This window comes from Pempheris klunzingeri, chromosome 23, assembly GCF_042242105.1.
Source record: "Pempheris klunzingeri isolate RE-2024b chromosome 23, fPemKlu1.hap1, whole genome shotgun sequence".
In the NCBI taxonomy this organism is placed as follows: domain Eukaryota; kingdom Metazoa; phylum Chordata; class Actinopteri; order Acropomatiformes; family Pempheridae; genus Pempheris; species Pempheris klunzingeri.
Genome location: NC_092034.1, coordinates 1,487,336 through 1,624,501, shown reverse-complemented (window position 1 = coordinate 1,624,501; position 137,166 = coordinate 1,487,336). Strand labels below are relative to the sequence as shown.

At 41.2% G+C, this 137,166-nt stretch overlaps 12 protein-coding genes across 16 annotated transcripts; 6 read left to right on the top strand and 6 right to left on the bottom strand.

Annotated features, from left to right (window-relative positions):
- Window positions 1–6,558: 6,558 nt before the first annotated feature.
- LOC139222569 (endophilin-A1-like) lies at window positions 6,559–11,048 on the bottom strand. The gene is made up of 8 exons (XM_070854365.1): window positions 10,980–11,048; window positions 10,045–10,117; window positions 9,817–9,960; window positions 9,266–9,399; window positions 8,324–8,482; window positions 7,544–7,647; window positions 7,304–7,434; window positions 6,559–6,755 (listed from the first exon to the last, which is right to left on the bottom strand). Exons 1-8 carry the CDS (start codon window positions 10,986–10,988, stop codon window positions 6,559–6,561), a joined length of 951 nt encoding a protein of 316 aa, XP_070710466.1. The 5' UTR covers window positions 10,989–11,048.
- Window positions 11,049–30,592: 19,544 nt separating this feature from the next.
- On the bottom strand, window positions 30,593–35,165 carry LOC139222567 (myelin-oligodendrocyte glycoprotein-like). The gene is made up of 6 exons (XM_070854363.1): window positions 35,046–35,165; window positions 33,001–33,378; window positions 32,084–32,191; window positions 31,876–31,976; window positions 31,586–31,785; window positions 30,593–31,178 (listed from the first exon to the last, which is right to left on the bottom strand). The coding sequence occupies exons 1-5, from the start codon at window positions 35,125–35,127 to the stop codon at window positions 31,741–31,743; spliced, it is 714 nt and encodes a 237-aa protein (XP_070710464.1). The 5' UTR covers window positions 35,128–35,165; the 3' UTR covers window positions 30,593–31,178; window positions 31,586–31,740.
- A 1,329-nt stretch (window positions 35,166–36,494) lies between these two features.
- Window positions 36,495–43,000, top strand: LOC139222563 (high affinity immunoglobulin gamma Fc receptor I-like). The gene is made up of 6 exons (XM_070854357.1): window positions 36,495–36,534; window positions 37,925–38,200; window positions 38,286–38,534; window positions 39,500–39,613; window positions 40,870–40,938; window positions 42,762–43,000. Exons 1-6 carry the CDS (start codon window positions 36,504–36,506, stop codon window positions 42,812–42,814), a joined length of 792 nt encoding a protein of 263 aa, XP_070710458.1. The 5' UTR covers window positions 36,495–36,503; the 3' UTR covers window positions 42,815–43,000.
- Window positions 43,001–47,155: 4,155 nt separating this feature from the next.
- On the bottom strand, window positions 47,156–49,623 carry LOC139222568 (low affinity immunoglobulin gamma Fc region receptor III-A-like). The gene is made up of 4 exons (XM_070854364.1): window positions 49,301–49,623; window positions 48,953–49,213; window positions 47,780–47,914; window positions 47,156–47,205 (listed from the first exon to the last, which is right to left on the bottom strand). The coding sequence occupies exons 1-4, from the start codon at window positions 49,446–49,448 to the stop codon at window positions 47,156–47,158; spliced, it is 594 nt and encodes a 197-aa protein (XP_070710465.1). The 5' UTR covers window positions 49,449–49,623.
- A 2,574-nt stretch (window positions 49,624–52,197) lies between these two features.
- LOC139222562 (butyrophilin subfamily 2 member A2-like) lies at window positions 52,198–115,624 on the top strand. 2 transcript variants are annotated; one of them, XM_070854355.1, is made up of 5 exons: window positions 111,409–111,507; window positions 112,746–112,826; window positions 114,011–114,364; window positions 114,723–115,004; window positions 115,090–115,624. In XM_070854355.1, exons 2-5 carry the CDS (start codon window positions 112,766–112,768, stop codon window positions 115,230–115,232), a joined length of 840 nt encoding a protein of 279 aa, XP_070710456.1. In that variant the 5' UTR covers window positions 111,409–111,507; window positions 112,746–112,765; the 3' UTR covers window positions 115,233–115,624. The 2 variants fall into 2 exon arrangements, with proteins under 2 accessions (XP_070710457.1, XP_070710456.1); XM_070854356.1 differs by lacking the exons at window positions 111,409–111,507; window positions 112,746–112,826 and adding an exon at window positions 52,198–52,355 and having other exon boundaries at window positions 114,023–114,364.
- Window positions 55,691–58,535, top strand: LOC139223157 (butyrophilin subfamily 2 member A2-like). The gene is made up of 4 exons (XM_070855129.1): window positions 55,691–56,045; window positions 56,167–56,205; window positions 56,875–56,985; window positions 57,717–58,535. The coding sequence occupies exons 1-4, from the start codon at window positions 55,691–55,693 to the stop codon at window positions 57,854–57,856; spliced, it is 645 nt and encodes a 214-aa protein (XP_070711230.1). The 3' UTR covers window positions 57,857–58,535.
- Window positions 65,775–72,659, top strand: LOC139223156 (uncharacterized). Its single transcript, XM_070855128.1, has 9 exons — window positions 65,775–65,832; window positions 67,561–67,902; window positions 68,240–68,578; window positions 68,700–68,738; window positions 68,848–68,868; window positions 69,233–69,343; window positions 70,255–70,446; window positions 70,556–70,750; window positions 71,498–72,659. The coding sequence occupies exons 1-9, from the start codon at window positions 65,775–65,777 to the stop codon at window positions 72,007–72,009; spliced, it is 1,809 nt and encodes a 602-aa protein (XP_070711229.1). The 3' UTR covers window positions 72,010–72,659.
- LOC139223155 (butyrophilin subfamily 1 member A1-like) lies at window positions 76,198–92,449 on the top strand. The gene is made up of 7 exons (XM_070855126.1): window positions 76,198–76,276; window positions 80,184–80,518; window positions 83,099–83,107; window positions 90,302–90,635; window positions 90,905–90,925; window positions 91,483–91,578; window positions 92,310–92,449. Exons 1-7 carry the CDS (start codon window positions 76,219–76,221, stop codon window positions 92,447–92,449), a joined length of 993 nt encoding a protein of 330 aa, XP_070711227.1. The 5' UTR covers window positions 76,198–76,218.
- Window positions 91,541–102,422, bottom strand: LOC139222565 (Fc receptor-like protein 5). Of its 4 annotated transcripts, XR_011585929.1 has the most exons (6): window positions 102,377–102,422; window positions 101,711–101,977; window positions 101,371–101,616; window positions 100,362–100,541; window positions 99,620–99,739; window positions 91,541–91,565 (listed from the first exon to the last, which is right to left on the bottom strand). XR_011585929.1 is itself a non-coding variant. In XM_070854358.1 (5 exons), the coding sequence occupies exons 1-5, from the start codon at window positions 102,405–102,407 to the stop codon at window positions 99,681–99,683; spliced, it is 783 nt and encodes a 260-aa protein (XP_070710459.1). In that variant the 5' UTR covers window positions 102,408–102,422; the 3' UTR covers window positions 99,559–99,680. The 4 variants fall into 4 exon arrangements, 3 of the variants coding, with proteins under 3 accessions (XP_070710459.1, XP_070710460.1, XP_070710461.1); XM_070854358.1 differs by lacking the exon at window positions 91,541–91,565 and having other exon boundaries at window positions 99,559–99,739; XM_070854359.1 differs by lacking the exon at window positions 91,541–91,565 and having other exon boundaries at window positions 99,559–99,739; window positions 100,362–100,517.
- Window positions 94,623–98,632, top strand: LOC139222558 (butyrophilin subfamily 1 member A1-like). The gene is made up of 6 exons (XM_070854351.1): window positions 94,623–94,721; window positions 95,202–95,534; window positions 95,806–96,144; window positions 96,266–96,298; window positions 97,245–97,529; window positions 98,127–98,632. Exons 1-6 carry the CDS (start codon window positions 94,664–94,666, stop codon window positions 98,252–98,254), a joined length of 1,176 nt encoding a protein of 391 aa, XP_070710452.1. The 5' UTR covers window positions 94,623–94,663; the 3' UTR covers window positions 98,255–98,632.
- LOC139223145 (V-set domain containing T-cell activation inhibitor 1-like) lies at window positions 104,099–108,982 on the bottom strand. Its single transcript, XM_070855110.1, has 6 exons — window positions 108,870–108,982; window positions 106,933–107,268; window positions 106,167–106,380; window positions 105,418–105,482; window positions 105,175–105,276; window positions 104,099–104,670 (listed from the first exon to the last, which is right to left on the bottom strand). Exons 1-6 carry the CDS (start codon window positions 108,916–108,918, stop codon window positions 104,099–104,101), a joined length of 1,338 nt encoding a protein of 445 aa, XP_070711211.1. The 5' UTR covers window positions 108,919–108,982.
- A 2,635-nt stretch (window positions 115,625–118,259) lies between the features above and the next one.
- On the bottom strand, window positions 118,260–133,557 carry LOC139223192 (basement membrane-specific heparan sulfate proteoglycan core protein-like). Its single transcript, XM_070855167.1, has 23 exons — window positions 133,521–133,557; window positions 133,187–133,249; window positions 132,820–133,074; window positions 132,496–132,738; window positions 131,863–132,033; window positions 131,599–131,661; window positions 131,233–131,283; window positions 130,093–130,155; window positions 129,727–129,777; window positions 128,921–128,983; window positions 128,637–128,698; window positions 123,842–123,902; window positions 123,166–123,216; window positions 122,832–122,894; window positions 122,465–122,719; window positions 122,141–122,383; window positions 121,508–121,678; window positions 121,244–121,306; window positions 120,878–120,928; window positions 119,738–119,800; window positions 119,372–119,422; window positions 118,566–118,628; window positions 118,260–118,343 (listed from the first exon to the last, which is right to left on the bottom strand). Exons 1-23 carry the CDS (start codon window positions 133,549–133,551, stop codon window positions 118,267–118,269), a joined length of 2,328 nt encoding a protein of 775 aa, XP_070711268.1. The 5' UTR covers window positions 133,552–133,557; the 3' UTR covers window positions 118,260–118,266.
- Between the last annotated feature and the right edge of the window lie 3,609 nt (window positions 133,558–137,166).

Sequence of the window (137,166 nt, the reverse complement as noted above, 5' to 3'; positions counted from 1 at the left end):
TTTCACTCATTTGGATTTATTTTGAATGCAAACTACTTAACTTCCGGTACGTGTCTACCTTTTCCTGTCTAACTTGACGCATGCTCAGACACAGTGAAGCGTTTGGAAAGTGGGTCAAGCCGATTTGTTGCTTTCAATTGCCCTCAAAAATATCAGAATTTACACATCTCACAGTGCGCATAGATGAGCCGACAGATGAACAAAATATATTAGGACCTGCACAATAAACTCTGTTTCTTTGGATAGAAAATGGGAATACACGCATGTATTACAAACATGTCCTAAAGCTGAGCTCCTTAATACACCCGCCGATATGTTTAATTAATAATGTATGTTTTAGTGTTTATAAATGATAAATATATGAGATTTGCATCTTTAAGCTGATTCACAGTCCCCCTCCTCACGTTTCCAGCACATTTGATTTCACGTATGAAGAAAAACACGCGTCATTCGGTCAATTTTGCTTTCATTTCTGCCAAGAAAAAAAACGGTTATTTTCGCGCGAAAATGCAGGAGACTAGAAATGCCGAGTTTCCGCGGAGCACCTGAACGCACCTGCGCCACCAGCGGCCATTTTGGCTCATTACATCCAACAGACCTTCATATTTGATTTGTGCAAACTAGTTTGGTAATTCAAAGAGTCTGCAGAGGCAGAAATCAGCTTATATCTACCTTATAAATTATTTTGTGTCCATTATAATTAACTCTGCATGGTGGGTTTGCTGTTTACTGCTGTAATCAATCACCGCATTAGTAAAAGTACAACTGTTGTAGTATTAGATTAGTATTGGTGATGTATTAATATGTAATCTGTGCTTTAATTTGAGCTGCTAATTTGAACAACTTCATTTTCTTTTGGTAGTTAACAGGTCAAATGCTATTAAGTGATTGTTTGCTTTGATGAAGAACAGATTGGACTCTTGCTGTCTGCAGCGTGTCGTCGCAGTGTTAGTTCTTTATTGTCATTACATTGTAGTTCACCTTCATCACGACAAGCAGTTATACATACAGTGGTCTTAGATTATATCATCATCCAGTACGAGGAGAGCAACAGTTAGAGTTAGTATCACAGCTAGGTTTTTCCATTGACCACACCACCCCCACCCTCCCCCAAATCCCTTCACCCATCCCCACATCCCCCCCCCCCCCCCCCCCTCCTCCACATCGTCATACACCAATGTATTGACAATCGTCAAATACGCCACAGGTGCCGAACCAATAAATAAGACGCAGGAATCATTAAATAAATGCATAAATAAATAAATAAATAACTGAGTACATACATACATACAGTACATAAGTGAGAAGCAACAGGGTGTGTATATACTCACACACACACACACATGTAGCTCACCAGAAGACACCAGGGTCCATAGGCGAAAGGGGCTATTTTATACAGCCACAAGGCAAACAGTATAATGTATCACGACCACAGGTCAGGCCGAGGCCACGCTATTAAACACCGGAAAACATCAAGGTGCAGATGGCAGCTTGTGTTTTTACAGCGGAGTAGAACTAATCTCATTGGTTCAGTTACACCTTGGTGGGAGGGGCCTAAAGCATTAGTTTTTCAGCGCTAACGTTAGCTAACCTGCTAAACTCAGACAGCTAAAATTCAACAAAACATGAATAACAGCTGTTTTAGGTCACTACACAAGACGTGTACGTCCTGTGGAGTCTTGTCGTCCTGGGCATCAAATAGTTCTGCTAATAAGCCCCCATAACAATAAAAATAAAACACAACTGGTCGTTTTTACACATTTAAACAAACAAGATATAATGTGTTAATTACTGTTGGACTGAGCTATGCTAGATGTTTTCCCGAATTTCCAGTCTTTATGCTAAGCTAAGCTAGCAGGCTGCTGGCTTTAGCTTGATATTTACCGTATGGACGTGAGAGTGGCATCAATCGTCCTGTCTAACTCTCGGGCAAGAACGTGAGTAAGTCTATTTATCAAAATGTTGAACAATCCTTCAACCAGTAAACTAATTTTGGTTACTTTTAGACAGGAGCAGGCTAGCTGTTTCCGGTCTTTATGCTAAGCTATGCTAATAGACTGCTGGCTGTAGCTTGATATTTTCCTACAGCCATGTGAGGGGCATCAATCTTCTCCTCCAACTCTTAGCAGTGAATGTGAATAAATGTATTCATCAAAATGTTTAACTTGTCCTTAAACCAGTTAAGTTCTGGTGGCTTTCATATAGAACCAGGCTAGCTGTTTCCCTGTTTATGCTAAGCTAAGCTAACTGGCGGTAGCTTCACATTAACCACACAGATATGAGAGTGGTATAAATGTTTTCCCAAACTGTTGAACAGTCAAGGAGACATCAGTAATTAAGGGGTTTAGTTTCTGCCTTTTGTGTGATTTACTCCATAATCCCTGACTGACTGAACTTTCACTACAAAGACTGTGAGCTTCTTAATATGCACTTAAAATAATAAATATGGAGTTTTGAGATTAAGGTCGGTTTCCTGTCTCCTCAATTATCCATGATAATAGAAACGTGTATTCAGCTGCATCTAAAAAACAAAGTCAGCCATAAAAACGGACTCTTCTCAAACCAAACCAATGAGAATATTTCTGTTTTCAGAGCCGTGACGTCTCTGAGGAACGACTGGAGAATCATCAGTCTGAAGGTATCGTGGCCGAGGCCCGACTCTCATTAAGGTGAAAGGGGAAAATGGAGCATAACACTGTACAAGTCCCTCATTGAGGTTAGAATACGTTATGTCGCCTCAGAGGGCAAATCAGCACAAAACAAAAGAAGAAAAGAGCAAAAACAGTTCAGACGAGGTGTAAAACAAAACAAAAAACATTCAAGAAGATTCAAAAAAGTCTTAAAGCACTTTGTAATTTGGGGAGGAGTGCTGTACAAACATAGCTTCAGCAAGTGAAAAGATAAAGAAACAATAAATACAGTAATTGAATAATAGAAAACTAAGAGTTTCAGTCAACATAGGCAAAAAGCCAGCAGGACAAATACCCCCCCTCCCCTCCCTTTTATTTATTCATTTTTTCATTTTGGAAAAACCATCTCAAACAGCAGGACGTAAAGCGGCTCAGTTGCATGCAGCTCACAGACTTTCCACAGGCCGAGAAAAACAAAAAACCAAATCAGAAAAATCAGGTTTCAGACTCACAGAGCAAAGAAAAGACAGTGAACACAGTCGTGCTCCAAACAACAACCTCCAACGGTTACAGAAGAGCAGGTATGTGGCAGAAAGGTTCAAACCATCACCTAGTTTTACTTTATTTTATGATTGTATTGTTGCTGCTGCTGTTGTCACATATGTGCTTTGGCAATGGAAGAGATGTCTGCAGTCTAAAGCTCCACAGATAGATTTATAGACAGATACATTGATAGATTTGACTCCTGAGCCATCTCTTCCTCTTATTGAAACATTAGCTTTTATTGTTAGATCACTTATTGCCTTGATATTATGTTTACTGACTGCAACCTGGTTAAAAATGCTGTTTTCCTAAATTATTATTACTATTTGTGTCCAAAACACCATTGTAGCTTTCATGAGTCTCAAACTTTCTCCAACCAAATATTCTATGAAATACTTTTTCTCTGCTGCAAATCTGGTAGATTATTACTATTGTCAAACATTGTTGTTTTATGGCCGTGAGCCCAGTGTTTAATAAACACACACAAACCTCTGATTCGCGGTAGCTAAACGCCCACAGCAGCGTCCCGACACGTTAACGTCACCACGGGGGGTGGATTATAATGGAATACAAGTATTCAGAATACAAAAAATAAGCATCTGTACATTTCTAAACCTTTACTTTTATGTATTCTGCTCAACACTGCACGCAAGTACGGGAATGTGAAGCGAAAGGCTAGCTGGTTAGCCACATCTGGCACATTAGCGTTGCTAGCACAGATTCCTGCTGATGTTTGAGGACGTAATAAATAACGCCTGAATAGAAAAACTCCAAGCTTTTCAATTATATTAACTATGAGATTTTTAATATTATCCATTGATTTTTAGTGTTGCTTTTAATGTTAATGTTAGCATCGTAAATGAGAATAAGAATTGTAGAGTTCTATCACGATGACAGACTTTAGCTTGCTATGTGCATCTATATGATGGCCTGGGTACGGAACAGTTTTTTAAGCACAATGGAGTCGATATAAACCAAGCACCTTCCAAAAAAGTCATGAATATACAGTAATATTATGTTCTTCAGTCTCACGCTTCGTTTGAAGAGACTAACAAAACACAAGAACACATTTGACACATTTCTCGTAACTTTGCTACAGCATTTCCATCGTCAGTCTAATTTTATGTGAAACTCCCCGTCAGCCTTTTCCCGTAACAACTAACAGAGAACAAGGCCCGAAGCTAAAAAACATTTTGCTGCTATCAGACACAAAACCCCACAACTTTGGTTTTACACGAACCAATGGCCCTTAATGGGTTTTAATTTGTCACTATCTGGTTAATCTAACATCCAATAGATGAACTATTAAAGAACCTGTAACAATAAAAACCATCAACTTTTCTCATAAGGTCTTTGTCATAGCAGACTCCTGAACACTGCCTTATGTAGAATACTGTTCACACATTAGTAGGCAGCACTTTGGTGGAGCAGCCACTAGAACAAAGTCTCACGTTATGCTAGATTTGATGAATCCTCCAGGGAACCAGCAAGGCTAACAGTTACCACCAATACTGGCCGCTTCCTAATCTAATAGGAAGCGTTTGGAATAGTCAACTTTGATTTACAGGCTACGTGAAGGGTTCTGTGTTAATTCATCAGTGCCTCTAGAATATCTCAATTAAGTCTAAATACACAAGAACATTTGGTAGTGGTTATGAGGTCCAGAAACGTTCTTGTACAGTCCAAAATGCCACCAAGGTTCTATGATCCTCAAAGGTTTCCTAGCGGGGTGTTTCAGAACGTCGCCAAGATTCCGGAATGATCAAAGCTCTCTCTGTCATTCTATAGGGGCGGGAATGCGGACGAGGTTCTAGAATGTTCTGTTGTCGTAGGCCAAGGTTGACAAATCGCTCTGACAAAAGGCTCTGGAAATTTCAGTTAAATCGGAAAATGTTCCGAGAGGTTCGGAATGTTGCCAAGATTCTGGAATGATTCAAAGACAAGTTCTAGAATGTTCAGTGGAGCTGAGGGTGCTGGGAAAATGACATCATGTCTTAGTGAAGGATACTCTGTTGCCTTGAGGACACACTGAGCGTCAGACTTAAAAACAGGACATTTCAGATCGGCGACCACTGTTCACACAGTCTTGCATGCAAAAGCCACATAGGAGACGGATTAACAAGCATCTACTCCACACAGAACACAAAACACTGTGAATGGGCAACTTAGAATATTATACAGAGAAAAAACAGGCATCTTTTCCTCTATGCATACTGTAATAACCCATGACTCATCTGTGCACCGACCTGGTGAAAAGTTCTGTTCAGTACAACTGACCTGTGCTGGTTGTGTTAGCGTATCGCTGCTGTCGGGGAAGTCTCGTAACCCCGAGCTGTCCTTTTTCATTTTGAGCTGGCGTGTTTAATGATGTGTTGAATGAGTTTCCTGACCCTCAAACCTGTAAAACCCGCTTAAATGCCCATCACAAGATAAATGGGTTTCAAAACAAGTGACCAAGCAGTCTCTTCTTCATTCTGGAAAAATCTACTTATTGCAGATGCAACTTTATTCCAAAGATGCACCCCCGAAAACGACATTTCACCAGCGTCTTACCACTCAAGCTTTTGGCTGGTTCATGCATACAGCCATTGAGCTGAGATTCTATGCAGACTCTGTAGAAGGCAGAGTATGTTACAAGAGTATTAGATCTACTCAAACGAAAGCCGAAGGGTCTGACGACCTGCTGTAGCTCTGGACCATGGGTTAGTATGGAGCCATGCTAAAAGGCAGTGCTAGCCAAGGAGGGAAGAAACGAGGAAAGAAAGACAGAAAGTGTCGAAATCACAGGAAGGCAAGTCAAGGTAGAAAAGACAGCAGAAGTACTTTAAGGGGTAGACAGCAAGAAACTCAAGAAGAAGAAGAAGACAGTATCACAAAAAAGCTGTCGGACAGTTTAACTGACGAGCAGGAATTTGTGCTGGCTTGATCATAATAGAGTAAGAACAGGTCGACACGCACATACAGACACATACATGCACGTACATATACACCGTGCCTTATTCGGAAGTCTCCAAAGCCTCATTGGTATCCAGCGCTGCCCGGCCGAGCGGAGCACTACCGAGTGAGCACTGTGCTGTAAACGATCACCACCTCTTCGTCTTCTCGTCTCTTTGAATCCCTCTCTTCTGCATCTCTCACGCTAAAACCTCCCCCCCTCTCCCTTTCTTCTTCTCCTCTAAATCGCCGTCCCACTGCCGCCTCGCCTCGCCCACCCCGTCTCCGTCGCAGTCGTCTCCGTCCGTCGTGTGAAAGCAGAATCGCACAGAAGCACAGAAGAAGAAGAAGAAGTAGAAGGAGGGCGTGGTTTGTTGGTTTTTACGCAAATACGGGCTGTTTTTGGGGTGTCTGGATTGGTCGGGGGGAAGGGTCAGGTCGTCGGCGAGACCTAATGAGGGAGCGGCACCAGGATATCCACGTAGTTGATGGGGAAGAAGCCCGACTGGCCGTTGATCATGCCCTCGTACCAGTTGTCGTCGATCTGATTGGTAAGGGTGATGACGTCGCCCTCTTTGAAGCCCAGCTCGCCTTCGTTCTCCGGCTCGAAGTCGTAGAGTGCTCTGCAGCAGGGCTGGTCCATGGGGGCTGCGACACAAACAAAAAGAATAAGACACGACCCAACCTTGAGTGGACACGTCTGAAGCTCTTGACCCTTATATTTTGTGTTTAAAGTACCCTTCCTTTTGTATTTGTTTTTTACTTATTATTTTAACCCAAACACCATATTTTCCTAAACCTAACCGGCCTGCTACTGATAACAATAAAAGAAAACTGAAATATAAAAGTGAAATAAGTCTACAAATAAATAAATGTCATTTGCAGCTTTCTCCGGGGCAAAAGTCCTATAATAAAACCATTCTGCCTCCACACCCACATTAATTTCATTTGTAGAAACTTCACGTAGGACCAAAGTTGGTATTTGGATGGGGTGAGGACCAAACTGGAAACAATGAGCCCTCACCGTTCATTGTATTTCATTGTAAATGCTAAATGAATGAATACATATATCAAGAACTAAATAAACACATATACATACCATAACAGGCAGTTACACATCAAACGCTTTAGGAGCATTCAGGTTTTGAGCTTTCACACCAAAAGCACATGTTCGCTCACACACTTCCAGCCTCTACCTGGTGATCTTCCGGGTGATTTGGCGGAGTGAATCCCCCCGTTGTGGCTCTCGCTGGGTGGCAGCAGCTCCAGGGTCATTCGGGGTTTAGCAGTGTACTCCTTCCTGGGTTTACTGGACACTTCTTTTATCCTGGATGAAGTCCAGACAAAGTTACAAACAAAAAAAGGAGGTTTATCCAACCACACCAGTCTATTTTTGTTGGTTTATCTTTATCTGGTGTAGGCGCAGAGATCGATACCTGTCCTCCATCTTGCTGGAGAGCTGCTGGAGGATTTCGGCAGCGCGGCTGTGATATTCCAACTGAGCTTGAACCAACGCTGCCAGCTGGCTCACCTGCTCTATCTGCAGCACACACACACACACATATGTTTTCCCCCCAGTCCTGTAGCCATGCTGGGCCTGGCTCGGCACAGCACGGCACAGCACGGCACAGGCACCGCCGGCCTTTGTCATTTCCTCGGAGTTCAATTGAACGACTGCGTGCGTAACCGTAGCAACAGAAGAGCCACGTCAACATCAACAATTACGCAGGAATGAAGGCTGAACATTTGTCTTTTCCCCTGTAGATCAAAGTGTTTTTATTATGAGATTATTTTAAAAACAGATTTATTGTGTTTCTGCAGTTTCACTTAATCTGACTCATTCTCTGTTTCTGTATTTTAACTGTTAGGTCACTGGTTTTTTCATAATGACTTCGTCTTCCTGGATGTTTCCACCATCGTCACTCACTGTCAACACAGACAAACTACCTGAAATTCAACAGGTACATTAAAGCTGCAACGACCAGTCGATCAATCTGTAGCTACCAATCGTTTATAGTCATTTTTAAAACAAAGATTTAAAAAAAAAAAAAAAAGATTCTAGCTTCTTGAAAGTTAGATTTTGTTTGATTTCCTCCTCTTACATTAGAATTAACTGTATATCTTTGTTTTTTGGGCTGTTAATCAGACAAAACGAGTCATTTCATCGACGACGATCGGCAGATGAATCGATTATGAAAACAATCGACCGTCCTTACGTCGCTCTCCAGCAGGTTGAACATGCTCTGCTCTGCGATCTCTTTGCTCTCGTCGAACTTCTCCAGCGCCTGTTTGATCTCATCGTCCTGGACTTTCCCCTGACGCTTCTTCTTGTAGTCGAAGTCCAGACGGCGGCCCTCCATCTTCTTTAAATGGTGCTGCAGTGCAGAGACAACACAGAGTGACACAGAATATAAATCACTGTTACAATTCATTATGATGTCTAATTTATGTCTATGGCACTTTACTGCTTCCATTTCTCAAATTTATAAGCTGGGGTACTTTGGCATTTTTAAACCTCTATTTTTACATATCTTGGGTTCAAATGACTGGTAGGTACAAAAAGTTTAGGAATTGGTCCAGTAGATCGCCTCAGCCAGCAGTCGAGAAACAGGCTGTAATGACACCAGACTCCATTGACAAAAACAGTAATTTTAACGCACAGAACATGGGAGTTGCTGGTTTACTGCTTCCCCAATCGGTTAGTTTGTTAGTTTTATTATGTGACTTTGGTGTTAATCTGGATCCAATACTATGTTTGTTTTACACACAACAACATAAACTAACCAATCGAGGCAGCTGTATCTCCAATGTTCTACGAGACAAAATCGCTGTTTAATGAATGTAGTCTGGTGTGTGTGCAGAGAGCGATATAACGGCTGTTTGTGGTTAAACCAAAAGGATCTTCCAGGTCTCTCTCTGTAGGGATCCTTTCCATGATGCTGTCACACACTTAGAATAACACTCTGAGCCTGTCAGTGGATCAAACAAGCTCTTTTAGTGGACCTACTGTGATCAGGTGCAGTTGTCCCAAAGGATCATGTTACAGCCCGTTTCATGGCTGCACACTGTGGCGATCAACTGGGCTAAGAGTGCCCGGATTTAAAAATATTGGAGCCCTCCTTTAAGGATTAACGGTATCATTAACGTGACTAATTCACCTGTATCTCTTTGAGGTCTTTGTCGTGGAGGTTCTGCAGCGGGTCGATGAAGTTCTGTTTGACCTCCATGTCCAGAGCGTCCTTCACCTCCCCGAGCTCCTTCATCGCCTCACCGGCATCAAGCAGCGCCACACCTGGAAGGGAGGGATGGAGGGGAAACAGAGAGAAAGAAGAGCAACGGGGTAGAGTTAGAACAGGTAGAAAGGGCACTTTGACGTCCGCTCTCTTCTTCGTCTTCTGTAGCTCATAGCTGGTTTCTGGTGACTCACAAGTCTCACTGAATAAATGTCTGAAAACAGAACTTGACCTTGGCTGAGCCTGATTTGAATTCAACAAGCTGCCTCCTGCTGAATTCAAGAAATTTGTATTCAAAGCAGCGTTTTTGTTGCCTCTCTTACTTCAGCATTCAAAATCCCACTTATCCTGTCCTCCCTTTAGTCCTAAAAATACACAAGTATTAGCGAAATGTGCTAAAAGCATCAGAAGTAAAAGACCAGGAGCCTCTGAGCGATCGTGTGTTTCATTACTCGACCCTCCTGGTTCCCGCTTACCGAAGCTGGACTCCTCCCCGAGCTCCCGTCCAAACTTCAACATGGCGTCGCCCAGGACCGTCTCGTTCTGCGGGTAACCGGGTCCCTTGTCCTGCCCGCGGATTTTGGACATGGTGTTGATCATACTGAGCCTGGCTCTGGACGCTGCAGGGCGACAGGTCAGACGGTGAACAGTCATGTGGTGTTAGGCGACATGCTGCGGCGCCGTAGCGGTGGTGTGTTTCCTACCTGGATTCGGCTGCAGGTACTCTGTGGTTTTGGTCATGATGTCCAACACGGCTCTGCTGGTGACGTCCACCTTCTGCAGAGGAACACAGACCAAACCCCCCCATCGATTATCACACGTAGATACTAATTAACATGAATGAACAACAAGTAAATTAAATGTAAAACTGATCCACAAATGAAAAAGCAAATATTTTGGATAAAGGTTAGAATGATAAATAACATCTGTGCAACTTCTTCTGACTCATTGATTGTATGATTTTGATTTTGATGATCGAAATCAGGTGATCATTTTGATTGACAACCCCAAGAAGAGTCTTGTTTGTTAAGTGTGAAGACACTTCCAAAGTAAAGCTCTCAGATAAATGAAGCGGAGCCGTTTAAAGTGACATGAAACGAGAAAATCAAAGTAAATGACTTTATTATTGAAAGTTTATACTCTGGTACAGAACTGTAGGATCATTTAGAGAAAGATGCCGATGACGAAAACAACTTTTCACCATAAAAATAAAAAAACAGTCTTGTTTCTTTAAACAGAAATGTGACAGTGGAGTAAAAAGTAGACGAAAGAGATTTGTTTATGTGAAAAAAAATTAAATATGTGCAGTTTAGACAGAGAACGTCTTAATATGTGAGTCAGGGTATCGTTGGATAATCCGTAATTCACTTGTAGTTTAAAAAAAAAAAAATGTAAACGTGAATCTGTTATTTGTTTCAAAACCAAAATGGAAAAAACTTTTTTGGTGTCAGAATCAAAAAAAAAAAAAAGAAAAACCGTCGTATTTTTGGTTCTTGAGAATTCATTTTATAGTTATTCCTTTTATCATTATTGCTTTTGGATTGAAGAACAAAAATGGAAGTAATTTTAAACCAAAAACATAAAAACAAAACCACGAGTTCTTTCTTTATTTCATGTGAACACGTGGAAAGACATTTACCTTCTCCATCTCTTTGAAGTCTTCATCTAGCTTGGTTCCTTCGGCTCCTCCGACCTTCTCGCTGACTTTCTGCAACAGGAAACAAACACAGAAACACAGTTAGGGTTTCCTGAGAGCAGAGGACGACTGAAGGCGTTGAAGGGCACGAGAAAGGAGAGCTGCAGTCATCAAACAGCGAGCAGAAGAGATCAATGATCCAACGCCAACCTTTAAATCCACAGCGCTGCTTTACAGGTCATTCAAATTCACCAGAATGGGTCAAGAACACTTTTTTGGTCATTTGCATCTGCATCCTCTGAAAGCAGCAAACAGGCAGTGTTGAATTATTTCCATCCTTCTGTAATAAAAGATGCTTTAAAGGGCTTTAATGGTTGATGTGCGACGACACGTGAGTGTTTTCAGCGCCCTCTACAGGACGGCCACGGGCAGGAACACAACTCCAACCACAACAGTTTGGTTCACATTAAGTTACGTCACGTTAAAAATAACCAGCTCGCTGCTCACACAGCTTCCTGCCGAGGAAACCAACAATGTGGCTCAAAATATTGACTTAGAAATGATTTAGTTGCTTCCACTATCAGACCTGTATCCATAGCAACGATCTTTTATGAAGAAATGACATTATAGTTTTGGTTTCACACCAACAGAGTGAAAGACTTCCTGTTTTGCTCTCTCTAATAAAGCCTTAACATCAGTTTAACCTGAGCTGGTTAGAAAAGTGTTAAACTAATAAATGACGCAGTGACACCGTCCAGGTTTTCTCCAGATGAGACGGGAACGATGAGCGAGACCACAAACGCCGCCAGCGTCCGTCTGGTCGCGTTCAGACGTCGGACAGAGTCTGTGTCGTGTCGTCATGATGACGGGACAACAAGAAGTGCTGCGGAGTGCCGCCTCAGGTTGCAGGAGGGAGGACGAGGGAGGAGGAGGGAGGAGGAGGGGAGTGGGATTTTCCACAATCGTGACTCACATCAACCACCCACCCACACACACACACACACACACACACACACACACACACACACACACACACACACTTCATGCAGCACCTACAGGAGATACTGCAGAGACGGAGAAACTCACAAACAGGTTCACTGTGTGAAGCAGCTGCAGGAATAACAACAATAATAATAATAATACTGATAATAAAGAAGCACAGCAGCGTGTGAGGACTCAGTGGAAGGTCAGTTTGATGATCACACACAGCTTAACCTTCAGTTGTGGTGAAATGTTTGGTCTTCCTCCTCGAGGACGAGATAAATGGAGTAAAATAGCTGAAAACTTGGCTCTGAGATGTCGAGGAGAAGAAATACACGACAAGAAAATCACAATACAAGTATTTAAAATACAGTAATACAAATAAAAGTATTAAAATCGTCCTCCAGGACAGAACTGAATGGAGACTCATTATGTAAACAGTCACATCAAATCAATGACAGTGTGTGTGTGTGTGTGTGTGTGTGTGTGTGTGTGTGTGTGTGTGTGTGTGTGTGTGTTTCTGGTCTGTGAAGCAGATGTCACACGTCTTCATCATCAAACTCACAAACCATGCAAACATAAAGGTCCCTGTGTGTGTGTGTGTGTGTTTACGTAACTGCTTACACACCTGAGCACTTGTGTGTGTGTGTGTGTGAGTAAACAAACGTGTTGTTCTAAACAGTAAAGACACAAAAACATTAGCAGGGAAGAAAGTGAGAAGGACAGACAGATGAGGAGGAAGATGCAGTTGCCATGGAGACAAAAATCTGACTGGGTGCTCTCGAGTTTCCAGGAACACACACACACACACACACACACACACACACACACACACACACACACACACACACACACAGAGTTACATAACTCTCTCAGCACAGTTTCTATCGTTTGACTTCACTTTGTTCCCGTTTCATCGCATCTTTAACGGCCGTTTTTCATCTTGTGTCGTAAAACACTTCACGTAACTCTGGGCCGCCAGAATAAAGGTTCCCTCACACGTTGTGCTCAAGTGTTCGGCCAAAGGAAAGGATTTAAAAACACAGAGGATAAAACATAACGGTGCGTTCAGGTGGTGATGGAACAATAGGAAAAATTAGTACCCGAGCAGGAAATTTCCCCCTCAAGCCAGAACGACAACTTTGGTGCACGAGTTGCCAACTTTGACGTCAGAAAAGTGGCAGAAACAAGAAACATTTTTGGATGATGGTGAGAAAGTTTACGAGATTAGTTAAAAAAAGTTATTTAGTAGCGTTAATCCTGACAATAATCAGGTAAAGACATATGGAAACAGCTATTAGTACACTTACACACTTCAACCTCTCTAATATCTGAAGATCAATGTGTCTTTTTAGCAGCCATGCAGTGCTTTTATTTTGAAAGGGTCCCTTGGGCTGGTCCTCACAACGCAGGAGCAGACACACCTGACCCATACCTTTAACCCAATTCTAACCTGAACCTTAAAACCAAGTCTTAAGCCAGGACGAGGCACAATGTCCTCACAATGCAGGATCGTCCTCGCAATGCAGGATCGTCCTCGCAATGAAGGATCGTCCTCGCAATGAAGGACCGTCCTCACAATGCAGGACCATCCTCACAATGAAGGACCGTCCTCACAATGCAGGACCGTCCTCACAGCACAGGTGGAAAACCACGTTATGTTCTCATAAGTGTGCAGAGATATACTCACAGGGGAAGTAGCACTAACTACCCTGCAGACCACTGAGGCATAAAAAACCCCATCTGCTCTACATCTCTCCTCCTCCACAGTCGCCTGTTATCACTTTCTCTCTTTTGTTTTTGCGACTCCCACTGCTGTATTTTCTCCGACCTCCTCCTCCGTCTCCCGCCCACTTCTCCTCCACCCTTCGTCTCCCCACCTCACGTCCTCTCTCCTCTCCCTTTGGCATCTCCCGGAAAAATAAGCTCAATTACGAGGTTGTCATTACAAATGGCCGACAGCGAAGGGGGCGGGTTCAGAGGTCGGAGGTGACGGTGCCCTGACAGCAGATGGAGCAGATATCCGTCCTCTCCGGCCGACATTAATCTCGTGCGGAGGAGAGTTGGCCAATCAGGGGGGAGAAATAAGAGCCGGCGAGGAGGAGAGGCTGGCTCATCTATCAGTCTGAACGGCTGCCAAAACACTCAGACTCCATCTTGGACTGAAGATGGATAAAAGGCCGGACCGATGGCAGCGCCGGCTGTTTATCCACACTGTAATATGTCTGAAAAACCATTTTATTATTCCATCAATATCTGTAATCCTCTGATGATGATTCTGGCTTTCAGATGAAAAAAATTAAGGGTTTAAACAGCTCTTAGTGAAGCAGAAACGATCAATGTGATTGAGCTTCCTGCAAGTTCAAGTGCTCGAACAACAAAGCAACTGGACCGTGGACGTAACAGCATCAGCAGCAACCCGAGCCACAGGATTTTAATCACATTAAAGTTAGCGGAGGGCTAACAGGAAGTTAGCAGAGAGCAAACAGGAAGTTAGCGGAGAGCAAACAGGAAGTTAGCAGAGGGCTAACAGGAAGTTAGCAGAGAGCAAACAGGAAGTTAGTAGAGAGCAAACAGGAAGTTTGTGGAGCGCAAACAGGAAGTTAGTAAAGAGCTCACAGGAAGTTAGCAGAAAGTAAACAGGAAGTTAGCAGAAAGTAAACAGGAAGTTTGTGGAGCGCAAACAGGAAGTTAGTAGAGGGTTAACAGGAAGTTAGCCGAGGGCTAACAGGAAGTTATCAGAGAGCAAACAGGAAGTTTGTGGAGCACAAACAGGAAGTTAGTAGAGAGCTAACAGGAAGTTAGCAGAAAGTAAACAGGAAGTTTGTGGAGCGCAAACAGGATGTTAGTAGAGAGCAAACAGGAAGTTAGCAGAGGGCTAACAGGAAGTTAGCTGAGGGCTAACAGGAAGTTAGACGCTGGTACATTATGCTCTATGGGCCCAACAAATTACTTTTACACTCAGGAAGTCAAACTTTTTTGGCTTCATGCGCCACTGAGCAACTTTCAAAGGAACGAACGGGACGGAGGGACGTTGTGTTGTAGCCGCTAGCCTTTATTTACTTATTCTTCTTACTGGCCTGTTGTTTTTATTCCTGTTTTTGTCCTTTAAATCGTTTAGCTTTCTACTGTGCACGTCTGAATTTCTTTGCATTTGTGTCTTCACCAAATTACAAGCCCCCTCCTCTTCTTCTTCTTCTTCTTCCTCTTCCTCTTCCTACAGGAGGATTTTTAAAGTTGACTTGTGGGAGATCAGCATTATCACGTTGCGGCGGTGCTGCTGGTTGCTTTTCGGTTTCATCACCTTCTGCGCGGAGCTGAATTTAATCTCCAGCGCTGCAGATAATCATGTGACAGCAGAAGTTTTACGTCCAGTATGAATCAGAGTCTCTAATAAGCACCTGAAGTCGGCTTTGCTCCCAGCCGGCGATGATTTAATAGCAGAAAGTGTCAAACCTTTGTCTCCCAGCCAGGTTTGTGCACACGGTGGTTTTAATAGCAGCAGGACGCTTTTATCATCACAGCTACTTTCCCCTCCAGCTCTGCATATCAGAGGAATTACCATCCGTCTCCTCACAAGCTACTCGTCAGGGAGAAGATGTGACATTTAATTACCACAGAGGGGAAAAAGAGAGAGAGAGAGAGTTTGTTTTGATATTTCATGGCATGAAAAGAGCCAGAAAACAGTCTGAAGAAAGACAAGAACATCTTCAGAGAGAGAAAAGAAAGAAAAAGTAAAACACAGGAGGAAAAACAGAACTTATTATTACTCATCTGACATTTAAGATCTAGATTGTTTTATTAGGAGTTGCCGTTGTCGTGATTTTGGCCGCACTGTCGTCTAATATCAATGTGAAAAGAGTCCGTAAATATGATTCATGTTTATGTTTACACCGCCGCATTAACTCATGATCTTATCTTATTTTATCCAGTTACCGTCCTATCAGGACTCTGCCGACTGGACTTATTCACATGAACAGCACATAGTTTAGGTTCTTCTGTTAAAGAATTTATAATCTAGATTATACGGGACATTTACAAAATGTCTATAATTAGAAAATATGAATAAAAGTGATGTTTTTTCTCTTTTGAAAAGTTGTGACTGTGGTGTCAGAGCAGCCCGGTGCCACAGGAGGCTGGACAGCAAACTAGTTTTAACATTTAAACTGGTTTTGATGATGAAAATCACAAGTTAATTTACTCCAGATACTTTCAGTTTTTCTCTGGACAGAATTTGAGAGCCTCAGGTCGGGACCTTCTCGGTCAAACTGAATTTAGAGGTGATTATTAGTGAAGGAGCCTCTTTTGACAACTAAACGGTAAAACGTGGACTTTATATCAGTAACTGAGAGAGAAAGTGATCGTTGGCATCTTGTAACCGAAGACTTGACGTCTGATTTTAACGCTCGGAGATGTCGGAGGTCGTCGGAGGTCGTCGGAGGTCGTTCACTCCGTTTGTTTGTGTCTTCCTTCGTCTCTGAGATCAGAATCTAAGCCGCCTTTCGAGAAGATTAATCAGGCGATTGATCTGAAAGTGACTCAGAGCAGGATAGATTTGATCAGACGTCTGAGGAGAGAGGGAGGAAGAGGAGAGGAGAGGAGAGAGGGAGGAAGAGGGGAGGGGTGAGGAAGAGGAGAGAGGGAGGAAGAGGGGAGAGGGAGGAAGAGGAGAGAGGGAGGAAGAGGAGAGGAGAGGAGAGGAGAGGAGAGAGGGAGGAAGAGGAGAGGAGAGGAGAGGAGAGAGGGAGGAAGAGGAGAGAGGGAGGAAGAGGAGAGGAGAGAGGGAGGAAGAGGGGAGAGGGGAGGAAGAAGACAGAGGGAGGAAGAGGAGAGGATGAATGCTTCAGCAGCCTTTAGTTGTGTGTGTGTGTGTGTGTGTGTGTGTTGTACTGAATGTGTGTGTGTGTGTGTGTGTTGTACTGTGTGTGTGTTGTACTGAATGTGTGTGTGTGTGTGTGTGTGTGTGTGTGTGTGTGTGTTGTACTGTGTGTGTGTGTGTGTGTGTGTGTGTGTGTTGTACTGTGTGTGTGTGTGTGTGTGTTGTACTGAATGTGTGTGTGTGTGTGTGTGTGTGTGTGTGTGTTGTACTGTATGATGAGGACTTATATAACAGGGGTCACTCGCTACTACTGTGACACACACACTCACTCACAAAGTGTGTGTGGTGTGAAAAAGCAGACAAACAGAGAGAAGACAAATATATAAAGTATAAAAGAGCGAAACACTCGATGTTCTTTTCGTTCCTCTGCACCGACGTCACGAACACATCGAGCTTCATTCATCGGCTGCTTCAGTCACGACTCTGAGCTCAGCCTCTCCACACGCTCTTCACCTCTCACCAACCAAACTCCATTCAATTTTCTGCCTATTTAAGGAAAACCCGGATTTTTTTTTATTTCTGTTCCATTATTTGAGTGACTTTGTAGTTTTGACGCTCTGCATTGTGGTAAACTAACTAAACACTGAATCTTTTGATTTAATTTAAAGGAATACTTCCAATTTGAAGCTATAGCCAGCAGCCAGTTAGCTTAGCTTAGCATAAAGACTGTAATTCAAGGGGAAACAGCTAAGCTGGCTCTGTTGGAAGAATCACTAATGAACACATTATATCTTGTTTGTTCAATTTGTACAAAAACCTGCTGTTTTTTTCCGGCGATTCTTTCCAGTCTTTATGCTAAGCTAAGCTAAGCTAAGCAACTGTTGCCTTCAGCTTCATATTTAAAGTACAGACATGAGGGTTCGCCACAATTTTGAACTGTTGTCTTACATTTAAAGAGTCGATTCACTCGAAAAAAAACTTATATTTTAAGATGTTTCATCTTAAACTGGCCTAAAAAAAACACGTGTGTGATGTTAAATCTATTTCGAGTCAATAAACAAACATATATTTAAAATACTTGTATATTATCTTATAGTTTTAGTTGTCTTATAATCAATATACTCACTTTATTAGAAAACAACTTGCCACCTTCAGTTTAACTGAACGTACAGACACAACAGAGGGATATCAATTAAACCTCTGTGGGTCCTTATTTAAAAAGCTGAAGATATAAACATTATTCGCAAACGCTTCGGGACATAAAATGAGAGTTTTTGAGCTTCTCCGGCTGAACCACATTACAGGACGACTCCATTCAGCCCAGAGAGGCTCTTTGTGCTGCAGGCCTGCAGGGCGGCCGGGCTGAGAGTGTTCGGAGGGCCAGTCAGGGCCGACGGGGCAATAAAAGCACCGGGCGAAGACACTCAGTCGGCCACAGAGGACGGCTGTGATGTAGACGATTAATCCGAACTACATGAAGCAAGAAAAACACAAACAAAAGGAAAGAAAAGGAAAGGCTGCAGATTTTCTTATTCTAGAAGATAAATGGTATTCTTGTTTTTATTTATTAAACTGCATTTATCTTATTTTTTTGCATTTGAAGTTGTGAAGTCCTCACAAGACGCTTCAACATCAATGTGCCATTTTAGCAGCCAAACAGGACTTTTATTTTGAAGGGATGTTTTTATTTATTTTACTGTTTTACCTTTTTATGGTCTTGCTTTTAATACATTTCACCTTTTTTTTGTTTGGCTGCTTATGATTTCTGTGTTATTGGTTTTATTTCTTCTTGTCAAACATTTCCAGCTGAATTTTTATGTATCAATAACATTTGCTATTATTAGTATATTTATTATTGTACACACATTGTTTTTATTTACTTCGTTTTGAGAAGCAGTCCATTTTACCTTTTTTAAACATATTTATTTTATCTTTTTTTGCTTGACTGTTATTAATTCTTGTGGTTATAGTTTCTTGGTACATTTGGCTTCTCGTGACCTGTGCTGTTGTCTTCATGTCTTCTTCTGAAGTGCTTTCAGCTTCATTTCTTGCATAAAAAGGTGCCGTATCCTAAAACAACTAGTCACTTTCTGTGAATTGAACTTGACTTGACTTGACCTGATGATTTGTGGCTTTAAGCTGCAAAAATAGTCTGAAAATTCATATTTCACACAACTGTTTAAATTTAAACTTTCTCAGGTTAAACACAAGAAAGCCATTAAAACCTTAAATGTAATTAAATGTGTTATTTTTTTGTTTGTTCTTATTATAAAATAATATTAGTTTCATGTTTCGTATACGAACACGTGTACATTAAAGACAGTCACCACAGGCGAGGACGCGGGAAGCAGCAAACCCGGGTGTCCCTTCCTCTGCATCCTCCGTCACGTGCAGCGGCCTCAAGGTTGATCAATAATTGAATGAGCCAACCAGTGTGTGTGTGTGTGTGTGTGTGTGTGTGTGTGTGTGTGTGTGTGTTTGCATCGCGCCTGCTTTCGATTCGCACGTGTGTGGTTGCCACGACAACACCATCTCTCGAACCGGAGAGGGGGTGTGTTCGATCAGGACGCAGCAGACAGATTTCAGATCCCTTTTGCTTCGTCTAACTCGGCAGTTCATTGATCAGTGGTGCGCTTTTGATCGGGTTATTGACAAAAACATGTTAAATCACTTAAGACTAGTCATTTTTCCTCTTTATCTCCCTTCTCTCTCTGGCCTTTCTGCTCTCGTCTCCATCCGTCATTCCTTTACATCGTCTCCTCTCTTTTCTCTCCTCAGATTGACCGAAGAGTGAAAGAACGACCTGTGCATCTCCACAGCGATAATTACAGCATGAAAATGACGACAATACTTCGGGATAATGTTCGCTAATAATGCTAATTAGAGCCATTAGCCCTTTCACACTTTTCCGTTTGATACGAACCAAACTTTCAGGCGTGAAACTGCTGAACTTTGTATTTGTACGTTCACAAATGAATTCATGTAATTTGCGGTTGGTTGTAAAAGACAAGCTGCATGTGACTTTCATGTCAGAGACCTTTTCATGTAGCTTCCTCTAGTCCATATTTATGATATCTGTATGTATTTGTTCGTTTCTGCAGTGACGGTTGTGCTGAACTTCACCACCGTCCTTCTCAGGGAGACGATCGCTTGTTTGGAGAAAAACACTTCGTATTAAAAAACAGCTTTGCTGCATATTCGAATCTTAATTTTAATAACTTTTAAGTAAAATATTGAGAGAACCCTAAAATATTTGACATAATCTGCAACAGTCAGGACATTTAAATTCTTATTTTTCTGAAGTGATAAGCGTCTTAGGGCCATTATATATATATAAAATATATATATAAAATAGGGTGTCATCAGTCAACAACACAAGATATTTAGTGATTAAGGTTCACTGCCTGTTGCGTCAGTATGTGAGTTATTATTCTAACCAAAACCTTCTCCTAAACCTAACTGCCACTGAGAACTGATAATAAAACACAACTGTGATATATAATTTAACCAAGTTTACAAATAAATTAATGTAACCTGTTGGTTTGCATCCAGTAGCAAATAGATATTGTTTGGATGGCTCAGACTGACAGGAACCAGAGAAAAACACCTAAACACAAGAGGAGCCGTGGTGGTAGCTCTCGTGGGGAGATCTGGTTTGATCCGACAGCTTCTTTACGAACCTTGTGGGATATTTTCTGAGAGGATAAAAGAGACCGATGTCACAGTCAGAGAATAAGCAGAAGCAGCTCAAGAAGGTGATGAAGATCAGACGTCAGATCAAATGTAATCAATCAAATCAATCAATCAGACCTTGGCTCGGACCCCTAAAAGATGCCAGTTAGACCATAATATCTTTCTCAACTTTGCTAACATTAGCCGCCGTAAGCTAACACACACACACCAGACCAGCCGCGGCTGCTGCATCAGCACCCGTGGGTGCACTGAATCTAACTTTAAATCGCTGTTGAATTCACTTCAGGAGCTCAGACTGAAAAGGTTTCCATGACAACCGCCATCTGCTGATGATGAAGACCAGCTGAAATCACTGAAGGTTTTAAAGCAGCCACTAAATGGTTTTTATTCTCTAATCACATCCGACTGCGTCGACTTTGCAGTTTTTACTGCAGATTTTCACATTAAAAGCCTCATTGCAGTACTGCAGTTTGCTTTTATGGCAATTTTTAGTTTTCTTGTACATCCACTAACTAAATGGTATTTTATTTGATGATGATGTCGTTTACTGTAGATCATGTGACCTACAGGTGGGTCATGTGATCTATGAACAATCAGTGCGCCGTTTAAAATAAACCAGAAACAGCCTCAGAATTAGGATTATTCAGTCCTTTGAGCCACAGAGGGGCTTTTAGTTTGACAGTGATAAAAGAAAACAGCAAAGTAGGAGAAAGATAAAGAGAGAAGCTGCAGTGTGACAGCTGGAGGAGAGTTTGCATTAAATAAGTAGAAATAAAACTACTGAAGTAGTTCAGGTAAATAAAAGCCACTTTGTCCGTTTTATTTTGTCTTTAAATCTCCGTCGTCTCTTTTATTTCCTCTTTTTTTCTTTTGTCTGCCTCTTCCTGTCGTGTTTGCCGATGTACATCTGAGCTTTGATCTCTCATCTCATCTCTCATCTCTCTCTCTCATGTTTTATTCAGCCAGGTGGACCGAGGTGTCCCATTTCCTGCTGGCAGCAGCAGTGGTGGCGGTGGCGGCGGCCATCTTGGTCTGGGGCAGTGTAACCTAGCAGTTGGCTTCACGCTGCCACAGCTAGTTTCTATTATCCATCTGGTAAAACTCATGTGCAGACACACAGACAGACAAGCTCACGCATGCTGAGATGTGTCCTACATTCAGATCTCGGTGGACAGAGAGTTCATACAGAGATTTAACACAGCTCCCACTCCTCACGTCTGATTGGCTGAGGCACAGGTGACAGCACACACCTGAGAGCACCGTCCCAATGAATGGGAAAGGTAAGAGTGTTAACCACCGCAGACTGTCAGCTTCCAGTAAAGTCTTCAAGATTCAAGATCAAACTTTGAAATCTCAACATTATTATTATTTTTTTACATTTTATTTATTATTATTATATAATTATTATCATTATTATCATTATTATTATTATTATTATTATTATTATAACACTGGTTAGTGCAGCTTTGAGCAGCACATCTTTAATCTTTTGTATGATTTTTTATGTTTATAACTGCATATACGTTAAATTTAGCCACTTTATTTCTTTATAACAGTATTAACGTGTGCAAACCTTTCCATCTAGTCCCAGTCTTTGGCGGCACTCGTCTGTTTTTTAATCTTAGTGCGATGAAATCTGCAAGTGGGCACCGTTTTATCAGAACAACAGCTTCCTCTCCGAGACGGGGGGATAGCAGATGGTGGAAGGAGGGTAAGAATGACTGAACAAGTCGCTCCTCCTCAGGGAGGAAGAGTGAGGGCAGGACACAGCAGGGTTCATGGGAAATGAAGTGAAAAAGGCTCTGATTTGACCCGTTAGCGCCGACATACGAGTCTTAATTTCACAAGAGTTTACTTTTCATACCGAATTGCATTTGTTTTTCTACCCTGTAATTACTTTGTGTGAGTAATCTGTAATTATCCATCACCTCTGCTGCACAACATCCACCTCGTTGCCCCCGGTTACAGGTCTGCTTTGTGCTTGTGTGTGTGTGCAGCCATGAATAAACCATGCTGAAGAACTAGATCATAGCGGCTCGATGGTCCAACACACACAGAGAGGCGACGAATGTGGTTCAAACTCTGATTTCCACAGAGACGGATGGATCGGATTAATAGAAACGTATAGATGACTGATCATCTCTCTCCTGGTTTCCAGAGTTACTGATCTCTGCCTCTTCCCTTTCCATTAACGTCTGCTGTTGATTCACAGATCTATTTCGGGCCTCGCTTCCCGCCTGCTCGCCATCACACTGTTGACATCTCACCTCAGAGAGACGCCGCCGCTCCAGATTAAACATGTGATTCATCCTTTCTTTCAATTTCTCCTGCTCGACCGCAACGCTAAATCTGGATTTTTAAGGTGATCGATACCCGATTGGTAACACTGACACACTGACTAACTAACACACACACACTATAGACCTCCACTACACACTGACACACTGACTAACTAACACACACACACTATAGACCTCCACTACACACTAACACACTGACTAACTAGCACACACACACTATAGACCTCCACTACACACTAACACACTGACTAACTAGCACACACACACTATAGACCTCCACTACACACTAACACACTGACTAACTAACACACACACACACACACTATAGACCTCCACTACACACTGACACACTGACTAACTAACACACACACACACACTATAGACCTCCACTACACACTGACTAACTAGCACACACACACTATAGACCTCCACTACACACTAACACACTGACTAACTAACACACACACACACTATAGACCTCCACTACACACTGACACACTGACTAACTAGCACACACACACTATAGACCTCCACTACACACTAACACACTGACTAACTAACACACACACACACTATAGACCTCCACTACACACTGACACACTGACTAACTAGCACACACACACTATAGACCTCCACTACACACTAACACACTGACTAACTAACACACACACACACTATAGACCTCCACTACACACTAACACACTGACTAACTAGCACACACACACTATAGACCTCCACTACACACTAACACACTGACTAACTAACACACACACACACTATAGACCTCCACTACACACTGACACACTGACTAACTAGCACACACACACTATAGACCTCCACTACACACTAACACACTGACTAACTAACACACACACACACTATAGACCTCCACTACACACTGACACACTGACTAACTAGCACACACACACTATAGACCTCCACTACACACTAACACACTGACTAACTAGCACACACACACTATAGACCTCCACTACACACTGACACACTGACTAACTAGCACACACACACTATAGACCTCCACTACACACTAACACACTGACTAACTAGCACACACACACTATAGACCTCCACTACACACTAACACACTGACTAACTAACACACACACACACTATAGACCTCCACTACACACTGACACACTGACTAACTAACACACACACACACTATAGACCTCCACTACACACTGACACACTGACTAACTAACACACACACACTATAGACCTCCACTACACACTGACACACTGACTAACTAACACACACACACACTATAGACCTCCACTACACACTGACACACTGACTAACTAGCACACACACACTATAGACCTCCACTACACACTGACACACTGACTAACTAGCACACACACACTATAGACCTCCACTACACACTGACACACTGACTAACTAGCACACACACACTATAGACCTCCACTACACACTGACACACTGACTAACTAGCACACACACACACACTATAGACCTCCACTACACACTAACACACTGACTAACTAACACACACACACACACACTATAGACCTCCACTACACACTAACACACTGACTAACTAATACACACACACACACTATAGACCTCCACTACACACTAACACACTGACTAACACACACACACACACTATAGACCTCCACTACACACTAACACACTGACTAACACACACACACACACTATAGACCTCCACTAACTTTCTCTTTCTCCGTCTCTGCTGCCGTACTGTTTTATTTCCTGCTCTGCTGCAGTGACCCAGTTCCTCCCTCGGGGATCAATGAACATCATCTCCTCTCTTTATCGTCGTCGCTTCATCTGAACAAAGCAACAAATGTGCAGGAATTTTTCCTGATGACAAAAAACAGACATGAAGGAAACTGATTCTTTGAAGCTTCTGCTCTCAGTATTGATCGTTTAAAGTTTTTAATGACGTTAACGAGGCACTCGGGGTCACATTACTGCAGGAGAGTGTGGAGTAAACAACATTTTCATTGATTTGGGAGTTTGCTCAGTTTCTCAGGCGGCTCAGTGGAGGATAAGAGTCAAAACAGCTCGTGTAGTTTATCCATGTTTGGCTTGTTGCTGCTGCTGTGTTGATGCCCAGAACAATGCTCTGCCGTAAGCACACATTCAGAGAGGCGTTCAGGGGCGGTCAGAGAGGCGTTCAGGGGCGTTCAGGGGCGGTCAGAGAGGCGTTCAGGGGCGGTCAAGCTTATTACAGAAAAAAAGTGTCTGGTCACTGAAACACTGCATGAGCAAAAATCTTAATTAGTTTTTTCTTATTTAACAGCGAAAAAGATAAAAACTGAGTGGTGACGTCAGACCGATGTTAGACTTTAACGTTTAACGCCTTTTAACGATGCTGCCACACATATCTACGCCACCATCGCTCTGAATGCACTTCATTTATGCCGCACTAAATGTTTTAAACGGTTTACTTGCTGGGGTTTGGCAAAAAATGCTATTTTGTGCAATAAAGAAATTGACTGATTGACGTAACGAAACCTAGTTGACCCCTAGTAACGCCCCTAGCAACACAGACGATAACTAGTCCCCACTCTCTACAGATGGAGGGATTTCCCAAACTGAATAAAAAACCACAGGTAGAAACAGTGAAGCTCCTCGCCGGCTCCGTCTGGTTGGAGCTCAGAAATCTGCTGGAAAACATAATTTACTTCCACAGATTTAGCCGCTACCATCACTAGGTCTTGTGAATCCCTTTTTTAAATTTATTTATTTGTTGTTGTTCTTGTTCACGTCAGCTTCTGTTATTCTGCTCTGAAAGGAAAAGGCCATAAACACCTGCCGGCGTCTCTTTACGCTCTCCTTTATCCTGGTGGTTACAAAACAAAGTCTGATATTTAAAAACAGCATTTCAGTGCTGTGAAGGAAAGATGGAGGGATGTAAAGGGATGTGGAGGAGAGAAAAAGGGTGACGGTGGAAGGATGGAAAGACAATTGGAGGGAGACGGGAGGATGGTGAGAGGATGAGTACTGGGAAAATAACAAAAACAGAGGGATGAAGGGGACAAATGACGAAGGGGTGAAGGAAGATGGAAGGATGTGTAGGGTGACAATAACAGAATGGAAGGGAAAAGAAAGATGGAGGTTAGAGGGATGTGAATGTAAATAAGGGAGGACAGAGGGGTGTTGGAGAGATGGATGATGACTACAGGGGGGGAAAGGATGAGGGAGGAAGATGAAGGACGGAGGGATGTAGAGATGATGAAGGGATGACGGAGAGATGTTGAAAGATGGAGGGATGAAAAGACGGCGGAGGGAAAAGTGTTGATAGGACCAGACACCTGGAGCTTTTTTCGTGTGGCTGTAGCGAGTGAAGTTTGGCTTTACGGCCGTCGCCATCTTGGTTTTTTTGGAGCCAGAGGTGACGTTTGTTCCATGAGGACCCTCCTCTGATTGGTCAGTGAGCAGGAAGCCCCGCCCTAAAGCCAATCAGAGGACGCTTCTTTACACAGACTGATACCGACCAATCAGAGGACGCTTCTTTATACAGACTGATACCGACCAATCAGAGGACGCTTCTTTACAGACTGATACCGACCAATCAGAGGACGCTTCTTTATACAGACTGATACCGACCAATCAGAGGACGCTTCTTTATAGACTGATACCGACCAATCAGAGGACGCTTCTTTATACAGACTGATACCGACCAATCAGAGGACGCTTCTTTACAGACTGATACCGACCAATCAGAGGACGCTTCTTTATACAGACTGATACGACCAATCAGAGGACGCTTCTTTATAGACTGATACCGACCAATCAGAGGACGCTTCTTTATAGACTGATACCGACCAATCAGAGGACGCTTCTTTATACAGACTGATACCGACCAATCAGAGGACGCTTCTTTACAGACTGATACCGACCAATCAGAGGACGCTTCTTTATACAGACTGATACCGACCAATCAGAGGACGCTTCTTTACAGACTGATACCGACCAATCAGAGGACGCTTCTTTATACAGACTGATACCGACCAATCAGAGGACGCTTCTTTACAGACTGATACCGACCAATCAGAGGACGCTTCTTTATAGACTGATACCGACCAATCAGAGGACGCTTCTTTACAGACTGATACCGACCAATCAGAGGACGCTTCTTTACAGACTGATACCGACCAATCAGAGGACGCTTCTTTATACAGACTGATACCGACCAATCAGAGGACGCTTCTTTATACAGACTGATACCGACCAATCAGAGGACGCTTCTTTATACAGACTGATACCGACCAATCAGAGGACGCTTCTTTACACAGACTGATACCGACCAATCAGAGGACGCTTCTTTATACAGACTGATACCGACCAATCAGAGGACGCTTCTTTACACAGACTGATACCGACCAATCAGAGGACGCTTCTTTACAGACTGATACCGACCAATCAGAGGACGCTTCTTTATAGACTGATACCGACCAATCAGAGGACGCTTCTTTATAGACTGATACCGACCAATCAGAGGACGCTTCTTTATAGACTGATACCGACCAATCAGAGGACGCTTCTTTATAGACTGATACCGACCAATCAGAGGACGCTTCTTTATAGACTGATACCGACCAATCAGAGGACTCGACACTACCACCTCCTGTGGAGGGAAACTTCAGCGCTAAAGTTGTCGCCGTCGGTTACTCTCTCTCTGTCGTGATTAAAGGCTGGAAGGTGAACGGTGGTTACGTTGCGCTGATGATGTCATGGCGGTTTTGGTGTGGTGTTGCTATGACGATCATCATCATAATAACAGGAAATCCAGAAAAATGGCGCCATGCCAAGAAGGCGTAGTGGAAACATGAAGAGGGGAGAGAGAGAGAGAGAGAGAGAGAGACGGAGGGAAGCAAAGAAGAAGAAGAAGAATATTTAGGGGAAAGAAGAAGAAGGATGATTTAAAAAGAGAGATGGAGGGATGAAGGCAGGCGGAGGGGCGATGGGAGGGATGGGAGCGTGTTAGGGGGAGGATGAGGAGGTGGATGACGGAGGGATGAAGAGGATGAAGAGGATGGAGGGAATTCCCTGTTGCGTGCTGCAGCCAATCAGCTCTGCGCGCGCGCACACACACACACACACACACACACACACACTTTCAACTCATATTGTGTTACATAACATCCCTGTGTGTGTGTGTGTGTGTGTGTGTGTGTGTGTGTGTTGGGGGGTATACCCTGCTCCTCAGCACTAAAACACCGCCAGAAAACAGCCAGAATTTCAACATCTGGCGCTAAAATCACCGATTTAACGTAAAAAAATGCGCAATTTTTTTCAGTGAAAATGCAAATTGAAGCCCAACACGGAGACACGAACCGACAGACAGACAGACAGACAGACAGACAGGTGGACAGACGGGGGCTCCTCACCTGGGTGGCTTTATGGAACTGCTTCTTCAGCCCCGCGACGGACATCACTGCAGCTGCGGAGGGACACGAGCTGAGGCCGGGAAACACGAGAAGGAGCTCCGGGGCCGGAAAAGGTGAGAGAGCGTCGGTTAGTTCCTCCGCGCGGCGTCGGTGCTGTCCGGTGGTTCAGGGCCTGAGAGGAGAGGAGCAGGAGGAGACTGGCAGACCAAACCCAGCTGGACCTATTTTCAGTCTGAGAGGGAGGAAGAGGAGGAGGAGGAAGAGGAGGAGGAGGAGGAGGAGGAGGGAGACAAAGATCGTCTGTTGAGGATGAATCACTCTGAAGCATCAACGTGGAAATAAAACACATTCTCTCATTTACTCACAAGTACATTAGATTTAAATTAGTTTTTATTGAAGGTGAAATAATCGGATTAATGTGTTCATAGTTATTTATGTTTTTATTTTTTGTGCTCCTATTTAATTGTAATTTTTGTTTTCTCTTTGTTCACTCTTTTAACATCTTTTAAATAATTTATTAATGCTGCTTGTTTGATCATTATTGATTTTATTATTACTGTCTCTGTTCTTCTGTGTCTTTTTTCTTTAGTTTTTATTAGATTTTAAAGTCAGAAATTCTTAGTTTTTTACCTTTTTAATTCATTGTTTTATTTCTATAAAAAACTTTTTTCAAATTTTTTAGGACTTTTAGGACAAATCCTCCTCCGTCTTTGGATGAATAAACGACTGAAAACATAAAATCCATCATCGCAGAGCTGAAAATGACGAAAAGCCATTTTTAACGTTGTTGTTTTCGGGGTTTTATTAACAGTAAGTAAATAAATGATACTTAAATAAAGTTATTATTATTTTTATCATCATTATTATTGTCACTGTGGTATTTCAGTGTTTCTTCAACCATCTGTCAAACACACACGATCTTCGGCACGCAGGAAATACGTCACGCTCTATGTGACGTCACCCCGTCGCTCTCGTGCTGCTTTGAGACGAAAATAGTGGAAATGACAATAATAATAATAAGCTCACGTGATCGAACGTGACGCGACGCGACGTCTGGACGTGTGATGAGGAAGAGGAGAGGCGTTCACGGGCTGCGGGGTTTCAGCACCACGGACAGCTCATTAGAGGGGGTGTTGGTGCGTTCAAAGACAGCTGGGAAATTCAAACAGTTGAAGCTTGTGTCCATGTCTACATTGAGTTCACCTGCTGTGGGTGTGAGAAAAATAACAGCACACGTTAAAATCACTTTGTCGGAGTAAAATTATCACAGTTTGGTTTTGTCAGTGGATTCTGTTTCCCACAATGCAACAGAAAGTGTTTCATGGCGCCCCAAATGACTAAACAGAACCTTTATATATAAATATGTGTACATATATTTACAGTTTAAAGGTGTTAAATCATCATAAAAGTGGCCAATTTTTTGGATGATTCAGTAAAACGTTGCTTTAAATGCTGTTAAAAGTTGTTTTTTTAAAAGTGTTTCTCATTGACTAACGAGTCCTTTGTTCTGTTTGGTGTTAGTTCAAAGTCTCTGTAGCCAATCGGTGGTGTTTTTATAAAGCACACTTTTAATGTGAATCACTGGAACGCTGTAAAAAAACTGTACCACTCTTCTTAAAAGACGGCGTTCAAAATTACGCACTATAAAAAGTCAATCAGTCAAGTCACTGAACTCATCATTCAGTGCTGAAACTGAAGAGTTCGGCTGAGGAAGACGAGAACAACAAGGCAGCCGATGATCGTACCTGAGCCGACAGGTAGGAGCCGGAAAGGTCGCTGTCGAACCTGAGAGCAGATTTTGAAGTCGAAGCACAACAGAGTCGAAACAAATCTGTTTGGAAATGTGATTTATTTGGCAACTTGCAGTCAACAAGCCGAACACCAGAGAAATAATAATAATAATAAAGTGCATAAATACTCTGAATGTATTGTACTACGACATAAATATCCCTAAAACAGAATATTACACAAACACAAGAGGTAGCTTAATATTTAACACCCAAGACAATGTGGTGAATATAATGAAAATATATAATTTATCTGCTGTGAGGGACCGACGTCCTGCTCAAAGGCACGTTTACAGCTGAGGTTAATGGAGTGGAGAGCGCTTCCATTTCTACATAACCATTTCATCCACGTAAAGAACATTTAGCTGCTAGATAACAGATTTATTGTATTATTATATTAGCTAATTCTAACGTAAATAACCCACAAACTTCTCAATCACGACGTTTCAATGCTCGAGTGTGATTTCTAGCAGTCTAAACTGGCGGAGACGTTAACTTCAGCCATGTTCTTACTCCCTGTGAAGTAAACTGGAGCTCTGGACCGTCTTTTTTCTGTTTTATTCACATTCGCATACCTGCAATGGATCTCTGTGAAAAGTGAGGTCCAAAAAAATAACAGCTGATCACCACAGCGGCCGTCAAAGACAACTTTGGTTTATTTAGATTAACTTTAAAATAGAATAAATCTCATGTTTTTGTAAACTTGCAGCTGCCTGACGTTGTTTTGAGAAGATCTGACCACCTGCTGAGTTTGTTCTTTTGAAACACTGTTCCAGTAACGAATATTACAAGATGAGATTTGAGGCTTAAATGTTTCAAGTTCATGTAGAAATCCGAGCAGGAGATGTAGAGCCAGCTACAGTCAAGGGACATTTGAAAATCTATTTAATTCATCCTGCTGTTGGGGAAGAGGAGGAGTAAGAAGCCCGACGATTAAGACCTCTGTCGTCCTTTTAGTCCATCACGTGTCGCTTTGAGGTCGTAAACTAGTGCTGCCACCAACGTTGGCACTTTTCTCTAAGTAGAAAAATAAAAATGTGTCATGCCCACAGGAGGATTTACAGTTCTGCAGCAGGCTGAACTTTCTTTTCAGAGTCCAAACAAAATGTGTTGAGGAATCAAATCCATCAGTTCCAACAGGCGGCGCTCTTCGAGTCGCCTCTTTACTGGCCGAGGGGATCCGACTGTGATGAAGCCACATCCAGGAGCTTCAGGTGAGCTGTGGGGGAAAAGATACAGAGCAGAGAAGGTTAGATGTTTTCCTACAGAGAAGAAGTTCAGCTTAACATAACCAGTAAGTGAAGGAATTAGCCTCGGTAGAGCATCAAGAAGCATAAATATATAAAAACATATTATAAAGTAGAATATGAGAAGAACAGAATGAAAACTGTACACTAGGTCTGTTTTTAGACATGAAAGAGCCTCAGAGGAGGTTCAACAGTCTGCAGAACAGACTTTAGGAAAACATTTGGGATGAAACCTTCAGATTAAACCTCATTTGATGGAACCTCCTCTGCACAAAGTTTAAAGGGAGATAAAATGCTAAATTTGGCCACTTCAGATGGCCTCACATTTAAACCCTTCACATGCCGCCTGTTGTTATTATTAAAAGAATAAAAGACTCACGTTCTCTCTCCGATGGAAATATGAAATATGAATCCATCGTGAAGATCTCTCTCCTGCTGTCGGTCCACATGTGTGCTGCTGGTTTGAATCCCTAAAGTGTGGAGCGCTCTCAACTCCATTAAAATCAACTGCCCACGTGCCTTTGAGCAAAGCAGCTAAGCTGCGGGGGGGTTCTCTGGGGCGGCGTCGTAGTTTGGAAGCTGGAGGGACATTTATTAAAACAGAGGTTTAATAATCAGTCTGGTGTGAAGAGAGAAGCAACAATAACGTCTTCTTTCCGTCCGACTTACATTTTGTTTCTGACGCCTCTGTTTCAGTAAATATCCAGCGGCCAGGATCAGGACGCAGAAAACCACAGCCGGGATCAGAGCGCTCAGATGAGACCGGCCGCCTGATGTGAGGAGAAACAAAGAGACCGAAGCTACAGTGAGCGATACTGTGATACGACACAGACATGAGCGTCCCATTTAATCCACTGAGTTAATAACGTTACTTCACCTGGAACGTCCTCCTCCTCCTCCTCCTCCGCCTCCTCTGGAGCTGCAGTCTGGACACTTCTGGGATGAAACGGCGTCTCTGTCGTCGGCGTCTGAACAGAGTTCGGTTCTGGAAAAAGAAAAAAGAAAAACACAAGATTTGAGAGTGAGGACTGCTGTGTGTCCCAGGAGTGGTGAATGATTCAGAGGAGAGAGAAGACGGTTTCCAATAAAACGTCAAATGTATAGAGATGTAAACCAGAAGTCGTATCGCTGAGCAGATTTCACCACGATCGTCGGAGGAGTTTGCTGAATATGTAGACGTGCAATTTGTGTGGATACAAATAAAGAATGACTGAGACACACAGCGTAAATATGGGAATATTTATGCGTTTGCTCCAAAATAACACGTGAATCAGACAGTTAAAAAGGATCTTTGGCTGTTTCGAGGCTGAAAATTCAAAAACGGTGAATCTGTTTGCTGCTGTAGCTTTTATATACACACACACACACACACACACACACATCATGTAGGTGGAGTGAAAGTTGTGTCAGTGGGAGCAAGTTTACTCAAAGGAATGGTAAAACATCAGTAACACCGACTACAGCAGCTGTTGGCGTAGGAACGTTACAGAGCAGTCATTTATTTCTGCTTCGGTCTGAACGTTCACTGTACGTAAGAAGTCGACGTAGCCAGCGCGACTTCGCCCGTCAGTTTGTGGACTACTCGAGTTTGACCCTCCTCTGATTGGTTAGGTTTAGGCATGACCCTCAGGCCATAAGGAAACCCTGACTCCTGGTCTGTTTTCCTCTAAATGGGACCGTAAAGAGACTGTAAACTAGAGACTGAGAGCAGAAACTCATCAGGAAAACGTCCACTGAGCTGATAAATCCGGAGAGAAGTGCAGGATGAAGGATCGACACGCACAAACTACTCACCAACGATGAGCTGGACAATTGAATCCCTCATCTGGCTCTTTAGCTTCGGGATCAGACACCTGTATCTCCCTTCGTCAGCGAGCGTCACGTTTGTGATCTTGAGCGAGATGTTTCCGCGCTTCAGCCCGTCCCTGAACAGCGCCGTCCTCCTGGCGTACGACTGGATCTTCATGTCGCGGACTTCGCGCCGGTCCCTGTACAGGTGGACGTACTCGACCCGGCGCAGCGGGTCAGAGGGGTCGGGCTTCAGGTCGGGCTTGGACCACTCCACAGTCAGCCTCTGCACGTCGAAGCCCGGCTCCAGGTGGCACGGCAGGATGACGTCGTCGCCCACGGCTGCAACGATTGGCTGAAGAGACCCAATCAGGCGAAGTTCACCTGGAAGAAAACAGTGATTGGCTGCATGATGAAAACTACCAGGATGAATCGACTATTTATTTTCTTGTGCTTTTATTATCTTTTACATATAATTTAATGTTTCTGCGTCTTGTTTTTATTGTTTTATGTCCCTGAAAAGCACTTTGAGCTGCCGTTACTGATTAATCTGCCTGTTGTTGTGTTGATGGATCATTGGGTTTAGAAAGATGGAAATAACTATTTACCAAAAAACTGAACAGAAGAGTTTCCTTCTTTGTTGTCAGAATCACAGAATGATAAAAAAAAAAAAAAAAAAAACATTTTGGAGCTGAACAATGAAGAACGACAGGTGGCACAGATGTAAAAGTAAATGTCTAAAAATAAAAGTTATATATAGATAAAAAGAGGAAGTGAATGGCTGTTATAACCTCATACGAACACAGGATCTAAACCAGGTTTGGTAGAGGATGGATAATAATAATAAATAATAATAGTAGACATTCACTTTAGATAAAGATATTTATTATTTAGTTCTATAATGAATGAATGAATTCAGGGCCAAGTAGAAGCAGCCTGAGTGGTTCCTCCCCAGCAGAGGTCTCCAGTGTTACCAAATAACTTAACAAATACAGTATTATGTATTTTAGATGTGCAAGAATAAACTTTATTTATCCAGCACTTCTTTGAACAGTGGTCAAAAGGTCATGAGGGGAATCAAATCAGACTCTTGAGATAATAAACTAAATGAAAGAATAAAAAGGGAGTGACTGAACAGACAGACAGATGTTTCCTGACAGTTTGTCCCCAAAAAAGTACAGTTTTAAATATTAAATGTTCTTAAAGTGGATTTTAATTCAACATAATAAGGACCTACTGCTTCATCTCTCCCTCTGTCACTATATTCTCCAGAAGAAACTGTATTCACTGACATTTTATTCACATATCTATGGCAGTAAATTAACATAACTCATCCACACCCTCGTCAGTCACTCACATCCATCACGTGATCTTTATTTCTCTGTAAATATGGAGCTTGTATGTGGTCTTTTTATGTGTTTTATGTCTTTAAGTCTGTTTTCTTGTGCTCACTGTTTCACTATTGAGCTGCTAAATAAGTTTCTCTCATATTAAACTTGAAGCATTCTGTGAATGAACACTGAAAACATTCACAAGCAGAGTTTCACACACTTTTTAAGGCTTTTTTCAGTCAGCTGATGTGAGTTTAGGACTTTGTCAGGACATGATCCCCAACCTGCTCTGGTGTCACTCAGTGAAATGGGTGATTTCACTTGTTGTGACTCATTATGACTCATTATGACTCATTATGACTCATTATGATTCATCCTCAGCCGATAAAACACATGAGAAGTAGGTGAAGAATCAGAGTGAACACCAAAACCCCACACAGCTGTGAGACTAATGTGAGATAATCAGCAGTTATTTTACACTAGCAGCTGCATTAAAGCAAGAAAAACTCCCAAACTGTCCGATTTCTAGTCCTTTAAAGTAACTACAGCTCGTTAAGTGTTCATTAATTATGTTTAACTGTTAACTAACAAATAAAAAAACACACCACAACAGAGTTGTTAAGTGATTAGAGTGATTAATTAATTAAGCTAACAGCTGTTCGGTTTAACCAGAACCAGCGTTAGCTTGTTAGCTAGTAGTAGAAAAACGACTGAGTTTACCTTTAACGGACATCCAGAGCACCGTGGACAGGTGGGCAGTGAGGAAGAGGAGAGGACAGGTGGAGTGCCGGAGGTGAACCATAAAAACAGCCGGTGAAAACGCGGAGGATACCCGTCTGAAGTGAGCCACGCTGAGACTGGAAGACAGAGTGACTCCCAGCGGCGCTTCCGTGTTTATTTATGCGTCACTAGCGTCATTACGTCAGTCGTTTTTTTCCATGGTTATTCTAGACTTGTCTAGTCTAGTTTAGTTGGTACTGCAGATGAGGAGTTACCCCGGGCTTCCCTGGAAGTACACTGTTATGGCAGCTCCAGAGATAGAGACAGAAAAGCAAACAATTGAAGGGAGAGCAATTTAAATAAACATAAATAAACTTAAACGTAAATCTTCTGGGCTCCTCTCTCCTCCTCTTCCTCTCCATCCTGATGCTTCATGTCTCTTTAATGTCTGTTACTAACTTGGTATCTTCTCATCTCTCTGGTTCCTGTGGATCCTGGTCCTGGTTCTCCTGCTGTGGTTCTCTGGCTTCATGGCTGCTGAAACTTTTTATCAATATTATTATTATTAGCATTATATTACTAATACTATTGTCATGTTTTTCATAAATGCACAACACATAGCAACCAAAATAATAAAATCCCTCATAATAATAAAATAATAATAATAAAATAATAATAATAAAACTCCTCATAATAATAAAATAATAATAACAATAAAATCCCTCATAATAATAAAATAATTATAATAAAATAATAATAATAAAACTCCTCATAACAATAAAATAATAATAACAATAAAATCCCTCATAATAATACAATAATTATAATAAAATAATAATAATAAAACTCCTCATAATAATAAAATAATAATAACAATAAAATCCCTCATAATAATAAAATAATTATAATAAAATAATAATAATAAAACTCCTCATAACAATAAAATAATAATAACAATAAAATCCCTCATAATAATACAATAATAATAAAATAATAATAATAATAATAAAATCCCTAACCCTCATCAACAAATTTGTTGATGAGGTCATACAGGTGCGAACGGACGAGCCCATTTATAACGTAGATCATATATCCATCAAGAGGCACCACACAGTCTGATCTGTCATGAACACAGAGTTAATGAAGAGAAATTCTATTCAGGGTTCATTTATCTGTCAGAGTTGCACAATGAAACTGGGTTATAGTTCAAAAGGGAACACCTGAGCCCTTTATCTCGGTTTTATCTTGTCACGAGCACCAGTATTTAGATTATTTGTGCCTCTCTGCTGCACAGACGGTCCAGTTACATGAAAAGGTCTAAAATGGGCACAAACATCTTGTCATCAGGAAAGTAACATTTGTGGCTTTTGAGGCGTCGACAGAGAGCTGACAGCAGGAAGCTGTGGACCCTATGAAGCACAGTCCGACCTTAAGGTGTGATACAGTCGGCCCGTCAGCATGGCGATAACTACACTGTGTGCCGTCGTCGGTGAGTTTGAGGCCAAAAACTTTAACTTTCTAACGCTAAAATCTACCTCCAGCTGAAAACCTTGAGTGGATTAAAAGATTAAAGCCTGATCTGTGATGACAATCTGTGTTTTTCTCACATTATTTAAGTTGACATAGAAGGAAGAGTAGTAATTAATGTGTTTTCTTTTAGTTCTTAATAGTTATTTCACATTACAGTGACTTGATGAATAGAGAATAAGTAGTTGAAACAGACCTTTAACTGAGCTGTTATTTATCAGCACTAAATGATAAACCAGTAATCATCAGAAATGATCTGATGCGACCACAGGTGATCTTTTATTTCCAATATTTACCTCATAATTGGCACGGATTTACTAAATAATGACTTTTATGTTACCATAAAGAGTTCACAAAAGAATTAGAGAAGAAGAATGCAGGAAAAAGTGAGCAGACGGTCACGAAAACATCTATTTAACAGCAACAATGTTAGTTTGTTCACACTGACCGCAGCTACTGTTATATGTTTGGTCTTTGATTGATCCTCTGTGTGAGCTGGAGCTCCTGCAGCTGCACTTTCTGTCCACTTTGGTTCTTTTTTTCTTGCTTATTTGTGGCTTTTAATGGGGGAAAAAATGACTTCACAGCTTCCCCAACAATGAACAATCTTTACAACTGGGGTGTTTATCATGGATGTGTTTCCTAAAGAAGTCTGCAGCTTGAACCAACTCATTGTTCAAAATAACCTTTGCAGTGGAAAAAGGAAACAGCTAAATGTACAAATTGAAGGTGTGAAACCTGCTGAGTGTCCAGAACATGAGCTGTGTTTTCCTGCTTCTTCACCGCTGCAAGGATTTTTATCTTTAGTCCTCAAAAAGCAAGTTTTATTTAAAGTTATGATCATTATATTAATGAATTCAAACCCATATTTTCATCGGCTGTTTTTGCAGTGTAGTTGCATCCTGTCATTTTCATTATTGGTGGCGGGGTCCGCCATTCTCATGCTGGATTCAAACACAAGGAAACAGTGCAGCGTGTAACCCAGTGTTACAGTTTTGTATTCAGGGCAACGGCACCAGACTAAAGTACGTCCACGGCTTGTTTCTGACACTTTATTATGAAAGGATTAATACAGAGATAGACCTGTGAGCTCAAGCTGAAAAAACGACTTCACAGCTTCCCCAACAATGAACGATGTTTACAGCTGGGGTGTTCATCACAGATGTGTTTTCTAATGAAGGTTCGTGCAGCTTGAACCAACTCATTGCTCAAAATAACTTCTGCAGTGGAACAAGGAAACCCCCTGCTGAGCGTCCTGCTTCTTCACCTCTGCAAAGCCTCCTATTAGCTTGCGTTACGCTAAAAACCGTGATAAAAACCTCACTTTGTCACCGTCTGTGTGTTTTTTGCAGCCGCTCTGAGAGTCCTTCCCAACAGGTCCCAGTTCTTCCAGTACGAGTCCGTCTCTCTGAGCTGTGAGCAGCCGGGAGACTCTTCTGACTGGAGGGTTAAGATGAACACGTCCTCACAGATAAACCAAGACTGTGTCAGAGATGGTTTCCCATCCTGGAATGAAACGACTGAATCCGGCTGCCTCATCCCTGATCTTTACCCATCAGACACTGGGGTGTACTGGTGTGAGTCTGCAGCAGGAGGGTGCAGCGACGCCGTCAGCATCACGGTGACCGGTGGGTTCAGACAGACGAAAAACCAGCTGTAGTGTTTTACTTCCTGCACGGCAGGGTTTGTAAATGATCCTGATGTGTCACTCAGGTGGTCCTGTGATCCTGGAGGGTCCCGCCCTTCCTGTGATGGAGGGCGACGCCGTGACTCTGAGCTGCAGAAACCAGAAGACTCCCTCCTCCAATCTCACCTCTGACTTCTATAAAGATGGCCGTCTCATCGGGAGCAGCTCCACAGGAAACCTGAGCATCCACAGAGTCTCTCAGTCTGATGAAGGACTCTACAGGTGTAACATCTCTGGAGCTGGAGAGTCTCTGCACAGCCGGCTGACTGTGAGGGGTGAGATCAGCTGTTTTCTCTAACAACTTCCTGTCTGAGTGTGAATGACGGGGTCCCACATGGATGCAAATGTTTCTGCCAAGGTTACAACAGTTTTGGTTATTTCTCAGGAGAAGCCAATTAGCCAAATCGTGCAATAATGGCATCTGTCATGTGACGCCACTGGGGACAAAAAGGCTTCTTCTCAAAGTCTTACATGGTGAAACATGTTTGAGAGTCCCGACCAGCGAAATGACTCGTTTCCCTATCAGAATTTGATCCATTCAGGTCGAAAGAAAGTTTAGAAGAGCTGCAAAATTAAATCATTTTATCCCCATTCAAGTTAGCAGAGGGCTAACAGGAAGTTAGCAGAGGGCTAACAGGAAGTTAGCAGTGGGCTAACAGGAAGTTAGTGGGCTTGGCATGGCCAAGACTAGACCTCTGATCCAGGTCGGTTTCTGCCTGTGAACGTTTTTTGGCCTCATGCACCTTTAAGCAATCGAAAGGTACTTTTTCCTTTTAGCAAGCGTGTTAGCTTAGCAGCTAACATGACATTAACTTCAAGACGTTCACTCAAAGATTCGAGATTCAAGATTCGAGATGTTTATTTATCATGTGCACAGTAAGAACACGGTGGTGACACTGAGCAATGAAATTCTTACTTTGCTCGTTTCCCTCTACACAGACAAAAAAAATTATAGATATAAAAAAAGAAGGCAATGTACTGATGAATAATTTAAAAGGATGGTGCAAATATAATGTGCAAAAATCAAACCACGTGTTTGTGCCATCGGACCTCTGAGCTCCCTTAAACACTGTGCATGTTTACTTCATCTCTGTTTTCAGTTCAGTTCTGCTGTTTTTCAGAAGAGAAATATGGAGCACAGTCTGAGATAAATCAGTGTGGGGGTGTTTAACACACCATGAGGCCCGTGGTGACACAGTTTGTTATTTTGAGGCCAACCTGTGGTGTGTTTGCTTAGCAGCAGGGCCTCTTCACCCGCCTCTGCCCGTCCTCACGCCTGTTCTCCTTCCGGTGGTGACCGCCTGCCTCTCGCTGCTCTCGGTGATGCTGCTCTGCCTCTGGAGGAGACTCAAAGGTCGGCCTGCCTTCATGACATTTTGTCTTTTGCTGTTTCAGCAGTTATTTATGTCTCCGATTGTGAAAGTTCCTCTTTGGAGTCGCTGTGAAACTACTGAATAAAAATATCTTAACTCAAGGGCCAATTACATCCAGAGTTATTCTGCTGAGGGAACAGTACAGCCCACAGTGTCACAGACCTTTTAAATATTCTGGAAATGTCCCTTTACAGATTTATCCTTGAATTTAACTCAGGGACAGCTGCTGAACTTCCTGGTTTCTGTTTGAGTTTCAGACAATTTAACTAATTCTAATCCTGTCCTAGATTATATGAACATGATGTGACGTATCTAATGTCTCAGTCTGGGAAGAATCTCAAAAATAAATTCAGAAATGAGTTCCCTGTGCTCCATTTAGTCTGTTTGATATCCCCCATAGTTCTTCTTTCTTCTTTTGGGTTAATTAATCTTTCTTGTGTCCGACAACAAACCACGTTGAATTAAAAGGTTTAACGTGAAGGAAACATCAGCAGAGCTGGGAGTGTCTCCACCTGCGTGACTACGAATGTGATGCTAGCGCTAAAACAGACGCCCTTCGAGGGGTGTGGAGTCCTGCTATTGACTTCAAGCAGAGCGGACCGAGGGCTTGGTGCTTCAGCCATGCTAGTGGGAGGAAGAATGCTTTTGAAAACCACATGTGAGACGCCCTTTGGGTCCAGTTAAATGTGTCAGAGGGTGATGAAATGTTTGAGAAACATTTCCAGACGTTCAGAGGACGTCTGGCCTCCTTCCACTGGCTCCCTGTGCGTTTTCAGAGCTTATTATTTGCCTCCTACAACCACACACGCCATCAAGGCCGCTCAGATCTGCTGAGCAGCTGCTTCTGGTTGTCTTGAGATCGAAGCCGAAGCTCAGGTATCTTCAGGCTTTTGCAGTTATGGCCCCTAAAGAGTTTCCTCTGCATGTGAGGCTGCCTGTTTTTACCCCCCCTCCGAAAAAACACACGTTTATTCCTTTGCTTTTAACTCATTATGAGAGCATTTCTTCTTCTTGTCCTGCTGTTTCGTCCTGTTTTTGACTGTTTAACTTATTGTGTTTCTGCTGTGTTGTCTTGTGGGACGACTGCTGTTGCTTTTAAATGTGCTTTATGAATAAAGTTGGATGGGATTGGAAAATCCAATAAAGATGAAGCCACTTAATGCACAGCGTCGGTCTTCAGGTGTTGCTGTGCTGCAGAGGTGCAGCCGGTTTGTGACTGAGGACTGTTGTGTTGCAGGTAAAGTCGACCCTGACATCTTCTACACTGACGTGGTCATCACGCCGGTGCACCCAAAGAGGAGCACAGGTAAACAAAGATTCACTAATATTCGTATGAGATCAAAAACTAAAGTTTCAGGCCATGAACAGGCCGCTCTGCCTCCCCAGCACCGAGCCACTCCTCTGGTATGTGAGGAATCTGTTACGTACGAGTCTCCGGGTCACGAGTGTTTGTTGTTATCTGCCAATGTTGTTGCTATCTGCCACATGGTCGATGATTCAGAGTTTCTATGTTTACTTTTGATGGATAAGCAGATGGAAATAAAACTAAACCCTAAACAGGCTCCAGGCTCTTCTCCCACTCTGCTGTCTTTGTTTTAAGATAGGATAAGATAAGATGCACCTTTATTCATCCCCCAAGGGGGAATTTCTCATTTCACAGCAGCTACATCAGATGGAGATAAACAATGAAAAGTAAAAACACAAATATACAAAACATAATGCAAATGTGCAAAAAATACAAAATAGAAATGTACAAAATAAAATATAGTGCAAATATGTGCAAAATGACAAATCTATTGGTGGTTTAATGACCCGTGATAACAGTGCCTGCGTCTGATGGTATCTTTACTTTTTCACTACACTGCTAGTAAGTGAAGAAAGTGGCAGTTTGACTGAGAGCTGTTGAAGGACAGATGGTCAAGTACCATTTAGTTTGGCCCGAAACCACCCAGTGAAGTACACCTTCCTGTCTCCAACGATATCCGTCACCTGTTAGCTCGCTAGCTTAGCCGCCCGGCCTGAGCTCCTCTCTTTCTGGCTGTTTTTAGAGACCCATAAAAGAAAGTCTAGAACAGTCTCACCTTCAACCAGCCAATCGACTGGAGGAACAGGCGGACATTAATACTTCAACACTTCCTTCCTGTTGCTGCAACCAGCCCTGCTCCCAGTAGACCACACTGCACCGGATCTGACAATAACCAATTACCTCACCTCACAATGTGCAATACTTTTTAATATCTCCACTCTCTGTTTTTCATATATTCCCCCCTTGTATATTATAATATTTCTGCTGTAAGGTGGAACATCTTATCTTATCTTAAGATGTGGTAGGAACAGTGGAACATAGACGAGTACTGACAAAAGGTTGAGATTAGTCTTTAACTAAGGAAATATTCAATAAAAAGTCACAAATGACTCACCTGTAACCGCTGTTTACTAGACAGCACTTCGTTTTACGTCTAATCACAGAGAATAAAACAAGTATTGTGGACATGGTGATTCTGCTTTTTGTAAAACTGATTTGGTGATTTAAGCTTAAAAAAACGGTTTGTCACTAGATGGGCGACTAACCCATAATAACTTGTTGTTAAAGTAAGTTATAAGGACTAAAGGGACTTTAGTTTCTTCCCTCTAATGTAGGAACGAACGGTCTTTTACTTTTCACTTCCCCTTTTTTGAATATTTTCCCTTTCTGTTGCCCCATTTATGTCGATGAAGACGCCTGCTGGTTCCATGACTGATATTTAATCCTAAACTTCATGGATTTACCACAGACAAACCTCTTATTCTTATTTTACAAAACAAACCTGCTAAAAGTCTTAAAGTGGTAAAGAGAGCTTCCCCTTAATTTGTCCCTCATGGGGCAATTTGAGACGGCACGTGTTCAAATTCAAATTAATATGACAAATATGTTAGAACAACATAAGAATGAATGACAATGGCTGATCCAAGCATCAAACATCAAACAGCACAAGGCAGACTGTGAAAGAAGCTTTTCATTCCCTGTGTGGAAACTAATCCACTGTGTGAATGAGGCTATAGAATAACCATCTGTCGGTAATGTAACCTTAATCTTCACACCTCCGAGCTCTGAAATATTAATATTTCACGTGTATGCTTCCTCCACAGATGTGAACGCTGCACCGACCATCTATTCAACTGTCAAACCAGGAAACACCTGACGGGGGAACAACAGAAATGTTCCGTGTCCTTTTCCCGTAAACAGGATTAAAGTGTTTTTCCCTTCAGCAGGTGAACCCCCGACTCACCTGAACATTCACTCGTGGACTCTAATGAAACTGGACACTGTAACCGTCCACCTGTGCTGAGCTGTTTGTTCATGGTTTCAATACCAGGATGAGACTTTATCGGACTTTTTATTTTTCTTTTACTGCTATTGAAACGCATTTTTAGTATCTATGTTGTCTCAGATCAGTCATTGTTCTGTATTGTCTGAATAAATATACATTTATTTTTTATTTGAGTCTGTAAATATTTAATTTATCTGTTTCAATACTTCTTGGTGACTGATTTATGATGCCCGCCTCCACTGAACAAGATTATTGTTAAAAGATTATTTTAATTATTAAAACATCACTTTACTTTACTTCTACAGCAGAAAAACACATCAGGGATAAAGCACACACTTCTTTTAAGGAGAACAAACTTTCTGACAGAAACCTTTTCTAATAAATGGTGTTATGAATTTGTGCTGCAGTATAAAAAACAGCCTATTTAACCTTTAAAAGTTGTGGCTAAAATGTTAGAAAACACCCAGTAGGCATAGAGCAACATTATCATCCTATTAGAGTGGTGCTTTTGTTTCACCTGATGAGCGTGAATCCAATATTCGGTTGCTCTTAGCTCCAGGCTTCGTCTCCACCACCTGAGGGAAATCTCGGTCTCTATCTGGGTCCGTCTGTTTGGTGGGGCTTGGATTTTCAAACTAGAAAACCAAAACAATGATCCAAATAAGACTAAACTGCCGAGGAGGTAACTAAGGACTTGGGTTTGTCATGATGACTGGCATCGTGCCATCGTGCCATCGTGGCATTTCATGTTCGATCCTTTGTTCATGTAAATATTTTAAATATGTCAAACAGTATCGTCACACGAGGAGATTCCTTCCATTACGTAAGTATATGTTGATGTAATCTGTACTATTTATAGCTGGTGAAACAGGAAATTCCACTTCACTGATTGAGTTGAGGGAAGACCTTCTGTCTTTACACACCTGAGGCTACACCCAGCAGTGACGTCAACATTCATTCATGAATTCAGAAGACAGATCTCCGACTTGGAAAGTCGGGCAAAAGCCAGACCTCAAAATCCAAGATGGCTGCTCCGTGCAGCAGCAGCAGCAGTGGAAGCTGTAGTAAGATGCAATATGCACCATAAAAGCATTATTATCAGCTGGTAATGCTAACAATGGCTAATCTAGCAAGTGCTGGTTTTGCGACCACAGCGGACAACCATAACCTCCAAACTGTTCTTTTATTTCTGTCATCTTTTACATGTTTTATTGTTCTTATACTTTCCTTTATTTCTTTATTTTTATGTCTTTCTTAGTGTCATTTTTTGCCACTTTTGCTGCCTCTTTTGTTTGTTATTTATTTGATAGCTTTGATAGTCTGTTTTATTCTGTTTTCTTCACTTATTCTAAAGCGCTCTGAGCTACAACCCTCGTATGAAAGGTGCAGTATAAATAAAGTTTCCTTCTCATCTTCTCCTCATTAAAGGTTAGATGTAACAGCATTTAAAAAACTTTGCTTTTCAACAGCAGCCCTGTTCAAACACTAGACTGCTGACTTTTAGCTTCAGAGATGTAAATGAAAATGACTCATTAATGCTCCAAACATTCCCTGAATTTCACTTTCAGGTGACTCGTGTGTGTGTGACTCATCGACTGTGAGTCAATACAGTGAAAGAAGGTTCCCCACATTAATATCTTGTGACAGGGTATCATCACCAGGAAATACCCCAAATCCTTCTTTGTGTGTAAATACCTCCCTCAAGGTGAGCATTTTGTTACCACACAACAGTTTTGTTGATTTTTGATATCTAAGTGGAATTAAAGCCAGTGTGTTTTTGGCCGGCAGTGTTTGTCGGTCAGTCGGTCGGTCCAACACTTTGGTGCAGACTCTCAATAAGTGCTAGGCGGCCCGAGCCAGGTCAGCCATTGTTAGCATTACCAGCCGATGATAACTTCTGCTGTGTTTTGCTCATACAGATGAAGAAGTTGGACAGTGCTTCGTGTGCGACTGATTTAATGACACATAAACGAGTCACAAGTGTGAATAAACTGTTTATTACTGCAGCTTTAACTACTGTTGATGTGCACAGCAGACATCTTGGATTTTGAGGTCGTGGTTAGCATGGTTCGTCCAACTTTCCCAATCAGAGATCCAACGGGGGCGTTGACTGAGAACTCAGAAAGTGTGACTTCCCTGTTCAAATGTCATGCACCAATAATCAAATAATGTTGATACGATAGTCTGATATATAGTCTGATAATAGCGAATGTCAACACGCTACCACACTAAAGTAAGATGGGGAATTAGTTGAACATTATGCAGTGCTTAACATCAACATGCTAGGATTTAGCTAAGAGCACTAAAGCTGTGAACTAACTTTAGCCCCACAGAAGCTGCCAGACTCAGACAGAAATATAAAGATAGCAGATGCTGTAGAGACTTGTTTGCATAATCTGCCCCAAGTGTGACTGGGGTTTCTTCCCAGAGCCCCTGAGCCATAGGTGCAGAACTGTGTGCATATTTAGCTGTAGGCTATGAATGAGTCAGGGGTGAAAAACCTAACGAATAACAAATGAGTAGTTCTGATTTACCAGAAACTGGGAGACAGCATCTTAATGAACTCCATCTTACAGTTTCAGACTAAAGAAATCAACAGTTTACTTTAAAACAATTTTATTGATTCAAAAGTTATCAGAAAGGTGTAGGTAGAAACAGTCTGTGATACAGGAAGAACAGATAAGATAAGATCAACTTTATTCATCGAAGGAAATTATTTTGCCAGAATACAAATACAGAAGTTGAAGCAGTATATACAATTACAGGAGGGAATTAAATAAAAATCCTGAGAATGTGGATATTGAACCGAGTATTCAATAAAACCGTGTTATAAGAGGAATGCAGTAAATAAGTAGAAGAATTCATGAAGTAAGGAGGGATCATTATTTATCTACACATTATTTTATTATTCTATTTGTTTCTTCACCATAAACTGGCACCAGTTTGTAATGAGCAATTCGTTTAGTTATGTTTTAGTTTCCACTACTGTTCATTCACACACAGTTTAGGGTTTTAAGGGTTTTAATCCCATCTGGTTTTGGCAGAAAATGAGCTCTTCATGGAGAGTATGACAGTACTGGCTTGGACAGCCTGACTGAGGAAGTGGAAACATCACACCTGAGAGGGTGAGGGGGTGGTCTCATTTCTCTAAGAAAGTGAAAGCCATGTTCCTCTTTGATCACCTGGAGGGGAAACCCAAATTTGTTCATGCACAGGTCAGGTAATGAAAGGGAAAGCCCCTCACAAGAAGAGACTGCCAGATGGTGTCACGGGAGAAAGTTTGAGGTAATTTTCCCCCATCTCCAGATACCTGTGCGTGGAGGTGGGTGTCAGGGTCCTAAGTCGAGTGCTTCCTGGTTGTCGTGTGCCGATAATTAAAGACCCACCCAGCGCTGTATAAACACAGGCAGCCTGGGCTCTGTCCCTCTGTGGGATCAACGGTCCTGGTGCTACAACCACGCCATCTAATGGACACTGAGTGGACGGGCGGCTTGGTGCATGTACAGAGCCCTGTCCAGGTCCCTGAAGGCACCACGGAGTCTATATTGTCTATATTGTCTCTGAAACATAACATCAGGTCCCAAACGTTCATCGTCTGTGACCTTTGTGCCGGTAAATTTAGAGATTTGTGCAAATATGTGAATAATAATAATAATAATAATAATAATTTTTGATTATATTCTTTAGCTTTCATGTAAACACATTATAGTAGCTATGACAAGATAAAACATTTAAAGGATATATGTGTTTTGGTGTCTAAATGAGTTACAATAAGTACAATAGTAGGTAAGTGTTGGAACTGGTCCAGTAGTTCAGCAGCTGCCAACGTGATCCTTTGGTCCAACTGCACCTGATCACACTAGATCCACTAAAAGAGCTTGTTTGATCCACTGACAGGCTCAGATCGCTCTCTGCACACACACCAGACTCCATTCACTAAAACAGGGATTTTACATGAGAGTAACTGATCTATTGTTGCCTTGATCGGTCAGGTTTTAACACACAGTAACAATTAAACAGCATCTACCATATTCTTTGAGTGCAATGTAGTCTGGTGGTGTGTGTCTACTGAACTAATTCCAAATGTTTTTGTACCTACCAAAAGATGTGTACAATGAGAGTGATTCTGTAAGAACAGTAGGATTAAAAAAGAAATTAAAAAAATATATATATATTTCTATATCTTCCTCTCGTTTTTTCTCTTCTTCGTCCTCATTCCATCACGAGATGATCAGAAACTCTTCTCTTTTCATCAGCTCGAGCTGCAGGGAAACAAGAGCAGAGAAACTTTTTAGTTATTGGAGTTAACAACCTTTTTTTATTTTTTAAACTGAACCAAACAAATTGTGTCCCAGTGATTTTAGACTGAATAACTGATGGAGTTTAATAAGCACCATCAGACAAGGAACTCCTTGCAAACCCATTGGTGCCCCCCCCCCCCCACTGTAGCCACACTCTCCAGTCCATCGCTATTGTTTTTTTTCCCCACTTCCTGATTCAAACTAACGCAGCTGTTACTGTGGCAACGGACTTTGTTGCTTTTGTGAGCCACCCTGTTTACTGCAAACCAGGTCATCTGTGGCGAAGCCCACGCGACGCTCCCACCAATCAGCACACGGCATCGCTGAAAAAAGGACTCAATGCAGCGGACGAGGAAAAGCTAAAACAAGCTTCTGTTTGTGAAGTTTAATGATCCTTCAGTAGGACATTCAACGCTTGATTTTAGGTTCTTAAGACTTTGTTCATGCATCATTACATTTGAATACCTCTGATAAAGCTTAAAATGTAAAACACAGGGATCAATATACTGTGTGATTATTAGTTTTTTCAGCTTACCTCGAGACCACTTTCGGTACATGTATACACAGATACCGAGTATGCCGGTGTAGAGGATGAACAGCAGAAGGGTGCACAGCAGCCTGGGCATGTCAGGAAGGGAAGACGGAGTAGGAGTGGAGGGCAAAGGTTTGTCTGTGAGGACAAAACACATGTCACAATCTCCCAGAAAAGCCTCCAGTGGTGCCAGCAGGTTGAAACGAAACGACACATTTCATCGCTGCTCTCAGACTAACACTCATTTTTGTTTCTTGAATTCAATTCTTTGTTCTTGTTTTAGCCCACTGAATAAGAATGAAGTCATTCAAAGGTTAGGGGTTCATCAAAGTGCATATTTTATATTTCCTGTAAATCTTCAAACCTGCTGCTACTTTCATATGATGTCACTGTCATAAATTGTCACTTTCTTTTTAACGTGCACTTTTTTCTGTTGCGATTTTAATTTTCTATGCTTGTATCTTGGCTGTTGCAACACCTGAATTTCCCCCATGGGGATCAGCAAAGGATTAGTTTATCTTATCTTAAATCAAATCTCTAAATGTTTCATATCATATAAAACTTTGGCTACAAAACACTGAAAGCCTTTTGTCAAAGTAATATGATTTAAATCTATTATGGCAAAAAACACTAGCCTGTAAAACAACCAAAATATGTTTCTTTTTTAAATATGCAACCGTCAGTTTCTAAAATGCAATTTCAAGACCACAAATGATCAGAAAAAGTCCTGCGGACGTGTCCACGGCAGCTACGTGCTGCCACTGAAGCTGACCGCCCATCGTAAACGCTTTTTAGACAGCGGTTGTGCAAAATCAGTGCCGTTAAACTGAACCAAACAAAGCCAGCAAATTGTGTCCCAGTGATTTTAGACAGCATGTCGATGTTTCATGCAACAGTGCTGGTGTCTGGTCCTGTAGAGGTATGTACGTACATGGGCTGCTGGATCATACGTCAACGTGCTGCCATATTGGAATGGTCACAGCTTTTTCTCTGGATAAGAAGCACCCTTACGTTTACATTTGCTAACCCACTTTCTGGACACCTCTCCTTGGAGGTTTTCTGGGCACTGCTCAGCTCTGTTACAACCCTGTTCTATCTAAGCATGTTTTGCACAAAGACAGCGTTAATGTGGCTGTAGATGACTGGAACTGTACTGGAAGTAGAACATCACGTCACCTGTCACAGACAGCCAGCTCTGATCGGACATTCCTCTCTTGGGATGTTCACATTTGTAGAAGCCTTTGTGATTCATGGTCACGGCTGGGAGGATCATCGTCCCTGCCGGCTCAGTGCCGATGAAAACATCATCTCTGTAGAACGTAGCGTTGAAATCTGACATTGATTTTAAGTGGAGGTTTTCCTTGTAGAGGCAGCGAAGCGTCACTTTATCGGACTCCGTCACAGGAAGTACTGGACTCTCCAGGATCACAAGACCAGCTGGAACGAGAAACCCTCACAAGTAGAGTTTAAAAAGTCTGTTTTCTGGCAGATTATAAAACAAGAACAAAGCCCTTTTGGTGTTACCTGTCACTGTGATGTTGATGTAGTTGCTGTACTCCCCCTGCTGGGACTCACACCAGTACACTCCGGTATCCGATGGGTAGGCGTCCTCAATGGTGCAGGAGGACTTGCCTGGGATCCCCCAGCCGAACTTGCAAGCCTGAGACTTCATAGAGGAGGTGTTTCGCGTCACGGTCCAGACGCTGGAGTTTTCCGGAGTTGCACATGTCAGAGTGATGACATCGTACTGAAAGAACTGAGATCTGTTGGGGATGATGCTCAGTGTGGCTGTTGGGGGGTTAAAACAGGAGATACCGTTACTTTTTCTGGTGTAAATAGCTGATCACATATACACTACTCACAAAAAGTTAGGGATATTCGACTTTCAGGTGAAATTTATGGAAAATGTAAAAAGTGAATGCTACAGTGATATTATATCATGAAAGTAGGACATTTAAGTATCAACATGCACTGGTAGTTTCTTCATCTTAAACAATTTATTGAAAGAAAATCTAACAACAGTGGAGGGTAAATGAGGGTAAACGTAAAATTGGGACGTGGCCAAAGGACGTCCACTCCTCTCCTTTCTGTGACTCTTCCAGTCTCTGTATCACTGTTCCAACCTCCTGATGACACTCTGTGACCCTCTAAGCTCAGTGAACACCTCCGTCTGAGGACTTCCTGTTTGAAGCCTCCAGTGTTGAGGTGCTGCTGATCAACTGTTAGGTGTCGTCTTGGTCTCATGATGTCAGAATGTGAACAGCAGGATGAGGAGGACTGTTTAAATACCAATTCTAACTGAAGCAGGAAATGTATTGGTGGTGGTTCATCCTGAAATTTCACCTGAAAGCCGAATATCCCTAACTTTTAGTGAGTAGTGTATATGCAGGCTTTCTTGTGGTAGATTGATGTGGTAGAGGCCAAAAGTTTATATATTATGTGATTTGACATTTAGCGATCACTGTATTGTCTGTCAACGTCACCACTTGCGTCACAAGTGGACACAGACGCCATAACAGCAGTTCTTTTGAAGGTTTGAGTTTGATGTTTTGTTCATCGTCGTCTTGGTCTTTTGGAGCCACAAGTGCTGTTTGTTCCGTAAGGTGGTGTGGTTCACACTTCAAGCTGTGAAATTGCTCCTCTCAACAACCCTGTTCACAGCCACAGTACTTCTGAGAAGCTAAACGGCCAAGATAAACCCGCTGTACGTTAACTGCCCTAAATAAAACAGCAGACACCTGGTGAACGTAGTGAAGCACTCAGCGTTGGAAATAAGGGCTTTTTTGACCATTATAAACTAAAACCTGCTGTAAGATTTTCAGTATCCAGGTGATCAGGAAGCAGCGTCTGACTTTGTTTTAGAAATAACTACGTTACAACAACACAAATCGTCAGATGTTTCATTTTTCTTGGTCGATTTATGAGATAGAGAAAACAGATAACTTACAGAGCATCAGGCTGAATGATGTGATCTCCATCTTGTGTTGCCTTTGTCAGTCTTCTTCTGTTAAGTTTTACCTGGTAGTTCACCACATCCTGACAGGCACAGGAAATATCAAAGGTTATGGCTCAACAATACAAATACACATACAAACTTTAAAAAACAAAAGTGTGACAGTTTGCTGATGATCTTTTACCGTATGTTTCCAAATCAATCCCACTGTCTCATCGGTACAAGCTTCAAAAACTTCAACATGAAAGTCAACTCGATACAACAATCCGCTGGACACTCAGTCACGGAAAACCACAGAATCACTTCAACAAGAACAACTTCAGTGAAACAGGATATGGAACCACACACACACATTAACAACTTCAAAAAAGACGGTTTTATACGGCTCAAACAGAAAACTCTTTAGGGTTCATTTGATCTATAACTGCACCAGCAAACACACTGTTTTGGTTCTATTTGAACACAGTTGTTGAAATATCTGTCCTTCTGGTGGCTGCCTAGTCCCATTGAGCTCTGGTTTAGGCTTAACGTCAAACTGGTTGGAACATTTTTACATCGATCAAGCCTACAGTGAGTTCTACTTTACGACAGTGGTGTTGCAAATTACAAATTACGTACATCACATGTTCGCTTCATATAAATCAGATGATTTTTGTCACAAAAGACTGGGATCCAGTGACCATGAGGCAATAATGATGCCCATAATGTGTGGAAGAATTAGTAAGTCAGTAAAAATATACACAAAACACACATAATTCACAGGCCACATGTGTTCATAAGACAAGATAAGACTTTTCCTTATTAGTCCCACGACAGGGAAATGTAGCATGTCACAGCAGACAGGAAAAGAAAAACATATATGTACAGTTAAGACAGAGGAGGTATAAGATAGAAACATTATAATATACAAGAGGGGAATATAAAAAAAGAAGGGGAGCAACCTCCTCTTTTGGGAGTTCAACACCACGGCCTTAAAGTTTTGTACAGAACCTTTGATAACTTTTCTATTTTCTATTTTCTCCCCGTGCACGTCCACCTTCCCTGTTGTTCCACCACAACAATCCATAAACTTTACTTTAAGACAGAGAAGAAGTCAGTAAACAGAGTTCTCTTTGTCCTTCCTGCATGGATACTGTATAAAACAGTATAATTGTACACATTTGATTTGAAGTTACAAGAACTTCACAGCAGTTAATGTCCAACCAGCTGGTTCCTTTAAATGAATCAAGTCTGACACTAACACAAGAGGAAATGATCTGTTCAGGTGTCTGATCACCATCTACTGGCTTGATCCAGGAGCTGCAACTCATTTACAGTATAATACAAGTTTAATAAGAGCTAATCAATGAAACCAAATATAATACTTATACAAACAACAAAAACTTTGACATCATTTGGTGTCTAAATGGCTGGTAGGTATAAAAAGTGTTGGAATTGGTCCAGTAAATCCTATTGGTTCATCTTTTCCTTCCTCAATGCCAGAAAGTGAAAGTAAAGTAAAAAGTGTGTAAGTCGCCATTTTGAGTGGAACTGTCCCTGAGGGATCATCTGTCTCTGGTTTGTCTGTGATGGAGCTGATATTCCTGCTTCTCATCTTCTCTTCTGTCTCTGCTCAGAACAGCACAGGTACGTCTTTCTGTCTGTGTCCAGGTGTCCTGACCAGGTAGTCAAACCTCCATGTAGTTCAGACCCTCCTCTCTCTGGAGCCACTCACCTTTTAAACAGAGAAAATAGTAAATAGAGTTTCTTTTCTCCTTCCTGAACGGAGACTGTATAAAACAGTATAATTGTACACATTTGATTTGAAGTTACAAGAACTTCACTGCAGTTAATGTCCAACCAGCTGGTTCCTTTAAATGAATCAAGTCTGACACTAACACAAGAGGAAATGATCTGTTCAGGTGTCTGATCACCATCTACTGGCTTGATCCAGGAGCTGCAACTCATTTACAGTATAATACAAGTTTAATAAGAGCTAATCAATGAAACCAAATATAATACTTATACAAACAACAAAAACTTTGACATCATTTGGTGTCTAAATGGCTGGTAGGTATAAAAAGTGTTGGAATTGGTCCAGTAAATCCTTTTTGCCAACTGCACCTGATCACAGTAGGTCCACTAAAAGAGCTTGTTTGATCCACTGACAGGCTCAGAGTGTTATTCTAAGTGTGTGACAGCATCATGGAAAGGATCCCTACAGAGAGAGACCTGGAAGATCCTTTTGGTTTAACCACAAACAGCACACACACCAGACTACATTCACTAAAACAGGGATTTTAGAGAACAGGACACAGGAGCTGCTGCCTCCATCAGGTAGTGTGCTTTTGTTATTGTGTGACTTTGGTGTTTTAAAAGGTTAGTTTGGACCCCCCCCCCCACACAATATTTGTGTAACACACAATAACACAAATAACATAACCAATCAAGGCAGCAGCAGACCAGCAGCTCCTGTCTACTGTGAGGTAAAATCTATTCTTCTTCCTGTTTTTCTGAATGTAGTCTGGTGTGTGTGCTTCCAGAATGCCAGAAAGTGAAAGTAAAGTAAAAACAATTTTGTTTTTCTCGTCTTTTTTCTGTTAAAGCCGCACATGATTGGTAAAGATGTGTGGTAATGTCTGTGTGTCCACACTGAGCAGGAGGGGGGCAGGGGTTACAGACACACAGCACAGTGAGTACATGAACTGGAGTGTAGTGATGGGAATTTCAGCTGTTTTTAGAGAGCCGGCTCTTTCGACTCCCAAGTGGCTCCTCAGATTTTTTTGTTGCTTCAATAAATTTATTACCAAATTATGTGTAAAATGAATTACTAATGTAAAAAACACATTGTATCAAATATGTATTATTCATATTGCTTTATTAATTTTAAATTATTTAGTTTTACTGGGCTCATAGAGCTCTGGGCTGCAGGTCTTGGTGTCTGTGGTGTTGTCCTGGATGATGCTGTAGACAGTGTAGGAGCAGTAGACACACTGGCACCTTCATTAACAGCAGGTTCCCTTGCTTGTCTTTCCTCCTCTAACTGAATTGGTGGGTGAACAGTACACACATGTCTGTGCAGGTTGTTTGTGGAGCCTGCCTGATATGAAATTTTAATTTTACAAAGTCTGCACCCTTTGAACTATTGTTACCATCTGGCTCAGAAATGGCAACAAAGAGGGAGGCCTCACACAGATTGAGCAACAAAAAGTTATTTTATTCAACTAAAATGAATAATTGAAACAACTCATCAATGAACTGTGTTCATATAAGAGGATCAGTCATTTAAGTATGTGTGGATGAGTGAGGATGTGGTGTGGTGCATGTTGAATGGTGCAACAAACCAAACAAAGGAAAAAGGTAGGTATGCTGTGGGCCCAGGAGAGAGAGAGAGAGAGACTCCCAGAAGGGGGGGGGCTATATACCTTTCTGGAGGCCGCCGCCCAGTTAGGCAGGTAGACTGAGAAGCCTCCCAGCTCCACCTACCAGCCCGGCTCCCAGGATCTACAAAATAGAGCATAGCACAAAAAGCAGGAGTGGGAGGGTTCGTCAAACTATCAATATTAAAAAATAAATAATAAATAAATAAATAAATATCATATTAAAATGTGTCCAAATTTTACTACGTTTTCTGTCGCTCATGTTTCTCACCTGTCCTGCCTGCAGGCTGACTATGTAGCAGTGCTCTCTCTCGCTCTCTTGTCTCTCCCTCACTCCAGTTCGTGTGCTCACTGCGCTGTGTGTCTGTTTTATATTTCTATATATCTTTATACTCTTATCCAGCATGTGTGTATGTGCACGCGTGAACTGCTGCTGCTGACACTGTGAATTTCCCCACCGTGGGATGAATAAAGGCTAATCTTATCTTATCTTAAATACATATTCGATATAATGTGTTTTTTACATTGGTAATTCATTTTACATATAATTTGGCAATACATTTACTGAAGCAACAAAAGAATCTGAGGACCAAAGAACCACTTGGGAGCCAAAAGAACCGGCTCTCTAAAAAGAGCCGAAATTCCCATCACTACCACTTTGTGTGAATCTGGTGCTTTTATCTTTTTGGTCTGAAACACAGTCAGACTGAATCAGCACGTGATTTAAATTCATTACTAGAAGAAAAGACACAACGAAGAACAAGAAATATCTGGAGTTTGATCAAGGAAACTTATTTCAGAGCAGAAAACACAACTTGTAGTGAGTGTAGACATCAGGTCCGTTTGTGCCGTTTGTTGTTTCCACTCAACATCTGTAATAAGATAAGATAAGATATCTGCCTTTGCAGTGTGAGTGCAGCCTGATCTAAGCCCGTTTAGAAAGATTGTCTAAGCAACACTTAGATAAATGTTTCACATTGTTCTTTAAGAGCCGATCCTGTTGAGCTGGTCAAAGCTGGTGATCAGTGGCTCATTGTTTCATTGTCAGATATGAACAGATCAATAAACTGACCAGTTTCACCGCATAGTGACGTTCCTGCTTTGCCCTTTCGCCTTCAATAATCAGATAAATTGGGAGAACAACAGCATACACATTCAAGTGATATATACAGATCAAGTACTAAGAGCATACAGAGTTCTACTGCACAGGGATCAGTCTGTATTTATACATCAGGCTGAGTACTGCAGTCAAAACCACACTTCAAATGTTTTCAAGCATCTCAGTGACTGATGCTCCACTGATTATTACCGACTGGTTGGTTGGTTGTTTTTAGTTTTGTGTTGTGCACATAATGTGATCGACCTTCAGGGGTTTAGCAGACACCAGAACTACAGCTATTTCTATTCTTCGTGCCTGTTGTCAGTCTGCTGCTGTGGTTTTTTGTCGTTGTTGCACTGCCTGCTCTTTGTGCCTTTTAATTGCCCCCTGGGGACAAATAGAGTTTTTTGAATTGCATTGAATTGTTTGTGTCCGAGGCAAAACTCAGCAGCTGGAGCAGCTGTTTCATGTTCAGTGATTCTGCAACAGGAGGTCTGAATTCAATGTTTGTTTATCCAGGGGAGTCTGAGGTGATCGGCTCACATCAGCCAATCACAGTATCCGTGGGTGATGACGCCATTCTGCCGTGTCACCTGGAGCCCCCATTTGATGTGACGACTCTAACGGTGGAGTGGAAACAAGGTACCAAACATGTGCACATCTATCGAAGCAGGGAGGACCATCTAGAGGATCAGGACCAGAACTTCAAACACAGAACATCTCTGTTCCATCATGAAATGGAGAAAGGGAACATTTCTCTCAAACTGACCAATGTAACTGAAGAGGATGCTGGAAAGTACACCTGCTTTGTTCCCAAACTGCAAAGTCAAGTCAAGCAAGACTACGTTACCCTCAATGGTGAGTGCAGCTAATTAATGCATATTGAAATTATATGACATGAGGAGCAAACACTATACAGAATATTTATAACTTGTTGAAAGCATTTTAACAATTTACATGATTACATTTTAACCAACAGTAACAGTGGACAGACACAGCAAAGGAAATCAGACTGATGGTAAGTTATATATTTGTATTTATTTATATCCTCAGTATCAACAGCTACTGCTTCTGTGGGTCTGACTTTAATTACATATTTTCATATTGGATTTCATTTCATCATCCAGTCCATGCAGGTGTAGCTCCTGTCAGTCGTCCTTCGTTCGTTGTTTAATTTGTTCAGAGTGGTCGTTTTCAGAGAGAAAGAGGTAAAAACTCAGAGCAGACAGACACAGTGGAGCATTTAGCATCTACAGAGCTACAGATATTTCCCTCAGGAGGTGGTGGAGACCAAAAATAGAGCTAAAAGAGAGAATATTGGTTTCAGATTACCAGGCGACACAAACCCGACTCTAAGTTAATGATCATGTCGCTGCTGGATGTGTAAGAAAGCAGCTGTTCAACACATCAGCTTTAAATGCAATAACATTAGTGGTTAAAGGTTTGAATATTTACTCAAACAAATGAACAAATATCTGATCATTTCAATACGTTGTTCAGTATTTTTCTCTGAGGGCTGATTGCTCTGATATCTCAGGATCTTTTCTATTCTAAATGGTAGAAATGTTGTCCACTGAAAGAGACTCTAACAAAGTGTGCACTGTGGCCCTGAGCAGGAGAAGATGGATGGATGGATGTTATCTTGGAGGCCCTCTGTGAAGAACTGATCTTTCCTTTATTCTTTCAGGACACCAGGAGAACTCTAACGCTGATGGTGTCATCGGTGGTGTCATCACTGCTGTCATCATTGGTCTCATTGGCATCGTTGTCCTTATATGGTGGAAACGTAGACAGACGAGTAAGTCACAAATTTCTTCTCATTTTCCCAACAGGTTTTTCAGGTTTGTCACTAGTACTTGAACTAAACTAAACCCATCCTTTAAAGGAGAAATCCGCTGTTTATCTTGGGTTCAAACTCACCGGAAGTTAGGTACAAAAAGTTTTGGCATCTGTCTTCATCGTGATGAAAGTAGGTCCACTAAAAGTGCTTGTTTTTGCCACTGGCAGGCTCAGACTGTTAATCAACCACAAACAGCTGTTCTATCGCTGCCTTCAAAGCCGCCAGACTCCATTGACAAAAGCAGTCATTTTCCACAGTCAGTTGCTGGTCTGCTGTTGACTGATGAGTTGGTTTGTTTATGTTATTTTGTAGCTTTGGTGTGTTAAAGGGTGTGTGTTCAGATCCTTTGTAATATAAACTAAACTCCTGTGTCCTGTTCTCTAAAATCCCTGTTTTAGTGAATGTAGTCTGGTGTGTGTGCTGTTTGTGGTTAAACCAAAAGGATCTTCCAGGTCTCTCTCTGTAGGGATCCTTTCCATGATGCTGTCACACACTTAGAATAACACTCTGAGCCTGTCAGTGGATCAAAGATCTTTTTTGTTTAACTAGCCGTTATGTTGCTCTCTTCAAAGGTCCCAGACTCTATTGACAGAAACAGTCATTTTTCCTTGCAGAACACAGTTCAGTTGATCAGAGTGGTCAAGGCTCTGCCAAATAACCTGTTTTGTGTCATGTACGTTTGTGTGCAGGACAAAGAGAGAGAGATGCAGGGGGCTATCAGGGGACCAATCAGGACACCAATCACAGGACCAATCACGAGAGCGATCAGGGGACCAATCAGGAGGCAATACCTCTGAACACCACGGGAAGAGACGACGCCACCACCTGAGCATGACTCCTCTTTCTTTTCCCTGGTGTAGCTGCCAGGTGTGAAGATCATAATGACAGAATGTTTGACATCATTTGTAAATGAAAGCCTGGAAATTATACTTATTCCATCCAAAGATATTTAAAAAAAAACAAAAGAAATGTGTGTAATTGACAGTATCTGTGTGTGGGAGTATTTTTGTATGCTTTTTTAAACAAATGTTCGAGGAGCAGCTGAATGAAAACGGTGACTGATCTCTACAAGTTAACACGTGCTGAGTTAAGTTAACTAGTCACTATGAACACAGCAGCATTTACCTGCAGCACAACACAAACTAAACCCTCAGGTAAGTCACAACACACAGTCCGATGAGCGCCGTCCTCCAGGGAACCAATCACAGGCGAGAACCAGCAGCAGGCGGCCGATCACACAGACGCTTTACTATGCAGACAGAATCATCATGGCAGGGTTTTATCTGGTTTTTAGCACCACGTGAAGCACTTTACAGCATCTGTTTGAAAAGCCAACATGATGTCATCGTTCCTCTCTGTCACCCGGAGATTCACAGCCTCACTCGGGGGGTCGGCAGGGTTTTGAAAGCTGAAATGTGACAATGAAACTGTGAAGCATCTGGATACTAAGAGGCTGAGATGTGTGCTGATTGTTTAATGAAAATAAATGAACTTGAATTTGTCTCCCAGTTATTGAGCCCAACGCTTCCTCCCTCGTTGAATAATCAGATCTGTGGTTTACTGCATTTGCTTTCAGGTCCCTAAAAAGTCAAATCATGAGAAAAACAAAAGCTCATTTTAGTTTTGATGCTACTAGTTTGTTGTTTGCTCAGCAGAACATGAAGGGAGTCTCTGTTCACTGTGAGTTTGACCCTTGGAGAGATTTATTGTGTATTTTAGCCACAGAAGTCAACAGAGAGCCAACGTTTAAAAGCTCTAAGTTTAAAATACGGTCGTCAAATCTTTATTTTTTTAAATCTGCTTGAACAGATGCTGCACTTTTATTATGCATTTTTATATAAACTATTATTATTATCATTATTGTTGTAGCATTATTACATTTATTTTTATTCATGCATTCTTTGAATTCATTTATTTATATTTTTATTTTTGCGTTTTATTGTATTTTACTTTGAATGAGTGACTCTGGAATAGTCTGACACTGGCAGAGGGGGAGGTGACCTGTTCAGGTGCTGTTATTAGAGCCGATAGCAGCCTACAGTCTGTGTCTCTACAGGTACAAGGGACAGACCCTGACTGTCTTTGAACGCCACATCAGGGCCTGGACCCTCCACATATGTGCAGGTTTAGTTTACCTGCAGCCAGGTGAGCTGAGCTGTCAGAGGGAGACACCTGAGATCCTTAGAGTGAAACAGGAAGTTGATTCTGGCAGGTCAGAGCTTGTTTTTCACTGAACATACTTTTTTGTGGGTCTCTAAATTCTTTAAATGTAAGTCAAAGGTAGCACAGGTGCTGCTTTGTTGAAGTAGAGTAGGGGGCGCCGTTGAGCCGTCACTTTACGCCTCCTCGTGTGTCTGTGTGCCAAGTTTGGTGAGGTTTGACTCGTGTCTGGCCATTTTCCAGCAGCAACAGATGAACAGACAATCAGCTGCCAGCTCAAACCTCCTCTTTTCACTCCATTTCATTTCCCTGGTTGTTCACCACTTTTCTCCCCGTGCACGTCCACCTTCCCTGTTGTTCCACCACAACAATCCATAAACTTTACTTTAAGACAGAGAAGAAGTCAGTAAACAGAGTTCTCTTTGTCCTTCCTGCATGGATACTGTATAAAACTGTATGATTGTACACATTTGATTTGAAGTTACAAGAACTTCACAGCAGTTAATGTCCAACCAGCTGGTTCCTTTAAATGAATCAAGTCTGACACTAACACAAGAGGAAATGATCTGTTCAGGTGTCTGATCACCATCTACTGGCTTGATCCAGGAGCTGCAACTCATTTACAGTATAATACAAGTTTAATAAGAGCTAATCAATGAAACCAAATATAATAATAAAATACAAAAATAATACAAAAACTTTGACATCATTTGGTGTCTAAATGGCTGGTAGGTATAAAAAGTGTTGGAATTGGTCCAGTAAATCCTTTGGGATAACTGTTGCTTCCTGAGTGACAGAAAGTGAAAGTAAAGTAAAAAGTGTGTAAGTTGCCATTCTGAGTGGAACTGTCCCTGAGGGATCATCTGTCTGTGGTTTGTCTGTGATGGAGCTGATATTCCTGCTTCTCGTCTTCTCTTCTGTCTCTGCTCAGAGCAGCACAGGTACGTCTTTCTGTCTGTGTCCAGGTGTCCTGACCAGGTAGTCAAACCTCCATGTAGTTCAGACCCTCCTCTCTCTGGAGCCACTCACCTTTTAAACAGAGAAAACTTTAGTCAGTTCAGGTGAAAGTCCGTCTGCCATAAATGATAATTAGTGAAGGGCTGAGATTATAAACCAAAGTATAATTACTTTAGTAAATCACACAGAGATGAGGATATGCTTAACTGTCGGGCTGTTTCAGTGCACATGACTGTGTATGAGTGCGTCACACCTGAGAGATCAGGTGATAAAAACACCTCAGCTCACTTTGTGTGAATCTGGTGCTTTTATCTTTTTGGTCTGAAACACAGTCAGACTGAATCAGCACGCGATTTAAATTCATTACTAGAAGAAAAGACACAACGAAGAACAAGAAATATCTGGAGTTTGATCAAAGAAACTGATTTCAGAGCAGAAAACACAACTTGTACTGAGTCTGATGACACCGTGATGAGTGTGTAGACATCAGGTCAGTTTGTTGTTTTCACTCAACAATAAGACAAGACAAGAGAAGAGAAGACAAGAGAAGACAAGATAAGATAAGATAAGATAAGAGAAGACAAGATAAGATAAGATAAGATAAGATAAGATAAGATAAGATAAGAGAAGACAAGATAAGATAAGATAAGATAAGATAAGATAAGATAAGATAAGAGAAGACAAGAGAAGACAAGATAAGATAAGATAAGATAAGATAAGATAAGATAAGATAAGAGAAGACAAGATAAGATAAGATAAGATAAGATAAGATAAGATAAGATAAGATAAGATAAGATAAGATAAGATAAGATAAGATAAGATAAGATAAGATAAGATATCTGCCTTTGCAGTGTGAGTGCAGCCTGATTTAGAAAGGTTGTCTAAGCAACACTTAGATAAATGTTTCACATTGTTCTTTAAGAGCCGATCCTGTTGAGCAGCTTCGACAAAGCTGGAGATCAGTGACTCAACAGAGACTCAACTGTTTCATTGACATATGAACAGATAAAAAGACGAGAACCAGGTTCACCACATGGTGACGTTCCTGCTTTGCCCTGAACTACAGCTATTTCTATTCTTCGTGCCTGTTGTCAGTCTGCTGCTGTGGTTTTTTGTCGTTGTTGCACTGCCTGCTCTTTGTGCCTTTTAATTGCCCCCTGGGGACAAATAGAGTTTTTTGAATTGCATTGAATTGTTTGTGTCCGAGGCAAAACTCAGCAGCTGGAGCAGCTGTTTCATGTTCAGTGATTCTGCAACAGGAGGTCTGAATTCAATGTTTGTTTATCCAGGGGAGTCTGAGGTGATCGGCTCACATCAGCCAATCACAGTATCCGTGGGTGATGACGCCATTCTGCCGTGTCACCTGGAGCCCCCATTTGATGTGACGACTCTAACGGTGGAGTGGAAACAAGGTACCAAACATGTGCACACCTATCGAAGCAGGAAGGACTATCTAGACCATCAGGACCAGAACTTCAAACACAGAACATCTCTGTTCCATCATGAAATGGAGAAAGGGAACATTTCTCTCAAACTGACCGATGTAACTGAAGAGGATGCTGGAAAGTACACCTGCCTTGTTCCCAAACTGCAAAGTCAAGTCAAGCAAGACTACGTTACCCTCAATGGTGAGTGCTGCTAATTAATGCATATTGAAATTATATGACATGAGGAGCAAACACTATACAGAATATTTATAACTTGTTGAAAGCATTTTAACAATTTACATGATTACATTTTAAATCACAGTAACAGTGGACAGACACAGCAAAGGAGATCAGACTGATGGTAAGTTATATATTTGTATTTATTTATATCCTCAGTATCAACAGCTACTGCTTCTGTGGGTCTGACTTTAATTACATATTTTCATATTGGATTTCATTTTGTTCCACAGACTCAGAACCAAAGGATGACGGTAAGTCCATGCAGGTGTAGCTCCTGTCAGTCGTCGTTGTTTAATTTGTTCAGAGTGGCCGTTTTCAGAGAGAAAGAGGTAAAAACTCAGAGCAGACAGACACAGTGGAGCATTTAGCATCTACAGAGCTACAGATATTTCCCTCAGGAGGTGGTGGAGACCAAAAATAGAGCTAAAAGAGAGAATATTGGTTTCAGATTAGCAGGCGACACAAACCTGACTCTAAGTTAATGATCATGTCGCTGCTGGATGTGTAAGAAAGCAGCTGTTCAACACATCAGCTTTAAATGCAATAACATTAGTGGTTAAAGGTTTGAATATTTACTCAAACAAATGAACAAATATCTGATCATTTCAATATGTTGTTCAGTATTTTTCTCTGAGGGCTGATTGCTCTGATATCTCAGGATCTCTTCTATTCTAAATGGTAGAAATGTTGTCCACTGAAAGAGACTCTAACAAAGTGTGCACTGTGGCCCTGAGCAGGAGAAGATGGATGGATGGATGTTATCTTGGAGGCCCCCTGTGAAGAACTGATCTTTCCTTTATTCTTTCAGGACACCAGGAGAACTCTGACTCTGGTGCTGTCATCGGTGCTGTCATCGGTGGTCTCATTGTCATTGTCATTGTCATCGGTGGCCTTTTATGGAGGAGTAAGTCACAAATTTCTTCTCATTTTCCCAACAGGTTTTTCAGGTTTGTCACTAGTGCTTGAACTAAACTAAACCCATCCTTTAAAGGAGAAATCCGCTGTTTATCTTGGGTTCAAACTCACCGGTAGTTAGATACAAAAAGTTTTGGCATCTGTCTTCATCGTGATGAAAGTAGGTCCACTAAAAGTGCTTGTTTTTGCCACTGGCAGGCTCAGACTGTTAATCAACCACAAACAGCTGTTCTATTGCTGCCTTCAAAGCCGCCAGACTCCATTGACAAAAGCAGTCATTTTCCACAGTCAGTTGCTGGTCTGCTGTTGACTGATGAGTTGGTTTGTTTATGTTATTTTGTAGCTTTGGTGTGTTAAAGGGTGTGTGTTCAGATCCTTTGTAATATAAACTAAACTCCTGTGTCCTGTTCTCTAAAATCCCTGTTTTAGTGAATGTAGTCTGGTGTGTGTGCTGTTTGTGGTTAAACCAAAAGGATCTTCCAGGTCTCTCTCTGTAGGGATCCTTTCCATGATGCTGTCACACACTTAGAATAACACTCTGAGCCTGTCAGTGGATCAAAGATCTTTTTTGTTTAACTAGCCGTTATGTTGCTCTCTTCAAAGGTCCCAGACTCTATTGACAGAAACAGTCATTTTTCCTTGCAGAACACAGTTCAGTTGATCAGAGTGGTCAAGGCTCTGCCAAATAACCTGTTTTGTGTCATGTACGTTTGTGTGCAGGACAAAGAGAGAGAGATGCAGGGGGCTATCAGGGGACCAATCAGGACACCAATCACAGGACCAATCACGAGAGCGATCAGGGGACCAATCAGGAGGCAATACCTCTGAACACCATGGGAAGAGACGACGCCACCACCTGAGCATGACTCCTCTTTCTTTTCCCTGGTGTAGCTGCCAGGTGTGAAGATCTTTGTAAATAGAGGCCTGGAAATGATACTTATTCCATCCAAAGATATTTAAAAAAAAAAGAAAAGAAATGTGTGTAATTGACAGTATCTGTGTGTGGGAGTATTTTTGTATGCTTTTTTAAACAAATGTTCGAGGAGCAGCTGAATGAAAACGGTGACTGATCTCTACAAGTTAACACGTGCTGAGTTAAGTTAACTAGTCACTATGAACACAGCAGCATTTACCTGCAGCACAACACAAACTAAACCCTCAGGTAAGTCACGACACACAGTCCGATGAGCGCCGTCCTCCAGGGAACCAATCACAGGCGAGAACCAGCAGCAGGCGGCCGATCACACAGACGCTTTACTATGCAGACAGAATCATCACGGCAGGGTTTTATCTGGTTTTTAGCACCACGTGAAGCACTTTACAGCATCTGTTTGAAAAGCCAACATGATGTCATCGTTCCTCTCTGTCACCCTGAGATTCACAGCCTCACTCGGGGGGTCGGCAGGGTTTTGAAAGCTGAAATGTGACAATGAAACTGTGAAGCATCTGGATACTAAGAGGCTGAGATGTGTGCTGATTGTTTGTAAATGAAAATAAATGCACTTGAATTTGTCTCCCAGTTATTGAGCCCAATGCTTCCTCCCTCGTTGAATAATCAGATCTGTGGTTTACTGCATTTGCTTTCAGGTCCCTAAAAAGTCAAATCATGAGAAAAACAAAAGCTCATTTTAGTTTTGATGCTACTAGTTTGTTGTTTGCTCAGCAGAACATGAAGGGAGTCTCTGTTCACTGTGAGTTTGACCCTTGGAGAGATTTATTGTGTATTTTAGCCACAGAAGTCAACAGAGAGCCAACGTTTAAAAGCTCTAAGTTTAAAATACGGTCGTCAAATCTTTATTTTTTTAAATCTGCTTGAACAGATGCTGCACTTTTATTATGCATTTTTATATAAACTATTATTATTATCATTATTGTTGTAGCATTATTACATTTATTTTTATTCATGCATTCTTTGAATTCATTTATTTATATTTTTATTTTTGCGTTTTATTGTATTTTATTTTGAATGAGTGACTCTGGAATAGTCTGACACTGGCAGAGGGGGAGGTGACCTGTTCAGGTGCTGTTATTAGAGCCGATAGCAGCCTACAGTCTGTGTCTCTACAGGTACAAGGGACAGGCCCTGACTGTCTTTGAACGCCACATCAGGGCCTGGACCCTCCACGTATGTGCAGGTTTAGTTTACCTGCAGCCAGGTGAGCTGAGCTGTCAGAGGGAGACACCTGAGATCCTTAGAGTGAAACAGGAAGTTGATTCTGGCAGGTCAGAGCTTGTTTTTCACTGAACATACTTTTTTGTGGGTCTCTAAATTCTTTAAATGTAAGTCAAAGGTAGCACAGGTGCTGCTTTGTTGAAGTAGAGTAGGGGGCGCCGTTGAGCCGTCACTTTACGCCTCCTCGAGTGTCTGTGTGCCAAGTTTGGTGAGGTTTGACTCGTGTCTGGCCATTTTCCAGCAGCAACAGATGAACAGACAATCAGCTGCCAGCTCAAACCTCCTCTTTTCACTCCATTTCATTTCCCTGGTTGTTCACCAATTTTCTCCCCGTGCACGTCCACCTTCCCTGTTGTTCCACCACAACAATCCATAAACTTTACTTTAAGACAGAGAAGAAGTCAGTAAACAGAGTTCTCTTTGTCCTTCCTGCATGGATACTGTATAAAACTGTATGATTGTACACATTTGATTTGAACTAACAAGAACTTCACAGCAGTTAATGTCCAACCAGCTGGTTCCTTTAAATGAATCAAGTCTGACACTAACACAAGAGGAAATGATCTGTTCAGGTGTCTGATCACCATCTACTGGCTTGATCCAGGAGCTGCAACTCATTTACAGTATAATACAAGTTTAATAAGAGCTAATCAATGAAACCAAATATAATACTTATACAAACAACAAAAACTTTGACATCATTTGGTGTCTAAATGGCTGGTAGGTATAAAAAGTGTTGGAATTGGTCCAGTAAATCCTTTGGGATAACTGTTGCTTCCTGAGTGACAGAAAGTGAAAGTAAAGTAAAAAGTGTGTAAGTCGCCATTCTGAGTGGAACTGTCCCTGAGGGATCATCTGTCTGTGGTTTGTCTGTGATGGAGCTGATATTCCTGCTTCTCGTCTTCTCTTCTGTCTCTGCTCAGAGCAGCACAGGTACGTCTTTCTGTCTGTGTCCAGGTGTCCTGACCAGGTAGTCAAACCTCCGTGTAGTTCAGACCCTCCTCTCTCTGGAACCACTCCACTGTTGATCAGTCTGAAACGCGCTTTTTAAAAAATGCACTCGTTCATGTGAAAGTCGGTCCGCGATAAATGATCAATAAAGTGAAGGTTAGAATCCTTCATTACTCTTCAGGACCAAAGTATCATCCCTTTTTTAAATATTTAAATGTTGCTGGAGAACAGTGGCTCACTGTTTCATTGACATGTGAACAGATAAAAAGATAAGAATATACATAGTGACGTTGCTGCTTTGCTGTTTCAGTGATCAGATAAAGACGCTGCCAGTGGAGATGGGACGTTCGCGAACGAGTCGAGTCTTTTGAACGGCTCTTTTAAAAGTGAACAATTCGCAGTTAGGAGACTTTCTTCTATGCAAATTGCCCACGCTGCCTTCACGTGAACGACTAATGACATCTCCGAGTTTGAGTTGTCCATAACACGCTCCATTCACGTGAACGCAGCTATATATGCGCAGCTAACTTAGGGGAGGAGATATTAGACTGAAGACTGAAGAAAAGTCATTTGTTATTGTTTCCATTGTTCTGATGTGGATTCGAGTCAAAGAGCTGAGCTCCTGTTTGTAAAGTAGTTCAGGTGGACACACATCAGGTAGGGTTGTACAATTTTGCATTCACGTTTTTATCATGTCCTCATTTTTATTCTAGTTTTTATATACATATATTTTTATTTTTATTTGTTATTTTCATATTTTTTTCTGTATTGTTAAAATGTTCTTGTGTGGAAAATTTCACACTAAACTTATTTTGCATGGAAGTTATCTGTAGCCTGTGTAGTTTTTATTGTGCCACAAAGTTTTTAAAGTGAGGGAAAATTCAAAATAGTGACCTCACTGTCAAAGCATTTGAACATGGCACCACATTATGGAATTATTACGATGAAAACACAAGCCAAATGAAATTAGAATCAATATTTAAGAATAATTCCCACCAATAGAGTATATATTGGTGGGAATTGAGTCAAATGCAATGACTTATTTTAGTGTGACAGTGAAGAAACGTTCCCATTTACATCCTGCTCTGTAATCCAGGACGTGATTGATTATCAGTGTGGACGCCGAGTGGAGCAGGTCTCCTCCGTCCTCTCTGCTCTGAGTCTCCAAAACACCAGAAAAAGTCGCTGGATTTGTCGTTAGTAGCTTTTGACAAAAAAAGTCGCCAACTTGTCAACACTGGACGGGAGAACACTTCTCAGTTGATGCATGTGGCTGCTGTAAGTTTTACCAGCCACCGGATGTCACTGTGTTTGCACAGTTTGAAGCCTCGAGTCTTTTTTAAGTTCAAATGGAAAGAAATCCTCAAAAGTCAGCTGCGAAGTTGTCACCACTGAATTCAAGTTTGAATTCAAGTTGTCATGGTGTAAAGACAACCCGTCAGCTGACTTTTGAGGATTTCTGTATTGAGAATGTGACTCCGCAGTTCCACCTCGTGCCAAAGTTACTTGTTACAGCAACAGAGTAGGCAGAAACGGTACAGAAACAAAGATACAACAAATATAAAGATGAATACAAATATAGAAATATGAGACAAAATATGAAATATATGCACATGTGTGTGTTCCACAGGATATTGCAAATATCACACTGCAGAAAAAGAACAAATGAGTAGTGATGAAGTGCTTGTTTGTTCTGTCGTTTCCCTGCAGCGGAGTTAAAGCTGATTTGTTCACGTCAACCAATCGTAGCCCAGATTGGTGATGATGTCATTCTACCATGTCACCTTGAACCTCCCGTCAATGCTGATTCCTGGACAGTGTTGTGGACCAAACCTGGTTTGGACCCAAAGTACGTCCACGTCCACCAAGATGGACGACTGATGTTTGAGCATCAGAATCCGTCTTATTATTCACGAACGAGACTGTTTATGGATGAACTGATGACAGGAAACGTCTCCATGAAAATCTTTGGTGTGAAAGTCTCTGATGCAGGAGAGTACCAGTGTGTCCTTCCCTCAGTCCAGAAGGAAGCTTCCATCCAACTAGTTGTTGGTAAGTCAGCCTGTGTTTTAGAAAATGCATCGACTGACTGAAGTATTCTGATTAAATACTTATAAGTGCTACTAGCTGCAGAATATGGATGTAAGCAAATGTTTTTGGCTTCTGTGCTCATTAATTTTCTTATAATACATCCCTGATCTTGATCTCCGTGAACGTTGTTGGATGGAAATGCACAAGAATGATTGTCTGGAAATTCTGTTAAAATCTGCACTTCATTAGGATGGAACCTTTGCTGCAGTTTTCTATAGATGTTTACACTGTGTAGTGATTTTTAAAATCATTTCTCAGTTAGAACCAGCTGTTGCTCAGCCATCCTTGTTTTATCCAGGGGAGTCTGTGGTGATCGGCTCTAGTGAGACGATCACAGTATCCGTGGGTGATGACGCCATTCTGCCGTGTCACCTGGAGCCCCCATATGATGTGACGACTCAAACGGTGGAGTGGAAACGAGGTACCAAACATGTGCACACCTATCGAAGCAGGGAGGACCATCTAGAGGATCAGGACCAGAACTTCAAACACAGAACATCTCTGTTCCATCATGAAATGGAGAAAGGGAACATTTCTCTCAAACTGACCAATGTAACTGAAGAGGATGCTGGAAAGTACACCTGCTTTGTTCCCAAACTGCAAAGTCAAGTCAAGCAAGACTACGTTACCCTCAATGGTGAGTGCTGCTAATTAATGCATATTGAAATTATATGACATGAGGAGAAAACACTATACAGAATATTTACAACTTGTTGAAAGCATTTTAACAATTTACATGATTACATTTTAACCAACAGTAACAGTGGACAGACACAGCAAAGGAGATCAGACTGATGGTAAGTTATATATTTGTATTTATTTATATCCTCAGTATCAACAGCTACTGCTTCTGTGGGTCTGACTTTAATTACATATTTTCATATTGGATTTCATTTTGTTCCACAGACTCAGAACCAAAGGATGACGGTAAGTCCATGCAGGTGTAGCTCCTGTCAGTCGTCGTTGTTTAATTTGTTCAGTGTGGTCGTTTTCAGAGAAAAAGAGGTAAAAACTCAGAGCAGACGGACACAGTGGAGCATTTAGCATCTGAACAAATAGCAAATGAACAAATATGTGATCATTTCAATACGTTGTCCAGTATTTTTCTCTGAGGGCTGATTGCTCTGATATATATATATATATATAATATAATAATAAATGGTAGAAATGTTGTCCACTGAAAGAGACTCTAACAAAGTGTGCACTGTGGCCCTGAGCAGGAGAAGATGGATGGATGGATGTTATCTTGGAGGCCCTCAGTGAAGAACTGATCTTTCCTTTATTCTTTCAGGACACCAGGGGAACTCTGTCGCTCGTGCTGTCATCAGTGCTGTCATCAGTGGTGTCATCGGTGGTGTCATTGTCATTGGTGATCTTTTATGGAAGAAATATGGACAAACGAGTAAGTCACAAATTTCTCCTCTTCTTATTTTCCCAACAGGTTTTTCAGGTTTGTCACTAGTGCTTGAACTAAACTAAACCAATCCTTTAAAGGAGAAACCTGCTGTTTTAGAACTGGGTCCTATTTCTCTTATCTTGGGTTCAAAGTGACCGGTAGGTAGGTTCAAAAAAAAATTTGGCATCTGTCATCTGACAGTGGAAAGACACAGCAAAGGAAATGAGAATGGAGGTCATGGTAAGTTATATATTCTTATTTATTTATATCCTCTTTATCAACAGCTACTGCTTCTGTGGGTCTGACTTTAATTACATATTTTCATATTGGATTTCATTTCATCATCCAGTCCATGCAGGTGTGTCTCCTGTCAGTCGTCCTTCGTTCGTTGTTTAATCGTTGTTTAATTTGTTCAGAGTGGCCGTTTTCAGAGAGAAAGAGGTAAAAACTCAGAGCAGACAGACACAGTGGAGCATTTAGCATCTACAGAGCTACAGATATTTCCCTCAGGAGGTGGTGGAGACCAAAAATAGAGCTAAAAGAGAGAATATTGGTTTCAGATTACCAGGCGACACAAACCCGACTCTAAGTTAATGATCATGTCGCTGCTGGATGTGTAAGAAAGCAGCTGTTCAACACATCAGCTTTAAATGCAATAACGTTACAGGTTAAAGGTTTGAATATTTACTCAAACAAATGAACAAATATCTGATCATTTCAATACGTTGTTCAGTATTTTTCTCTGAGGGCTGATTGCTCTGATATCTCAGGATCTCTTCTATTCTAAATGGTAGAAATGTTGTCCACTGAAAGAGACTCTAACAAAGTGTGCACTGTGGCCCTGAGCAGGAGAGGATGGATGGATGGATGTTATCTTGGAGGCCCTATGTGAACTAATCTTTCCTTTATTCTTTCAGGACACCAGGGGAACTCTGACTCTGGTGCTGTCATCAGTGCTGTCATCGGTGCTGTCATCTGTGGTGTCAGCGGTGCTCTCATATTCACTGTCATTGTCATTGGTGGTGTCATTGGTGCTGTCATCGGTGCTGTCATTGTCATCTGTGCTGCAGGCCTAATTGTCCTTTTATGGAAGAAATATGGACAAACGAGTAAGTCACAAGTTTCTTCTCTTCTCATTTACCCAACAGGGAAAATGGATGGATGGATGTTATCTTGGAGGCCCTCTGTGAAGAACTAATCTTTCCTTTATTCTTTCAGGACACCAGGGGAACTCTGTCACTGGTGCTGTCATCATTGGTGTCATCAGTGGTGTCATCAGTGGTGTCATCGATGGTGTCATCAGTGCTGTCATCGGTGCTGTCATCAGTGCTGTCATCAGTGCTGCCATCGGTGGTGTCATTGTCATTGTCATTATCATCGGTGTCCTTTTATGGAAGAAATATAGACAGACGAGTAAGTCACAAATTTCTTCTCTCATTTTCCCAACAGATTTTTCAGGTTTGTCACTAGTACTTGAACTAAACTAAACCCATCCTTTAAAGGAGAAATCCGCTGTTTTAGAACTGGGCCCTATTTCTTTTATCTTGGGTTCAAACTGACCGGTAGTTAGATACAAAAAGTTTTGGCATCTGTCTTCATCGTGATGAAAGTAGGTCCACTAAAAGTGCTTGTTTTTGCCACTGGCAGGCTCAGACTGTTAATCAACCACAAACAGCTGTTCTATCGCTGCCTTCAAAGCCGCCAGACTCCATTGACAAAAGCAGTTATTTTCCACAGTCAGTTGCTGGTCTGCTGTTGACTTCAGATCCTTTGTATAAAATAAACTCCTGTGTCCTGTTCTCTAAAATCCCTGTTTTAGTGAATGTAGTCTGGTGTGTGTGCTGTTTGTGGTTAAACCAAAAGGATCTTCCAGGTCTCTCTCTGTAGGGATCCTTTCCATGATGCTGTCACACACTTAGAATAACACTCTGAGCCTGTCAGTGGCTAAAGATCTTTTTTGTTTAACTAGCCATTATGTTGCTCTCTTCAAAGGTCCCAGACTCTATTGACAGAAACAGTCATTTTTCCTTGCAGAACACAGTTCAGTTAGTTTGCCTGAGTCACAGAGCATTAACCGAGCAGGTTTACTTGTCTAACGGCAAAATTATGTTGATCAGAGTGGTCAAGGCTCTGCCAAATAACCTATTTTGTTTAATTTAGGTTTGTGTGCAGGACAAGGAGAGAGGAGTGCAAGAGGCAATCAGGGGACCAATCAGGGGACCGATCAGGGGACTGATCAGGAGAGCGATCAGGAGACCAATCAGGGGACCAATCAGGGGACCAATCAGGGGACTGATCAGGAGAGCGATCAGGAGACCAATCAGGGGACCGATCAGGGGACCGATCAGGAGAGCGATCAGGAGACCAATCAGGAGACCGATCAGGGGACTGCTCAGGAGAGCGATCAGGAGACCGATCAGGGGACTGATCAGGAGAGCGATCAGGAGACCAATCAGGGGACCGATCAGGGGACCGATCAGGAGACCAATCAGGGGACCGATCAGGGGACCGATCAGGAGAGCGATCAGGAGACCAATCAGGGGACCAATCAGGGGACTGATCAGGAGAGCGATCAGGAGACCAATCAGGGGACCAATCAGGGGACCAATCAGGAGAGCGATCAGGAGGAAATACCTCTGAACACCATGGGAAAAAACGACGCCACTACCTGAGCACGACTCCTCTTTCTTTTCCCTGGTGTAGCTGCCAGGTGTGAAGATCTTTGTAAACAAAGGCCTGGAAATTATACTTATTCCATCTACAGATATTTTAAAAAAAAAATAATGTGTGTAATTGACAGTATCTGTGTGTGGGAGTATTTTTGTATGCTTTTTTAAACAAATGTTCGAGGAGCAGCTGAATGAAAACGGTGACTGATCTCTACAAGTTAACACGTGCTGAGTTAAGTTAACTAGACTATGAACACAGCAGCATTTACCTGCAGCACAACACAAACTAAACCCTCAGGTAAGTCACGACACACAGTCCGATGAGCGCCGTCCTCCAGGGAACCAATCACAGGCGAGAACCAGCAGCAGGCGGCCGATCACACAGACGCTTTACTATGCAGACAGAATCATCACGGCAGGGTTTTATCTGGTTTTTAGCACCACGTGAAGCACTTTACAGCATCTGTTTGAAAAGCCAACATGATGCCATCGTTCCTCTCTGTCACCCTGAGATTCACAGCCTCACTTGGGGGGTCGGCAGGGTTTCGAAAAGCTGAAATGTGACAATGAAGCTGTGAAGCATCTAGATACTAAGAGGCTGAGATGTGTGCTGACTGTTTAATGAAAATAAATGCACTTGAATTTGTCTCCCAGTTATTGAGCCCAACGCTTCCTCCCTTGTTGAATAATCAGATCTGTGGTTTACTGCATTTGCTTTCAGGTCCCTAAAAAGTAAAGGCATAAAAAAATATCAGGGCTAGGCTCAGAAACCAGATGGACTCAAATGCACGACCACAGAGACTTTCGGACAGGTGACACTCTTTACTTCACAAAGACAAACAATACATACAGCATGGAACATGGAAACAAAAGACTTAACTTGAATACAGGAGCTCTGAACACTGAGACATAACAAGACGAAGGACGCAGACTATTTATACATGAGGTAAACAGGTGGAACCAATCAGGGCGAGGCAGATAATTACACAGGTGGGAAACACACAAGGGCAGGAAGTCAAACGAGAGGAGAGTTTAGGGTTTCAAAATAAAACAGGAAGTGGGAGACAAGACTAGACACAAGTGAACATAGACAACTTAACACACACGACGAGACATGACAAAAAAACAAAAGCTCATTTTAGTTTCGATGCTACTAGTTTGTTGTTTGCTCAGCAGAACATGAAGGGAGTCTCTGTTCACTGTGAGTTTGACCCTTGGAGAGATTTATTGTGTATTTTAGCCACAGAAGTCAACAGAGAGCAAAGTGTTATCTTCATTTTGAAAGTCAGAAGAGTTTTGCGGCTCCCTGTGTTTTCTTTTCTGTAAGAAACGGGACCAAACGGCTCTTTGAGCAGTTAAGGTTGCAGACCCCTGGGCGAGAACAACCTTAACAACCTAAACAGAGGAGGCGGTCTTAGGCACAATCTCTCCCCCACATACAACTCTGTATTGAGCTCTCTTCCCAAACAGGTAAACACCCATTCACACTTGGGTGATGAAGAACCATTTTCACCTGTAGACGTGACCTCCTAGCGACTCACATGACGAGCAATGACTTAATGGCCCACGAATAGCTAACGACTCGAACGACACAAGACTGCAACGACTCCCACTACTACTAAAGACAGCCATTCACTATCAACGACAGCCATTCACTACTAACGACAGCCATTCACTATCAACGACAGCCATTCACTATCAACGACAGCCATTCACTATCAACGACAGCCATTCACTATCAACGACAGCCATTCACTATCAACGACAGCCATTCACTATCAACGACAGCCATTCAACTACTTACAACAGCCATTCACTATCAACGACAGCCATTCACTATCAACGACAGCCATTCACTATCAACGACAGCCATTCACTATCAACGACAGCCATTCACTATCAACGACAGCCATTCACTATCAACGACAGCCATTCACTATCAACGACAGCCATTCACTATCAACGACAGCCATTCACTATCAACGACAGCCCTTCACTATCAACGACAGCCATTCACTATCAACGACAGCCATTCAACTACTTACAACAGCCATTCACTATCAACGACAGCCATTCACTATCAACGACAGCCATTCACTATCAACGACAGCCATTCACTATCAACGACAGCCATTCACTATCAACGACAGCCATTTACTATCAACGACAGCCATTCAACTACTTACAACAGCCATTCACTATCAACGACAGCCATTTACTATCAACGACAGCCATTCAACTACTTACAACAGCCATTCACTATCAACGACAGCCATTCAACTACTTACAACAGCCATTCACTATCAACGACAGCCCTTCACTATCAACGACAGCCATTCAACTACTAACGACAGCCATTCACTATCAACGACAGCCATTCAACTACTAACGACAGCCATTCACTATCAACGACAGCCATTCAACTACTAAAGACAGCCATTCACTATCAACGACAGCCATTCACTATCAACGACAGCCATTCACTATCAACGACAGCCATTCACTATCAACGACAGCCATTCACTATCAACGACAGCCATTTACTATCAACGACAGCCATTCACTATCAACGACAGCCATTTACTATCAACGACAGCCATTCACTATCAACGACAGCCATTCACTATCAACGACAGCCATTTACTATCAACGACAGCCATTCAACTACTTACAACAGCCATTCACTATCAACGACAGCCATTCAACTACTTACAACAGCCATTCACTATCAACGACAGCCCTTCACTATCAACGACAGCCATTCACTATCAACGACAGCCATTCAACTACTAACGACAGCCATTCACTATCAACGACAGCCATTCAACTACTAACGACAGCCATTCACTATCAACGACAGCCATTCAACTACTAACGACAGCCATTCACTATCAACGACAGCCATTCAACTACTTACAACAGCCATTCACTATCAACGACAGCCATTTACTATCAACGACAGCCATTCACTACTAACGACAGCCATTCACTATCAACGACAGCCATTCAACTACTTACAACAGCCATTCACTATCAACGACAGCCATTTACTATCAACGACAGCCATTCACTACTAACGACAGCCCCTCAAATTTTGGTTCCAGCAGGAGCATAAATATCTAATCTCCCCAATTGCCAGTCAGAACTGAAGAAGCCTTTCGGATGAGAGGCGAAACGTCTTCCTGTTTCCTTCAAGCAGTCCAGTTGACTTTTCTTAGACCTCAGAAGCATGATGACCTGGATGAATGAGAATCTTCATGGACACAAAATAGAGACGTTTCAGTTTTATTCATGCATTCTTTGAATTCATTTATTTATATTTTTATTTTTGCGTTTTATTGTATTTTACTTTGAATGAGTGACTCTGGAACAGTCTGACACTGGCAGAGGGGGAGGTGACCTGTTCAGGTGCTGTTATTAGAGCCGATAGCAGCCTACAGTCTGTGTCTCTACGGGTACAAGGGACAGACCCTGACTGTCTTTGAACGCCACATCAGGGCCTGGACCCTCCACGTATGTGCAGGTTTAGTTTACCTGCAGCCAGGTGAGCTGAGCTGTCAGAGGGAGACACCTGAGATCCTTAGAGTGAAACAGGAAGTTGATTCTGGCAGGTCAGAGCTTGTTTTTCACTGAACATACTTTTTTGTGGGTCTCTAAATTCTTTAAATGTAAGTCAAAGGTAGCACAGGTGCTGCTTTGTTGAAGTAGAGTAGGGGGCGCCGTTGAGCCGTCACTTTACGCCTCCTCGTGTGTCTGTGTGCCAAGTTTGGTGAGGTTTGACTCGTGTCTGGCCATTTTCCAGCAGCAACAGATGAACAGACAATCAGCTGCCAGCTCAAACCTCCTCTTTTCACTCCATTTCATTTCCCTGGTTGTTCACCAATTTTCTCCCCGTGCACGTCCACCTTCCCTGTTGTTCCACCACAACAATCCATAAACTTTACTTTAAGACAGAGAAGAAGTCAGTAAACAGAGTTCTCTTTGTCCTTCCTGCATGGATACTGTATAAAACTGTATGATTGTACACATTTGATTTGAACTAACAAGAACTTGGCAGCATCATAGAAAGGATCCCTACAGAGAGAGACCTGGATCCTCTCTGTCAGGAATCTTTTCCTTACTGAGTGACAGAAAGTGAAATTAAAAAGTCTGTAAGTCTCCATTTTGAGTGGAACTCTCCCAGAGGGATCATCTGTCTGTGGTTTGTCTGTGATGGAGCTGATATTCCTGCTTCTCGTCTTCTCTTCTGTCTCTGCTCTGAGCAGCACAGGTACGTCTTTCTGTCCGTGTCCAGGTGTCCTGACCAGGTAGTCAAACCTCTAACTTTTAAACAGAGAAAACTTTAGTCTGAAACGTGCTTTTTAAAAAAATTCACTCGTTCAGGTGAATGATGATGAAGATAAATGATAATTGAAGTGAAGGGCTGAGATTATAAACCAAAGTATAATTACTTTAGTAAATCACACAGAGATGAGGATATGCTTAACTGTCGGGCCGTTTCAGTGCACATGACTGTGTATGAGTGCGTCACACCTGAGAGATCAGGTGATAAAAACACCTCAGCCCACAGGTATGTGTGTGTGTGTGTGTGTTTTAAGTGCCAGATGCATTAAATTAGTTTAAATTTAATTTATTTTCTTTCTGTCGTCAACAGGATCATATTCTAACTAATGGAATAAAATGATGTTATTGTATTTAGAGAAACTGAAGACAGAGAATCAAATGACTTTTAAAGAAATATTTCATATTCAAAACTAACTGTTGGTTTTAAACTGGTCCAACTGGCCTAACCGGGGTTTTCCGCCATGGGGATTGTTTGAACCTTCAACACTACACACACACAATGCCACAATACTCTGTTATAAGTAAAGTGCTGCATTAAAATGATTCTTTATTAAGTAAAATGTACTTGCAGTATCAAAGTAAAAGTAATTATCCTGCAGTGAAGTGACTGATATCTGGTTATATGTGACATATGTGTGGATATATATGTGTATATGTATTAACTTCCCATATTGCTGTGAGTGTCTCACGCAGTCTTCGCCATCCCTGGTTTGAAATGTTCAGCATTTCAGAGTGTTTCACCGTCTGGCCTGTACAGTCATGTCTGACTTGATTGTTGTCCTCAGCCTCAGACAACCAATGAACCAAATGAACAGGGAAGCTTTTGGAAGACGAAACTGCATGAGTTTTTAACCCCTTGTTGACTGTTGTCATAAATTCGCCTCAAACCTCTTCCGGTCTTGATGCAGCTGAGGTGGCCTCTGTATCCCACTGATGCTTGATGCATATTCTATGTATACATTATATATACACAGATGCATATATATACTCTCTCTCTCTCTCTCACACACACACACACACACACACACACACACACACACGTATATATATTCTATGCGTATATACATATATCATATTATACTATTATTATATTGTGCTATTCTATGCTATGCTATATTCAAATTAACAATCTCCACAAAAACACAAATCATTTAGCCATCCATCCATTTTCTATACCGCTTATCAGAGTCGCGGGGGGAGCTGGAGCCTATCCCAGCTGACTTTGGGTGAGAGGCGGGTTCACCCTGAACTGGTCGCCAGCCAATCGCAGGGCCACATATAGACACACAGACAGACAGACAGACAGACAACCTTTCACTCTCACACTCAATTTAGAGTTACCAATTAACCTAATGTGCATGTCTTTGGATTGTGGGAGGAAGCTGGAGTACCCAGAGAGAACCCACGCTAGCATGGGGGGAACATGCAAACTCCACACAGAAAGACCCCGAGTTCAAACCGGGATTCGAACCCTCTTGCTGTGAGGCAAGAGTGCTAACCACAGCACCACCATGCTGTCCACAAATCATTTATTCATGTATTCATAATTTTTAATATAATTGTAAATAACGTCAGGCAGTAAGAGGTTAAATACCACCCAAAACAACCTAAACAAATCTGTGTAAAATGTTCATATTTCTGATGTGTTTTATAAAGCCCAAACAGGGTCAAATTGACCCCCAAGAACACTGATGCTGACAAATTATGTTCAAGACATTGAAAACATATCAGGTCAATTTTTGGTTTACTGAGTTCTCACCAATTAAATCAGTAAAAATCATTAAATATGAAGATAAAACATTACGTCTATCGTATATATAGAGATGTTAAACATTAAGAGGAGTCAAGTTAATCACAAGGATAATAGGGGGACTCATTTTTCAGACTTTCCTTTAAGCTTTGCATTTTTTGTGAAATACTGGGTGATTTGAACAGTTGTCTTAGTGCAGTAAAAAGTACAATTATATAGAGGTGTATATGTTTGTATTGTAGATGTATATGTATGTATTTTAGAGGCACAAAATTAAGATACTCAAATGGAGGACCTCAAAATTGTACAGTACTTGAGTAAATGTTCTTGGGTATTCCCCACTGTCTCCTGTTCAGCTTTCAGTTTCTTTCTCCTTTTTAGTTAGTTGTAAACACAGCTAGCTGGGGGGCAGATGTTTGATCATATGGCATCCCCAAATTCTCTGCTGATGTAGCCATCATCATCATCATCATCATCATCACATGCAGTTAAGAGTTTTTAGTCCTGCAAACGTGTTTGTGAGTTCATGTCGGGTCAATTGTATTTATATAATGTTTATACAGCTTGACATCACAAATCACAGTTTGCCTCAGAGGACTTTATAACACCCTCTGTCCGTAAATCCACAATTCAATTAAGAAAAAATACTCCTGAAGAAAACCTTTTACTGGGGCAAAAATGTAAGAAACCTCAGGAAGAGCAACAGAGGAGTGATTGCTCTCCCAGGATGGGCAGCAAGGCCGGTGGTTATGAGCAGAGGTGGGCTTTGCAGACCCAAACGTCCATCTTGCCCACCCAATCAAAAATTAAGAAAACTATGTTTTTAGCCAAAGGGAAAGTAGCACAGCTGCCAAAGGTGGTTGGATGAATCAAACACAAGACTTTTCAGCCCAGGAGAGCAGGTTTCCTGTCTCTTCTAAAACTGAAAGTCAATGTTGACTCTTTAAACCAAACCATCATCTTTTCCAAAACCTAACCACGTAGTTTTACTGCCTAAACCTAACCAAGTAGTTTAGTGCCTAAACCTAACCAAGTAGTTTTACTGCCTAAACCTAACCAAGTAGTTTAGTGCCTAAACCTAACCAAGTAGTTTAGTGCCTAAACCTAACCAAGTAGTTTAGTACCTAGACTGAACCACGTAGTTTTACTGCCTAAACCTTATCAAGTAGTTTAGTACCTAGACTGAACCACGTAGTTTTACTGCCTAAACCTAACCAAGTAGTTTAGTGCCTAGACCTAACCAAGTAGTTTTACTGCCTAAACCTTATCAAGTAGTTTAGTGCCTAGACTGAACCAAATAGTTTTACTGCCTAAACCTAAGCAAGTAGTTTAGTGCCTAGACCTAACCAAGTAGTTTTACTGCCTAAACCTTATCAAGTAGTTTAGTGCCTAGACCTAACCAAGTAGTTTTACTGCCTAAACCTTATCAAGTAGTTTAGTGCCTAGACTGAACCAAATAGTTTTACTGCCTAAACCTAACCAAGTAGTTTAGTGCCTAGACCTAACCAAGTAGTTTTACTGCCTAAACCTTATCAAGTAGTTTAGTGCCTAGACCTAACCAAGTAGTTTTACTGCCTAAACCTTATCAAGTAGTTTAGTGCCTAGACCTAACCACGTAGTTTTACTGCCTAAACCTTATCAAGTAGTTTAGTGCCTAGACCTAACCAAGTAGTTTTACTGCCTAACCCTAACCAAGTAGTTTAGTGCCTAGACCTAACCAAGTAGTTCTACTGCCTAAACCTAACCAAGTAGTTTAGTGCCTAGACCTAACCACGTAGTTTTACTGCCTAGACCTAACCACGTAGTTTTACTGCCTAAACCTAACAAAGTAGTTAAGTGCCTAAACCTAACCACGTAGTTTTACTGCCTAAACCTAACCAAGTAGTTTAGTACCTAGACCGAACCACGTAGTTTTACTGCCTAAACCTAACCAAGTAGTTTAGTACCTAGACCGAACCACGTAGTTTTACTGCCTAAACCTAAGCAAACTGCTGCGGTCGCAAAGCGTTCACCATGTGTTTATCATTGTTACCAGAATAACTTCTGGCTTCTGCTTCTTGCTTGTTCTGTCGTTTCCCTGCAGCGGAGTCAGAGTTGATTTGTTCACGTCAACCAATCGTAGCCCAGATTGGTGATGATGTCATTCTACCATGTCACCTTGAACCTCCCGTCAATGCTGATTCCTGGACAGTGTTGTGGACCAAACCTGGTTTGGACCCAAAGTACATCCACGTCCACCAAGATGGACGACTGATGTTTGAGCGTCAGAATCCGTCTTATTATTCACGCACAAGACTGTTTATGGATGAACTGATGACTGGAAACGTCTCCATGAAAATCTTTGGTGTGAAAGTCTCTGATGCAGGAGAGTACCAGTGTGTCCTTCCCTCAGTCCAGAAGGAAGCTTCCATACAACTAGTTGTTGGAAAGTCAGCCTGTGTTTTAGAAAAGGCATCGACTGACTGAAGTATTCTAATTAAATACTTATAAGTGCTACTAGCTGCAGAATATGGATGTAAGCAAATGTTTTTAGCTTCTGTGCTCATGAATTTTCTTTGAGTCCAAAATCCAGTTCTTATTATACATCCCTGATCTTGATCTCCGTGAACGTTGTTGGATGGAAATGCAGAAGAATGATTGTCTGGAAATTCTGTTAAAATCTGCACTTCATTTAGAAACTTTGCTGCAGTTTTCTCAGCCAAGCATTTTAACAATTTACATGATTACATTTTAAATCACAGTCACAGTGGACAGACACAGCAAAGGAGATCAGACTGATGGTTGTGGTAATATTTGTATTTATTTATATCCTCATTATGAACAGCTACTGCTGACAGACTCAGGACCAAAGGATGATGGTAAGTCCATGCAGGTTTAGCTCCTGTCAGTCGTCCTTCGTTCCTACAAGATGGTGTTTAATCGTTGTTTAATTTGTTTAGCGTGGTCGTTTTCAGAAAAAAAAGAGGTAAAACTCACAACAGACGGACACAGTGGAGCATTTAGCATCTACAGAGCTACAGATATTTCCCTCAGGAGGTAGTGGAGACCAAAAATAGAGCTAAAAGAGAGAATATTGATTTCAGATTCAGCTTTAAATGCAATAACGTTAGTCGTTAAAGGTTTGAATATTTACTCAAATACATGAACAAATATCTGATCATTTCAGGACACCAGGGGAACTCTGTCGCTGGTGCTGTCATCAGTGCTGTCATCGGGGGTGTCATTGGTGGTGTCATCGGTGGTGTCATCGGTGGTCTCATTGTCATCGATGATCTTTCAAGGAAGAAATATGGACAAATTAGTAAGTCACAAATTTCTTCTCATTTTCCCAACAGGTTTTTCAGGTTTGTCACTAGTGCTTGAACTAAACTAAACCCATCCTTTAAAGGAGAAATCCGCTGTTTTAGAACTGGGCCCTATTTCTCTTATCTTGGCTTCAAACTGACTGGTAGGTAGGTTCAAAAAGTTTTGGCATCTGTCATCTAACAGTGGAAAGACACAGCAAAGGAAATGAGAATGATGGTCGTGGTAAGTTATATATTTGTATTTATTTATATCCTCATTATCAACAGCTACTGCTTCTGTGGTCCATGCAGGTGTAGCTCCTGTCATTCGTCCTTCGTTCGTTGTTTAATCGTTGTTTAATTTGTTCAGTGTGGTCGTTTTCAGAGAAAAAGAGGTAAAAACTCACAGCAGACAGACACAGTGGAGCATTTAGCATCTACAGAGCTACAGATATTTCCCTCAGGAGGTGGTGGAGACCAAAAATAGAGCTAAAAGAGAGAATATTGGTTTCAGATTACCAGGCGACACAAACCCGACTCTAAGTTAATGATCATGTCGCTGCTGGATGTGAAAGAAAGCAGCTGTTCAACACATCAGCTTTAAATGCAATAACGTTACAGGTTAAAGGTTTGAATATTTACTCAAACAAATATCTGATCATTTCAATATGTTGTTCAGTATTTTTCTCTGAGGGCTGATTGCTCTGATATCTCAGGATCTCTTCTATTCTAAATGGTAGAAATGTTGTCCACTGAAAGAGACTCTAACAAAGTGTGCACTGTGGCCCTGAGCAGGAGAAGATGGATGGATGGATGTTATCTTGGAGGCTCCCTGTGAAGAACTAATCTTTCCTTTATTCTTTCAGGACACCAGGAGAACTCTGACGCTGATGGTGTCATCGGTGGTGTCATCGCTGCTGTCATAGATGATCTTTTAAGGAAGAACTATGAACAGACGAGTAAGTCACAAATTTCTTTTCTTTTAATTTTCCCAACAGGTTTTTCAGGTTTGTCACTAGTGCTTGAACTAAACTAAACCCATCCTTTAAAGGAGAAATCCCCTGTTTTAGAACTGGGTCCTATTTCTTTTATCTTGGGTTCAAACTGACTGGTAGGTAGGTACAAAAAGTTTTGGCATCTGTCATCTAACAGTGGACAGACACAGCAAAGGAAATGAGACTGATCCTAAGTTTTGTATTTGTATTTATTTATATCCTTATTATCAACAGCTAGGAGAAGATGGATGGATGGATGTTATCTTGGAGGCCCTCTGTGAAGAACTGATCTTTCCTTTATTCTTTCAGGAGACATGGGGAAGTCTGTCGCTGGTGCTTTCACTGTTTCTGTCATTGTCATTGTCATTGTCATCGGTGCTCTCATTGTCATCGGTGTTGTCATCAGTGGTGTCATCGGTGGTGTCATCGGTGGTGTCATCAGTGCTGTCATCGGTGGTGTCATCAGTGGTGGCAGCGGTGGTGTCATCAGTGCTGTCACTGTCATCGGTGCTGCAGGCCTAATTGTCCATTTGTGGAATAAATATGGACAAATGAGTAAGTCACAAATTTCTTCTCTTCTCATTTTCCCAACAGGTTTTTCAGGTTTGTCACTAGTGCTTGGTTGGCTGTTTGTTAGTTTTAATTGATTAGTTGGGAGGGTCATGCTTATGTCCCCACATGAGCTATATTTTCTTTTCTGAGCTGCCTGGTTAAGTTAGTCTCTGGGTGTTGGACAGACCATCACCACTTTATTGTTTCTTTGTGCGGTAACCCTGGGGTGGCCCCTGGCGTGCCTGGGAAAGCCAACGAAGACTATTCGAGGATTAGTTAGATAGAAAGGCAAGTCTGCCTTAAGGACATAAAGTCCTAAATGAGCAGCAACTTTCTGCTGCTAAACTCAGATAAAACTGAAGTTATTCTGCTCTGCCCCAAACACCTCAGAGACAACTTTTCTAATAACATACTAACCCTGGACGGCATTAATCTGGCCTCCAGCTCCACTGTGAGGAATCTTTGATCAAGATTTGTCCTTTAACTCCCACATTAAACAGATTTCTAGAACTGCCTTCTTCCATCTATGTAATATTGCTAAAATCAAGTCCATCATATCCACTGATGATGCAGAAAAATTGGTCCATGCATTTGTCACTTCTAGGTTGGACTATTGTAACTCATTATTATCAGGCTGCCCCAATAAGTCCTTAAAGACTCTCCAGTTGGTCCAGAACGCTGCTGCTCGTGTTCTGACGAGAACTAAAAGAAGAGACCACATTTCTCCTGTACTGGCTTCTCTTCACTGGCTTCCAGTAAAATCTAGAATAGAGTTTAAAATCCTTCTCCTCACTTACAAGGCTCTTAAGGGTCAGGCCCCATCATATCTTAAAGAGCTCATAGTACCGTACTACCCCACTAGAGCACTGCGCTCCCAGAATGCAGGTCTACTGGTGGTTCCCAAAGTCTCCAAAAGTAGTTCAGGAGGCAGAGCCTTCAGCTATCAGGCTCCTCTCCTGTGGAACCTCCTTCCAGTCTGGGTTCGGGGGGCAGACACCCTCTCTACATTTAAGAGTAGACTAAAAACCTTCCTTTTTGACAAGGCATATAGTTAAGGGCTGGATCAGGCCTTAGACCAGCCCCTAATTATGCTGCTATAGACTCAGACTCAGATGGGGACTCCTATGGTGCACTGAGCTCCTCTCTATCCTCTCTCCTCCTCTGCCTCTCCATCATTATGTTTCATATCCGCTTAATGTCTTTTACTAATTTGGTATCTTCCCCGGAGCCTTTCTGTGCTTTCTCATCTCTCTGGTTCCTGTGGATCCTGGTCCTGGTTCTCCTGCTGTGGTTCTCTGGTTCCTGTGGATCCTGGTCCTGGTTCTCCTGCTGTGGTTCTCTGGTTCGAGTGGATCCTGGTCCTGGTCCTGCTGCAGTGGTTCTTTGGCTTCATGAATCACTGCTGCAGATTGTCGGGCACTTGTCACATTTTCCAATATCACCATACTGCTAATCTTTTAGTCTCACTCCTATTGTCAGTGCTGTAGTCACTGTTAGTACATTGGTTGCTGTTTGTGTTGTCTGTCTCTCTCTCTCTCTGTCTGTCTCTCTCCCTCTGTCTCTCTCTCTCTCTGTCTGTCTCTCTCCCTCTTTCTCTCTCTCTCTCTGTCTCTCTCTCTCTCTATGTCTGTCTGTCTCTCTCTCTCTCTCTGTCTCTCCCTCTTTCTCTCTCTCTCTCTCTCTCTCTGTCTCTCTCTCTCTCTCTCTCTCTCTCTGTCTCTCTCTCTCTGTCTGTCTCTCTCCCTCTTTCTCTCTCTCTCTCTCTCTCTCTCTCTGTCTGTCTCTCTCTCTCTCTCTCTCCCTCTTTCTCTCTCTCTCTGTCTGTCTCTCTCTCTCTCTCTCTGTCTCTCTCTCTCCCTCTTTCTCTCTCTCTCTGTCCAACCTCCACCCAACACAGACCCCTACAGAAGCCGCCCACATTGATCCTGGGTCTGTTCGAGGTTTCTTCCTGTTAAAGGGGAGTTCTTCCTCCATTGTTGCTCAATATAATATAATATCTGATGCTGCTCATGTGGGAATTCTTGAATCCTTCATTTTGAATTCCTGAATCACTGTTGTGAATTGGCGCTATGTAAATAAAGATTGATTGATTGATTGATACCTCTTTGGGCGCACATCGTTTTGATGTCGGAAGGAACATAAGTTTAGTTCCTCATTTCTCTGAGAAGGAGGTGGAGAAATATTTCTCCCATTTTGAGCAGGTAGCTACTACCTTTGAGTGGCTTAAAGATGTCTGGACATTATTGTTGTAATGTGTCCTAACAGGTAAAGCACAGGATGTCTATTCTTCGTTAACGCTAACACAAAATTCTGATTATGAAATTGTTAAAGCAGCCATCTTGCGTGCCTATGAGCTGGTCCCAGAGGCCTACAGGCAGCGTTTCAGAGGTTGTCGTAAGGTGGAGAAACAGACATTTGTAGAATTTGCCAGTGAGAATGAAATTCTGTTTAATACATGGTGCACATCTCAGAAAGTGGAAACCAAAGAGCAACTTCGTGCGTTGATACTCCTGGAGGAAAGTGTGTTGAAAAATTGTGTTCCTCCATCATGTTATCTTGGAGGACCACTGTGAAGAACTAATCTTTATTCTTTCAGGAGACCAGGGGAACTCTGTCGCTGGTGCTTTCACTGTTTCTGTCATTGGTGGTGTCATCTGCGGTGTCATCGGTGGTGTCATCGGTGGTGTCATCGGTGCTCTCATTGGCATTGTCATTGGCATTCGTGGCGTCATTGTCATTGTCATCTGTGTCCTTTTATGGAAGATATATGGACAAACGAGTAAGTCACAAATTTCTTCTCTTCTCATTTTCCCAATAGGTTTTTCAGGTTTGTCACTAGTGCTTGAACTAAACTAAACCCATCTTTTAAAGGAGAAATACGCTGTTTTAGAACTGGGCCCTATTTCTCTTAAAACCAGACCAAAACCAAAAGGATCTTCCAGGTCTCTCTCTGTAGGGATCCTTTCCATGATGCTGTCACACACTTAGAATAACACTCTGAGCCTGTCAGTGGATCAAAGACCTTTTTTGTTTAACTAGCCGTTATGTTGCTCTCTTCAAAGGTCCCAGACTCTATTGACAGAAACAGTAATTTTTCCTTGCAGAACACAGTTCAGTTGATCAGAGTGGTCAAGGCTCTGCCAAATAACCTGTTTTGTTTCATGTACGTTTGTGTGCAGGACTAGGGGCAATCGGGACGGCAATTAGGACGGCAATCAGGAGGCAAAACCTCTGAACACCACGAGAAGAGACGACGCCACTACCTGAGCATGACTCCTCTTTCTTTTCCCTGGTGTAGCTGCCAGTTGTGAATATCTTTGTAAATAGAGGCCTGGAAATGATACTTATTCCATCCAAAGATATTTTAAAAAGAAAAAAAAGAAATGTGTGTAATTGACAGTATCTGTGTGTGGGAGTATTTTTGTATGCTTTTTTAAACAAATGTTCGAGGAGCAGCTGAATGAAAACGGTGACTGATCTCTACAAGTTAACACGTGCTGAGTTAAGTTAACTAGTCACTATGAACACAGCAGCATTTACCTGCAGCACAACACAAACTAAACCCTCAGGTAAGTCACAACACACAGTCCGATGAGCGCCGTCCTCCAGGGAACCAATCACAGGCGAGAACCAGCAGCAGGCGGCCGATCACACAGACGCTTTACTATGCAGACAGAATCATCACGGCAGGGTTTTGAAAGCTGAAATGTGACAATGAAACTGTGAAGCATCTGGATACTAAGAGGCTGAGATGTGTGCTGATTGTTTAATGAAAATAAATGAACTTGAATTTGTCTCCCAGTTATTGAGCCCAATGCTTCCTCCCTCGTTGAATTATCAGATCTGTGAAAAATATTAGGGCTAGGCTCAGAAACCAGATGGACTCAAATGCACGACCACAGAGACTTTCGGACAGGTGACACTCTTTACTTCACAAAGACAAACAATACATACAGCATGGAACATGGAAACAAAAGACTTAACTTGAATACAGGAGCTCTGAACACTGAGACATAACAAGACGAAGGACGCAGACTATTTATACATGAGGTAAACAGGTGGAACCAATCAGGGCGAGGCAGATAATTACACAGGTGGGAAACACACAAGGGCAGGAAGTCAAACGAGAGGAGAGTTTAGGGTTTCAAAATAAAACAGGAAGTGGGAGACAAGACTAGACACAAGTGAACATAGACAACTTAACACACACGACGAGACATGACAAAAAAACAAAAGCTCATTTTAGTTTCGATGCTACTAGTTTGTTGTTTGCTCAGCAGAACATGAAGGGAGTCTCTGTTCACTGTGAGTTTGACCCTTGGAGAGATTTATTGTGTATTTTAGCCACAGAAGTCAACAGAGAGCAAAGTGTTATCTTCATTTTGAAAGTCAGAAGAGTTTTGCGGCTCCCTGTGTTTTCTTTTCTGTAAGAAACGGGACCAAACGGCTCTTTGAGCAGTTAAGGTTGCAGACCCCTGGGCGAGAACAACCTTAACAACCTAAACAGAGGAGGCGGTCTTAGGCACAATCTCTCCCCCACATACAACTCTGTATTGAGCTCTCTTCCCAAACAGGTAAACACCCATTCACACTTGGGTGATGAAGAACCATTTTCACCTGTAGACGTGACCTCCTAGCGACTCACATGACGAGCAATGACTTAATGGCCCACGAATAGCTAACGACTCGAACGACACAAGACTGCAACGACTCCCACTACTACTAAAGACAGCCATTCACTATCAACGACAGCCATTCACTACTAACGACAGCCATTCACTATCAACGACAGCCATTCACTATCAACGACAGCCATTCACTATCAACGACAGCCATTCAACTACTTACAACAGCCATTCACTACTAACGACAGCCATTCACTATCAACGACAGCCATTTACTATCAACGACAGCCATTTACTATCAACGACAGCCATTTACTATCAACGACAGCCCTTCACTATCAACGACAGCCATTTACTATCAACGACAGCCATTCACTACTAACGACAGCCATTCACTATCAACGACAGCCATTCACTATCAACGACAGCCATTCACTATCAACGACAGCCATTCACTATCAACGACAGCCATTCACTATCAACGACAGCCATTCACTACTAACGACAGCCCCTCAAATTTTGGTTCCAGCAGGAGCATAAATTTCTCATCTCCCCAATTGCCAGTCAGAACTGAAGAAGCCTTTCGGATGAGAGGCGAAACGTCTTCCTGTTTCCTTCAAGCAGTCCAGTTGACTTTTCTTAGACCTCAGAAGCATGATGACCTGGATGAATGAGAATCTTCATGGACACAAAATAGAGACGTTTCAGTTTTATTCATGCATTCTTTGAATTCATTTATTTATATTTTTATTTTTGCGTTTTATTGTATTTTACTTTGAATGAGTGACTCTGGAATAGTCTGACACTGGCAGAGGGGGAGGTGACCTGTTCAGGTGCTGTTATTAGAGCCGATAGCAGCCTACAGTCTGTGTCTCTACAGGTACAAGGGACAGACCCTGACTGTCTTTGAACGCCACATCAGGGCCTGGACCCTCCACGTATGTGCAGGTTGCAGGCTGCCAGCTCAAACCTCCTCTTTTCACTCCATTTCATTTCCCTGGTTGTTCACCAATTTTCTCCCCGTGCACGTCCACCTTCCCTGTTGTTCCACCACAACAATCCATAAACTTTACTTTAAGACAGAGAAGAAGTCAGTAAACAGAGTTCTCTTTGTCCTTCCTGCATGGATACTGTATAAAACTGTATGATTGTACACATTTGATTTGAAGTTACAAGAACTTCACAGCAGTTAATGTCCAACCAGCTGGTTCCTTTAAATGAATCAAGTCTGACACTAACACAAGAGGAAATGATCTGTTCAGGTGTCTGATCACCATCTACTGGCTTGATCCAGGAGCTGCAACTCATTTACAGTATAATACAAGTTTAATAAGAGCTAATCAATGAAACCAAATATAATACTTATACAAACAACAAAAACTTTGACATCATTTGGTGTCTAAATGGCTGGTAGGTATAAAAAGTGTTGGAATTGGTCCAGTAAATCCTTTGGGATAACTGTTGCTTCCTGAGTGACAGAAAGTGAAAGTAAAGTAAAAAGTGTGTAAGTTGCCATTCTGAGTGGAACTGTCCCTGAGGGATCATCTGTCTGTGGTTTGTCTGTGATGGAGCTGATATTCCTGCTTCTCGTCTTCTCTTCTGTCTCTGCTCAGAACAGCACAGGTACGTCTTTCTGTCTGTGTCCAGGTGTCCTGACCAGGTAGTCAAACCTCCGTGTAGTTCAGACCCTCCTCTCTCTGGAGCCACTCACCTTTTAAACAGAGAAAACTTTAGTCAGTTCAGGTGAAAGTCCGTCTGCCATAAATGATAATTAGTGAAGGGCTGAGATTATAAACCAAAGTATAATTACTTTAGTAAATCACACAGAGATGAGGATATGCTTAACTGTCGGGCTGTTTCAGTGCACATGACTGTGTATGAGTGCGTCACACCTGAGAGATCAGGTGATAAAAACACCTCAGCTCACTTTGTGTGAATCTGGTGCTTTTATCTTTTTGGTCTGAAACACAGTCAGACTGAATCAGCACGTGATTTAGAAGATAGATTCTAGAAGAAAATGTCTCTCTGACTGTCTGAAAAGCTTAAAGGACACAACGAAGAACAAGAAATATCTGGAGTCTGATCAAAGAAACTGATTTCAGAGCAGAAAACACAACTTGTACTGAGTCTGATGACACCGTGATGAGTGTGTAGACATCAGGTCAGTTTGTTGTTTTCACTCAACAATAAGACAAGACAAGACAAGACAAGAGAAGACAAGATAAGATAAGATAAGATAAGATAAGATAAGATAAGATAAGATAAGATAAGATAAGATAAGATAAGATAACTGCCTTTGCAGTGTGAGTGCAGCCTGATTTAGAAAGGTTGTCTAAGCAACACTTAGATAAATGTTTCACATTGTTCTTTAAGAGCCGATCCTGTTGAGCAGCTTCGACAAAGCTGGAGATCAGTGACTCAACAGAGACTCAACTGTTTCATTGACATATGAACAGATAAAAAGACGAGAACCAGGTTCACCACATGGTGACGTTCCTGCTTTGCCCTGAACTACAGCTATTTCTATTCTTCGTGCCTGTTGTCAGTCTGCTGCTGTGGTTTTTTGTCGTTGTTGCACTGCCTGCTCTTTGTGCCTTTTAATTGCCCCCTGGGGACAAATAGAGTTTTTTGAATTGCATTGAATTGTTTGTGTCCGAGGCAAAACTCAGCAGCTGGAGCAGCTGTTTCATGTTCAGTGATTCTGCAACAGGAGGTCTGAATTCAATGTTTGTTTATCCAGGGGAGTCTGAGGTGATCGGCTCACATCAGCCAATCACAGTATCCGTGGGTGATGACGCCATTCTGCCGTGTCACCTGGAGCCCCCATTTGATGTGACGACTCTAACGGTGGAGTGGAAACAAGGTACCAAACATGTGCACACCTATCGAAGCAGGGAGGACCATCTAGACGATCAGGACCAGAACTTCAAACACAGAACATCTCTGTTCCATCATGAAATGGAGAAAGGGAACATTTCTCTCAAACTGACCGATGTAACTGAAGAGGATGCTGGAAAGTACACCTGCCTTGTTCCCAAACTGCAAAGTCAAGTCAAGCAAGACTACGTTACCCTCAATGGTGAGTGCTGCTAATTAATGCATATTGAAATTATATGACATGAGGAGCAAACACTATACAGAATATTTATAACTTGTTGAAAGCATTTTAACAATTTACATGATTACATTTTAAATCACAGTAACAGTGGACAGACACAGCAAAGGAAATCAGACTGATGGTAAGTTATATATTTGTATTTATTTATATCCTCAGTATCAACAGCTACTGCTTCTGTGGGTCTGACTTTAATTACATATTTTCATATTGGATTTCATTTTGTTCCACAGACTCAGAACCAAAGGATGACGGTAAGTCCATGCAGGTGTAGCTCCTGTCAGTCGTCGTTGTTTAATTTGTTCAGAGTGGCCGTTTTCAGAGAGAAAGAGGTAAAAACTCAGAGCAGACAGACACAGTGGAGCATTTAGCATCTACAGAGCTACAGATATTTCCCTCAGGAGGTGGTGGAGACCAAAAATAGAGCTAAAAGAGAGAATATTGGTTTCAGATTAGCAGGCGACACAAACCTGACTCTAAGTTAATGATCATGTCGCTGCTGGATGTGTAAGAAAGCAGCTGTTCAACACATCAGCTTTAAATGCAATAACATTAGTGGTTAAAGGTTTGAATATTTACTCAAACAAATGAACAAATATCTGATCATTTCAATATGTTGTTCAGTATTTTTCTCTGAGGGCTGATTGCTCTGATATCTCAGGATCTCTTCTATTCTAAATGGTAGAAATGTTGTCCACTGAAAGAGACTCTAACAAAGTGTGCACTGTGGCCCTGAGCAGGAGAAGATGGATGGATGGATGTTATCTTGGAGGCCCCCTGTGAAGAACTGATCTTTCCTTTATTCTTTCAGGACACCAGGAGAACTCTGACTCTGGTGCTGTCATCGGTGCTGTCATCGGTGGTCTCATTGTCATTGTCATTGTCATCGGTGGCCTTTTATGGAGGAGTAAGTCACAAATTTCTTCTCATTTTCCCAACAGGTTTTTCAGGTTTGTCACTAGTGCTTGAACTAAACTAAACCCATCCTTTAAAGGAGAAATCCGCTGTTTATCTTGGGTTCAAACTCACCGGTAGTTAGATACAAAAAGTTTTGGCATCTGTCTTCATCGTGAAGAAAGTAGGTCCACTAAAAGTGCTTGTTTTTGCCACTGGCAGGCTCAGACTGTTAATCAACCACAAACAGCTGTTCTATTGCTGCCTTCAAAGCCGCCAGACTCCATTGACAAAAGCAGTCATTTTCCACAGTCAGTTGCTGGTCTGCTGTTGACTGATGAGTTGGTTTGTTTATGTTATTTTGTAGCTTTGGTGTGTTAAAGGGTGTGTGTTCAGATCCTTTGTAATATAAACTAAACTCCTGTGTCCTGTTCTCTAAAATCCCTGTTTTAGTGAATGTAGTCTGGTGTGTGTGCTGTTTGTGGTTAAAGCAAAAGGATCTTCCAGGTCTCTCTCTGTAGGGATCCTTTCCATGATGCTGTCACACACTTAGAATAACACTCTGAGCCTGTCAGAGGATCAAAGATCTTTTTTGTTTAACTAGCCGTTATGTTGCTCTCTTCAAAGGTCCCAGACTCTATTGACAGAAACAGTCATTTTTCCTTGCAGAACACAGTTCAGTTGATCAGAGTGGTCAAGGCTCTGCCAAATAACCTGTTTTGTGTCATGTACGTTTGTGTGCAGGACAAAGAGAGAGAGATGCAGGGGGCTATCAGGGGACCAATCAGGACACCAATCACAGGACCAATCACGAGAGCGATCAGGGGACCAATCAGGAGGCAATACCTCTGAACACCACGGGAAGAGACGACGCCACCACCTGAGCATGACTCCTCTTTCTTTTCCCTGGTGTAGCTGCCAGGTGTGAAGATCATAATGACAGAATGTTTGACATCATTTGTAAATGAAAGCCTGGAAATTATACTTATTCCATCCAAAGATATTTAAAAAAAAAAGAAAAGAAATGTGTGTAATTGACAGTATCTGTGTGTGGGAGTATTTTTGTATGCTTTTTTAAACAAATGTTCGAGGAGCAGCTGAATGAAAACGGTGACTGATCTCTACAAGTTAACACGTGCTGAGTTAAGTTAACTAGTCACTATGAACACAGCAGCATTTACCTGCAGCACAACACAAACTAAACCCTCAGGTAAGTCACGACACACAGTCTGATGAGCGCCGTCCTCCAGGGAACCAATCACAGGCGAGAACCAGCAGCAGGCGGCCGATCACACAGACGCTTTACTATGCAGACAGAATCATCATGGCAGGGTTTTATCTGGTTTTTAGCACCACGTGAAGCACTTTACAGCATCTGTTTGAAAAGCCAACATGATGCCATCGTTCCTCTCTGTCACCCTGAGATTCACAGCCTCACTCGGGGGGTCGGCAGGGTTTTGAAAGCTGAAATGTGACAATGAAACTGTGAAGCATCTGGATACTAAGAGGCTGAGATGTGTGCTGATTGTTTAATGAAAATAAATGAACTTGAATTTGTCTCCCAGTTATTGAGCCCAATGCTTCCTCCCTCGTTGAATAATCAGATCTGTGGTTTACTGCATTTGCTTTCAGGTCCCTAAAAAGTCAAATCATGAGAAAAACAAAAGCTCATTTTAGTTTCGATGCTACTAGTTTGTTGTTTGCTCAGCAGAACATGAAGGGAGTCTCTGTTCACTGTGAGTTTGACCCTTGGAGAGATTTATTGTGTATTTTAGCCACAGAAGTCAACAGAGAGCCAACGTTTAAAAGCTCTAAGTTTAAAATACGGTCGTCAAATCTTTATTTTTTTAAATCTGCTTGAACAGATGCTGCACTTTTATTATGCATTTTTATATAAACTATTATTATTATCATTATTGTTGTAGCATTATTACATTTATTTTTATTCATGCATTCTTTGAATTCATTTATTTATATTTTTATTTTTGCGTTTTATTGTATTTTACTTTGAATGAGTGACTCTGGAATAGTCTGACACTGGCAGAGGGGGAGGTGACCTGTTCAGGTGCTGTTATTAGAGCCGATAGCAGCCTACAGTCTGTGTCTCTACAGGTACAAGGGACAGACCCTGACTGTCTTTGAACGCCACATCAGGGCCTGGACCCTCCACGTATGTGCAGGTTTAGTTTACCTGCAGCCAGGTGAGCTGAGCTGTCAGAGGGAGACACCTGAGATCCTTAGAGTGAAACAGGAAGTTGATTCTGGCAGGTCAGAGCTTGTTTTTCACTGAACATACTTTTTTGTGGGTCTCTAAATTCTTTAAATGTAAGTCAAAGGTAGCACAGGTGCTGCTTTGTTGAAGTAATGTAGGGGGCGCCGTTGAGCCGTCACTTTACGCCTCCTCGTGTGTCTGTGTGCCAAGTTTGGTGAGGTTTGACTCGTGTCTGGCCATTTTCCAGCAGCAACAGATGAACAGACAATCAGCTGCCAGCTCAAACCTCCTCTTTTCACTCCATTTCATTTCCCTGGTTGTTCACCACTTTTCTCCCCGTGCACGTCCACCTTCCCTGTTGTTCCACCACAACAATCCATAAACTTTACTTTAAGACAGAGAAGAAGTCAGTAAACAGAGTTCTCTTTGTCCTTCCTGCATGGATACTGTATAAAACTGTATGATTGTACACATTTGATTTGAACTAACAAGAACTTCACAGCAGTTAATGTCCAACCAGCTGGTTCCTTTAAATGAATCAAGTCTGACACTAACACAAGAGGAAATGATCTGTTCAGGTGTCTGATCACCATCTACTGGCTTGATCCAGGAGCTGCAACTCATTTACAGTATAATACAAGTTTAATAAGAGCTAATCAATGAAACCAAATATAATAATAAAATACAAAAATAATACAAAAACTTTGACATCATTTGGTGTCTAAATGGCTGGTAGGTATAAAAAGTGTTGGAATTGGTCCAGTAAATCCTTTGGGACAACTGTTACTTCCTGAATGCCACAAGTGAAAGTAAAGTAAAAAGTGTGTAAGTCTCCATTTTGAGTGGAACTCTCCCTGAGGGATCATCTGTCTGTGGTTTGTCTGTGATGGAGCTGATATTCCTGCTTCTCGTCTTCTCTTCTGTCTCTGCTCTGAGCAGCACAGGTACGTCTTTCTGTCTGTGTCCAGGTGTCCTGACCAGGTAGTCAAACCTCCATGTAGTTCAGACCCTCCTCTCTCTGGAGCCACTCCACTGTTGAACAGTCTGAAACGCGCTTTTTAAAAAATGCACTCGTTCAGGTGAAAGTCCGTCTGCCATAAATGATCAATAAAGTGAAGGTTATAATCCCTCATTACGCTTCAGGACCAAAGTATCATTACTTTATTAAATGTTTAAATGTCAGGCTGTCTCAGTTTTACGCCTGTTTAGAAAAGTTGTCTACGCTTCACTTAGAGCTTCCTGCTGAGCTGATCCGACAAAGATGGCGATCAGTGGCTCAACTGAGACTCAAGTGTTTCACTGTCACATGAACAGATAAGAAGATAAGAACCAGTTTTAAAGCAAAGCGTTATTATTATTGTTACCAGAATAACTTCTGGCTTCTGCTTCTTAATTGTTCTGTCGTTTCCCTGCAGCGGAGTCAGAGTTGATTTGTTCACATCAACCAATCGTAGCCCAGATTGGTGATGATGTCATTCTACCATGTCACCTTGAACCTCCCGTCAATGCTGATTCCTGGACAGTGTTGTGGACCAAACCTGGTTTGGACCCAAAGTACATCCACGTCCACCAAGATGGACGACTGATGTTTGAGCATCAGAATCCGTCTTATTATTTACGAACGAGACTGTTTATGGATGAACTGATGACAGGAAACGTCTCCATGAAAATCTTTGGTGTGAAAGTCTCTGATGCAGGAGAGTACCAGTGTGTCCTTCCCTCAGTCCAGAAGGAAGCTTCCATCCAACTAGTTGTTGGTAAGTCAGCCTGTGTTTTAGAAAAGGCATCGACTGACTGAAGTATTCTAATTAAATACTTATAAGTGCTACTAGCTGCAGAATATGGATGTAAGCAAATGTTTTTAGCTTCTGTGCTCATGAATTTTCTTATTATACATCCCTGATCTTGATCTCCGTGAACGTTGTTGGATGGAAATGCACAAGAATGATTGTCTGGAAATTCTGTTAAAATCTGCACTTCATTTAGAAACTTTGCTGCAGTTTTCTCAGCCATCCTTGTTTTATCCAGGGGAGTCTGTGGTGATCGGCTCTAGTGAGACGATCACAGTATCCGTGGGTGATGACGCCATTCTGCCGTGTCACCTGGAGCCCCCATATGATGTGACGACTCGAACGGTGGAGTGGAAACGAGGTACCAAACATGTGCACACCTATCGAAGCAGGGAGGACCATCTAGAGGATCAGGACCAGAACTTCAAACACAGAACATCTCTGTTCCATCATGAAATGGAGAAAGGGAACATTTCTCTCAAACTGACCGATGTAACTGAAGAGGATGCTGGAAAGTACACCTGCTTTGTTCCCAAACTGCAAAGTCAAGTCAGGCAAGACTACGTTACCCTCAATGGTGAGTGCTGCTAATTAATGCATATTGAAATTATATGACATGACGAGAAAACACTATACAGAATATTTATAACTTGTTGAAAGCATTTTAACAATTTACATGATTACATTTTAACCAACAGTGGACAGACACAGCAAAGGAGATCAGACTGATGGTAAGTTATATATTTGTATTTATTTATATCCTCAGTATCAACAGCTACTGCTTCTGTGGGTCTGACTTTAATTACATATTTTCATATTGGATTTCATTTCATCATCCAGTCCATGCAGGTGTGTCTCCTGTCAGTCGTCCTTCGTTCGTTGTTTAATCGTTGTTTAATTTGTTCAGAGTGGCCGTTTTCAGAGAGAAAGAGGTAAAAACTCAGAGCAGACAGACACAGTGGAGCATTTAGCATCTACAGAGCTACAGATATTTCCCTCAGGAGGTGGTGGAGACCAAAAATAGAGCTAAAAGAGAGAATATTGGTTTCAGATTACCGGGCGACACAAACCCGACTCTAAGTTAATGATCATGTCGCTGCTGGATGTGTAAGAAAGCAGCTGTTCAACACATCAGCTTTAAATGCAATAACATTAGTGGTTAAAGGTTTGAATATTTACTCAAACAAATGAACAAATATCTGATCATTTCAATACGTTGTTCAGTATTTTTCTCTGAGGGCTGATTGCTCTGATATCTCAGGATCTTTTCTATTCTAAATGGTAGAAATGTTGTCCACTGAAAGAGACTCTAACAAAGTGTGCACTGTGGCCCTGAGCAGGAGAAGATGGATGGATGGATGTTATCAGAATCAGAATCAGAATTCCTTTATTGTCATTGTGCAAGAAGCACAACGAAATTTAAATGAGAAACAGCAGCTCTCATGGACAGTGCAAACAACGGAAGGTGCAAAATACAGAATAGTGCAAAAGAAAAAGAATATATGTAAGAAAATATATACAAAAATATAAATAGGTTCACATTTCTTTGGTTGGTTGTATTTTGGTGTTTTGTATTGTTCAGGTTGTGTTGTTGTTATTTAGGGCAATGACAGCTGTGGGGTAGAAGCTGTTATCTTGGAGGCCCTCTGTGAACTAATCTTTCCTTTATTCTTTCAGGAGACCAGGGGAACTCTGTCACTGGTGCTGTCATCGGTGGTGTCATCGGTGGTGTCATCGGTGGTGTCATCGGTGCTGTCATCGGTGCTGTCATCGGTGGTGTCATCGGTGCTGTCATCGGTGGTGTCAGCGGTGGTGTCAGCGGTGGTGTCATCGGTGCTGTCATCGGTGGTGTCATCGGTGGTGTCATCGGTGGTGTCAGCGGTGCTGTCATCGGTGCTGTCATCGGTGGTGTCATCGGTGGTGTCATCGGTGTCCTTTTATGGAAGAAATATGGACAGACAAGTAAGTCACAAATTCTCATTTTCCCCTTTTAAAAAGATGATTTATGTCCTAAACAGTAGTCAAGTGTCTGTACGCACAGTGTAACAGGTTTTTCAGGTTTGTAAGTAGTGCTTGAGGACGTACTTAAAAAACTGCGAACCTTTCCTTTGCCATTTAGCATAGACCAATAAAATACTGCTCCATAAGTGGGTCAAATTAGATCAGATCATTAGATTAGACTGTTTATTATGTATATACTGTATTTATATGTTTTCACACTCGGCTGCTGAGGAGGGAGAGTTTACTTTAAATCTGAACTCCCGAGTCTCCACTACCTGCGCTTGTCATCGGCAATAACAACTAGTGTCATCGCTCCGCCGCCGTCCATCTCTCCTATTGAGGCCCTCACTCTTCTGGCTTCTTTGTTACCTCAGATAGATGCTTCTTCTCTTCAACATGCGTTTGCGTTGAAGGCTGCCATTCAACCACAACTTCCACTGAGCTTTAAAGGAGCAATTTTACTCTTTATGAAAACTTTAACTTATGTTGACCAGAGTGGAGAAAATGTACATGAGCCGTTTTGGAAAGCACTGACGAATAACGTGTTCTGTGTCGTAGGGGCCTGTCCAAGACGAATAAGGAGAGGACGTGAAAGCACAGCAGGCATTCAGAAGAGGAACAGTCTTCGCCTTGAAAATATAGAAGATAAAAAGACAAAAAGGAAAAAGCTTTTGTGTGAAATGTGAAATAAGCAAAGTAAAAGTCATTCATGTAAAATGTGACTTTGTTAAAAGTACAAAAGTATAAAAAGCACAAATTCAGCAGAATAGTGATGCATTCATGTGTTCATCACTTTAATGTGGCAGCTGCTAAACGTCGGGATCATTTCATTTGCATATTACTTTACATACTGTCTTCCTTATTCCCTACTGATTAAAAATGATCATGATTATGGATTCTCACTCTGAATCTGGAAAGTTACTTTATTGCATATTAAACATAGTGGAGTAAAGACATATTTATATATAATTGTAGTGGAGCAAAGAATGACTCAAGAAGTGCATCAAAATTGTATTTACAATGTGTGTACAATACTTGACAATACTTCTGTGTATCTGGTTCGAAAAACACTGAATAAAATGCTTTAATGTTGCCTGTGGAGGTTGTGAGTTCTGTAATAATATGTTTGTTTATAAAGCCACAGAAAGCAAAACAGCTCAACAAATAACCACCAAAGGTTTTCAGGTTTTCACTACAAGATACAAATGAATTGAATGACATTAAGTCTTCTTGTTTGCTTTCATGTGTTTCGAAGAGATTTTGTGATGTTTATGGTGCAACCGTTGGCCTTCATGTTGTTTGTTTTCTTTTAATTTCCATTTCTGTGAAATCAAAGTGACCCAGTTTGAGTGCAGCCAGTTTGACCACAGCAGACCTGTGCAGGCAGAGCGCTGATTCAGTAAATCACCGACAGCCACATGAAGGTTTCAGCAGCACTTTAAGTGTCATGGAAGAGTAAAAACCGAGAAACTACAGACGTAACTTGTCAAATGGAAAAAATGAGATGGACAGCCTGACTGAAATCTTACACCTCCGACGATTTCATAAAAACAACCAAACCACAAACACCCACATCCTCCTCACCCTGTTTAACAGCTCTGTATTATTCAGATCCATCGCTCTGTAAAATCCACCATCAATATACACTTACACATTCCTCTGATCTGAACAAGACATCGTCTGTAGCCACATTTTAGTCGGCAGAGGTCTGACGGGATAAAGGCTGCGCTCTGTTCCTATTCTCAGAGGAAGCAGGAAGTCACAGTCACATTCTTAGGAGTCCTTGGGCAAAGACACTGATCCCAAGATCGCTCCAGAAGCAAAGCACGTGAACGGGTGAATGTGAACTAGGTGTTAAAGTGCTTTGAGTGGTGGAAACGACCAGAAAGACGCTACACAAGTAGTCATGTGACTATTATTACCTGTGAGCCTCAACCACACACAGGAAGAGGATCTATGAAGCAACAAACCCCAAAAAGACGACTTCAAGTCTCTTTATTTTATTTATTATCTGAATTTGTGTGTGCTGATTGTCACCAGATTCGTTTCACCTGAGCGCTGGTAAAGGTGCAGGTGGTCACATGATGCCACGTTAGCGGCCAGTCTGTGGGACTACACAACTATTTCCATGATGACGTCGTTGCTGCCTCTCCTCTCTGCCGCCGGCCGAGCTGAAAGACACAGTTACTGCCAATAATCAGTAACAACCAGGTGGAGGTTTTACCAGATTAACACGTCTGATGGCTGATCAATAAGTGAGAAAAGCAGGATTCTATTTGAACGCTAGCTTTTGAAATGTCTCTCTGAATTCATACGTTTATATTTTATCTTTATTTTAATCTTATTTTTCATTTTATTGACTTTTCTTTAACTGTTAACCTGTTTTTTTAGGTCATGAATGAGGCGGACGACAGCACAGAAAAGAGGTTTGTAGGTTTTAAATGTTACGTAAAGAAACATGTTATTAAAAATACATATCATAGCTCGTTACGTTCCCCCCACGTCCTCCTGTGTGGCAGCAGGACGTCCCTCTGTGCTGAAGAAACAGAACCAGAGTCCTCGGGTCAACACTGACCGACTGATGAGGTCTGACCCTGATCATGTGTTTGTTCTACTGGCCTCTGTTTGTAGTGTGCTTCCACCATGGTGGACCATAAAGATCTAATCTATTCTCTTCTCTTGTTCCACTCCACTGGTTCTTATTTGGCATGAAGCCTCCGGTGTGATCACTGAGTGAAAACTGAAGTCTTGAGTTCTTCTGACTTTGATGTGAGAGAGATCACTGAGCATCACCTCTCTTCCTGTCTCTGTAGACGAGTCCCAGCAGGACGGTGGAGAGCAGGTACGGGGTTCCCACCACCAGGTGACACATGAGTCTGGAGACAGACGCCCAACCGGAGGCTGCCGATGGAGCTGAAGATGGAGCTGGAGGTGGAGCTGAAGATGGAGCTGGAGGTGGAGGCAGACGAGAAGCTGTGAAGACAAACAAACTCTGTGGAGCTTCAATGGAAATAATCACAATCTGCTTCCTCAAAAACAACTTCTGCATATTTGAAACTTGCATTGTGAACATTTATCTGTCCATGAACTTCTTCCTCTCTCTCACTCTGATTTACCTGTGGCCACACCTGTGATGTCACCGTGCACTTCTACATCACTGCAGCAGGTGAGGAGGTCGGCCGCTGTTGAAGGTGAACTTTGCTTTAGGCTAGTGGCTAAATTAGCCGCTACTAGCATAGCGCACCCACATCTCCAACAGAATTATCACTGGCTGTGTTGGATTGTGGGTAATATAGGTGCTTCTTTTTTATTTTTAAAGGTGCAGTCTGTAGGATTTAGGGAGATCTATTAGAGTATAAAATGTAAACTTGTGTTTTCAGTATTTTAAAATAACCTGAAACTAAAATCTATTATGTATTTGTGAGCTACGAATGAGCTCTTTGTATCTACATCTGGGGTTGAGTCCACCAAGTGGCCCCGCCATGTTTCAACAGTAGCCCAGAATGGACAAACAAAATTGGATGTTTAAGTGGCAGCACTGGTTGGAAAATGAAGAAGAAAGAAGGGGAATACCATTTTGTGTTGTGGATCATTATTATTTTCTAGCAGAAGTAAAAACAAAGGGAGTGTAAGTCCTTGTCAGCCACTGTAGGTTCTCCCCCACGCTTAGAAAAGAAGGGGTGAGGCGAGGGGGGTTCATTTGGCTGCAACCAACACAAAATCCTCCACACTGCACCTTCACTCTCTAAAACCACAGGTTTGACGGATGTTTCATCAGTTATATAGCGGCTGCAGATCTCACCATCAACAGCCAGCCAGCTGCCCCTGGATTCTTCACCTCCAGTGATGCCACACTCGTAGAGTCCCTCATCAGTTTTGGAAGCTCTGCGAATGCTCAGCTCTCCCGTGGGGGTGCTGCCGATGTGCTGGCCGTCTCTGTAGTAGTTAAAGGTGTGGTTGGGGGAGCTTGTCTCGGCCTTACAGTGCAGAGTCACGGCAGCTCCCACCGACACAGGGAGAGCGGGAGTCTCCAGGAGCACACGACGATCTTTAGAGCAGAAGGAAAACAGCCTTTACTCTACTTTGTGGTTTATCAAGTGCAGCTTTAAGCGTATCGAGGCACCACTTTTTGCTTGCAGTACCAGTGATGGTGATGTTGACGCCGTTGCTCATCTCTCCATCCTCGGACTCACACCAGTACACCCCCGTGTCGGTTGGGTAGGTGCTTCTGATGATGCAGGTGGAACCCGAGGAGACAAAGCCCCAGCCGGAGCCGCAGGGCCTGACCCCGCCCTCCGGCGTTTTCCTCTTCACCTTCCAGCTGGTGGAGTTCAACTGGTCCTCGCAGCTCAGGGAGATGGAGTTGTACCTGAAGAACTGAGATCTGTCAGGGCTGACGCGAAGACAGGCTGGGAGAAGAAGAAATAAAAGATTAGAAGGACGGAAAGAAGCAGACATGTGCGTATGGCCAGTAGACGTATTAAAATAAGGAGGTGAATACAGAAGTATAAAGAAATAACAGGAAGGAAGAAACAAATGAGAGTGTTAAGTGAACGTATGATGTAAAAGAAAACAAAAATTAAAACAGGGGGAAAGTAGAAGAAGTGTGAAAGGGTGAAATGTGCAACAAAAACGGGACAAAAGTGTGAAAGCACAAACACGAGAGGCAAGAATTAACTATAAAAGACAAAGCAAGCAGAAAAAAAGGGGGAATTCAATGAAATCAGTGACTTTTGAAATCAAAAAGACACTAAAACATCTGTCATCATCTACACAGTAAATAAGAAGTACTTTGGGTTTGTACTCACACAGCAACAGGCAGAAAGGTGTCAACTGCATCCTGTCCCACCACCGACTGACTGACAGGCCGACTACCTCGTCTCTCCACTTCCTCTCTGACAAACTTCCCCTCACAGTGGGTCTCACAGTGGCTGCTTGTGTGAAACACTTTAAAACACTTTTCAATTTCTTTTCAGACAAAATAGAACTTTTAATTCAACCAGTGTAAATAATCTGATACCTACCAGTCATTTACACATCAGAATGTTTACAACTAGGGTTTGGTTTCAAAGTGTTGGAACTGGTCCAGTAGATCACCAGTAGATCACCTCAGCCAGCAGCCACCAAATGGGCTGCAATGGCTGCAACGTGATCCTTTGGGACAACTGCACCTGATCACAGTAGGTCCACTAAAAGAGCTTGTTTGATCCACTGACAGGCTCAGAGTGTTATTCTAAGTGTGTGACAGCATCATGGAAAGGATCCCTACAGAGAGAGACCTTGTCAGTGGAGTTTGGCAGCTTTGAATCTCCAGCAAGATACTGTGAGTGTGTACAGTGTAAAAGCAATGTTACCATGTTTTCACTAGGGGGCGCTCTTTATGTGTTTTCAGCTTTACTGTGTCAATAAAGTGACAACTGAAAGTAAAAAAAAGTGCTTTATTTCATAAGTGAGTAGAGGATGTAGAAAAGACCTTTGTTTGTACAAGAATAGAAAAATGTAAACAAACATTTACACATTTACATAAAATATATGAAAAATTAGAATTAGAATGAAATGAAGAATCAGTGCTTATAACAAATATTCTCAGTAAAAAGTTCCCCACAACCCCTGCGATCAAATAATGTGCAACACATAAATAGAAATGACTAAACATCTGTAGAAATGTACAAAAAGTGAGCAGATTGTTGAAGCTGCAGGTAAAACAATGTACAATCGTACAGGTTGGACGTGCAAACAAAATACGGCACTAATTTTCTGGTAAAAGAGAGAAAAGACCTATTGAGGCAAATTAAAGAAGTCTTTTCAAAGTCACAGTTTTTGTTTTTTTTACCTGAGTGTAGTTTTGGCTGCTCTACAGCCCTGTGCTGCTGGGCTGCATTTACTGTTATTGTTGTAAATCAAAGTTAGTGTAGCTGACTGTGATATCTAAAATACATGTATTCACCTTCTGCTATAAACACTGGATAAGCAACAAAGTCTACTCGCACCTCTGAAGCTCACTAAGAATAACAAGGGTTTCAATTTTAACTTGCCAAGAGCAGAAACAGCAAAACAATAAATTAACAATAAGCATAAATAAAAGTGAGATGAAGAAAAAAACTCATTGTGCTTAAAAGGAAAAACGCAGAGAATTATATGATGAGATTAATCCACGTTAGCTTAGTCCACCTCTAAAATTCACTAATAAAAAATAACTAGGGTTTAAAAAGGGTCCAACTTTTTTGTGTTTTTTGGAAAAGCAACTTTAGCTAAAACGCTGATTTTCTCTCTGTTGCAAGTACCTGCTTGTTTTAAGTGAATTAAAGTGCCTAGTGATTTCAGCTTCATACCTGAGCTACAAAATGACAATGATGACTGGACCCCCATGCTTTACTCGAATTATAAGATGGGTCAGAGGTCACAAAAACAATATTCCCTGCTCACTGATCGTGGTATCTGCAGATTGCTTTGTTTTATTTGCTAAGCTTGTGGGGGAAAAACTTTTACGGCTTCACGTTCAGCTTTGTGCTCTTTCCTTATTGCATTAATTACTCTGATTCTTCTGATAGCAGTGCGAGAAGAGTGGAGTCGTTACTACGTGATGGACTTGCCAAGGACTGTCGACGTGCAGCCTTGTTAACGCCTGGACGACTCCGAGTACAACAATCACTCATCGTACGACCTTTATGGCCGAGCTTTTCCTTCGGGTTGTTGACTGAAGAAGAACTGTGTAAAACAGCAGGGCTGCTGTGGAGTCGAATCCTTTGGACCACGTGGCCAGATGCTTGACAACTGTTCTGTTGCAAGATGGCAGGTTTTAGATCGCGGTCAGATGGTGGACTTAAGGGTTTTGGGACGTCTGGTGAGGATGTGGAAGGCCTGTGGACAGCTGTTGGGTGGTCGTGGTAGGAAACAGCAGGACTTATCTGAGATCTGTTGTTGTTCTGTAGTTGGCGAATGGTCTCTTCCTTCTCAGCAAGCTTTGACTTGAGGTCAGCCACCTCTCTGCTGTTTCCCATGTTGTCAGCCCCCTCAGTGCTGACAATCATCGGGAGCATCTCATTTTCAGAGACACTGCTCTTTGTACTATGACCTGATGACTGCAACCTGCATTTGCCCCCTGTATAGGACAAAAAACAGTCAGTAATTGAAGAGTCAGTCCATATTCCTGTTTCTTATCAATTAAATACAGTCTTATCATAAATCATGGACATGGCCAAATTATAGCCTGGAATGATCCTTTAAAAAAGCTACAGAATGAACCATTAGGTGTTGATTCATTCTGGTTGACGATACTGAACAACAGTGAAGCAACAAACGCTGAAGTGTGTCAACAGAAATCATAAAATCAATCATAGTAGGTTGGGATAATGATGATGACGACAATGTTAATGTGGTAAACAGAATATTAATTTTATGTTCAAATTGTCTTATACGTTTCATCTGATTCATTTCTGTGACGTATTTAAACTCTAAATTAATTCAGATTAAGGCATCATAAATCAGTGTTTTTCTTGTGCCCCCTTGATGTTGAGTCAGTGTTTAACCAGACACGTAATAGATTGGTACTTCTACTGCTTTTCTAACCAAGAAGCAAGTTTCTCTGTCATTTTATTTGACTTACCACATTGCTTAAATACCACTAATCCACATACGAAGGCTAATAATAAAACAGCCTCTCCAACAGCGATGCCAGTGGTTAAAGAGCAGGAACTCATGCAATCGACTGAAATGACAGTAAACATGGTGCTAATGTTCAGTGAACAAGCTGATATATTAATGTAGATCAACACATATGTTGACGACACCGTGCTATAACATCTTAAATTGTGACTTCAGGCTTTTGGTAATCCAGATTGTTAATGACCTGGTATGAGAATCTGTGTGGTTCTGGTCCGGTTGGTCTCCGGTTGGTGAACTCTGCAGGTGACCCTGTGATGAAAAGATTACGTTTAAATTGAGTTTGAGTGAGTGACTGTGGGAAAAGCTTTTTAAATACTCTGTCATCAATATGACGCATGATCTAAACCAACGATGTGGTGACGTTGTTGTTCCATTGGACAAAATGACACTGTTCATGTGAACTACTATGTGTAACTACTAGTTTATTTTGAATGAGAACAAAGGGCCTGTATCAATGTTTTTTTTAATGCTTTTGCCAAACAGATGGGATTTACCATTTCTTTGTAAAATATATGGCCACTTAGTCTTGAAGTAAAATTATAAAATGTGTTTCTTTAGATGTAATAATTATGTTTTCAGTGCTGTTGGTCCGTTTGTCTGTCAGCAGGATTATGGGGAAAAAACCACTGGCTCGATTTTCATGAAACTTGGTGGAAAGGTTGCAGCATCGGCGGAAGAGGAACCCAATAAATTTTAGATCCGACTCACAGACAGACTTTAAATTAAAAGAGTATCTAGTCTATTGGCCACGGCAGTGGTGTGAGCTCTAGTTTGACAGAGCATGTTAACAAATATCAGTATAAAAACGTGCCAGAGTTAGCAAGAAGGCTAATCTACAAACAGAAACATTATAAGTAAATACAAATACACAAGTAGAAAAGGATAAAACATGTTGAATATTACTTTAAACTGAGTGATAAACTGAATGTGAACCTGTTGGTAGCATCCTGGAGAGTCACGTTTCGTGTCACAGTGTAACAGCCGCTGGCATCTTCATCTTGTTTTGGGTGGTCGGCGGGGATGACTTTTCCCTTATTGTCCAGAAACTCAATGTGAGGTACCGGCAGCCAGCAGCCGGCCTCACACTGAAGAGTCACCCGTCGGCTCGCAGAGGAGATGAACAAGAGCTTTGGTTCAGAAACGGCATCTAGAAAATAACAAGAATTACACAAGGTGTGACCTTTTAATCTGACAGTTCGGTTAAATCTGTGAATATGGACGACACTTATATGAGCCATTTAATCTGCGTTCTGTGAGACACAAAAGCTTCACAGAGTTTTTCATTCATACCATGCATCATCTAATCAATGATCATAAGGTGCAGCACCCTGATGAACGAGTTGGAAAAGTGACTAAACCTCTAACACACTGTATCGTCAGTCCTGGTTTCACCCTCACAACTGGGGCGAAACTAATTACAGTTTTTCTACTAGTGAGAACAAGACATTCGGGCTAAATACCCAAACATACCTAAAGGTTTATTCAATGAATTAGATCTTTGATGCTCAATATAGCTCATAACAAGGATCTGCACCCAAACTGTGTGACTCTACAATCACAGCTCAATATTCTCTCATTGCACAGGCAAACCAGGTCAGGCTATAAGTGTAAGTGTGTAGCACTGGTGAAATATGCCTGAACAGACTGAACGGATAAGGCCTGGTAAGGTTAGATCAGCTATAACCGGTTCTGTACACACCCACAACAAGCTCCATTGTTGTTATGTCCCGGAGGACGTTAGTCCAGAGCCTCATGCATCTGTATGTCCCTGCATCAGTCAGCTGCACGTTGGAGATCCTCAACGAGACGTTTCCGTCTTTCAGTTCTTTCGTGATGAGGCTCGTCCGGTATTCAAAGGCCGGATTTTTCATCTCGTATGTTTCACAGCCATCCCGGTACAAGAAGACAACGTTTGGCTTCAGGCCGTCCTTGGACCACTCCACCGTCGGAAAGTCATTGCTGTGAGAGATGTTGAAGCTGCAGGGCAGAACGACCGTGGCACCAGCTAAAGCCACGATCTTCTCTGAGGATTCTCCTAGAAAACACAAGACATGAAGTTATAGTGGGACTGTGTTTAATATTTAGTCAACCCTCTATGAAATAGATGGTGTGGACAAAATAGTAGAAACACCTGGTAAACAGAACCACAAAGTCTCCAAACCTGAATCAACAAATATAAATTAGTCTGATCAAGGTTAAACCACAGGGCTGTTGTTTTAGGTACCAAATAAATACCAAATAAAACTTACAACAGTCACGAGGCAAAGATATACTACGCACTAACTTATAATGAAGACTTTTAAACTTGGTCCTCGTCTGTAAACGGTGAAACAGCATCATTATTCTATCGACTCCTTCATGTGTGGAGAAGCACAAAGCTGCGACAGAGAGAGTTTTGATTTCCCTGCAGTGTTCAGGCCTTTAAAACTCACTGTAAGACTTTTTGGTTAGGGTTAGGGCTGGCTACAAGTCAAAGACTGTGCAACACATAGGAACCTTAATTTTGGGTTGAAATGCATCTTTAAATCAAACTAACTGACTGTTTTATTCAGCTACCTGCAGATTCTGCCTCCACCTACGTGTTTGTACTTTCCCCCTCTGAACTGTGAGTGTGAAAGTGTGCCAAACTGTTTGTATGACATGACTCACCCTCCCACAACCCTACAAGAGTGTGTGTGTGTGTGTGTGTGTGTGTGTGTGTGTGTGCGTTTGCGCAGGTCTTGAACTCTCCACAGTGAAAGCTATTAAAAAGGGATCAGGTGTGGTGATTCCTGAGATCAAAGTACCACTCATGCATGGGTGGTTCCTCCATGGAGCGGCATCCACATTCCTGAGAAAACCAGCCTCTGCCCTTTTTCCCATGAAAAAAGGATCATAAGTGACAGAAGAATCTCGACCCCAAAACCAAAACGTGTGTTATTTACAACAACAACAAACACCGAGACCGAATCAGGGTTATCATCGGGCTGTTTCTCTCTTCTTTGCAACAGCGTTTGGAGCAAATCTTGGTTGTGAAATCACTTAGACAGGAATGTGTGCGGTGGGGAGGTTTCAGCCTGCCCTGTTGTAATCCGGAAGACTCGGTACAAGAAACACCTCCATGTGGTTCACGAGCAAAGTGTTGTTGCACAATCTTGTGAGTTTCCATCGCCGGGTATGACATGGATGTGGCTGATACAGGAGCAGCAGAGGTGACTGGCTGGGTCCAGTTAGAGGGGGAATAGACTTCTACACAACACCGGCTGAGTGGTGACTGGTGCGTTTGACAGGATTTCACCAGGTTACAAGTTGATTCTCTGGTGTTTTTGCTTTGCTGCAAATAAAGTCTTTATTTCTGTGACTAAACTCTGGTTGAAGTCTCGTCTCCACAGCACAGTCTCACCTACTTTTTCTGCAAAACGTGTCAGTTTCACAGCAAAAGTAGACAGTGAGACTGATGTGTGGCATGTAGTGATGTCATATCAGCATCATACCAGCCACACTTTGCAGCTTTCCCTGCAGTTTCTCCAATAGACAATAAATGACCACAAACTGACAGAAGGACCCATTCAGTTCTGTTTGTACACACACACACACACACACACACACACTTGTACACACACACACACACACACACACACACAGTAGGACACACACCTGTACAGCACGTCAGCAGAGCAGCACCCACGAAGAGACTAAAATACATCACCAAAGCTCCACGGAGGCTTTTCTTTCTTCATACAAACTAACATTAGTGTGTCCAGGAAGCGTCCTGCAGTTCACTGTGTGCTGCTCCCTTCACTCTGCTCTGCCAGCTGCCTCACCTCGCCTCATTCACAAGGTTTGACCTACGTCACTGTGGGGCGTTCAGGACCAGTGGGAAAACTCTCTTCCTGTGGGTAATCCGCTGTTATTGACATTAAACACACACAACACAACAGAAATGGAGTAAAACACACTGTGGAGATGAACACAGCCTGTAGCCTGTATAGCTCCTAAAACTGAATTAAGGAGCTAAAACAGATACCGTAAAAACTCACTATTAACCACTTTGACTCTCTGAAAACATCTCAGTGTTAGTTTCTGCTGCTGAAGGCTGTAACATGAGGTCAGGACGTCTGTAAAAGTTTGTTTTTTTTGTGACACGGTTTAATGCATAACTGTAATTTCCCAGTTTCTGAAACAACATTGAACTGCTGGAAATCAATCCTAAAATTTCTCCTTCTTTCTTTTCTCTACGTCGTATAGTGGTTGTGCATTAGTACAGACAAACAGGAAGTGGAGTGCAGTTTGGACTTATTTTACAGCTGCAGACAAAAATACCCCAATGTTTGGCAACACCACACATTTACATGAACACGTAGAAACACAGTGACAAGAGAACTAAACGGAGGAAGGAGGAGGATCCAACGTTATGATTGGTTGGCACTCAAACACATTTTTTAAATTACAATGAGCAGCTTTAAAGTCTTGTCTATTGTATTGTATGTTGAGGACATAAAACAGTATTTACTTTATACCACAGCCCACTTATTTAAAGATTTACAGACGTGAGAGACAAAACGCTAATGAGGTTTGAACTAATGTTAAGTTTACTTAGTCACACGCTTCAGTAATAAAGGAACCTTTATAAGCTTTCCTCACAGATGGAGAATGTAACGTGGGTGTTTTTTCTTTCACAGCATTTTTTCTTTCACAGCATGCAAACCTTTGCATGCTGTTTGCATGTGAGCGCAATATGTTAGTTTAGTGTTACAGCTGTTGAATAACTTATTGTGTTAGGTCTCAAGCTCAACATACGACAAAATGTCCTCAAAAGCACGGATGTACTGTAAAGGAGGAGAACAGGAGAAGTACACTACTCACTAAAGGTTAGGGATATTCAGCTTTCAGGTGAAATTTCAGGATGAACCACCACCAATACATTTCCTGCTTCAGTTAGAATTGGTATTTAAACAGTCCTCCTCATCCTGCTGTTCACATTCTGACATCATGAGACCAAGACGACACCTAACAGTTGATCAGCAGCACCTCAACACTGGAGGCTTCAAACAGGAAGTCCTCAGACGGAGGTGTTCACTGAGCTTAGAGGGTCACAGAGTGTCATCAGGAGGTTGGAACAGTGATACAGAGACTGGAAGAGTCACAGAAAGGAGAGGAGTGGACGTCCTTTGGCCACGTCCCAATTTTACATTTACCCTCGTTTACCCTCCACTGTTGTTAGATTTCTTTCAATAAATTGTTTAAAATGAAGAAACTACCAGTGCATGCTGATACTTAAATGTCCTACTTTCATGATATAATATCACTGTAGCATTCACTTTTTACATTTTCCATAAATTTCACCTGAAAGTCGAGTATCCCTAACTTTTAGTGAACCCTGTACATGAGCTGTGTGAGAGTTTCAAACAGAAAGACAGATATGAATACACATCACACTGAGTTTCAAAATAAAGCAATTTATTAAACAAGGCAGAAAAAACACGTACACTGGTGAAAAAGACTAAGACTACACTAAACATAAAGCGACTCTAACTGGAGCGCTAAAATCAAAACAAATAATAATAACTATGAACAGAAACTCTGGCCAAAAGGGCAGACTAATGACTAGAAGGGATCTATGACGTAATCAACAGAAAATGCTAGAGACTAAGCTATAAACACAGTAATCAAACCAAAGGAGCAAGACTGACTAAAAACAAAGTGAACAACAGAAAAACAAACCTTCAGCTCATGACGAACAAAGGGAGACGCAGACTATATAGGAGGAGGAGCTGGACACATGAGGACAGGAAGCAAACACATCTGAGACGAGAGGGAAACAGGGTTACTTCAAAATAAAACTGGAAATGACAGGACAGCACGAGATGAGACAAAAACTGTTAACTTAACAAAACTCAGAGGATCATGACAGTGTGTCTTCTTAAAACTTTTTATTTCATTTTCAGGGCCCCGGACACGCCATCCAATGACAGAACCCATTGTTTATTTCCATTATACTGTCATCCTGCTAATACAGTCCTTCGGAGGTAATGTCCACACAAACACCCAGAAAACACACTGGTGTGCATGTGTGTGTGTGTGTGTGTGTGTGTGTGTGTGTGTGCGCGTGTGTGTGTGTGTGTGTGCGTGTGTGCGTGTGTGTGTGTGTGCGCGTGTGTGTGTGTGTGGTCGAAAGCAGAGGTAACAACTCGGCTCCTTCTTGTTTTCAGTCACAGCTGAGATATAATAAGCAGAAATGAAACGAACGCTGCACTCGTTTTCGTCAGAGTCGTCACTCCTCTTCACACCGTCGGTAAGAGTTCTTTATGTCAGTTAAACTTTAAACTGTTAGATGCTGGATGTGTTAACGTTTTAAAGCTTGGGCTGTTGGTCGTTTTGTGCCCATGTGAAGTCTCTTTACGTAGAGTATCTGGGGGTTTCCCACTCATGGTGGTTTAGAGTTATACTCCAACAGAAAGGTAGTACTCTGCTGGATTGTGAAAACAAAGTATACACTCTGTGCTGACAACTTTAACCTATGAAGTGCTCTTATTTACATCCTGTACTTATCTTATTTCATTTGTTTGGCACGATTTCTCTGTTTTTCACTTTAGACACTTTATACTTTGGATTTGTATTTAACATTTAAAAAAAGTTACATAAAAACCAATATACAAAAATGAGGACAGTCTCTGCCGTTTGGAGGGAGGAGCTTATTTTAGTTTGATTATTGCTGTGCAAACATGTGAGCGCAATATGTTAGTTTAGTGTTACAGCCGTTGAATAACTTATTGTGTTAGGTCTCACATACGACAGGATGTACTATAAAGGAGGAGAACGGGGGAAGTACATGAGCTGTGTGAGAGTTTCAAACAGAAAGACAGATATGAATACACATCACAGAGGAAACCACATTAATTTTCAAATGAGTAGACAGATGCTTAACCAGCGTGTATCACACCCAAGACAGGAAACCCACACGCTCGACTTTAAGTTTCAAAATAAAGCAATTTATTAAACAAGGCAGAAAAAACACGTACACTGGTGAAAAAGACTAAGACTACACTAAACATAAAGCGACTCTAACTGGAGCGCTAAAATCAAAACAAATAATAACTATGAACAGAAACTCTGGCCAAAAGGGCAGACTAATGACTAGAAGGGATCTATGACGTAATCAACAGAAAATGCTATAGACTAAGCTATAAACACAGTAATCAAACCAAAGGAGCAAGACTGACTAAAAACAAAGTGAACAGAGAAACAAACCTTCAGCTCAGGACTTTGATAATGAAACACGAGGGAACGAGAAAGCTGGTTTTCATGATGCTGGTACATGACGAACAAAGGGAGACGCAGACTATATAGGAGGAGGAGCTGGACACATGAGGACAGGAAGCAAACACATCTGAGACGAGAGGGAAACAGGGTTACTTCAAAATAAAACTGGAAATGACAGGACAGCACGAGATGAGACAAAAACTGTTAACTTAACAAAACTCAGAGGATCATGACAGTGTGTCTTCTTAAAACTTTTTATTTCATTTTCAGGGCCCCGGACACGCCATCCAATGACAGAACCCATTGTTTATTTCCATTATACTGTCATCCTGCTAATACAGTCCTTCGGAGGTAATGTCCACACAAACACTCAGAAAACACACTGGTGTGCATGTGTGTGTGTGTGTGTGTGTGTGTGTGTGTGTGTGTGTGGTCGAAAGCAGAAGTAACAACTCGGCTCCTTCTTGTTTTCAGTCACAGCTGTAAACCACAGTGTTGTGCACTTTAAAGTTGGACATCTGTCTGTAGTTTAGGAGACATTTCACAGTGAGTGGATCACCACAGGCAGCAGGATTCATCCTCTAGCGACCAAGAATGTCTTTAATTGTCACCAGTCTAATATTTTTTAAGATGTTTCCGGAGCTGAAGGGCTGATGGACCAGCACTGCCATCCCTAATAATCCACCAAGTCTCTTAATCCAATCAGTTTAGAGCATTTCACCGCCAGTGACAGCTTGTTGCTGCTCGTCACCCTGATGCAGCTCGAGCTCAGAGGTTTGCACCCGTTTGAACGACGGCAGGAACTCAGTCTGTTACTTCCTTCAGTGAAACGTAAAGTCACATGGCAACAACAAAACCCTGTGGTCAAGAGAGGGAAGTGAGAATGAGAAGCCAAAAGACTTTTAAATCAGAGAGGAAGTGAGAACACACACCAACCTTTTACTTGCAGTAAACTTTAGTAAAGGTACAGTTTTTATGGCTCCTGGGCTTTGCTGATGACCTGATGAAGACAACTGATGAAGGTGGGAAAGGTCTCCATCAGGTGTGAAACGTCTCCATCAGGTGTGAAAGGTCTCCATCTGGTGTGAAACGTCTCCATCAGGTGTGAAAGGTCTCCATCAGGTGTGAAAGGTCTCCATCAGGTGTGAAAGGTCTCCATCAGGTGTGAAAGGTCTCCATCTGGTGTGAAACGTCTCCATCAGGTGTGAAAGGTCTCCATCAGGTGTGAAAGGTCTCCATCAGGTGTGAAAGGTCTCCATCTGGTGTGAAAGGTCTCCATCAAGTGTGAAAGGTCTCCATCAGGTGTGAAAGGTCTCCATCAAGTGTGAAAGGTCTCCATCAAGTGTGAAAGGTCTCCATCAGGTGTGAAAGGTCTCCATCAGGTGTGAAAGGTCTCCATCAAGTGTGAAAGGTCTCCATTAGGTAAACCTTTACCTGATGAAGATCTTCATCAGTTACTTGATGAAGGTGTGAAAGGTGCTTTCTCTTCACTTTGATGACGTGTATTATAACTGTGCTTTTGTTGTTTTTCTTAGTTTTCCTTGCAGTGGAGTCAGAGTTGATTTGTTCACGTCAACCAATCGTAGCCCAGATTGGTGATGATGTCATTCTACCATGTCACCTTGAACCTCCCGTCAATGCTGATTTCTGGACAGTGTTGTGGACCAAACCTGGTTTGTACCCAAAGTACGTCCACTTCCACCAAGATGGACGACTGATGTTTGAGCGTCAGAATCGGTCTTATTATTTACGCACGAGACTGTTTGTGGATGAACTGCCGACTGGAAACGTCTCCATGAAAATCTTTGGTGTGAAAGTCTCTGATGCAGGAGAGTACCAGTGTGTCCTTCCCTCAGTCCAGAAGGAAGCTTCCATCCAACTAGTTGTTGGTAAGTCAGCCTTTTTTTTAAAGGAGAGGATCCCAACAGAAATAGACCTTTTAACCAGGAACACTTGTTATATCGCTCGTCACAGACTCCATTGATAAAAAAAACGCTAATTTTAGGGTTATCGGTTGGTGAACTACTGTCTCAGTCAGCTAGTTTGTTCATGTTATTGCGTGACTTTGGTGTCACACACTTAGAATAACACTCTGAGCCTGTCAGTGGATCAAACAAGCTCTTTTAGAGGACCTACTGTGATCAGGTGCAGTTGTCCCAAAGGATCACGCCATTGTAGCCCAAAACGCAACGCTAGGCTTTAAGTATTTTGATGAAACACTTGAAATTCCTCCTCTCTGATCACCAGGTGCCGCCTCCACGCCTGTCATAGTGGTCATCTCAAACAGCAGCAGCAGTGTGGATTTACAGTGTGAGTCTAAAGGCTGGTATCCAGAGCCTGAGGTGTTGTGGCTGGACGGGGAGGGAAACCTGGTCTCTGCTGGACCTACAGAGAAGGTCCTGGGTCCTGACCACCTCTACGCTGTCAGCAGCAGAGCGACTGTGGAGAAGAGACGCAGCAACAGCTTCACCTGTAGAGTCCAACAGAAGGACATCAACCAGACCAGAGAGGCACACATCCAGGTGTCAGGTTAGAAACAGCTCTGAATTAACGAAGCATATCGTCACTGTTTGATTAAAAATATGTTGTTCTCTTCTGTGTTGTATCATTTCAGGTGACGCCTATAAGGATCAGTTCTCTCCAAATTTCTTTATGATCAGCCTCATCACGATTCTCTGCGTTTTTGTTGCCTTGATATTGATTGTACAACTTGTCAAATTAAGAAGAGAAATACTGAAGCACATGATTGGATTGTAATATTAAACATTTCTAAATCACTGTGTGTAAACATGTATGCATATATGTACAGTACTAGTCAAAAGTTTGGACACACCTTCTCATTCAATGGTTTTTACTTATTTTTATTATTTGTCTTCATTGTAGATTAATACAGAGGACATCAAAAGTATAAAGGAGCACATCATGTAGTGAGCAAAGTATGCAACAAACCAGAATAAGTTTTTTATTAAGTGTTTTTGTTTACTACATAATTCCACACGTTCCTTTATAGTTTTGATGTCTTCGATATTAATGAAGAAAATATTGAAAATAATGAACGCGAAGGTGTGCCCAAACTTTTGACTTGTAATGTGTATTTGTATATATTTATTTTTATAAATTTCGACATCAATAAAGTTTATCTTTTCTTATTTGTGAATCCTTGTTCATTTGCTGTATTTACACCTTTCAGACACAAGGCAATTCAAAGTGCTTCACAGGGGCGTAAGTGCTGAATAGGGCTCTGGACTCCTCAGACCTTAGAAGTAAAGGATTTTAAAAGGATTAAAGAACGGGAGTGATTGGATAAGCTGCAGTCGTCTAACTGATTGTTTAAGACACGTGAAGACGCTGTTGCAACAGTGCAGCCCGCTGAAGATACGCCTTTTTAATTCTGGTTATATTTTTAAGGTAGTAGGAGGCTGATTTGATTTTATGTGGGAATTGAAACTTAGGTCTGCGTCCATCATGGCTTTCATTTCATGGAGTCAAGATGAGCGCTGACTTTTAATCATTTCAGTTTTATCTGTGTTTAGTTTTAGTGCAAGACATGCAGCATCAAACCATCAGGGCCAGTTTACATGTAGACATGATTAGAAATATGTTACAGCAGCACTAGACAGAGCAACATGAGGCTCATCTGCACAGCTTGACCGCACAAAGAGAGTTCATGGTTCATCATAACCACCAATAGCTTTTACCATTCTGCACAGTCCATCACCCTGGGTACATTTTGTACATTTCTATTTTGTATTTTTCAGTTTATTTCCTGTTCTTTTCACTGTTGGGGGATGAATAAAGTGATCCATCTTAAGTGATAAAACTGTCACATGAGCGCCATCTGTGTTATGGACACGAGGTAGGCGTGGACCCAAATGCAGGGATACAAAGAAGGTTTATTAACAAAAGAAGAATAAACCAAAAATCACCACAATGGGGGAAATGAAGCACTGGCAAATAAAAAAACAAAAATCACCACAAGGGGAAAAACGTAACAAAGGCTATCCAAAAAAACAAAAATCACCGCAAGGGGAAAAACAGCTAGGGCAGGTGAAGCATGGCAGGAAGCCAGAGACTGATCGGTAGCATTCACAGGAAACATGTGGGAATAGTCTGACAAGGAGTCAAAGGGAGGCCATCTTAAAAAGGGGAGTATTAAAGGGGATGATTAGGATCAGGTGTGTCCTGCTGCTACTGAGGAGGTCGGCTCCGCCCCCTGCCACACTCCAGCACTGCAACACAAACACAGAACACAAGAGTAGGAGAAACACAACCATGACAATCTGCTGTGTTTGCTGTGTTTCATAGTACTCTGTGAAGATGAAGCAAGAAAAAAGGTTTCAATGTTTACAGCTTATTTACATAACTGCAATGTAAGAAACATATCAAACTGTTGTATCAGGTGATATATATTGTCGGTAAGAGTGTGAAATGTGGGGGCTTACCTGATTGAAATGGGTTCTTTAATTATTTACTCCTAAGCATTGACACTCATCCGTTTTTATTTCCCTTCACTACTTTGATTTGCTTCCAATCCGATGTGCTTTTATTGTGACTTTTGCCCACTTGCTTTTACTGTTATTTTAATAGTGTGCATATGTTTTTTTCCATTTTATTATACTTGCACTTTGCTTGTCTATGGATACCAACGTCTTCATGCTCAGTGATTGAAAACCAACCATGCAGATATTCAAGGTGCAGTAACATAGTTAGTTATCACATCTGTAGCGTTTTGCTAATCATATGCCCCCACTTTTACATGTAGCTAGCTAGCTTCTGCACACAACACAATTTTCACATGTTAATAATGGTTTAATAGAATAATGTTTTATAAGTAGGCTTATCTCTATTTTCTGTGTATTCATTCTTTGCTAATGTAGTGAGCATGCTAATGCAAGAAATTTGATTGGGACCAAATCTTCACAAATTTCAACGTCTAGCTTTGGGTCACCACAGACGAGGAAAACCCTTCTGCTCAAAGACGGTGTGACAGGCTGGAACAGAGTCCGTCAAAGATAGTGTGTCAAAAGAAAGATGGCCGCTCATGACCTCATTTAGAGGGATAGAAACATGATAGGGTTAAATTTCTGTGGTCACACTAACAAACTGATCCAGTATCAGTGTTTCATAGAGAGACTGGCTGATCAGAGATAAATGTGTGGTTGTTCTAAAAGCACTTTATCAGTTTAACTAACTTGTGATACCTCAGCTGAAATATATCAGAGCTGCAAAGAAGTTTTAATCTGACAGCTGATGGAGGTCAGACTGATGTTTTGGGGATAAACAGCACGATGATCATATTTATCTATCTGATCATGGGTCAATCCCACGTCAACCTTTTTCATGAATCAATTAAGGCGGAAATAGTTAAGATGCTTTAATACTATTTGGTACATTTCAGGTATTGTTTCTCCAAAAATAAGAACATTTATAAAATTCAGGTATTTCACAAATATCCCCATATAAGGGAAATTCAGATGAACTACAGTTAGTTTATTTAAAAGCTGCATTAGCTGTTTCTCCAACTCTGTTTTCATGCCTGTGAACAGACAGCTGATACACCACTGCATACGCTGCCTCCTACAAATAGAAATATCCTAACATTTTATCTCTATTCGAAATGAATTGTACGACTTCAATGTTTCATAAACTGCCTGTAAATCTAATGGCATCCCCATCTGCCTCAGCTGTATTTTGTGTTTAGTGATTTGCTTGTTAGCAAATGTTAGCTAACATGCCAAAAAAAGATATCATATCTCATATGGGCATTTTTTTTCAATGTTTGGTATTTTTATTAAATAGCAATGACATTGTCAATGACAGCATATGTGTGATTTGTCGAGTGATCCGATGGATTTGCACCTCGTCTGCCTGAAACAATAAAAAAATCTTGAATTGGATTCAATGTAATTAACAAGTGTGAAAAGAACACATCAGATAAAGATTATTTTTCGAAGTTAGTGGTAGTTTTTAAAAAACATCAAAGACAAACATCAGCTTGTTGCATCAAAGTTTTGTTGTTTGTGTTCTACGTTAATAAAGTATTAAATAATATATATATAATAGTCAACTCAACACAGGTTAATAAAGTACCCTTCTCAACGACAGCATATGTGTCATTCATCGAGTGATCCGGTGGATTTGCTCCTCGACTGCCTGAAATAATAAGAAAATCTTGAATTGGATTCAATGCAATTAACAAATGATATTCTTAATCACTTAATTGGCCTTGATGGCACAACAGCCCATTTTTTCCCTCATATAAGCGTCTTTTTTCAGTGTTTGGTCTTTATTTGACAGACAATAACAAACTGCTTATTTTACATCTTTCCATTTCTAGATCTGTCAGTGTCTGTGTTTAAACTAACAGAAAGTCATTTCATTAATAGTTGACCATCGTGATGTCTATTTAAAAGCTGCAGCACCTCGGTTCTTAATAAGCGTCTGCAGACGTGTGAGCAGGCAGAGCAGATAGAACAAGGCGGTTTAACTGTCACACTATGATAAACCACAAAGGGTCTGAGGCTATCAAAAAATTAAAGTTAATATATGGATTGTTTACAGACTAATACATCTGTTAAACTTCAGTACAACCTTTTATATCCGATATTATGCAGATGACACCAGACTTTATATTTCTGTAAAACCAAATTGACAAACCAAAACTGTTGCTTTGCATAAGGAGCAAACTTAAATTGACAACTCCTGAATCTAATTTGATGAATTAAATGAACTTTTATCAGGGCATAAATTTGATTAAACATACCTGTATCATAGCTTGTGAACTTAATGATATAGTCAATGAATGACTAGATTTCCTCAAGTCAACATACAGTATTTGATATGAAGGCGACCTTTTAAAATATGTCAGAAAATATGTCCAAAAAAAAAAGAATCACCTGTAAAACCTGTTGCTTTGCGTGCATCAGCTTCATTTCCCTCTCCAGGAACTGACATATAAAAGAACACAAACAATGACTGTGATCCAATATTTCAACAGAAACAAATAATGCATGAATGAGTTTTCCTTTATGTTAAAGGATGGCTAGGATTGAAGGTTGAATTGATCTTGAATTGGATTCAATGTAATTAACAAGTGTGAAAAGAACACATCAGATAAAGATTATTTTTCAAAGCTAGTAGTAGTTTTTAAAAAACATTAAAGACAGACATTAGCTTGTTGCATCAAAGTTTTGTTGTTTGTGTTCTGCATTAATAAAGTATTGAATAATATGAAGTCAACTCAACACAGGTTAATAAAGTACCCATCTCAATGAGAGCATATGTGTCATTCGTCGAGTGATCCGGTGGATTCGCTCCTCGACTGCCTGAAACAATAAGAAAATCTTGAATTGGATTCATTGTAATTAACAAACGACATTCTTGATCACTTAATTGTCTTTGATGGCACAACAGCCCATTTTTTTCCTCATATAAGCGTCTTTTTTCAATATTTGGTCTTTGGAGGGCAGCATTGAGCTACAGTATGAATGTTCCCACCCTCTAGGACATAAATATGTGTCATTGTTTCTGTATATCTGAATGTTTTTCTTTATCTGACAGACAATAACAAACTGCTTATTTTACATCTGTCCATTTCTAGATCTGTCAGTGTCTGTGTTTAATCTAACAGAAAGTCATTTCATTAATAGTTGACCATTGTCATGTCTATTTAAAAGCTGCAGCACCTCGGTTCTTAATAAGTGTCTGCAGACGTGTGAGCAGGCAGAGCAGATAGAACAAGGCGGTTTAACTGTCACACTATGATAAACCACAAAGGGTCTGAGGCTGTGAGTCGGTTTAATCTCTCAGATGAAGATGACGTAGAAAAAATTTGTCCAATAAAATCACTTCAGCGGCCAGTTGGCTCAAAATAATAATAATAACTAATAATGCTACTTTTGTTCTTGCTCTCCTGTAGTGGTTCTTAATGAAATCATGTCATTTAATCAATGAGCGAATTAAAGATTTTACTGAATTCACAAGAAGACACATTAAGCATCACACTGATCAACAGTCTATCCTTCTACTTCTGCTCTCAGTGATCTGGAAGACATCAAATATAAATCAAAAAATTAAAGTTAATATATGGATTGTTTACAGACTAATACATGTTAAACTTCATGTTAACCTTTTATATCCAATATTATGCAGATGACACCAGACTTTATATTTCTGTAAAACCAAACTGACAAACCAAAACTGTTGTCTTGCATAAGGAGCAAACTTAAATTGACAACTCCTGAATCTAATTTGATGAATTAAATTAACTTTTAATCATAGCTTGTGAACTTAATGATATAGTCAATGAATGACTAGATTTCCTCAAGTCAACACACAGTATTTGATATGATGGCGACCTTTTAAAATATGTCAGAAAATATGTCCAAAAAAAAGAGAATCACCTGTAAAACCTGTTGCTTTGCCTGCATCAGCTTCATTTCCCTCTCCAGGAACTGACATATAAAAGAACACAAACAATGACTGTGATCCAATATTTCAACAGAAACAAATAATGCATAAATGAGTTTTCCTTTATGTTAAAGGATGGCTAGGATTGAAGGTTGAATTGATCTTGAATTGGATTCAATGTAATTAACAAGTGTGAAAAGAACACATCAGATAAAGATTATTTTTCAAAGCTAGTAGTAGTTTTTAAAAAACATCAAAGACAGACATTAGCTTGTTGCATCAAAGTTTTGTTGTTTGTGTTCTGCATTAATAAAGTATTAAATAATATGAAGTCAAATCAACACAGGTTAATAAAATACCCTTCTTAACGACAGCATATGTGGCATACGTCAAGTGATCCGGTGGATTTGCTCCTCGACTGCCTGAAACAATAAAACACATATACCGTCATATCTCATTTCAACAAGGAAGGATTTAATGGGGAATAATTAATCTGTGCGGCGAGAAGCTAGGTGGAGAGACAGGTATACAGGAAGCCAATTTATAAAACACATGTTCATCAAGTTTTATTTTTAGCATTATTGCATTGTAATCTTTAGTTACTGTCTTAATTCTTAATGTACCTTTGTTTTTCCAACACCAAAGCAGTCCCACCAACAACAGTAGCACAGGCACACACAAAATGGTGATGGCAGTCGGTAACAGGACAGAGAGGAGAGGAGGATGAAAAGAAATCTCTTTATCATCTTCGGATGTTGTGTTTTGAGGTGCAGGAGGAACGTTTCCTGTTAGCGCTTTGAGAAAAGATGGTTGGACAAAATAAAGTGTCATATAAATGTGAAATATTTTAAATTTTATATCAGACTCTGAGCTAAAGTTTGAGATTGTTTAAAACTGTCACCTTGAAGATTAAAGTCTTCTTGGTCTTCCACATTTCTGCTTTTTGCATGAAAACTTTAAAACTTAATCTCATAATCTTGTGGCACCACCCAGGACAAGATTCACACTTTTAGTCACATTCATAGTAAAATGTTCAGGAAAATGTTCAGTAGATTGTTTTTCCTTCTTTCTAACTGTTATGTATTGCAATGTGCATCATCGCCTCCATGATCCTTGTACAACTTCAAGTCTGTTTTTATTTATTTAAATACATATAGCAAGAATATTGAAATTAATTTTCCTTCCTTGGAAAATTTATCCAATTATCAATTAAGGAAATGATGTATTTACTTTTTGATAACACGGTTATATCCCACCTCTGACAGCTAGCAAGCTCTCTGGTGATTCTCCAGCTGCAGAGATTCTGCACTTGTAGAGTCCTTCATCAGACTTGGAAACATTGTGAATGGTCATCTGGCCTGCATATCCAGTCTCATTGAAGAGGCCATCTTTATAGAAATCAGCTGTGTCGTTGTGGGGAGTCTTTCTCCTGCAGCGCAGAGTGACAGTCTGTTGTTCCCTCACAGGAGAAGCTGGAGTCTCCAGGATCACACCAGCCGCTGGACAAACATGAAGGCTTTCAGCCACATTTTGCCATTTAATAAATAAGCATCACTTGTGTTGGTGTTCCTTAAACATACCAGTGACAACAGCGATGTTCAGAGTGTTTCTTCTCTCTCCCTTTGCATTTCCACACCAGTATTCTCCACTGTGAGACACAAAGGCAGGTTCAATGGTTAAGGATCCTGTCGACGTCGCCCATCCGATTGCATTTGAGGGAGCGTTGTTCATCACTCTCCATTCAGTTGGGCCGTGAAACGACCCACAATTTATTGTGATGGTTTCATATTCAAAGAACTGCAGTCTGTTTGGATCAATGTGAGGGAAACCTGCATCTGTGGCAGAGAGGATAAAGAGGAGTTTGAGCGTTTCCATGCGTACGGTTCAGAAATTAAATGTAGAAATGATCTGCTTCTGTTGATATAACTGAAAAATAACGTAACTCACCAGCGTTCTCCAGATAGTGACTGTTCTGCCCTCGAGCTCCGAGCAGCAGCAGCACATTCACCACTGCAGAGACAAAAGGAGAGAGCAGACATTCACAGTGAGGCACTGAAAACCTGTGACATGAACATAAGAACGTGGAAATGATGTCAAATTTAATAAGCCTGTTATTATTAAAGTATTATTATTATTAGTTTACAGTTTATAAATGGTAATAAATATGAATATGACACTGCCCAGTAATATACTGTATATTAGTGGCTGCACAGTGTTTTTACAGGTTAGAATAGTTTTGTTTTGTCATATTTGAGAGTGACGTTGGAGACTCAGTACTCACACAGTGTGATGCAGAGCACCGTGACCTCCATGTTGTCTCGCTGCTGATTGTCTGAGCATCAGACAGAAAACAAAGCGGCTAAATATGAAGATGAAGGTGTAGTGCTTCCTTTTTCTGTGCAGAGTGGAGACCACAGCTGTTTATAGCAGTGTAACCATTTCATCAGGTGTCTAGTTCCTTGGTTCTCAACCTTTCTGCTGCCAAGGCCCCCCTGTGGCCCCCCTACATACAGCAAAGACTTTCCCTCCTGTATGTTTTGCTGCAATGATGACAAAAGTGCTTTCTATCAAACTAATTTTTATTTTAGTACTTGCTGAACACAAACAGCAAATTTGTTGGACAATTTCCAAAGTCAAAAAATCATTGTCATCATGTCATCAAGTGCTAAAGTTTAATAAAACTACACATTCAGATAAACTTTGCAAAAACAACAAAAAAAACTTCAAACTAAATGCAGAAAATAAGCACTTGGACATTTGTCATCCAGTGTGAGGTCTGCTGCTGCTTCTGGCTGATAAGGCCATCGATACGTGGGGAGATCTTTGCCAACGCCACGAGCATGTCGTCCTGCAGGGAGCGCTGCCATACGTACGGCCACGCTGCTGCCCCTCATCAATCAATGTATCTGTTAGTTATTAATGGGACAGGCAGGTAGTCAGTAGAATATCTTTCTCACAGCCCTTTCTCTCAAGGCCCCCCGGCAGCTCTCTGTGGCTCCCTAGTGGGCCGTGGGCCCACTGTTGAGAACCACTGCTGTAGGAGACAAAAATACTCAGTGATGTATGAACATTTAACAGTAGTCCCATCCTGCCCTCTGCTGTCAGTCTCCTTTATATTTCCAAGACAGCAAATGAACAAAAACAGTGTTGGGCTTCACTATACAGTGAATGGCACATGGTGAAGACCGCATGTTTCTTTGTCTGTAAAACTATTGGGCTCCTTTCCCCAATGCCCCCCAGTTTCACAGATAGGTGTGAAATCACCCCCGCGCCCAGCTCCACAGTCGCCATTGGCCGGAGGGGACACATGATTTTACGACCGCAGGCCCACAAAACCAGTTCACCCCCACTGAACTCTCTTCTTTTTCTCATCGTCTCTCCTGCAGAGGAGAGACCAGCTCTCCTGATCTTTCCTGCAGAGGAGAGACCAGCTCAACTCAGCTAAGCTCTGCCTCAGTGTGGCCTGTCCAGAGCAGCCACCTCCTTCATGGTAGCGACACAAGGTCCTACCTGAAGTAAGCAGATCAGCGCCAGCAGGCACGACCCAGAGTCTGCCAGCTGATAACCAACAACAGGAGCACACCAGCAAGTTAGCACAGAGCTGCTAACTAACAGGAACAAAGGAGCGACCGGATTCCTCCAGCCTGCAACCACACAGCACGGACACGAACCACACCTTTCCTCCAGCAACAAGCTGAGAAAGCAGCACCCTCAAGGACACTTCTTCTCCCCCTTTAAAGACTGGTAACAAACTCTAACTGGGCATAATTAGCATAGCATTACTGCATACATGGTTTACCCTTGTTAATGTATTGACTTGCTTTAATGTTCATTGAGTTTGATTATTGTGATGTGTTGTAGATTACTGTGCATCCATTAAGTTTAGTTGATGTTAGCCTACAAACTAACCATCCTGTCTTAACCTGCACCTTTATCTCTCTCACACACACAGTCTGCAACAGGCCACTGAGGGACAAAGCTAAGCTAACAGCACTTAGCTTTCCTTTGTCTGCCTCTGACCCACACCCCAGGGGGTCTGGCCATCACCATTTGGTCTCTCTCCCCCACCTTTGTGGGACCCATCTCACATTCCTCAGCCTTATCACACACACACACACACACACACACACACACACACACACTCTTACACTCATATTATTTTAGTTTAGTCATAGAGATTTAGTTAGATTGTTTGATTGATTTTGTTTCTGCAACAGCAGATGTCTTTAACACCTACTCTGCTTCAGCCGTACTTACAACCAAAGTACAAGTCCTTAATGCATAACAAATGATGTCCCTGAATTTTGCTCTGTTTTAATAAATGTTTTAATACTTGCTGTCTCCGTTAATGTTGTACAACTGTGGACACTGCCAACCTCTACACTGTCAAGAACTCCAAAAATCCTTCAGCTAGCTATCAATGTGGTAATTTTGGTAGTAATTATTAAATTAATTATAAAACATAATTCCAAATTGATAGTTTAGTATTTTTATGAGACTAAATCAATTAAAACGTCTGTCTTTTCCTCGTTTTTCGAGGTGGTGCCCCAATCGAGGTGGACTTTAATCAAAGTTCATTTATTTTAATAATTATTAATTATCTTTGATAATTATTAATTATTTCTGATAGCCAAATTGAACATTACCACTTGTTAAAGCACGACAACAGCTACTGTCCTCATTTAGTAAATACAATGAAGAGACAGAAATAGAGTGAGAGTTCTGCTGTACACTAAATGTTCATGTGTTTATATAAAGAAGTAAAATATCGTGTCAAATGTAGTTAAACATTAAAGATGTGGTAAAAACAGAAAGTGATCCTGATCCACTGCTTTTCCAAGTTGTAGTTTTTTTTAACTCGTCTAATTTATTCCAAAGATATGGACACAATTCTTGATGGAGTGTTTTTCATTCAGAGGTGGAGTTTAGAGTTTAGAGTGGAGACGTGCTCTCTCTTCAAACAGACTTGCTCCTGCAGGATGCATGCTGTGGACAAGAACAATAAAACACCATCATGTAAAGAATCTGCTGACGTGGTGCCTTCATGCCTTCATTTAAGGAGCTGAGAGCTTTGTCACTTTTTATAGAAATAGTTTCATATCAACATGTCTTTTGAGTCCCAGATTTAGGCCTCCATGCCTTTTAAATGCCCTGTTTTATTTTGGTGCAGTCACATAATGAGAGAAGTTAGAAATAAACAAGATAGGGGGACTTTGATGAGGTCCAGTGGGTGGGGAGAGGGGAGACCTGGGTGCTCTGGGGGCCCCGGGCCTTGTTGTTGAGGCCAGCTGCAGTGTGGAAGAAGCTGTACTTTGTGAAAAAATGGAGAGCTCAACTTGCTGATGTAGTAATCTAATATGTTTTAAGTTTCACTGGTGATCATCATCGACCGTGAAACCACACAAAGAGACATTTCACAAATATATTTCCATTGAAAAACTTTAAGTTGACAAATGAAGATATAGTTGTGAATTAGAGGCACAAACACAAAAACAGATTCACTGAAACTATAAAGGCTGAATGTTGAACATCTTTGCTCCTGTAATATAAAGTTATTGCAGGCTGTTGCAATCAGACATCGAAACCAAACAGGCCAAAGGACTTTGACCCCCACAGCTGACTTTCACCGTCAGGTGAGCTGAGGTGAGCTGGATCGTAGAAACGCTCTGAAGGAAGGTGAGCTTCAAGAAAAAGTTTTCTGTTTCAGTGAAGTATGTAAGTGAACATGTAGAATATAGGAAATGTTTTTTCAGTGAGTCAGTTTACAAGCTTCCATTATGACACCAAGATTTCTGGCTTTACTTTCATGGAGTCAAGATGAGCGCTGACTTTTAATCTTTCATGTTTGGGGCCATAAACAATCATTTCAGTTTTATCTGTGTTTAGTTTTAGTGCAAGACATGCAGCATCAAACCATCAGGGCCAGTTTACATGTAGACATGATTAGAAATATGTTACAGTGGCACTAGACAGAGCAACATGAGGCTCATCTGCACAGCTTGACCGCACAAAGAGAGTTCATGATTCATCATAACCACCAATAGCTTTTACCATTCTGCACAGTCCATCACCCTGGGTACATTTTGTACATTTATACTATGTATTTTTTTATTTTTCAGTTTATTTCCTGTTCTTTTCACTGGAATTCTCACTGTTATCTTCGATTCTGATGTAGCTGCTGGAGGATGAATAAAGTGATCCATCTTAAGTGATAAAACTGTTACATGAGCGCCATCTGCTGTGTTTGCTGTGTTTCATAGTACTCTGTGAAGATGAAGCAAGAAAAAAGGTTTCAATGTTTACAGCTTATTTACATAACTGCAATGTAAAAAACATATCAAACTGTTGTATCAGATGATATATATTGTCGGTAAGAGCGTGAAATGTGGGGGCTTACCTGATTGAAATGGGTTCTTTAATTATTTACTCCTAAGCATTGACACTCATCCGTTTTTATCTCCCTTCACTACTTTGATTTGCTTCCAATCCGATGTGCTTTTATTGTGACTTTTGCCCACTTGCTTTTACTGTTATTTTAATAGTGTGCATATGTTTTTTCCATTTTATTATACTTGCACTTTGCTTGTCTATGGATACAAACGTCTTCATGCTCAGTGATTGAAAACCAACCATGCAGATATTCAAGGTGCAGTAACATAGTTAGTTATCACATCTGTAGCGTTTTGCTAATCATATGCCCCCACTTTTACATGTAGCTAGCTAGCTTCTGCACACAACACAATTTTCACATGTTAATAATGGTTTAATAGAATAATGTTTTATAAGTAGGCTTATCTCTATTTTCTGTGTATTCATTCTTTGCTAATGTAGTGAGCATGCTAATGCAAGAAATTTGATTGGGACCAAATCTTCACAAATTTCAACGTCTAGCTTTGGGTCACCACAGACGAGGAAAACCCTTCTGCTCAAAGACGGTGTGACAGGCTGGAACAGAGTCCGTCAAAGATAGTGTGTCAAAAGAAAGATGGCCGCTCATGACCTCATTTAGAGGGATAGAAACATGATAGGGTTAAATTTCTGTGGTCACACTAACAAACTGATCCAGTATCAGTGTTTCATAGAGAGACTGGCTGATCAGAGATAAATGTTCTAAAAGCACTTTATCAGTTTAACTAACTTGTGATACCTCAGCTGAAATATATCAGAGCTGCAAAGAAGTTTTAATCTGACAGCTGATGGAGGTCAGACTGATGTTTTGGGGATAAACAGCACGATGATCATATTTATCTATCTGATCATGGGTCAATCCCACGTCAACCTTTTTCATGAATCAATTAAGGCGGAAATAGTTAAGATGCTTTAATACTATTTGGTACATTTCAGGTATTGTTTCTCCAAAAATAAGAACATTTATAAAATTCAGGTATTTCACAAATATCCCCATATAAGGGAAATTCAGATGAACTACAGTTAGTTTATTTAAAAGCTGCATTAGCTGTTTCTCCAACTCTGTTTTCATGCCTGTGAACAGACAGCTGATACACCACTGCATACGCTGCCTCCTACAAATAGAAATATCCTAACATTTTATCTCTATTCGAAATGAATTGTACGACTTCAATGTTTCATAAACTGCCTGTAAATCTAATGGCATCCCCATCTGCCTCAGCTGTATTTTGTGTTTAGTGATTTGCTTGTTAGCAAATGTTAGCTAACATGCCAAAAAAAGATATCATATCTCATATGGGCATTTTTTTTCAGTGTTTGGTATTTTTATTAAATAGCAATGACATTGTCAATGACAGCATATGTGTGATTTGTCGAGTGATCCGATGGATTTGCACCTCGTCTGCCTGAAACAATAAAAAAATCTTGAATTGGATTCAATGTAATTAACAAGTGTGAAAAGAACACATCAGATAAAGATTATTTTTCAAAGTTAGTGGTAGTTTTTAAAAAACATCAAAGACAAACATCAGCTTGTTGCATCAAAGTTTTGTTGTTTGTGTTCTACGTTAATAAAGTATTAAATAATATATATATAATAGTCAACTCAACACAGGTTAATAAAGTACCCTTCTCAACGACAGCATATGTGTCATTCGTCGAGTGATCCGGTGGATTTGCTCCTCGACTGCCTGAAATAATAAGAAAATCTTGAATTGGATTCAATGCAATTAACAAATGATATTCTTAATCACTTAATTGGCCTTGATGGCACAACAGCCCATTTTTTCCCTCATATAAGCGTCTTTTTTCAGTGTTTGGTCTTTATTTGACAGACAATAACAAACTGCTTATTTTACATCTTTCCATTTCTAGATCTGTCAGTGTCTGTGTTTAAACTAACAGAAAGTCATTTCATTAATAGTTGACCATCGTGATGTCTATTTAAAAGCTGCAGCACCTCGGTTCTTAATAAGCGTCTGCAGACGTGTGAGCAGGCAGAGCAGATAGAACAAGGCGGTTTAACTGTCACACTATGATAAACCACAAAGGGTCTGAGGCTATCAAAAAATTAAAGTTAATATATGGATTGTTTACAGACTAATACATCTGTTAAACTTCAGTACAACCTTTTATATCCGATATTATGCAGATGACACCAGACTTTATATTTCTGTAAAACCAAATTGACAAACCAAAATTGTTGCTTTGCATAAGGAGCAAACTTAAATTGACAACTCCTGAATCTAATTTGATGAATTAAATGAACTTTTATCAGGGCATAAATTTGATTAAACATACCTGTATCATAGCTTGTGAACTTAATGATATAGTCAATGAATGACTAGATTTCCTCAAGTAAACACACAGTATTTGATATGAAGGCGACCTTTTAAAATATGTCAGAAAATATGTCCAAAAAAAAAAGAATCACCTGTAAAACCTGTTGCTTTGCGTGCATCAGCTTCATTTCCCTCTCCAGGAACTGACATATAAAAGAACACAAACAATGACTGTGATCCAATATTTCAACAGAAACAAATAATGCATGAATGAGTTTTCCTTAATGTTAAAGGATGGCTAGGATTGAAGGTTGAATTGATCTTGAATTGGATTCAATGTAATTAACAAGTGTGAAAAGAACACATCAGATAAAGATTATTTTTCAAAGCTAGTAGTAGTTTTTAAAAAACATTAAAGACAAACATCAGCTTGTTGCATCAAAGTTTTGTTGTTTGTGTTCTGCATTAATAAAGTATTGAATAATATGAAGTCAAATCAACACAGGTTAATAAAGTACCCATCTCAATGAGAGCATATGTGTCATTCGTCGAGTGATCCGGTGGATTCGCTCCTCGACTGCCTGAAACAATAAGAAAATCTTGAATTGGATTCATTGTAATTAACAAACGACATTCTTTATCACTTAATTGTCTTTGATGGCACAACAGCCCATTTTTTTCCTCATATAAGCGTCTTTTTTCAATATTTGGTCTTTGGAGGGCAGCATTGAGCTACAGTATGAATGTTCCCACCCTCTAGGACATAAATATGTGTCATTGTTTCTGTATATCTGAATGTTTTTCTTTATCTGACAGACAATAACAAACTGCTTATTTTACATCTGTCCATTTCTAGATCTGTCAGTGTCTGTGTTTAATCTAACAGAAAGTCATTTCATTAATAGTTGACCATTGTCATGTCTATTTAAAAGCTGCAGCACCTCGGTTCTTAATAAGTGTCTGCAGACGTGTGAGCAGGCAGAGCAGATAGAACAAGGCGGTTTAACTGTCACACTATGATAAACCACAAAGGGTCTGAGGCTGTGAGTCGGTTTAATCTCTCAGATGAAGATGACGTAGAAAAAATTTGTCCAATAAAATCACTTCAGCGGCCAGTTGGCTCAAAATAATAATAATAACTAATAATGCTACTTTTGTTCTTGCTCTCCTGTAGTGGTTCTTAATGAAATCATGTCATTTAATCAATGAGCGAATTAAAGATTTTACTGAATTCACAAGAAGACACATTAAGCATCACACTGATCAACAGTCTATCCTTCTACTTCTGCTCTCAGTGATCTGGAAGACATCAAATATAAATCAAAAAATTAAAGTTAATATATGGATTGTTTACAGACTAATACATGTTAAACTTCATGTTAACCTTTTATATCCAATATTATGCAGATGACACCAGACTTTATATTTCTGTAAAACCAAACTGACAAACCAAAACTGTTGTCTTGCATAAGGAGCAAACTTAAATTGACAACTCCTGAATCTAATTTGATGAATTAAATTAACTTTTAATCATAGCTTGTGAACTTAATGATATAGTCAATGAATGACTAGATTTCCTCAAGTCAACACACAGTATTTGATATGATGGCGACCTTTTAAAATATGTCAGAAAATATGTCCAAAAAAAAGAGAATCACCTGTAAAACCTGTTGCTTTGCCTGCATCAGCTTCATTTCCCTCTCCAGGAACTGACATATAAAAGAACACAAACAATGACTGTGATCCAATATTTCAACAGAAACAAATAATGCATAAATGAGTTTTCCTTTATGTTAAAGGATGGCTAGGATTGAAGGTTGAATTGATCTTGAATTGGATTCAATGTAATTAACAAGTGTGAAAAGAACACATCAGATAAAGATTATTTTTCAAAGCTAGTAGTAGTTTTTAAAAAACATCAAAGACAGACATTAGCTTGTTGCATCAAAGTTTTGTTGTTTGTGTTCTGCATTAATAAAGTATTAAATAATATGAAGTCAAATCAACACAGGTTAATAAAATACCCTTCTTAACGACAGCATATGTGTCATTCGTCGAGTGATCCGGTGGATTTGCTCCTCGACTGCCTGAAACAATAAAACACATATACCGTCATATCTCATTTCAACAAGGAAGGATTTAATGGGGAATAATTAATCTGTGCGGCGAGAAGCTAGGTGGAGAGACAGGTATACAGGAAGCCAATTTATAAAACACATGTTCATCAAGTTTTATTTTTAGCATTATTGCATTGTAATCTTTAGTTACTGTCTTAATTCTTAATGTACCTTTGTTTTTCCAACACCAAAGCAGTCCCACCAACAACAGTAGCACAGGCACACACAAAATGGTGATGGCAGTCGGTAACAGGACAGAGAGGAGAGGAGGATGAAAAGAAATCTCTTTATCATCTTCGGATGTTGTGTTTTGAGGTGCAGGAGGAACGTTTCCTGTTAGCGCTTTGAGAAAAGATGGTTGGACAAAATAAAGTGTCATATAAATGTGAAATATTTTAAATTTTATATCAGACTCTGAGCTAAAGTTTGAGATTGTTTAAAACTGTCACCTTGAAGATTAAAGTCTTCTTGGTCTTCCACATTTCTGCTTTTTGCATGAAAACTTTAAAACTTAATCTCATAATCTTGTGGCACCACCCAGGACAAGATTCACACTTTTAGTCACATTCATAGTAAAATGTTCAGGAAAATGTTCAGTAGATTGTTTTTCCTTCTTTCTAACTGTTATGTATTGCAATGTGCATCATCGCCTCCATGATCCTTGTACAACTTCAAGTCTGTTTTTATTTATTTAAATACATATAGCAAGAATATTGAAATTAATTTTCCTTCCTTGGAAAATTTATCCAATTATCAATTAAGGAAATGATGTATTTACTTTTTGATAACACGGTTATATCCCACCTCTGACAGCTAGCAAGCTCTCTGGTGATTCTCCAGCTGCAGAGATTCTGCACTTGTAGAGTCCTTCATCAGACTTGGAAACATTGTGAATGGTCATCTGGCCTGCATATCCAGTCTCATTGAAGAGGCCATCTTTATAGAAATCAGCTGTGTCGTTATGGGGAGTCTTTCTCCTGCAGCGCAGAGTGACAGTCTGTTGTTCCCTCACAGGAGAAGCTGGAGTCTCCAGGATCACACCAGCCGCTGGACAAACATGAAGGCTTTCAGCCACATTTTGCCATTTAATAAATAAGCATCACTTGTGTTGGTGTTCCTTAAACATACCAGTGACAACAGCGATGTTCAGAGTGTTTCTTCTCTCTCCCTTTGCATTTCCACACCAGTATTCTCCACTGTGAGACACAAAGGCAGGTTCAATGGTTAAGGATCCTGTCGACGTCGCCCATCCGATTGCATTTGAGGGAGCGTTGTTCATCACTCTCCATTCAGTTGGGCCGTGAAACGACCCACAATTTATTGTGATGGTTTCATATTCAAAGAACTGCAGTCTGTTTGGATCAATGTGAGGGAAAGCTGCATCTGTGGCAGAGAGGATAAAGAGGAGTTTGAGCGTTTCCATGCGTACGGTTCAGAAATTAAATGTAGAAATGATCTGCTTCTGTTGATATAACTGAAAAATAACGTAACTCACCAGCGTTCTCCAGATAGTGACTGTTCTGCCCTCGAGCTCCGAGCAGCAGCAGCACATTCACCACTGCAGAGACAAAAGGAGAGAGCAGACATTCACAGTGAGGCACTGAAAACCTGTGACATGAACATAAGAACGTGGAAATGATGTCAAATTTCATCAGCCTGTTATTATTAAAGTATTATTATTATTAGTTTACAGTTTATAAATGGTAATAAATATGAATATGACACTGCCCAGTAATATACTGTATATTAGTGGCTGCACAGTGTTTTTACAGGTTAGAATAGTTTTGTTTTGTCATATTTGAGAGTGACGTTGGAGACTCAGTACTCACACAGTGTGATGCAGAGCACCGTGACCTCCATGTTGTCTCGCTGCTGATTGTCTGAGCATCAGACAGAAAACAAAGCGGCTAAATATGAAGATGAAGGTGTAGTGCTTCCTTTTTCTGTGCAGAGTGGAGACCACAGCTGTTTATAGCAGTGTAACCATTTCATCAGGTGTCTAGTTCCTTGGTTCTCAACCTTTCTGCTGCCAAGGCCCCCCTGTGGCCCCCCTACATACAGCAAAGACTTTCCCTCCTGTATGTTTTGCTGCAATGATGACAAAAGTGCTTTCTATCAAACTAATTTTTATTTTAGTACTTGCTGAACACAAACAGCAAATTTGTTGGACAATTTCCAAAGTCAAAAAATCATTGTCATCATGTCATCAAGTGCTAAAGTTTAATAAAACTACACATTCAGATAAACTTTGCAAAAACAACAAAAAAAACTTCAAACTAAATGCAGAAAATAAGCACTTGGACATTTGTCATCCAGTGTGAGGTCTGCTGCTGCTTCTGGCTGATAAGGCCATCGATACGTGGGGAGATCTTTGCCAACGCCACGAGCATGTCGTCCTGCAGGGAGCGCTGCCATACGTACGGCCACGCTGCTGCCCCTCATCAATCAATGTATCTGTTAGTTATTAATGGGACAGGCAGGTAGTCAGTAGAATATCTTTCTCACAGCCCTTTCTCTCAAGGCCCCCCGGCAGCTCTCTGTGGCTCCCTAGTGGGCCGTGGGCCCACTGTTGAGAACCACTGCTGTAGGAGACAAAAATACTCAGTGATGTATGAACATTTAACAGTAGTCCCATCCTGCCCTCTGCTGTCAGTCTCCTTTATATTTCCAAGACAGCAAATGAACAAAAACAGCGACTGTCCACATTTAGTAAATACAATGAAGAGACAGAAATAGAGTGGGAGTTCTGCTGTACACTAAATGTTCATGTTTTTATATAAAGAAGTAAAATATCGTGTCAAATGTAGTTAAACATTAAAGATGTGGTAAAAACAGAAAGTGATCCTGATCCACTGCTTTTCCAAGTTGTAGTTTTTTTTAACTCGTCTAATTTATTCCAAAGATATGGACACATGTTTTTCATTCAGAGGTGGAGTTTAGAGTTTAGAGTGGAGACGTGCTCTCTCTTCAAACAGACTTGCTCCTGCAGGATGCATGCTGTGGACAAGAACAATAAAACACCATCATGTAAAGATATAAAGAATCTGCTGACGTGGTGCCTTCATGCCTTCATTTAAGGAGCTGAGAGCTTTGTCACTTTTTATAGAAATAGTTTCTGCTCTGGAAACTCTTGACCATTTGAGAGTTAGTAAGCTTACAAAGTTTAGTTATGTAAACTTTGTTCATGTCTTTTGAGAGCTGTGAGCAGCAACATTCAGTCACAGATTTACTGCCTCCATGCCTTTCTAAATGCTCCGTTTTATTTTGGTGCAGTCACATAATGAGAGAAGTTAGAAATAAACAAGATAGGGGGACTTTGATGAGGTCCAGTGGGTGGGGAGAGGGGAGACCTGGGTGCTCTGGGGGCCCCGGGCCTTGTTGTTGAGGCCAGCTGCAGTGTGGAAGAAGCTGTACTTTGTGAAAAAATGGAGAACTCAACTTGCTGATGTAGTAATCTAATATGTTTTAAGTTTCACTGGTGATCATCGTCTACCATGAAACCACACAAAGAGACATTTCACAAATATATTTCCATTGAAAATCTCTAAGTTGACAAATGAAGATATAGTTGTGAATTAGAGGCACAAACACAAAAACAGATTCACTGAAACTATAAAGGCTGAATGTTGAACATCTTTGCTCCTGTAATATAAAGTTACTGCAGGCTGTTGCAATCAGACATCGAAACCAAACAGGCCAAAGAACTTTGACCCCCACAGCTGACTTTCCCCCTCAGGTGAGCTGAGGTGAGCTGGATCGTAGAAACGCTCTGAAGGAAGGTGAGCTTCGAGAAAAAGTTTTCTGTTTCAGTGAAGTATGTAAGTGAACATGTAGAATATAGGAAATGTTTTTTCAGTGAGTCAGTTTACAAGCTTCCATTATGACACCAAGATTTCTGGCTTTACTTTCATGGAGTCAAGATGAGCGCTGACTTTTAATCTTTCATGTTTGGGGCCATAAACAATCATTTCAGTTTTATCTGTGTTTAGTTTTAGTGCAAGACATGCAGCATCAAACCATCAGGGCCAGTTTACATGTAGACATGATTAGAAATATGTTACAGTGGCACTAGACAGAGCAACATGAGGCTCATCTTCACAGCTTGACCGCACAAAGAGAGTTCATGGTTCATCATAACCACCAATAGCTTTTACCATTCTGCACAGTCCATCACCCCAGGCACATTTTGTACATTTATACTATGTATTTTTTTATTTTTCAGTTTATTTCCTGTTCTTTTCACTGGAATTCTCACTGTTATCTTCGATTCTGATGTAGCTGCTGGAGGATGAATAAAGTGATCCATCTTAAGTGATAAAACTGTTACATGAGCGCCATCTGCTGTGTTTGCTGTGTTTCATAGTACTCTGTGAAGATGAAGCAAGAAAAAAGGTTTCAATGTTTACAGCTTATTTACATAACTGCAATGTAAGAAACATATCAAACTGTTGTATCAGATGATATATATTGTCGGTAAGAGTGTGAAATGTGGGGGCTTACCTGATTGAAATGGGTTCTTTAATTATTTACTCCTAAGCATTGACACTCATCCGTTTTTATCTCCCTTCACTACTTTGATTTGCTTCCAATCCGATTTGCTTTTATTGTGACTTTTGCCCACTTGCTTTTACTATTATTTTAATTGTGTGCATATGTTTTTTCCATTTTATTATACTTGCACTTTGCTTGTCTATGGATACAAACGTCTTCATGCTCAGTGATTGAAAACCAACCATGCAGATATTCAAGGTGCAGTAACATAGTTAGTTATCACATCTGTAGCGTTTTGCTAATCATATGCCCCCACTTTTACATGTAGCTAGCTAGCTTCTGCACACAACACAATTATCACATGTTAATAATAGTTTAATAGAATAATGTTTTATAAGTAGGCTTATCTCTATTTTCTGTGTATTCATTCTTTGCTAATGTAGTTAGCATGCTAATGTAAGAAACACTTCAGTGTGAAATTTGGGATCAGATCTTCACAAATTTCAACGTCTAGCTTTGGGTCACCACAGACGAGGAAAACCCTTCTGCTCAAAGAAGGTGTGACAGGCTGGAACAGAGTCCGTCAAAGATAGTGTGTCAAAAGAAAGATGGCCGCTCATGACCTCATGACCTCATTTAGAGGGATAGAAACATGATAGGGTTAAATTTCTGTGGTCACACTAACAAACTGATCCAGTATCAGTGTTTCATAGAGAGACTGGCTGATCAGAGATAAATGTGTGGTTGTTCTAAAAGCACTTTATCAGTTTAACTAACTTGTGATACCTCAGCTGAAATATATAAGTTAAGTTATAAGTTTTAATCTGACAGCTGATGGAGGTCAGACTGATGTTTTGGGGATAAACAGCACAATGATCATATTTATCTATCTGATCATGGGTCAATCCCACGTCAACCTTTTTCATGAATCATTTAAGGAGGAAATAGTTAAGAGGCTTTAATACTATTTGGTACATTTCAGGT

Coding starts and splice junctions, on each gene's coding strand:
- LOC139223157 (XM_070855129.1), top strand. CDS start 55,691: ATGTTTGTTTATCCAGGGGAGTCTGAGGTGATCGGCTCACATCAGCCA. Junction 56,206..56,874: donor CAAAGGAAATCAGACTGATG/GTAAGTTATATA, acceptor TTATTCTTTCAG/GACACCAGGAGAACTCTAAC. Junction 56,986..57,716: donor GTGGAAACGTAGACAGACGA/GTAAGTCACAAA, acceptor GTTTGTGTGCAG/GACAAAGAGAGAGAGATGCA.
- LOC139222569 (XM_070854365.1), bottom strand. Junction 9,400..9,816: donor CGGGGAGGAGTCCAGCTTCG/GTAAGCGGGAAC, acceptor CCTCCCTTCCAG/GTGTGGCGCTGCTTGATGCC. Junction 6,756..7,303: donor ATCACCCGGAAGATCACCAG/GTAGAGGCTGGA, acceptor TTTGTGTCGCAG/CCCCCATGGACCAGCCCTGC.
- LOC139223192 (XM_070855167.1), bottom strand. CDS start 133,551: ATGGAGGTCACGGTGCTCTGCATCACACTGT. Junction 123,217..123,841: donor GGGCCTTGAGAGAAAGGGCT/GTGAGAAAGATA, acceptor TCTGATGCTCAG/ACAATCAGCAGCGAGACAAC. Junction 121,307..121,507: donor TTGGTGTTGGAAAAACAAAG/GTACATTAAGAA, acceptor TTATTGTTTCAG/GCAGTCGAGGAGCAAATCCA.
- LOC139222567 (XM_070854363.1), bottom strand. CDS start 35,127: ATGGTTCACCTCCGGCACTCCACCTGTCCTCTCCTCTTCCTCACTGCC. Junction 31,977..32,083: donor GGAGGAGGAGGACGTTCCAG/GTGAAGTAACGT, acceptor TCCTCACATCAG/GCGGCCGGTCTCATCTGAGC. Junction 31,786..31,875: donor AGAGGCGTCAGAAACAAAAT/GTAAGTCGGACG, acceptor ATGTCCCTCCAG/CTTCCAAACTACGACGCCGC.
- LOC139222563 (XM_070854357.1), top strand. CDS start 36,504: ATGGCGATAACTACACTGTGTGCCGTCGTCG. Junction 36,535..37,924: donor TACACTGTGTGCCGTCGTCG/GTGAGTTTGAGG, acceptor TGTTTTTTGCAG/CCGCTCTGAGAGTCCTTCCC. Junction 39,614..40,869: donor CCTCTGGAGGAGACTCAAAG/GTCGGCCTGCCT, acceptor GTTGTGTTGCAG/GTAAAGTCGACCCTGACATC.
- LOC139222565 (XM_070854358.1), bottom strand. CDS start 102,407: ATGCAGTTGACACCTTTCTGCCTGTTGCTGT. Junction 101,978..102,376: donor ACCTTTCTGCCTGTTGCTGT/GTGAGTACAAAC, acceptor TTCTTCTCCCAG/CCTGTCTTCGCGTCAGCCCT. Junction 100,542..101,370: donor CAGCTGGCTGGCTGTTGATG/GTGAGATCTGCA, acceptor TTGTCTTCACAG/CTTCTCGTCTGCCTCCACCT.
- LOC139222562 (XM_070854355.1), top strand. CDS start 112,766: ATGACAGAACCCATTGTTTATTTCCATTATACTGTCATCCTGCTAATA. Junction 112,827..114,010: donor GCTAATACAGTCCTTCGGAG/GTAATGTCCACA, acceptor TGTTTTTCTTAG/TTTTCCTTGCAGTGGAGTCA. Junction 114,365..114,722: donor TTCCATCCAACTAGTTGTTG/GTAAGTCAGCCT, acceptor TCTGATCACCAG/GTGCCGCCTCCACGCCTGTC.
- LOC139223145 (XM_070855110.1), bottom strand. CDS start 108,918: ATGTATTTTAGTCTCTTCGTGGGTGCTGCTCTGCTGACGTGCTGTACA. Junction 105,483..106,166: donor CTCCAGGATGCTACCAACAG/GTTCACATTCAG, acceptor TTTTCATCACAG/GGTCACCTGCAGAGTTCACC. Junction 104,671..105,174: donor AGTGGTATTTAAGCAATGTG/GTAAGTCAAATA, acceptor TGTCCTATACAG/GGGGCAAATGCAGGTTGCAG.
- LOC139222568 (XM_070854364.1), bottom strand. CDS start 49,448: ATGAAGTCTCAGGCTTGCAAGTTCGGCTGGGGGATCCCAGGCAAGTCC. Junction 49,214..49,300: donor CATCAACATCACAGTGACAG/GTAACACCAAAA, acceptor TTCTCGTTCCAG/CTGGTCTTGTGATCCTGGAG. Junction 47,206..47,779: donor GTACCGAAAGTGGTCTCGAG/GTAAGCTGAAAA, acceptor GTTTCCCTGCAG/CTCGAGCTGATGAAAAGAGA.
- LOC139223155 (XM_070855126.1), top strand. CDS start 76,219: ATGGAGCTGATATTCCTGCTTCTCGTCTTCTCTTCTGTCTCTGCTCTG. Junction 76,277..80,183: donor CTCTGCTCTGAGCAGCACAG/GTACGTCTTTCT, acceptor GTTTCCCTGCAG/CGGAGTCAGAGTTGATTTGT. Junction 91,579..92,309: donor CGGTGGCCTTTTATGGAGGA/GTAAGTCACAAA, acceptor GTTTGTGTGCAG/GACAAAGAGAGAGAGATGCA.
- LOC139223156 (XM_070855128.1), top strand. CDS start 65,775: ATGGAGCTGATATTCCTGCTTCTCGTCTTCTCTTCTGTCTCTGCTCAG. Junction 68,579..68,699: donor AGACTACGTTACCCTCAATG/GTGAGTGCTGCT, acceptor TTTAACCAACAG/TAACAGTGGACAGACACAGC. Junction 70,447..70,555: donor GAAGAAATATGGACAAACGA/GTAAGTCACAAG, acceptor TTATTCTTTCAG/GACACCAGGGGAACTCTGTC.
- LOC139222558 (XM_070854351.1), top strand. CDS start 94,664: ATGGAGCTGATATTCCTGCTTCTCGTCTTCTCTTCTGTCTCTGCTCTG. Junction 96,299..97,244: donor CAAAGGAGATCAGACTGATG/GTAAGTTATATA, acceptor TTATTCTTTCAG/GAGACCAGGGGAACTCTGTC. Junction 97,530..98,126: donor GAAGAAATATGGACAGACAA/GTAAGTCACAAA, acceptor TCTGTGTCGTAG/GGGCCTGTCCAAGACGAATA.